This window comes from Lissotriton helveticus, chromosome 1_2 (genome assembly GCF_964261635.1).
Source record: "Lissotriton helveticus chromosome 1_2, aLisHel1.1, whole genome shotgun sequence".
Lineage (NCBI taxonomy): Eukaryota > Metazoa > Chordata > Amphibia > Caudata > Salamandridae > Lissotriton > Lissotriton helveticus.
Genome location: NC_136058.1, coordinates 394126158 through 394267102, shown reverse-complemented (window position 1 = coordinate 394267102; position 140945 = coordinate 394126158). Strand labels below are relative to the sequence as shown.

Sequence of the window (140945 nt, the reverse complement as noted above, 5' to 3'; positions counted from 1 at the left end):
TCTCTGCTGTGTGCTTCTCCGAATGGAGAAGTTGGAAGGGACCGCACCTGCCAGCCGTACCGCTGCTATCGGATCTGCATATAGAAGCATTAGGTAAGAAAGGAAACGTGGGCCAAGGTTGTCTGCGCAGTAATGCAAATAAATATACCCAACGAGGGAATCAAATGCCCTGTCCATGTCGGCCAAGAGGAGTACTGCTGATTCCCACGTCTGTCGAACAGCCGCTACCGCCACATGTGCCCACTTTATATTATGCCTGGTCGCCCTCTGGGGCATGAACCTAGTCTGATCGGGGTGTATAAGCGTCAAGATGTGAGGCAGGATGCGATTGGCCAACACCTTGGCCAAGATTTTAGCCTCTACGTTTAGGAGGGAGATGGGGCGATATGAGGCCTGTTGTTCCGGGGGCAGGCTGGTCTTAAGGAACACCACCACCTCCGCGCGCCTCCAATCCAGGGGGAGCAGGCCCTTTTCCCGGGCCTCCTCTACCACTGCCCGATAATAGGGGGCCAGCTGCGTATTATAGCGTCTGAAGAATTCACTCGGGAACCCATTGGGTCCAGGTGCCTTTCTGGAACTGAGCTCCCCAGGGCCGTGCCCAGCTCCTCGTCAGTCAGGGGAGCTCCAATTGCTCACGCACCTCATCCGACACCGATTTGGGCAGTAGATCGGCTAAGAATTTATCAACGGTGGACGATGGCAAACATTCTCGGGGAGCATATAGATCCACATAGTACGTAGCGAAGCTCTCTGCTATAGCGGTAGGGTCAGTAATCGGTGTTCCCACCTCGTCTAGAATACCCGTAAGGGCCTGGGAGTGAAAGTTGCCCTGACAAAGTCGATGACTTGTCCCCCCATTGGTATATCCTGCTGCACGTCGCTAGCCAAACTTGGCGGGCTTCATCCATCAGGAGAGCGGAACAGGACTGTTGAGCTAGGAGCAGTTGTTTCACATACCGTCCTCCCCCTTCCTCCCGAGTCCGGCGCTCAAGTGCCTCTATGTCGGCCTCCACCCAAGTCAACTCTTCCTTACGATTCCCGCGGGCCGCCGCGCACCATGATATGTCTACACCCCGCAGAGTGGGCTTCAGAGCTTCCCATAAAATCTCGGTGCTGGACACCGACCCCTCATTTGAGGTTAGGTATTGAGCAATAGCCTCCCTCATATGCGTCTCATACTCGTCATTCTGTAGTTGCTATACCGAGAGGCGCCACCTAAAGGGTTGTCGCCCCCTGCCCATATGGAGCTCAAGGGACACCGGGGAGTGGTCCGATAGGCCGCGGGGTAGAATCTCAGCCAACGCCACTCTACTAACCATCGCCCTGGGAATAAAGAGTTAGTCGAGCCTGGAGAAGGACCTATGAACCACTGAGAGGTATGTGCACTCCGGCCAGTCACCGTGGACATGCCGCCACACATCAACCCAGTTAAGGCTTGTCACCAACGAGTGTAATTTCATGGGATGTCCACTCCCTGGGCCACCCCCAGCTCCACATCTGTCCCTGGCCAAGTCCATAACATCATTCCAGTCCCAGCCTACCACGGAGAACACATCGGGTATATCAGCCCATAGGGCAAGTAACCTCTCCACGAGAGTCCACTGTAAGGAGGGGACATATACACAGCGTAGAACCAGGGGGTTCCCCCCAATCTTGCTCCGGATAAACAGGTACCGTCCCTGTGTGTCAGTCCATTGTTGCACGTGTATGTATGGGACCCTGTAGTGTACCAGAATCGCTACTCCCCTTTAGTCCCTCATGAACCCAGCATGAAAGACTTGCTGAAATCCCTAACGCTGCAAGCAGAGTGTCTTCGTGTCCATGAGGTGCGTTTCCTGCAACATAAGGATGTCAGCCCTAGCCCTCTTTGCCAGATGAAGTATAGCCCCACGTTTGATTTTGTCCAAAGCCCCTCGTACATTCCTGCTTATAATGCGGAGAGTACCCGGGGTTACCCAATCGCTATGAAGTGCGTTAGCCATAGGGGAGGGAATCTTCCTGCAGCACCGATAAAAGACCGCGGCGACGTGTGTGTGTGTAGAATAATGTACCCATAGCGGAAGTGCGACGCGTAACCTCAAACAACTCCCCCCCAACAAACCCCCCACCATATACCTCAAAAACACTGATGTATCTTTTGCGGCAGGGCTAGGTCCTGGTTCCCAATGGGGGAACGAGTACCGCCCCAGCAAATGGATCCCAAACTTACAGCCCATGATCTTCGGGCATGACCCCGACCAGCACGAGACTGGCATAGAACCAGCCCACATTAACATTCCCCTGACAATTGTACATCAGAATACACGCTGAACCAAAGAGAACTCCACAGAACTACATCAGCCCCGGATGTCAGGGTTCCAATGTCTGGCACCCAGGAGTAGGGCCCCCCCAAGAGGAGGCTCCGCAGGACAAGGAGCGCCTCCGGAATCGCGACCGTCTAATGCCCCTCTGCTTCTGTCCCCGGGGACCCCTCCGGGCCACTTCACTGGAGGAGGAATCCAACTCTCTCCTGGGCGGCATGTGCGCCCTCACTCATACTGTTTCGTCCGTCCATTTGAAGACCTCCTCCTGGGTGTCAAAGAAGTCGGTGCGGGAATGGTATACAACCCACAAGAGGGCGTATGGGAGCTTAAGGTCTCTCAGGCGGGCCTTCGCAGCCAAGAACGATTGGCGCTGTTGTTGCACTTGCTTCGTGTAGTCAGGAAAAATTAAAATGCGCACATTGTCATAGAGCAGAGGTTCCTTGGCCCGGGCCTGCTTCAGTATGGCATCGCGGTCAAGATAGTTCAGGAGCTTTGCTATCACTGGCTTGGGCGAGCCCCCGACGGAGTTCTCTGCATGAGTGCTCTGTGGGCCTGCTCCACGACAAAACACCGTGACATAGCTTTTGGGGGGAGCCTCCGGAAATCCCACAAATCTTAGGTTATTATGCCGGGCCTCAATCCTCAACGCGGAGCGCTAGACCCTTCTGAGCCGTCTCCATATTCGCCATTTTCTGCTTTACAATCGTGACGTCGTCTTCCACTTCCAAGATGCGAGTCTCAGTTTCGGTGATACGGGACACTGCATTATGCAAGTCCTGTCACAGCAGCATAACAACCAACCCTACTGCCCCGATTTTAGCATCCAGCATTTCTCTGGATCGGGTGATTGCTGCCATGAGGGCTGCGTTGTCCGGAACAGCCTCCGGTTGACCCCCCAGCAGCACCAGCCGCCCCTCCCGGACCGGTGAATTTGTCAATGGCCCCTTGCTTGGTCGAGCCGCTGCCACCCTTGTCCCTTGTTATAGCTGCCCCATGGGTCCTGTCGCAGACCTGGGAAGAGCTGTGCCAGGCACAAACACAAAGATCTTCTTCAGGGCAGGCCACACAGTCCGATCTGAATCCCCCGTTCGGCGCCTATGAGGGTTGCCGCGGAACCAGGGCCGCTGAGTCACCCCCGGGGCTCGAGTCCACTCGGGCCCCCCGCAATGTATGCGCGGTCCGACCAACCGCCAATGTTAGTACGCTTATGAGGTGATGGAGGGGGCCCAAGCACATCCCAGGCCGTGTGCCTCCACTGATCACAGCAACCACCAATTTCCAGGGCCCTGTGGTCTGATTAGCCGCTGATGTAGGTGTCCCGGGGGGGGGGCCCTTGTGTTTTGTGAACGTGATTGCGGAGCATCCAGTCTCACCTCAAGTGGCCCGGCTGTGCCGCCGATCCCCCGCTGCGAGGCTATGCCGCCGATCCCCTCCTGCAGCCCTAGGTATGGGGGGGAACTGCTGTGACAAGCCGTCTCTTCGCCCACACCAGAAGACTCCACCACTCGTTTCTTCCCCGCTCTCCTCACCTGCGCGGCCCGGCTTGACCTCCATGCCTCTCTCTCCGGTCCTACTCAGGCCGCACTACAGAGCTGAGATGTCTCCAGGGCCTCCCGGGTGATCCGCCACATGTGCGGGTAGGGGCCAAGATCCTACAGGCCACCGCCATGTGCGCTTCCGGCCTGGGAGCGCCCGAGAGGAGGGGGGGGGACCAAAAGTAAGTACTCATGTCCTTCACCATGCAACCCGACTGTGTTGCCGATCCCGCACTGTGGCCCCAGGGGGGGGGAACCCTTGCAGGCTGCCCCCAGCAGCCTCATCGCTGGCCTCTCCCCACCGAGGTGCCAACCGCTGAAAAGCGCTCCGATAATCAGGGGTATAGGCCACAGCAGCTGGTCTGGCCTCGCTACAGCTCTCCTCACCAGCGCGGTCCAATCCGGCCGCCATCCGTCTCCCCATAGTCTCGCCGCCGGCCTCACTTCATGGCCACAGGACGGAAGGCAATCTTCCCACCACCGCCGCCGTCCCCTGATGTCTTTAGGCCCGCGTGATAGTCGACTCCGCCTGCGGGTGGGACCCAGATAGTCACAAGGCACTCAGCGCCCCCTGGAGATCACCACGCAACGCTCCAGCTCCTTTGCTGGCAACCAGGCCGTGTCCCTCACGCGGCGCGATCTCTCCGCCATTAGCCTGCGTGGGCGCCGCAATATCACGCCGGGCATCCTTCAGGGGTGAGTCAGCACTGTGGAGACTCCTCCAGGATCACTTGGGGGTCAGAGGAACCAGGATAATTGCAGGATGAAAAGCAGGCTAGATGGAGCTTGCTCAGCACACGTCCCCCATGAGGGCTTGGTAAGCCACGTCCCCGTAAACAGGCAAGTTTGCCCTCCCTGTAGCTCCAAACCAGTTACATTTTAGCGATTGTAGTACAAGCTTCCTCAGAGTTATGCCATAACCTCGCTCTGCCCAGCTCCAAAAATTAGTTCCTGACATACGCTAGCCACTGTAGTTTCCCTGCGCCCTGCAGGCCCAGTATTTCCTTTAACTCGTCCCTATACATAGTCAGTTCTGGGTTTACCCATAAGTGGTGCCAATATATCAGGGGTCTAAGGGCAATTTCGTCTGCAATTGGCTTAACCCCCGAGTCCAAACGAAGCGGTGTAAGGGGAGAGCTGAGGGGTAGACCAAATAAGTGCCTGGTAAAAGTGTAATCGGACTTGGTGATATTTCTGAGAGAACTATGGGGCATATTAGCAAGAACTTTGTTAAAATGATCGTTGTTTTAGTGGCAGGAAACTGCTGCTAAATCAGCGATAATGGGCTTTCTAATATGCGCTATAGAATTCCAATAGAAGCCCAGGTTAGATTTCCTACACATCATATTGATATCAAATATTATATGTGTGGATTTAGAGAATACCCTTAAATAAAACCCTTTTTCTGACCACTTCATAGTACGAGTTTATTCATAATTATCCACACGTGGTGTCAGAAGTGGGATAATTCCATTACACTGCTGTAATGGAGAACCTCATCCAGAAACTCATACAAGGTCAGGAACAATTAGAATGGGCTGTAGAAAGACAATGTCATCAGCCCAATATGATAGGGAACTATTCAGCAGAACCATTAATCAACACCTTGAAAATTTATATAGGGTATCTGACAAAGAGGACGATGTCAACAAACTTCCCAACAAACCAGCAGCCCAAACTGCTTTTCCGGCCATACCCTTACAGAAGTATAGTGCAGGAGAGGACCCAGACGCTTTTTTACTAAATTTTGAACGGGCCGCTCGAGCGTCAGGGTGGCCAGAACATAAATGGCCTTTCTTTTTGGCCCCTTATTAACAGGAGAGGCCCAGGCTGCATACCAGGCAGGATCTTTAAATTCAAGACACCCCACAGAAAGACTTGGTACATGCACCACTCACTACCCCTGGGCCTACTGGCTAGTGAGGCTTTACAGGCACCCCAAAATTTAAAAAAAAACTCCACATATAACAGTGAGCTAATATTCCATGACATAAATGAGATTTAAGTTCAAAAACTCACAGAAACAGTTGTATCATGCACCCATGACTAACCCTGGGCCTACTGGATACTGTGGCTACCCACGATATATTTTTTTTAAAGTTGTGAAAAAGTTTTAAAATTGTAGTTGCAGCAACTGCAATGCCCCAAACAAACAACACCAACTTACTTGTAAAATCTCAAATCCAAAAGTGATCCAAACTCCAAAGTCCCAAAAGTCCTCAAATACAAATATCCAGCAGCAGCCACAAAAAGTAATCTTTCCAGCTCCAGATCCAAATAAATCAAAAGTGACCAGGACATGGACAAAGCACTGGGAGGAGCCTGCTGGACAGGAACAGGAAGTTGGAGACTCTGGGGCACTTCCTTCCCCCCCCCCCCCCCAAAATGGACTCCTTGCTCAAAAAAGTGCAGACAAATGTCAATCTGAGGAGTTATTCTGATCAAAATCATCATTTTCAGAAGGTTTATGCTGCCTGCGGTGGATTTTTTGTGCAGAATAGCAATTTTTGCAAGTTTGGGAAAGCAAGTTGTTCAAATCTCCCGCCGGAAGTCAGCTGCGCGCCGCATCTACGTGTTCGCAATTGTTTAATCCTGCGATGCGTGATCGCGGGCCCTTATGACGTACTCGCGTTGTCAAACTCTCACTGTGCAAGATGCTGGGCCGCGATGACGAAATCGTGGTCGAAAAACTATCGCGCGATCACGCCGCAAGATTCAAAATGGCGCAGCACACGCAAACCGGGAGAAAAACAACTCGGCGAACACAGAATCACAGTAAGTCAACGCTGCGCGCGCGATGTTGTATTTTTCAAGCACGACCAAGCAAAAAAATCCACCAGCTTGCGAATTTACGGATTTTTGGGCAAATTCCCGGGATTCACGGACCACGAAATTGCCAAAAATCCGCAAATTCCGCCAACGGAACAAATTTTGCGCCCACGGTTACTTGACTTGTAGTAGTAAGCACATGTAAGAGTTTTCCCTCCTTGAGATTTTTTTTAAAACATCGATTTATAGGAGTATAAAACATTGATTTATAGGAGTATATTCTAAACCATACGTTAAAATATGTGTAATCTTTGTTCGATAAATTTCCAAGAGGGCTGAAAAATGTTGCCTCCCAGTAGAGGAATACAACTTTTTATAGCATTAGCATGGGTTACTATTTGTAATTCTGTCTGTTGAAAATGCGAGGCAGTTCCAATAGGCTGGAAGAAAACTCTCCCTAAATAAATGTGAGTAGATGCTGTATCTACTGGAGTGCCTCCTAAATTCCAGGCAAAAGTTACTCTTTTTGTTTTTGAGATGGTCATTCTTGAACAAAATTTCTCGGAGGACGTGGTTTGGAGTGTCAAGATGGCGGTCACACTCTGAGAATGCACCGGACCCCTATGTCATCCGCTCCGAGTATCGGCCACCATCGGCAGCTGTCCTCCCCTTCCAGCGGAGATACCCATCTAACCGCAGAAAGGGGCGGATGTTGGCATGGAGCAGACCCAAACAGTAGTCGGATCCGCCCCGGCCTCTCGACTGCACCCCTGACAAAATGGCAGCCGGCACTTACCACACCAAATCATAAAGGCCAGCGATCACCCTCCCGCCTCACAGCGACGTGATGTGGCCCAACAGATTCCTGAGGCCCCCGCATCAAACATAAGCAGCAATCGGAGGCCCCAGGAGTACCGGGGACATAACTACACGGCGGTTGAGACCCCGATCCCCGAGGTGGGCCCAGAATTACACTCCGCCCAGTGGGCATGCCTGGTGCCTTGGTCCCAGGCCTGGTGCGACGCAGGTTCCACCCACCCGGCTCTCCTAAGGGAGAGAGGGAGGGGGGCCCTCCTGGCCAGAGCTTGTCACAACTGGAGCGATCACATCTGAGAATCCATATAGACCGGCCTGCATTCGAGCCCTTGGTGCCCGATCTTGCGCCGCAGCTGACCCTGAGGGAGATTGGGACTGAAGACTTACCCACCCGTGATAGAGATCGTGGGTCACCCGACCAACAATTTCACCATATAATTACGGGCCCATAAAATTTAACTCATCATATACATTAATCAGGTGACCTCAAAAACCTACCACCAGTAACCCTGATTCCTTCCTATTGTATTCTAGTGTACCCGACTTACCATCCACCGTTACGGGTACCTATGACCACAATAGATCAGGGAGCTAGCTGTGAAGAAAAGTAGACAAAAACAAACCCAACTTCATAAACTTTGACATTTTCATAAAATGACCACGGACAACTGTGAAGTTTTAAAAGTTTTATCTAGAATTCGTTTTCTAAGAGCATTAGGCTTACAGTTAAAAGGCAGTCGATAATCAAGATAACAAAAAGCATATAACCATAAAGGAACAATGTAAGGGCAATCATTTAGGTTTTCTAAATAATAGTGAGACAGGGAACACGCTAAGTAGAGTTAAAATGTAATTCAAGAATGGACATCTATAAATGGGCAAGCTTATGCACGTATAAAATTACTCTATTTGGACGTACTTCATGAATATAAATGGGAACTTTGGAATCCTAAGCAGCTATAAAAAGGGTGAAAAGTGGAACACGCTATAACTCTAACAACATTACTTCAAATCGGAATGCAGGGGAAACTTATAAACCACATTTATAATTCATAGACAGTATGGAAAGAATGTGCTCTAAAAGGTAGGGTAACATAGGAACATGCTATGAGAATAAATGCAATTGACTTTCATATAGTAGACTGCGGAAAGCATTGAAAATTAACGTATGCAAAGGTATGTCTTTATTGAAGCAAAGACAGAAAATAGAAAGGTGCAGTTTAGCGTTCTCAGCGATATATATTTACCTAGAATGGTGTGAAAACCAACCCTGGCCACGGATCAGTCAAGGACAGGAAATACCCCAAGGAAGGACAGTCATCAATGGGACAGCAGGTGCAGAATGGACAACCCAGGACAGGACAGGAAAACCAGATTAGGATCAGGACAGGACCACCAGGATACGACCAGCACCCGCAGTTTGGAAGCAACGCCTGCGCTCCACCCTCTCTGCAGCTATCAGTCAGAACCCCGATTGGGTTAGCGAACTCCCCAGCAAAGTGCTCCGCCAGCACTTAAGGTTTAGTAAAACCTTTGAGTCTATGGTCAAATTCGGACAGAGTGCTCCGCAGCGCTCTGTAAATTCAGTCACCTATTGAGTGCGTTGGGTCAGTGACAGGTCAGCTATTCAGACAAGTCGGACAATTTCTCTAGCTAAACCTAGGCTAGTTATACTGTTTTTGGGTCAGTGTACCACCCCCCAATGTTGCAAAGTGTCAGAATTCCCAATTTCGATTGGTCCCAAGGTAGGATAGGTTAACACACCAATCAGAACAGACTTCTGTAAGCCTAAATTTACATTCTAGGGATCCGCCTAGCAAGTTTGGGGTTCCCACGAAAAGTTTCACAGAATACAATAGAGAAATACAAATGTTACAAATGAAGAACAAATTCTGCTCCATCCTCCTGGGTCGGAGGTGGCTTTCGCAGGAGCATCTTGACTGTGGCTGCCAGCTGGCTGAGTTCCACTGCTCAAGGCGACATTTCTACCTGGCTGCGTGTTCATGCGCAGAAGGGACCTTCAAGATGGTTCTCGTTTCGTTCGGACCCCCCCAATAATCGTGGTACATGGAAAGTAAGCGAAAACAAATTAAAACATAGAAATAAATGAATGTACTACATATCATGATTTTGTACTTTATATTTATCACTATAAAAATATACTATGCAGTTATAGATTATTGCAACACACAATAACACGAGAGCATCTGCATGAGCGGCACCACGTTAATACATAAGCAGCCATCTTGAGGCTATTACGCATGCGCACCCTTTCCCTCCAGAACTGCAACTACGTCACGTCACGTGAGTGTGACTAACGCATGCGCAGAACCAAATTCTAAAACAGCGGCCATTTTAGAAACGAGAGTTAATCGTTTTAGTAAAACACATAGGCGAGCGTCACTAAGATACACACACATTCAAAAATAAAGAGAAATTAGTACAACATACACATTTTGTTACCAGGTTATGACAGATTCGAGGTTCATGACTCGAGCAAGTCGCGTAATATGCAAATTCTTGCTCTATCAATCCCCTCTTTGATGATATTTACTATCATCACAAACAAAAATGGAACCAGATGCCAACTTCTCTCACACTTTGTACATTTCAATCTCTTCCAACAGGCGATTCATTATCTCTTTCACTTCTTTATTGGGGTGAGAATTTTTCACCTTTTTGTAAATCTGATTATTCAAGTCTTCCAATTCAAGTTCATCCACACTTCGTTTCACACCTCTTCTATTCACAGTGTATTTCTTTGTGTGTTTGCGACATTTGCAACAGACGAATATGAGGAAAATGATGAAGCCTATCACTCCAATCGGCATCAGTATTTTAAACAATAAGCCTTTACCTAAATTAGCAAACCAATGACCTACATTGGAGAGACCATCAACCAGTCTCTTCCAGGCACTGTCAACCTCCAGTGGTTTAAGTTCCTTTTCCAAATTAGTAATGTTTTTCACATATCTTTTGATCTGTACACTTTTGTCCGGTATGTAAGTGCAACAATGTTGCGCCTTCAACATCCGGCAGACTCCGCCCTCTTTTGCTACTAAGGTGTCAAGAGCAAGTCTGTTCTGCAAAACCATTGATCTGATCGCAACCATTTCGGTATTGACCAACAGAAATCCATGAGCTGTGTCAGTAGACAGCACATCCACTATTGTGGACAATTTACAAATTCTGTGTGTGTTCAGAACCACTCCCACTCCAGGTATCAGTGCACTAAAAATACTACCCATTATTTCACCTACGCTTTCTCTTTTGCTACGCACCAAGCCATTAGTGTTTTCATTGCTTCCAGGAATTTCATTCACATGGTATATTTTCGGGAAAACAATGCCAAAGTAGCAGCTTCCATACCAGTGATCCGGCAATTTGAAATAAGCCTTGTTTCCACATATATAAAAAATTACCGGGAAACACAGGTTCTGACCCATTTTTGAAACCCCAACCTCCAATTACCTTGTAATTGTGCTCACATTGACTGGAACCAATGAAAATGTTATTATAATAACTAGTCTTCTCGCGGTGAAGACAGAGTTTCCCTTTCCTTTCGAAATCCAGCAACAAAGCAGGACCAGCCCCACCATTTGAGGTGCGTTCCATGTTTTTAGCACATTTAGGAGTTTTCTGTCTTTTGTCATTTGCCTTTCTTTGGAAACTCTCCCTTCTTTTCTCTGCCATGTTTAAAAATATTTTTTCTTGCTCATGTAATGAACAGGTCAAGTTATCTCTGTGTGCTTCATTTAAGTCTATGGTACCTATAGTCAGAAAGTATTCTCCCATATAACGTGTAACGTCACTTTTAGTATGTACAGGATTCTGATTTCCACGTATAGGAAGTTCAGAAAATATTACGTCATTGGTAGAGTAATAGTACTGTAACGGTCCTCTTTTGTAAAATAAGCTTGCTAAAATGCTACAGGAAATTCCATATGTCAGGGGTAGGTGATGATAAGTCACGCCTTCAGCTACAGAAGTAGGTAGCTTCATGCAGACATAGCAGTCTTCTATCTCCATAGTTTCTACATAGTGTACTAACAGGTTTGCGAAAACATTTAAATGAGTCTGGTTCTTAACTCCATGATAATGTAGTCCTTCCTCATCTGGTGCTTCTAAGTCTCGTTTTGTTTGTCTGAGTGCCTTTTCACGTCTTTCTACACTTCGTGTTGTCAGTTCTTCAGTGTCCGTATTTACAGTCTGTGTAGGGTCAATATTTGTATTTTTGCTTACCATAAAAGGAATGAAAACTGTTAATCCTATCCAAACTATTATTACTATAGCTACACTACATATACATACTTTGCAGCATGTTTTGCAACAACTGCGTTTAGGCCTTCCGTTCACTCTTGAATCAGACATTTGGCTCAGAAGAAGTTTTCAACCCCTCTTTGTAACTTTACACAGGTAGCTTACTCTGCGTAATTTCAGGTGAGTTCGTCTTCTTCGGCAGACAGATCAGCAATCTGTTCTTCGTCACTTTCGTCAGAGATATCAAGATCCTCAAATTCTTCCAAAACCAAGTACGTCCATTCAGGATCTTGGTATTTTTCGTTCAGTCTTTTTATTCGATCACTCCTTCTTTTGGAGTTTTCTCCAGCTTGCTCTGTAATTTGTGGACTTTTTCTTCTGTCTGCAAGTTTCTCTTCTACTGTTTTTATTCTTAGTCTCAGTCTCTTAATGTATCTTGGTTCGATATTTTTCTTTTTCTTGAGTCTTTTGGCTGGCACTGTGATTTGGCTTTCTTCTAATGCTCTTTTATTTTCGTTTGTTTGTGGCACTTCTGCTTCTGTCTCTTCCCTACCTGTCTGACTAGTCCCAGGTCTTGTATCTATTTCTTCTGCCTGGTTACTAAGCTGGCCTGATTCAGGTGAATTTTGGTCTTGGCTTTCGAGTGTCTCTGTTTCTGTGTCCTGAACACGTTCTTCTAGTTCTATCTGATCCTGTTCAAGCACTTCGATCCCTTGATTTTCTTCTGCTTGAACGTTTACACTAGTTCTAGTCTGACCCTTTTAAATTTCAGGAGTTTGTGGAGGTGTGTCGATCACTTGCTCTGTCCCTGTCTGACCTTCCTCTTCGTCCTCAGATTTGACGTGAATCTCAATGATCTGAGGGTCTTCGCCTGTGCCTATCTCAACCTTTCTATTCCACTCTCTATCTTCGTAGGTTCGCTCTCTTGTTCTGATTGGGTCTTCAGTTAGATCGATTATGGGTATCCAATCATCTTGGCTGGTGCTCGGCTGTTCGTCATCAGCTACTTCAGGACCGACGTCTGCAGACCCCTCAGCTGGACAACCTTCAGCTCCAGGTTCCTCGTCTGGAATTACCTTCGGTGTATGGCTGGCATGGATCCACTTTGGAACGCCAGCACACTTCACCGCTGTCGTGGTTACCAGTATTATTTGGCGTTTTTCTCCCCACCTCGGTGCAAGGCAACTCGAACGAGTATGTTTCTTGATTCTAACCCAGTCACCAGGACCCAATTTGTGAACTGGAGTTGTTGGGTTGGCGACGGCGTCTTCCCCAATCTGGCGAGAGATAGAACGCACTTGGTCACCTAGTTGCTTGCAGTACTCAAGTACCAAATCATCAGTAATGCTTAACAGTTTGTATCCTGGTACCCACGCTTGTCTCATCACTCTTCCCATCAGGATTTCATGTGGGCTCAGGCCTGTTTTCCGGTCTGGAATACTTCTGAGTCCCATCAGAACAAGAGGCAAGGCATTTATCCAGTTCATGCCAGTAGAGTCACACATTTTTGCTAATCTTGATTTTATAGTGCCATTTATTTGCTCTACTACTCCAGAAGCCTCTGGACGATATGCACAGTGCAGCTTTTGTGTGATCCCGAATGCTTTACAGAGCTGATCGGTTACCTCATTCTGAAAATGTTCGCCTCTATCTGATTCAATAGTGACTGGAACCCCGAACCTAGGTATCAATTCTCGTAGTAACAATTTTGCTACTGTTAGGGCGTCATTCTGTTTGGCAGGGTAGGCTTCCACCCATTTTGAAAACAGGCAGACAATGACAAGGACATATCTCTTCCCCTCCCAACGAGGCATGGTGATGAAGTCAATCTGTATTCTCACAAAGGGACCCCCTGATTTTCCAATTTTCCCCAGTTCAACTACTGTTCTTTTGCCAGCGTTGAACTGCTGACATGTCAAGCACCTCTGGCAGAGTGATTCTGCTACCTTCCTGAACTTTGGATTATACCAGGTTTGTTGAAACACCAGAACCATGGCATCCCTACCAGTGTGTGAATTTCCATGTATCAACCTTGCCATAGAGGCGAGCAGGTGTCTAGGTAACACAGGCATACCATTTGGGCCCACAATGACACCATCCTCACTTCTTGGTCGACAACCAAGTTTCCTCCACTTTTCTTGCTCTTTCGATGGCACAGCATGCTGCCAATCTCTCACCTCATCCCAGGTAGGCACTTCTTCAAACACCATAAGTTGGCAGCTGTTTCCAGTCCCTCCCAGTTTAATATTTATTGACATGCGATCCCTAGCACACTGTTTTGCCACTTCATCAGCAAAATGATTTCCCAAAGATACAGCGTCAAGGCCCTTTTTATGGGCAGCACATTTGACCACTGCTAATCCTTTTGGTAATTGGATTGCCTCTAGTAAATCTTGTACAACCCTTCCATTTCGAATGGGGGTACCTGATGAAGTCAGGAATTCTCTTTGTAGCCATAATTGGCCAAAGTCATGCACAACCCCATAACAGTACTGGCTGTCAGTATACACTGTTATTTTTTTGTCTTTTCCCAATTTGCAAGCTCTTATCAAGGCAATCAATTTGGCTACTTGTGCAGACTTTACTCCAAATAAACATGATGCTTCTTTAATTTTGTCTAACGCGACCACAGCATACGCAGCACTTAGGCCCACCAGTTCGTGTCTCATACATGAGCCATCCACAAACCATTCCTCATCTGACACAGGCAAAGGTGTTTCCTCAATGTCTGGGCGGGGTTTAGTACTGAATTCTGTCAGGTTAATGCAGTCATGCTCGTTCTCTCCCTCAGCTTCTACAATCATTGAGTCAGGGAGTAGGGTGGCTGGGTTCAAGATATTACACCTAGTGATGACTACATTTGCAGCACCCACGAGAATCCTCTCGTATTTAGTCAGCCGACTAGGGGTGAGATACTGGGTCTTGGTTCTGGTCAGTAAAATCACAACTGTATGTGGAACATACACAGTTACAGGATGTCCCATAACAATGGATTCACTCTGTTCTAAACTTGTGCAAGTTGCAGCTACTGCTTTCAGACATCCAGGTAATCCAGCAGCCACTGGATCCAAAGTGGCAGAAAAATATGCCACGGGGCGTCTAGTCAAGCCATGCTCTTGAGTTAGGACTGACAATGCACAATTATCACGAGTGTCACAGAATAGGGCAAACTCTTTGGAATAGTCAGGCATTCCCAAAGCAGGGGCTGTACACAGACAATCTCGTAATTTAGTGAATGCTGTTAAGCTTTCATCATCCCACTCCACTGGGTCCTTTGCTCCTTTCTTTGTCATTTTTATTAAAGGCTTTGCTAGGACTGCGAATCCCACAATCCATTGCCTGCAGTAACCTACAACTCCAAGGAACATTCTGACTTCTTTCTGAGTACGGGGTAACTGCATCTTTTAAATTATTCTGACTCTCTCTGAGGTGACTTTTCTGATTCCCTTTTCTATCTGGTGCCCCAGATATTTCACCGACTTTGAACAAAATTGTAATTTTTCAGGGGCCACTTTATGTCCCTTTTCACCTAGGTGATTCAGTAAGGCAATGGTGTCAATTACGCAATCCCTATGACTTTTGGACGCCACCAAGAGGTCATCAATATATTGCACCAAAACAGACTTTCCAGGTAAGACTAAAGATTCAAGGCATTTTTTCAGGATCTGATTAAAGATAGAGGGGCTTTCTGTGTACCCCTGGGGGACACGATTCCAAACATACATGTGACTATTGAAAGCAAATGAGAAAAGAAATTTGCTGTCTGGATGCAATGGGATCGAAAAGAATGCGTGACATAGGTCTATCACAGTGAACCACTCAGCATCCCAGGGTATCTGATACAGGATCACTGCGGGGTTCGGGACAATAGGACAGCAAGGAACCACAATTTTGTTTACCTTTCTCAGGTCCTGCACTACTCTGTATTTGCCACTAGGTTTCTTGATTCCAATGATGGGCGAGTTACATGGACTACTCATCACTTCTTGTATGATGTTTGCTTCTAGCAATTTCTGTATTTCAATGGCAACTCCTGCTCTCACTTCGGCACTCATTCTGTAGGGCTTGGTATTGGGGTAAACTGCATTTTCTTTCATGGCTATTTGTATTGGATCTACATTGGCCATTAATCCTACATCCTTTCCAGTAAAGTCCCATACTCTGGTTTCACTGTCTGTTGTAGTTCTTCAGGTAAGTCTTGTATAGTCATTCGTTTAATTTCTGAGTCAGGCCTGATTAGCATTAATTTATAGATGCCATCTTCGTCTGGGGTTTGAATTTCCACGCCCTTTGGTGTGCAAAAGATAGTACAGTTCATTTTGCACAACACATAACATCCCAGTAAGTTTACTGGACTGGTATCACAAACGACAAATCTGTGCATTTCTTTAAAGTTCCCTATTGAGATCTCCATGGGCTCGGTAACGGGTGTACTAATCAATTGATTAGATACCCCCACTACTTGGATTGCTTCTCCCGAGAGGGGTAGGTTTGGAACGTCCGCTGTTCTCACAGTAGAACGGGTAGCACCAGTGTCCAATAGGAAGGTGACATCATTTCCATCAACCTTTCCTTCAATGTATGGCCCTGACTGGTCTACCGGCAAGGAGGCGCCAAGTACACACTCCTCGTCCTCCCCTCTCAGGCCCCGTCAGTACTGGTCGTCACAGAAAAAAGTGTCATTTAATAAATACTGCGAAGTTGCTGCATTTCTGTTCTCATTGCCTCCCCAGATCTCTATGTCGTCACCCTGCGGTGTTTTTCCCTTAAAATTCGGTTTTGGCGCTCGGGGCAATTGACTTGCTTTTACCTGCTGCGGGGTCTTTCTTGGTTTTTCATTCTGCGTCTGTGGAATTAAATCAGGGGTTTGGGTATTATCATGCTGTAAATATGGACACTCGTCTCGCCAATGCCCAATTTCTCCGCACTGGTGGCAGGGACATTTCTTTTTAGCTTCTTCTCTGCTCATTTTTACTTTGGGCTTTCCCCCACCCCCAGAGCCTTGATTTTGGGTATTTTTATTCCATTTACTTAATTGCTTTTCCTGCTGTTCAGCTAATTTCACTTGTGCCCACATCACTTTTTCCTTCAACGCCTTTCGCTTTTCTGCCATTTCGTCCTCGCAGTACTTTGCGTACCGTAGGACCTCATCCATTTTCTTAGACTGCCAACAAATCTTATTATCTTTGATCCACTGACAAATTTCGGGTCTTAAACCATTTACAAACCTGTAAATGAAGTGGGTCATGTCCTTCATCTCGATGTTATCTATACCACTGTATGTCTTAAACACCTGTAATTGTCTTTCATAAAAAGAGTGTACAGTCTCATCCCTTTCCTGCGTGGTTCTATCTATTTTGGTCCAATCAGTTTCCTCTGCGGGCACCTTTTGCTTCAAATGTTGAATAACTTGTTCATATTTTTTCATCACTTCAATAGAGGGTTCCCCTGTTTTAGAGTCCCTCGGGTATTCCTCGCTAGGCCAAGCTATGGCGATCTTACACTCGGTCCATAAATCTACAGGGACTACAATATCGAAAAACCCATCCAGGTCCTTCCATAAGCATTTCTGCACCTTTACAAATCTTTCCACTTGCCTGTACCAGTCCACAGGCTTTTCTCGTAATTTTGGGAAATCATTTGTAAAGGACACAATATCCTGTCTGGACCATGGAACATGTACATATTTTCCACCTGGCACTTCGCGCATGGGGTATAACCGTTCTGGCTTGTCAGCTTCTTTTAGAACCAACTCCGGGGTCGCTTGTTTGGATCTAGCCTCATCTTTCTTTTTGGCCCATCTCGCTTTCCATCTTTCCACATCTCCCCATTTCTGCAACACTGTCAATAATTCTTTGACCTGTGCCTTTTTCCCTGACACATTCAGGTTTTCCAAATCTTTATCTGAGAAATCTGCTCTGTAGGGTTTTTGCAATGGTTTTGATTTTGAAATATCTATTCCCATACTAGCTGCAGTGTCTGTCAATTTTTCATGAAGCACTCGGGCATTTCGGGTAAGACTTTTGCAAATAAACAGCAGCTCTTCCTCAGAGTAGGTATTTAATCTGTCTAATCCTACGTTTCCTGCCATTAGTTCATCTATTTCTACTCTCAATTTGTAGAGATCTAATGGTTTCATCTGCGGAGTTTGTTTTTCTAATTCTTGACTCCATCTTTCGATTTCTTCAGGAGTCACCAACGTGACACTCTTAGTACCCGAAGTCGATTCCATTTGAATCTCCCTCGTGTTGAAAGGATTATGTCTTTTCTGCATCCTTTTCCCTGTGTTCCTAATGGGCAGATCTAATAGTGAGACCTCAGACTCGCACTCCCTCGTCTGGTCATCTACGATTAAGGGTTCTGGTCTTGGCTGTGCTATGATTGGGGTAATGACTGGAGGTTTTGGACTCTCTTGCCGGTCCCCATACAACGGAACCACTGGTCCGATAGTTACTGGGATCGTCAAAGCTTCAGGACTTGTATTTAACTGGGAGATTTTCTGAATTATTTCAGCTCTCTGCTTTGCTAGAGCCTCTCGCTCCTTTTCTTCCAATAACCTGTCTAAGGATTTATCATGTAACACCTGCTGGGTTAGAGTGGGAGCATAACTCGGGGCAGTGGGATGTGTCTCACTTGGCCCTTCACCATAATTAGGTCTTGGGAACAAACTTCTTGTGCCTAGGGATCTGGGTCCTTCCTCACACTGAGGTTGTAAGAACGGCATTCCTGAACTTGATGGTCTTGCCTCACCTTCGTAGGGAGGTCTAGAGTAAAAGCCTCTTTCACGTGAGTATCTCACATCCCCACTAGCTGGAATCCTTGGGTAAATATCTCTCATCTCTATGGGTCCCAAACTCTCAGTATAGGGAGGTATTTGACAATTCCCTCCCATACTTGCAGACCTGGCCTCATCCTGGGGAGGAGGTCTTCGGGAATTTTCCCCTTCACTGGATGATCGGTGTCCTTTATTATAAGGAGGTGGACTTCTTATAAACATGTCATCTAACAATTCATCATCTGACTCTCCAATGGGTACCCAGTGTTTACATTTTTCTGTCTTCTTCTCCCCCCCAGGAGGACCACATGCTGGCATCATTGGAAACAGTCCTTCTACAATCATATTCTGCCTCCACTGTTTCATCTTTTTATCTCGGGTCTCCTGTTTCAACTTCGGATAAAATTTAGTTAACCCTTTATCCATTCGGGGCTTATCTCTTTCAAAAGCCTCGATCTCCCATTCCTCTAGTGCTTCGTACTGCGTTAATCTAGGTCTGGGATGTAAATCATTCATTCGAGTTCTCAAATTAAATAGAATCCTGCCGTTAAATGTACCTTCCAACGGAAAAGCCAATACTCCGTCATCTTTCGTGTATTCCACCCAATTTTCCAACCATACACACGAGTGGTACCCTTTATCGAACATCATGAAAGATGCGGGAGTATTCGGTGGCGGAATGACAACACCTTCTCTGGTTCTAATTGGTTTATCCTTTTTGAAATAATTCTTTACTTTATTCACAAGAGATAATTTTCTCTTGTTTCCGTACATAATGTCGTTTTTAACACCTTTCCACTGATCGTTCTCAAATTCCATATATCGAGGATCAGGTCTAGTATGCAGTCTATATGAATGCCACATACGATTCCTTACGAGTGACCTCTGTTTACAAAGTCACTTCCAATCCAAGTGCGTCTTTTATTTTCGTGCGACCAATGAAATGCACAAATTCAAATATTCTCGACCAATGGGTGCGCGGCCTTTTCGCGAGACAGTTCTCACGCTTCGGCACTCACCCCTCCTTTACAATTCCAGCTCCGCTACACACCCGCTGCGTCTACCAATCCCAGCGCGGCACTGAGTGACGTCAGAGCAGCTTCGCGACTGACTCCCTCCTTCACAAGGTAACGGAAACTTTCTTTCTTTCTAAAGTGCTAGTGCTTGGTTATTTCACAACGAATACACATTCGCCACTGTACTCAAGTGTCTAGACAGAAAATAATTTGTTTCACTGCAAGTAAACTACTTCCATTTACTTTTCACACACTACGGATAGATCTCTTCTGCCTACCCTTCACTCATGCATTAGAGAACCTGCTACTTCCCTAGACTCATCCACTTTTCCGGGATATATTCTAAGTCTAAAGTTTCACCAGCGAACCCCTTTGCTATCACTCAAGCTCTGATGAACCTGCTACTCCTTCCGGTGTGACCCTCACTAGGTTGTATCACGATAGAAGGTTTTGCCAGAGAACTCGTTGCTATCATTTATTCAAACATACATTCAGAAAAACCCTAGTTAGTGCTTCCAGTCCTACCTAACCTGCACCAACTTTCCTGGAGCCAGTGACCTCAAAGCAAGTGGATTCTCTTCACCACTTGCTATTCAATTCCCCGGGGATTCCCAACAACATAAAAAAAACTTTACTAACGAATGGGTTAATACATATATCAGTACAATAATAAGAAAAACAATTTAAAACATTTCATAATTTTTCAAAGCAAGGCATTCCATTTGAGTGATCAGTCCACCAAAACGCTTTACTTTTAGCACCAATAGTTTTCTCAACTAGCAGCATCCAACTTTACTAGCTTTACTAGTCCTACCTAACTTTAACTAGTCCCTAACCATTACCTCTGCTACCAGAAAATTACTGATAGAGATTGTGGGTCACCCGACCAACAATTTCACCATATAATTACGGGCCCATAAAATGTAACTCATCATATACATTAATCAGGTGACCTCACAAACCTACCACCAGTAACCCTGATTCCTTCCTATTGTATTCTAGTGTACCCGACTTACCATCCACCGTTACGGGTACCTATGACCACGATAGATCAGGGAGCTAGCTGTGAAGAAAAGTACACAAAAACAAACCCAACTTCATAAACTTTGATATTTTCATAAAATGACCACGGACAACTGAGAAGTTTTAAAAGTTTTATCTAGAATTCGTTTTCTAAGAGCATTAGGCTTACAGTTAAAAGGCAGTCGATAATCAAGATAACAAAAGCATATAACCATAAAGGAACAATGCAAGGGCAACCATTTAGGTTTTCTAAATAATAGTGAGACAGGGAACACGCTAAGTAGAGTTAAAATGTAATTCAAGAATGGACATCTATAAATGGGCAAGCTTATGCACGTATAAAATTACTCTATTTGGACGTACTTCATGAATATAAATGGGAACTTTGGAATCCTAAACAGCTATAAAACGGGTGAAAAGTGGAACACGCTATAACTCTAACAACATTACTTCAAATCGGAATGCAGGGGAAACTTATAAACCACATTTATAATTCATAGACAGTATGGAAAGAATGTGCTCTAAAAGGTAGGGTAACATAGGAACATGCAAGGAGAATAAATGCAATTGACTTTCATATAGTAGACTGCGGAAAGCATGGAAAATTAACGTATGCAAAGGTATGTCTTTATTGAAGCAAAGACAGAAAATAGAAAGGTGCAGTTTAGAGTTCTCAGCGATATATATTTACCTAGAATGGTGTGAAAACCAACCCTGGCCACGGATCAGTCAAGGACAGGAAATACCCCAAGGAAGGACAGTCATCAATGGGACAGCAGGTGCAGAATGGACAACCCAGGACAGGACAGGAAAACCAGATTAGGATCAGGACAGGACCACCAGGATACGACCAGCACCCGCAGTTTGGAAACAACGCCTGCGCTCCACCCTCTCTGCAGCTATCAGTCAGAACCCCGATTGGGTTAGCAAACTCCCCAGCAAAGTGCTCCGCCAGCACTTAAGGTTTAGTAAAACCTTTGAGTCTATGGTCAAATTCGGACAGAGTGCTCTGCAGCGCTCTGTAAATTCAGTCACCTATTGAGTGCGTTGGGTCAGTGACAGGTCAGCTATTCAGACAAGTCGGACAATTTCTCTAGCTAAACCTAGGCTAGTTATACTGTTTTGGGGTCAGTGTACCACCCCCCAATGTTGCAAAGTGTCAGAATTCCCAATTTCGATTGGTCCCAAGGTAGGATAGGTTAACACACCAATCAGAACAGACTTCTGTAAGCCTAAATTTACATTCTAGGGATCCGCCTAGCAAGCTTGGGGTTCCCACGAAAAGTTTCACAGAATACAATAGAGAAATACAAATGTTACAAATGAAGAACAAATTCTGCTCCATCCTCCTGGGTCAGAGGTGGCTTTCGCAGGAGCATCTTGACTGTGGCTGCCAGCTGGCTGAGTTCCACTGCTCAAGGCTACATTTCTCCCTGGCTGCGTGTTCATGCGCAGAAGGGACCTTCAAGATGGTTCTCGTTTCGTTCGGACCCCCCCAATAATCGTGGTACATGGAAAGTAAGCGAAAACAAATTAAAACATAAATAAATGAATGTACTACATATCATGATTTTGTACTTTATATTTATCACTATAAAAATATACTATGCGGTTATAGATTAGAGCAACACACAATAACACGAGAGCATCTGCATGAGCTGCACCACGTTAATACATAAGCAGCCATCTTGAGGTTATTACGCATGCGCACCCTTTCCCTCCAGAACTGCAACTACGTCACGTCACGTGAGTGTGACTAACGCATGCGCAGAAGCAAATTCCAAAACAGCAGCCATTTTAGAAACGAGAGTTAATCGTTTTAGTAAAACACATAGGCGAGCGTCACTAAGATACACACACATTCAAAAATAAAGAGAAATTAGTACAACATACAAATTTTGTTACCAGGTTATGACAGATTCGAGGTTCATGACTCGAGCAAGTCGCGTAATATGCAAATTCTTGCTCTATCACCCGCACCTATTGAAGGCCAAGGATCAGCTGCGGTGGTCGTGCAGTGAGGCCTCGGGTGAAGACACCACCCCTCTATCTGTCCTGACCGTCGAGTCTCCTTGGGACTCCTCTGCAGCTGCCGCCTCCTGTTCCGGGGAGCTCGGATCCTGATGAGAGTCCATCTTCCTTGACTGGGGGGCCTCCGGTGCGGTGGCGCTCACCCTGGGCCTGGGGGGCTGATGAGCCCTAGGATGGAGAGCCAGTGCTTTGTCATCCTACTGTGCAGCGACGCGGGACGACACCTGACTGCCTCCAGGTAAGGGCCTCTGTCCCCCTTCCTTCCCCATTGAGCCCGTGGCGACAAGAGGGCCGTAGACCCCCCACCTGTCAGAGATTCCGCATTCTGGCATCCTCACCTGGCTAACGCTCACTATTCCCTCCATTTATCCAACCGGAAAACCCCAACCCAACTCTGGATGCCTGAGGGGAACCGAGTACATCCCTTCTATGCCCTACAGGCTGTGGACCTTAACACTTACATCAGTATCCTACAGGCAGCAATCTGTAGGAAAGCGGACTGGGGGCGAACACCTGACTTGGCCCAGGGAGCACATGGTTTCCAGCAGCTGCATCCCGTGCCGGGTGTGCAGCTGTCACCAGACTGATCTGGACCGCCCTGACTGCTCAGCGGAACCCAAAGAGGCCAGGACAACTTAGCTGTGGAGGAAAGTAAGTTACTTTATTAGCTCGAGCAAAGGACAGGGTCGGAGAATGGTACAAAGACAATTCTACGGAGACTGCTGCTTCACTCCGCAGCGCACACACAATTATAGCACTAGCCACACCCTTTACATATCTAATCAGAATACAAGTTCCTTATCCGTCTCGGGTGGTGTAATCGTGGCCAGGGAGCATCTGTCAATGATTGCACAATGTACACAGCCTCTGGCTTCCGCGCCCAGATGTCGTGGTCACGGAGCACAACCGTTGGTGGTGGGAGGCTGAACTGCTGACAGTGCACAGGATGTGGCTAAGTCTCTGGCACAACCGGGGGAGAGGTACACAAGCAGCTTCTGGGAATCAGCTCAACCGCAAGGAGCGGGGAGGGCTAAGCAAGTTCTAACAGGGACACAGAAATCAATCCTTCACCAGGTTGCCGAGAGCATGTAAACACAAAATGGAGTCTCAGCGGCTATTTTAAGCACAGTTCAACAGAGAGTGGGGTCAAAGACATGAGGTCAGGGGTCAAAGGCATGAGGTTAGGGGTCAAAGGCATGAGTCAGGGGTCAGCACTTATAGATTTGCTCAAGGATTAATCAGTCTTTTCTTTAAACTCAGCAGGAGGGGCTGACAGTCTCCTCCCTGAGCAGACATTTACAGACCCTCTCCTCCTCATGGGATCTGAGGTCTGTGAGGGTCTGAAAATGAGGATAAGTGCAAGGACCCTCAGTGGCCCCTCTCCCTCCTGCAGGAGGCACAGACCCTCAGGGACCCCTCTCCCCTTTAGGAAGTACAGACTCTCAGGGGCCCCACCCCCTACAGGAGGCAACGACTTTCAGGGCCCCTCCCCCTGCAAGAGGCACAGACTCTCAGGGGCCCCTCTCTGCTGCAGGAGGCACAGACCCTCAGGGGTCCCTCCCACTTGCAGGAGGAACAGACCCTCAAGGGGCCCCTCTCCCCCCTGCAGGAAGCACAGACCCTCAGGGGCCTCTCCATTCTGCAGGAGGCACAGACCCTCAGGGGCCCCTCCCTGCTGCAGGAGGCACAGTTCCTCAGGGGCCCCTCTCCACCCTGCAGGAGGCACAGACCCTCATGGCCCCCTTCCCCTGCAGGAGGCACAGACCCTCAGGGGCCCTTCTCCCCCCTGCAGGAGGAACAGACCCTCAGGGACCCTTCCACCCTGCAGTAGGCACAGACCCACCCTTAGGGGCCCCTCCCCCTGCAGAAGGCACAGACCCCAGGGGCCCATTCCCCTGCAGGAGGCACAGACCCTCCGGGGCCCCTCTCCCACCTGCAGGAGGCACAGACCCTCAGGGGCCTTTCTCCCCCTGCAGGAGGCACAGACCCTCAGGGGCCCCTGCACCCTGCAGGAGGCACAGACCCACCCTCAGGGGCCCCTCCCCCTGCAGGAGGCACAGACCACCAGGGGCCCCTCCCCCTGCAGGAGGCACAGATGGAGACACAGACCCTCAGAGGCCCCTCTCCCCCCTGCAGGAGGCACAGACACTCAGGGGCCCCTCCCCCTGCAGGAGGCACAGACCCTCAGGGGCCCCTCCCCCTGCAGGAGGCACAGACCCTCAGGGGCCCCTCCCCCTGCAGGAGGCACAGACCCTCAGAGGCTCCTCCCCCCAGTAGGAAGCACAGACCCCAAGGGGCCCCTCCCTCTGAAGGAGGCACAGACCCTCGGGGGCCCCTCTCCCCTTGCAGGAGGCACAGACCCCCAGGGGTCCCTCCCCTGAAGGAGGCACAGACCCTCAGGGGCCCCTCCCCCTGCAGGAGGCACAGACCCTTGGGCCCCTCTCCCCCCTGCAGGAGGCACAGACCCTCAGGGCCCCCTCTCCCCCCTGCAGGATGCACAGACCCTCAGGGGCCCTTCTCCCCCCTGCAGGAGGAACAGACCCTCAGGGGCCCTTCCACCCTGCAGTAGGCACAGACCCTCAGAGGCCCCTCCCCCTGCAGGAGGCACAGACCCTCAGAGGCTCCTCCCCCCAGTAGGAAGCACAGACCCCAAGGGGCCCCTCCCTCTGAAGGAGGCACAGACCCTCGGGGGCCCCTCTCCCCTTGCAGGAGGCACAGACCCCCAGGGGTCCCTCCCCTGAAGGAGGCACAGACCCTCAGGGGCCCCTCCCCCTGCAGGAGGCACAGACCCTTGGGCCCCTCTCCCCCCTGCAGGAGGCACAGACCCTCAGGTCCCCCTTCCCCTGCAGGAGGCACAGACCCTCAGGGGCCCTTCTCCCCCCTGCAGGAGGAACAGACCCTCAGGGGCCCTTCCACCCTGCAGTAGGCACAGACCCACCCTCAGGGGCCCCTCCCCCTGCAGAAGGCACAGACCCCAGGGGCCCATTCCCCTGCAGGAGGCACAGACCCTCCGGGGCCCCTCTCCCCCTGCAGGAGGCACAGACCCTCAGGGGCCCTTCTCCCCCTGCAGGAGGCACAGACCCTCAGGGGCCCCTGCACCCTGCAGGAGGCACAGACCCACCCTCACGGGCCCCTCCCCCTGCAGGAGGCACAGACCCCCAGGGGCCCCTCTCCCCCCTGCAGGAGGCACAGACACTCAGGGGCCCCTCCCCCTGCAGGAGGCACAGACCCTCAGGGGCCCCTCCCCCTGCAGGAGGCACAGACCCTCAGGGGCCCCTCCCCCTGCAGGAGGCACAGACCCTCAGGGGCCCCTCCCCCTGCAGGAGGCACAGACCCTCAGGGGCCCCTCCCCCTGCAGGAGGCACAGACCCTCAGAGGCTCCTCCCCCCAGTAGGAAGCACAGACCCCAAGGGGCCCCTCCCTCTGAAGGAGGCACAGACCCTCAGGGGCCCCTCCCCCTGCAGGAGGCACAGACCCTCAGAGGCTCCTCCCCCCAGTAGGAAGCACAGACCCCAAGGGGCCCCTCCCTCTGAAGGAGGCACAGACCCTCAGGGGCACCTCCCCCTGCAGGAGGCTGGGACTGGACTGGACTCACTGCTGGTGCTGACTCTGCCCCCGCTGACCCGGACACGATCACACTGACTTGAAGAGAGGAGCTCAGCCTCCGCTGCTGGTGCTGACTCTACCACAAATGACCCCACACTATCACACCCACAGACCTGAGGAGAGCTCATCTGTCGCCGCTCACCCGGAAGGGAAATTCTTCATGTGCTGACTCTGTCTTTATTACTCTCTGTTATATTTTAGCAATGTTGTAGTTTGTATCATCCATCTCTCCACCAGTGGAACCCTGTAAGGGTGATATAACATGAATTATATTTTAGCTATGTTGTAGTTTGTATCATCCATCTCTCCACCAGTGGAACCCTGTAAGGATGATGTAACATGGATTACATTTTAGCTATGTTGTAGTTTGTATCATCCATCTCTCCTCCAGTGGAACCCTGAATGGGTGATGTCACATGGATTATATTTTAGCTATGTTGTAGTTTGTATCATCCATCTCTCCACCAGTGGAACCCTGTAAGGATGATGTAACATGGATTACATTTTAGCTATGTTATAGTTTGTATCATCCATCTCTCCACCAGTGGAACCCTGTAAGGATGATGTAACATGGATTATATTTTAGCTATGTTATAGTTTGTATCATCCATCTCTCCACCAGTGGAACCCTGTAAGGATGATGTAACATGGATTATATTTTAGCTATGTTGTAGTTTGTATCATCCATCTCTCCACCAGCGGAACCCTGTAAGGATGATGTAACATGGATTATATTTTAGCTATGTTATAGTTTGTATCATCCATCTCTCCACCAGTGGAACCCTGTAAGGATGATGTAACATGGATTATATTTTAGCTATGTTATAGTTTGTATCATCCATCTCTCCACCAGTGGAACCCTGTAAGGATGATGTAACATGGATTATATTTTAGCTATGTTGTAGTTTGTATCATCCATCTCTCCACCAGCGGAACCCTGTAAGGATGATGTAACATGGATTATATTTTAGCTATGTTATAGTTTGTATCATCCATCTCTCCACCAGTGGAACCCTGTAAGGATGATGTAACATGGATTATATTTTAGCTATGTTATAGTTTGTATCATCCATCTCTCCACCAGTGGAACCCTGTAAGGATGATGTAACATGGATTATATTTTAGCTATGTTGTAGTTTGTATCATCCATCTCTCCACCAGCGGAACCCTGTAAGGATGATGTCACATGGATTATATTTTAGCTATGTTGTAGTTTGTATCATCCATCTCTCCCATGGAACCTTGTAAGGATGATGTAACATGGATTATACTTTAGCGATGTTGTAGTTTGTATCATCCATCTCTCCCATGGAACCCTGTAAGGATGATGTAACATGGATTATATTTTAGCTATGTTGTAGTTTGTATCATCCATCTCTCCACCAGCGGAACCCTGTAAGGATGATGTCACATGGATTATACTTTAGCGATGTTGTAGTTTGTATCATCCATCTCTCCCATGGAACCCTGTAAGGATGATGTAACATGGAATGTTGTTGTATGAAAACCGCAGTTGGAGAAGGGCTGAGCGCCTTGCTGGCTGCTCCTGGTGGGGCTGTATTACTGATGTACTCTTGTTCTACAATAAATATTCTTGAAACATCTCAACAAGCTTGGAGTGATTCCTAGACTCACAGGCCAGGGATAAGCAGCGTGTGCTGACCTGGAAGTGAAACTGTTCAGTTTCTTACAGCAGAGGAAGGTGAGGAGAGGAGGGCCCGAGGGAGGGGGGAACAGAGGAGGGGGGCAGAGGGGGGAGGGGCAGAGGAGGAGGAGAGAGAGGAGGGGGCGAGAAGGGGGCGAGGTAGGGGAGTGGGGATAGAGGGGGAGGGGGAAATGAGGAGGGGGCAGAGGGGGGATTGGCAGAGGTGCAGGGAGGAGGGGAGTAGAGGGGGAAGGAGGGGAGCCAATAGGGGGGAGAAGGGGGGCAGAGGTGGAGGGAGGGGGGGTAGAGGGGGAAGGGGGGATAAGAGGGGTAAGGAGGGGGGTGGAGGGAGGAGGAGGGGGCAGAGGGGGGAGGGGCAGAGGAGGAGGAGAGGGAGGAGGGGGCGAGGAGGGGGAAGGAAGGAGGAGGGGGCCAGAGGGGGAGGGGGAACAGAGGAGGGAGAGGAGGGGGCAGAGAGGGGATAGAGGGGGGAGGGGCAGATGTGGAGGGAGGAGTGGGCAGAGGGGGAGGGGCAGAGGGGGAGGGGCAGAGGAAGGTGAGGAGAGGAGGGCCCGAGGGAGGGGGAACAGAGGAGGGGGGAGAGGGCAGAGGAGGGGGAGGATTGGGAGGAGGGGCAAAGGAGAGGGAGGAAGGAGGAGGGGCCCAGGGCAGAGATGGGAGGAGAGCCCAGAGCAGAGGTGGGAGGAGGGGCTGGAGCAGAGGAGGAAGGAGTGGGAGGGAGGTGAGGGGCAGGAGGGGGGAGGGGTCGCTGGGGCAGAGGTGGGGGCAGGGGAGGGGGGCTGGGCAGAGAATGGGGATGGGGGCCAGAGCAGAGAGGGGAGGATGGGCTGAACAGAGGAGGGGCTGGTGCAGAGGAGGGGGAGAGGCCTGTGCAAAGGAGGGGGGAGGCCAGGGCAGAAGAGGGAGAGGAGGGGGCCAGTGCAGAGGGAAGAGGAGGGGCCAGTGCAGAAGAGGGGGAGGAGGGGGCCAGGGCAGAGGAAGGAGGAGGGGCCAGGGCAGAATAGGGGGGAGCAGGGCCCGAGGCAGAGGACGGGGCAGGGGGAGGAGGGCCCAGGGCAGAGGAGAGAGGGTGAGACTTGGGTGGACCTGGGCAGAGGTGTGGGAAAGAGGAGGGAGGCGGGGCCGGGGCAGAAGAGGGGGAGGAGCCGGGGCAGACGAGGGGCTGGGGCAGAGTGGGGGAGGGGCCAGGGCAAAGGAGAGGGAAAGGGGAGAGGGTGAGACTTAGGTGGGCTGGGGCAGAGGTGGGGGAAGTGGGGGGAGGAGTGACTAGAGCAGAGGGGGAGGAGGAGCCGGGGCAGAAGAGTGGGGGTGGAGGGGCCGGGCAGAAGAGGGGGAAGAGGGGCCGGACAGAAGAGGGGGAGGGGTGAGGGCCGAAGAGAGAGGAGGAGGGCCCTGGGCAGAGGAGGGAGGAGGGCCCGGGGCAGAAGGGGGTAGGAGGACCCAGGATGCAATCATCCCTCCTTGCATATGGTCCAATCAGTATTTGATCAGTATTTGATCAGCGTTTGTATTCCAGTAGATTTTTCTAACTTGATCCACAAGCAGCAAATGAAACCATACACACATGACGACACATTAATACAGAGCAAGTGTTATCAACACTCTCACAATTCCACCCCGCCCCTCTTCCCATCAATTGAAAACATTCTCTCCAAAGAAAAATAATCCACTCTGTGGCTCAGACAGGCTAGTTATAAACCGCTAGGTAGAAATAATGAGAGGTACCCCTTTAAATTAGAATCAAGGGAAGTAGGGTTAACCAACCAATAGACAAAGGATATTCCCTTGAAAAATATACAATGAAACAATTTGAAACTCCAAGCAAGTAGTTCAATACATAAAATCAACAACAATTATGCAAAAAAAAAATTTGTATTACAATTTATTAAATTACACAATTTATTTAAAATACCAAGTGGACAATAGCACCACTTACACAAATAAAACCAGTTAAAAAAAATTTATTAAGACAAATGATCAAAATACATGGGGTTCAAGATTGACCTGCAAAATTGAAACAAATTACAAGGACAGACAACAGTGAGACATTCAATTGTGCAATACTGAGTGTATATTCAAACTCTATCTGACCCCCATATGTTATGCTAGTTATAAACCGCACCAGACCAGACCAGTTCCCTGGTACAAGAAGGTGAAACCTGCATTGCTTCGACACTGGCGGGAAAGGGATAATAAAGTCCTCTTAATAGGAAAATAATTTTAAAAAATTTTTTATATCCTGAATGATTTGTTGCCCCCAGATGAAATGAGAACTTCCCTGACTCCTATCGAGGCATTTTGTGACAATCTAAATACTTAACAAAAAAATTCTTCAAAGATAGTATAAACAAATACAGCAGCAGTAATTCTGAAGTCAAATCAAATCAAAACGAGCTTTATTCGATGTTAGGCATGTACAATCATAAAAGCAGTCAATTAAAAACATCTCATCTTACTTCTGAAAATACAATGGTGAACATAAATATGTACAAGTTCATAAAACAGTTCATTTACTGTCGCTATTTCCAGTTCGTCAACATAAAAATAACACATCCCATATATTTTCTGTCAGACACCTAACATTTAAAATGTTCCTTGCTCTCAGTATGCTTTTTAGGAAATCCACCATCGTTCCAATGCGATAATAGTTATCCGACATCTGTAAATACAAAAGAGCTGGATGGCATTGTGTCCACCCCCCCTGTTTTCATAGAGGTATAATCCATCTACGTCGTTCATTTACGTAAAATTTACAGAATAGGATTACATGGATAGTTGTATATGGAGAGATATTATCGCAGGGGCACGGGTATTATTCCCTTGACCAATTGTTCATGTTTGGGTGACTAATCAAATGATGGAAGGTCCCAAATCTAAAACATGTTAACACGTTCCCATGGTATCCCCCTATACAGCACAATAGATACGGTTGGATGTTATACGTTATACTAATTATTTGGTGCTGAACCACCATACGTTTATTCATTTCCAGAGCTTACCTGTTCTCTTCCAGGAAAGTCATAGAAGCATTTTTGTATTCCTTCTGATGTATGGGATTCATTGCTTCAGGTAGGCTAAAGTATTCTGGATGCTCAATATCCTGCATAAAGTTTTTTACATATTTTAGCCAAGTAATCTTGCTGGCATGGTCTAATTTCATTGCATCAGTTAGGATTTCCTTATTTAGGCCTGTGCTGGTGGAGGTCTAAATTCTATGCCAGAGCAGCACAGGTTGTACCTTTATTAAGTCTGAGATGTATGATACACCTAACTCGCTGTGGCAGTTAAAAACTGGGGTGCTGGTGGGAACTGTCAATATAAATCTTAAAGCGTTTTCAACATGTTGGAATGGTGCACAATCGTGAAATCCCCATATACCCGCCCCAAAGGTTGCTATGCTCACGCATTTATCCTGGTAGATTTTCAGGAGAATTTCCGGCGGCCTTTTGCCCAGTTTTTCGTAAAATGAATTCAGGCCGCAGTAGACTTCATAAACAAAAGGCTTCTAGTCTTGTTCACTTGAGTCCAAGACCCAGTACAGTTAAATAGGACACCCAGATATGTAAAAGAGTTAATAGGTTCCACCCTGCTCCCTGAAGCTTGAAAGCTTCTACACTTTTGTTTCCCTCTCCCACAAGTCATTATAAAGCTTTTCTTTGCATTCATTTTCAAACCCAGGTTGTCCATAACACTAGTATAAAAAGTAAGACCCCCATGTAAACCAATCTGTGTATGTGCCATAAGTAACGCATCATCCGTGTAGAGAAGGGAGACTATCGGACGCTTATTTACATATGGCGGGTCCCTAGCGTTTGACACCTACTCCTGTTCCAATGCGTTGGTATAAAGAGTGAACAGGAGTGGTGCCAAAATGCATCCTTGCCTCACTCCCCTCTCCACTTTGAACAGTGCGGTACACTCTCCCTTAAGTCCATAACAAACTTTAGCTGTGGCACCAGAGTATTACTGTCTTAGAAACTGGATTAGTATTGGGTCGACCTTGAGATCACTAAGAATGCCCTACAGTGTACTGTGTATAATGCCGTCAAATGTGGCTGTAAGGTCGACGAATGCCAAATAAAATGTCCCTGATTTAGCCTGAGTGTTCTTTCCAATTAAAATACTAAGATTAAGAGCATGCTCGTTGATTCTGAAACCAGATCTAAAACCACAGTGTACATCACTTAAAATATTATTTTCTTCTGCCCGTGTTTGCAACCAATCTAAAACAATCCTTCCTGCTACTTTCATAAGTGACTCTAATAAGGATATCGGGCGGTAGCAGGCGCGATTTTCCCTATTCCCCCTTAAAATTGTGGGACAATGATCGATTCGCACCATGTATCTATAAATGCTTTTACACAGCATGCTCATAAAACCTGTGTTAATATTGGGGACCACAGCTGCGGAATTGACCTAAATACATTAATTGTTACCCCATCCAGGCCTGGGGCCTTGCCACTCTTGCTTGCATTTGTGGCCATGGTTACATCTTCCAGCATGATATAAAAGTCAATAGGCAGAAAACCCTGGTGGTCCCCAGCCCCCTGCCCTCCCCCCTGCCCCCCCCCCGAGCACTAGCATGCAGTCTGTTTCCCTCTCTGTGGCATTCAGTAATTCAGTAGGGAGTAAACATTTAAAAAGAAGCCCACCCAAGTTTTTTCATCAATTGCTACCTCAATGGAAGGCGCATCGGGCTTGTTAGTAAAAAAAGGTGCGTTCACGCCATGCCAAAATAGGGAGCTGTCTTTACTTGTTGAAGCTTCTTTAAGATTCTCCCAAGCCTTCTCTTTCATTTCATGTATCCTAGTTTTTCTAGCTTCATTGTACAGCTTCCTACATTTCCTATTTATCTCCTTATCTCTTACTTTCTTATGTAAGGCTATATTTTCTGAAGTCAAGTCTGAAAGAACTCAACCACCTTATCCTTGTTTGAAGAAATAAACAAGCTTCATGTATTTGTGATCAAGGTCAAATCCGGGTCACCAATGACCTTGCCCTCCAGCAGTCATGGAATCTCTGACCTCCCAATCAATCAATCAATCAGCATTTATAAGGCACACCCCTAATGGTATCTGGACGCTGAGGCTGCTGTGTCTCCGTCGAAAAGCGAGGTCTTGAGCAATCCCCTGCAGAGCGTTTTCATCAATTCAGCAGCTCAAGCTGTCGTTCCAAGTGCGTTTCAAAATTCTGTAGAGCTCACGATACTGAAAAACCAGGGAGAAGTCCCAGATTTAACCAAGAATTATCAGGTAATACCTCTGCTCCCTTAACCTGCAAAAACTATTGGTCAGAGAACTGTCTTCAAGAGGTTCCAGGCTTTATAAATACACCAGCTCTCAGATAATTCTTATCAATGGAATGTCAGCCTCACCATTCCAGTCTCAAAATATGATGCAATTTGATGATTACTTGATGAGGTTGAATCAGCTAAAACTGAATATTGACCAAACTGAGATTGTAATTCAAAAGAATAAGACCAACGTTTGGAAACAACTTTACTCACCAACAAAAATGAGATTGACACTGGAGCCTAAACCCACAGCTAAAAGCTGCTGAGTGATAATCGAAAGTATTCTTAGCAAGAAACAGCTGCTGGAGCAGTAGGATCTACATGCAGATTTATGCTGAAACTGCTTAAGAAACTAACCCCACTCCTCCCACTTTAGACAAGAAAAGCAATTGCGGCGGCAGCAGTCCTATCTAGATCGCATTATGCCAACCGAGTATATGTAAGATTACCCAATAACACCATTCATAGACTACAAGTAATTCACAGCGACGCAGCTTGTTTACTACATCATCTACCGAGGTGGACACACGTCACACCTATATTGAAATAACAAATCCAGTCTAAGACCCTCTGCCTCAGCCCTAAAGGGTTGAGAGGTCTAGCCCCTCACTTCATTGCAAGATACACCCGCAAAAAAATTACGATCTCACTTGAATTCACTTGCTATTCCGAAATTACAGAAGATCAGATCAGGTGGACGCAGCTTTGTGGTACAAGCTCCTTCCATACGGAGCTCTTTCCCAGCTAAATCCATTTGAATCTAACTTCAAGTGTTTTCCCAGAAATCTAACAGCCCACAAGCCTGCTCATACCACATTCTTCCCTGGTCTGATTTGTTGTCTTCTCTTTTGCATATTTCTGATTCCGTTCCAAGAAACCCCAGGTTGAACATGCTCTCTTTATATGTAGAGACATAATAAGCATCTTGTAAATCCTGTAGAGGTTTGGTATGTTGGTGCGTGCTTCCGTCACTGAACTGAATATTGCAAAAGAGAGGTGTACAGTGCAAGTGAGAATGAAAGAGCAGTCTTGTCTGCTAGGGTATTATAAACCTTTCATTGCTGCAAGGCTGTTACAGTATAAATTATTTTCATAAATGTGTGAAATTTGAGCAGACCAAGGAACACACATGTTGGAAATACATTTCAAATCAGTGCGTTTCATAATATATGAACTATGTTATGGATATTGTTATATTTTAATGATTTAATTTTTTTCTGGTTTTAGAAATTCGCAATTTCCTCTGATCACACTGGGGTTGGTGAGACGGGAAGGAGTATTTTGGCCTAGTGGTCCTGTGATAACGTGTTATCTTTTCTCTTTTCCTCTCCTCTGTAGACACTTGAGACTTGAATATCAGAGTACCAGAATGGAGAGAAGACGGGCTCCAGGAAAGAAAGTGACAGCGCAGTGTTCACGTGAATCTCTCCATGACATCTCAACTTCAGGATCCCGAAATGATGCTCAGAGGGACCAGGACCTGGAACCGCTTTCGGAGAACCTGCCCCACATTATCCTTCTATCCATGCTGGAGGAGTTGGAAGCCAAACTGGATAACTTGATGAATGCTGTGGAGGACGTACCTTCTAGAGTCGCTGGGCTGATTAAGAAAATCTGGATAGAAAAGGATCAATGTTACCTAGATAATGATATGGTGTCTTTGGAGATGGTCTCTTCAGCGAGCATTAGAGATTGTACTGTTAGCCGGTCTCCTGCGACACCTCAACTGGACAGGCCAGGGGATCCGAGCTTGTGTCTTCAGACAGTGTTTTCTGATAGGCATGCACCAAAGCAGGACTGTAAGCTCTCTTCTCCGACTGATGTTCAAGTGCGTCCATATGAGCCAAACCTTTGTCTACAGCCAGTGTTTCCCGATCGTTGTGACCCACGGGAGGACAAGTGCTTGCAACCTGGGTTTCCAGATGTACACGAGTCGAAGCGAGACCAGTGCATGCAGCCTGGGTTTCCAGATGTACATGAATCACAGCAGGACCAGTGCATGCAGCCTGGGTTTCCAGATGTACATGAATCACAGCAGGACCAGTGCATGCGGACTAGGTTTCCAGATGTACACCAGTTGGAGCAGGACCAGTCCATGCAATCTGGGTTTCCAGATGGAAATGGACTACAGCTGGATTGTACTCTATCCAGATGCTCTCAGATGGATCCTCCAGGCAGATCACTGGAGGCAAACCTGTGTCTTCACTCAGAATTTGTGCTTGGCCAGGCACCAGAGCAAGACCAGAGCATACAGTCAGCGTTCCCAGAAGAGAGAGAACCAGATGGGCACCTGAAGCAAGAACCATCCCCGTTGTCTGCTAATAGCTGGGACCAGCAACAGAACCTCTACTCACACCCAGTATTTCCTGAAGGACATGAACCACAGCAAAACCACTGTATACAACCTGCGCTACCAAATGGGAAGGAACATGATGATCCCTTGGAGGAAGAATTTATGTGTTTTGTTTTCCAAGTTTCCCAGGAGAACCGCAGCCTACAACCCGTGTCACCTGATGGGATGTCATCAGACGAACACATAGAGTCTGGGCTATTGTCCTTGGATGAGTTGGGGTCACAACAAACCCAGCGCCTACAGCAACACCTATGCTTGAAGCAGGAACGTCCTTATGCGCAGGATCCAAATGTGAACTACGAGCTGGAATCTATGCATCCTGAGGCACTGGAACGAGAGCAGAAAGATGAGCTAGAACAGACCTGTGCAGATGCACTGGGTTCAGATCAGAACAACACGGTGGAACCACTGCACACTGCTGCACTGGATCGAGAGAGAGAATCGGTGCTTCCTGAAGCACAAAAAACAGATCAGATCAACACGGTGGAACAACTGCACACTGCTGCAGTGTTTCGAGAGAGAGAATCGGTGCTTCCTGACGCACAAAAAACAGATCAGAACAACACGGTGGAACCACTGCACACTGCTGCACTGGATCGAGAGAGAGAATCGGTGTTTCCTGAAGCACAAAAAACAGATCAAAACAACACGGTGGAACCACTGCACACTGAGGAGCAGGATTCAAATCAGAACTGCAAGCTAGAACCAGCTTGTACTGATGCACAGGGTTCAGATCCGAGCTACATACTCGAACCACTCCATCCTGAATCACAGCATCAACATCAAAACTGCAAGGCAGAACTGCCTGAAGAACAGGGTCAGCCTGTGCCTCAATCATACCTAGAACTGGACACAATTACTGCAGATGAAGACGCCCCCTCAGACTCAATGGAGACAGGACCAACACAGTCACATTTATTGCCATCCAAAGCCACCCCAGGTATGTGTTTCACTATAAATGGACACACGGAAGGCATACTAACACATGTAACCTCTTTAGAATGCATATGGGCAGATTTTAGTAAGTCTCCGAGGGAATTAATATGGTTTGGGTGGGTGGAACCCCCTGAGAGATACTGACCCCCAGAGTACACAGGGTGCAGATGTGTCCCTGCACACTTCTCTGGTTCCACCCAGGACTGCATCCTTCCTGTGCAGAAACAGGCCTGGTGATGGGACTCTGCATGAGACAAATAGGCCAGTAGCTCTCGTCCTTCCTTGTTCGTCCCCATTCCAGGCTGAGGAACTGGAAACGGCGCTATTCATGGGAGGAATTATTGGCTGGAATCAAACTTATTAGTCTGATGCAAGTGATGTGGTGTTCATTGAAAATAGCAGACATGCGCAGTCTAGAGAGGAAACTGTTTCCTGTTGCACAGTTACAGTGGGTAAAACTCACTCATCTCCAGTTCCTGATATAAAAATCCTAGCCTGTATTCAGCCTCAACAGTTCTCTAGGAGTGCACACCTTCTCCTGATAGACAGTTACACAAAGTGATTTGTTATGTGTCACTGGTGAGTTCACCCTCCCAACCTCTAGCTCAGTCTCAAGTGTGTTATGAATTGTTTTATGCGCAGACAAAAGTAGCGATCTCCCTACAGCAACATCCTGCCTTTAGCAAACTCTTTTTTTTTTTAAACGAACTTTATTCGTGAATGTACAATCATCACAGTTGAGTGTAATCATTATGGCAAATTTACAGTACAACACGTTTTTCATTTTTCTCCCCAACTCCACACACATATCGTAGCATCCCCGTCTAGTACATAACTTCCCAGTTGTGCATACAGTAGGGAGTGACTCTGTTTACTGCAGGGTTTATGTATGCCCACCCACACGCTCCCCAACTATCCCTCCCCTTCCCTGCCAACTATGGTGCTCCATTTCTCCTAGCCGGTCTAGTTTTTACTCCCCTGCTTTATCCACTCCCCTCCAGAAATATTGAGCCGCGATTCTACCAACCCCCCTGGTGCAATCCGTGGGTCCGTTTTGATCCACCCACTTCCCTCATGGCCTCAATGCATTCAGGTGTCCCGGGACGGCGGCTGGTCCTTGTCCGCCATTTCCAATAGCATGACCTCCCAGTCCATCGCTAGCGGGGCTTTCCTCCTACCACCTTCTTCCTCCTTCCTGAGGGCTGCCCCTTCTATTCTGCCCCACTTCATAACATCCGCTCGCCATGTTTCTATCCTAGGCGCCCTCGTGGACTTCCACTGCATAGTGAGTTTCCTAATTGCTAAGAGGAGGCAGCAAACTCTTTAAGTATGTAAAATGTCATCGCATCATGAGTTAGGGTTTACACACCCGTAGTGCGAGTTATGGATTGTGGTTCTAACTAGAACTTGCATATTGCAGTGGTTTGATCCGTTTTAAGTTTTAACTATAAATGCTCTTTACCCTTGATTTTTAAGCGATTTTTTTTTTTTAAGATCCATTAAGGTGTAACAAAACCAACTATAATTTCACTTTAACCTTATTCAGTGAAAATATATTAGGGATAAAGTACCTCCGGCCACACATTATAAGGATATTGCATGTCAGCGAGGCGTTCCATAACTATATAGAGGAGCGAGGCCGAAGGCAGAGTTAATTTATAAGGTTATGTGACTCCGAGGTGACTTGCAGTAATCTTATAATGTGCGCCAGGTGGTACTTTAGCTCATATAATGCATGTTCACACCATCACCTTTACCACAAACCACTTAAAACCTTGTGCGCAGCTCTTTCATATGAAAGAGCAATTACGTTTGCAAACATGAAGAATAAAAATAAAGGCTCTAGTGCAAAGTTAAACACATAAATGTAAATTGTAAAAAAAAATTTACATTGATACTTGTATAGCGCGCTACTCACCCACAAGGTTCTCAAGGCGCTTGTACGAATAGCGCTGTGGAACCCATCCTGGCTTTCCCTGTGAGGTGTCCACTCCTGGGCACCCCCAAGGTGGAGGCCAGGCATCCTTAGAGTTGTGGGGGCCGTTGTGGAGATTAAGCAAGCTATTGCCCAGAGTTGCAGAGTGGGACTCCATGATTGGAATAGGCCCCGAGGCGAGAATTATCAGGTCCGTGGAATTTTTTAGCCCAAGACCCGCCGAGGCGGGGAATTGAGCCCTGGTCCCGGGCTAGACCTCTGCATCAGGGTCTGCCGCTCTAACCATTGAGCCACACTTCTCCACCCATTGAGCCACACTTCTCCACACATCAAAAACCTGTGGGATATTTTTTGCACACAGATATTAGAAACAGTTCAATACAAGTCATAAAAAAAGCTGCAGTACCTCGGAACATGTAGAAACATGCAGAAAGATTCCATGATTCCACCTTTCCTCTATCTAAGGAGTTGAATAAATAATCGTGTTCTCTCTGTTTGTCACAGTAAGCTAGCAAAATAGAGCAAAAGAAAGAAAATCAACGTTCCATTTGTTGCTTTAAACCGCTGCTTCAATTATGTTTTGTTAGACCTAGCATCATTTGTGTGGGTCTCCCTTCCTCTTTTTGCTTCCTATCTTTTATGTTGGCTGGATTTAGATGCTCTGGACACCGTGCTACTGCTAATCATTTGTGCCACAGCACAAATGCTCCCTGTGTAAAGATGACTGTATGAATTAGGATAACCATAATGCCCAGCTCTGTGTAGCATGTTCTAATAGCGAGTTACCCTCCATTTCACTGTTACCATCGTGAAGCTATCCGTTCTCATAAGCCAGAATGGGCAGGTTGACGATAACCTTCTATAATCCTATCTTACCCCCAGAACCTGATAGGAACATCAAGTTTGATATGTTTATGCTCAGGACATTGAGATACACCTTGTAGTAAGAACCATTTATATATCCCATGTTCGAAAACGGCTCTTTTGGAAATGATGGTGTTTTCTTGCCTGAGCTTTCCTGTAGGCTTTGCTAGTATATATATTGGGCGTCTGTTTTTGGAGCAGCGGGACCAGCTGGGTCAGACCTGGCTGGAGAGAGAGATCAGTATTCAGAGCATGGGGAGGGGTGACTCTTTGATCTGAGCAAGGCCGTGCCTGGCAAGGTGAATGATGGCTCCACCCCCCCCCACACACTGGGCGTCTGATAGGAGACCCCGGCATTCTGAAAGGGCAAGATGCCGCCTCATAAACTAAGTTCTCCCCGACCCCACCGAACTGGTTCTGACTGGATTGAGTGATTTGTGGCTTTAGAGAACAAAGACTTTTTAGGTATAAAACACGGCCCTGGAACCTCGTCCAGGTGTGTTCCTTCTGGATGTCAAGACGAAACTCTGTCCGAGTGAACAGAGGAAAGGGCTTTTGAAACTTTCACCAATCTTTCTGAAGAAACTACTCGAGGGCCTGAATCGAGAGCGCCTCCTGCCGAAGTCTCAGGGATATTAGACTTCACCCCGTCAGCCGTCGGAATTCCTGTGTGAGGAATTCTGCTTGCAATCCGGATTCTCTAGTTCTACTATGAGGAACGCGGACTGGGAACCTTTGCTAAATCTGTGTGGGACGCTGCAGCTAAGCGAGAGCTGTCACCGCTGAGAGCCTGCCTGAATATGCACCTTCAGAACCTTCGCTGAATCTGTGTGGGCCGCTGCAGTTAACAAAGAGCTGTAGCCACTGAGTGACCAGCATTGTGCCAGCCTTGTCGAGACCATCCTTCATCCTGTGGGCGGCCGTAGCTAAGAGAGAGCTGCTGCCGCTGAGTGCCCTCACCTTTGCCAACTTTGTATCACCGTGATTCGTCCTGTGGGCCACCGCAGCTAAGAGAGAGCTGCTGCCACTGAGTGCCCGCACCTTTGCCAACTTTGTATCACTTTGATTCGTCCTGTGGGCCGCCGCAGCTAAGAGAGAGCTGCTGTCGCTGAGTGTCTGCACCTTTGCCAACTTTGTATCATCGTGATTCCTCCTGTGGGCCTCCGCAGCTAAGAGAGAGCTGCTGCCGCTGAGTGCCCGCACCGTTGCCAACTTTGCATCATCGTGATTCGTCCTGTGGGCCGGCGCAGCTAAGACAGAGCTGCTGCCGCTGAGTGCCCTCACCTTTGCCAACTTTGCATCATCATATTTTGTCCTTAGGGCCGCTGCAGCTAAGAGAGAGCTGCTGCCACTGAGTGCCCGCACTTTTGCCAACTTTGCATCATTGCGATCTGTCCTGTGGGCCGCCGCATTTGAGAGAGAGCTGCTGCCACTGAGAGCCCGCACCTTTGCCAACGTTGCCTCATTGTGATTTGTCCTGTGGGCCGTTGCAGCTAAGGGAGAGCTGCTGCCGCTGTCTGCCCGCATCTTGCTCACCATTGTCGAGGATTCTCGCTATTGTCTTGTGGGCCGCTGCAGCTAAGAGAGAGCTGCTGCCGCTGTGAGCCCACCACGGAGCTGTAAGACGAGAGTAATCGCCACCACCAGCCCGGGCCTTCGCAGCCGCATGAGAGACCGCCTGTCCCAGAGTGCCCGTATCCTTGTGGGTGCACGCTGCAGACCCCTGCAGCCAAGACTTGTGGTCCCTGGGAGACCGCCTGTCACCGTCTCTGCTTCTTCGAGAAGCTGTGTGCTGTGTCCCCTTTCAACAGCAGGTATCTGGTGCCCCATGGGTCACGTAGACCCCGGCCTTGAACTCAGTCAGTGTCACGTCTGGTGAATACATTATTGCCTTTTTGAATCCCTACAGGTTTCCGTGCATTGTAGCTTGTAGCTGCATTTGTTGTGGATACTAGCATCCTGGAATCTTGTGATTAGGTGCGGTGGGAGATGTTGTCAAAGGTGGCCAAGAGGTCCAGTAGGATGAGGGTGGCGGTTTCGCCCCAGTTGAGGAGGGAGCGAATGTCGTCGATGGCGGCGAGGAGTCTGAGCTCGGTGCTATAATTACTTTGGAAGCCAGATTGGGAGTTGTTCTGGACATGGTTTTTTTCGATGAACTTGGAGAGTTGGATGTTGAGGGCCTTTTCGATGACCTTGTCAAGGGAGAGGTACTTGAGGTCTGTCGGGTATGCAAATGGCTTCTTCAGCAGGGGGGTTGATCTTGGCGTGTTTTGAGGCAGCAGGGAATGTGGCAGTTTTGATGGCGCAGTTGATGGTGCTGCGGCTGCTCAATGGAAGATGTGAAACGGGCAAGGATCCAGTGGGGCTCTGGAATGGATGCTGGAGTGTGTCATCTGTGGTGAGTGGAGTCCAGTTGAGTAAGATATGTTGGGGTAAGGGTGGTGGCAGGCATTGTAGCAGGGTCTTGGGTGTCAAAGCTGTCGTAGTTCTGCCTGATCTTGTGGTGAAGAATGTGCTGAGTTTGTTGCACAGGTCTTAGGGAGGGTGAAACGTCTGTGGTCTCGCTGTTGGGCCTGAAGAACTCCTGGACGATGGCAAAGACTTCTGTGCTGTTGTGTGCATAGGCGTTGATTCTGTCTTTGATGGCCATTTTCTTTGTGGTTTTAAGGAGAAAGTGGTGTGCGTTGACAGCGGTTTGCTTGGGTTTCTGGGATTTTGTTGTGCCTCTATCGCTTCTCGAGTTGTCTGCTGGTACGTTTGGACTTGTGGAGGGCTGAAGTGAACCAGGTGGCTTTCTTGAAGTTTTGCCTGCCTGGTGTCTTTTTGAGGGGTGCTGGTGTGTCTGCTCAGTTGGAGATCCATTGATGACGGTTGTGTGCTGCTGTGTTGGCATCTTCTGGTAGTGCGGTCATGCTGAGAAAGATGACAAGAAGTCCTTCGGTGGCCTTGCTTCAGCTACAACAGATGTGGCGGAGGGGGGTGAGGGTGGTGGTGAACGGTGGGAACTGCTAAGTTCACACAGTGCAGGTTGGACCAGAGGAGTTCGGTGGTGTGGCTGTAGATGATGTTCCCGATGACAGAGAAGACGAGGTCTAACGTTTGTCTGGCTGCGTGGGTCTATGTAGTGATTAGCTGCTTAAGTCCAATGTTGGCGAGGTTCTCCAGTAGGGAGTCGGTGTTTTGGTCACTGGGGTTGTCCAAGTGGAAGTGGAGGTCTCCGAGTGGGATGTAATCGGTGGATGCTAGAGCCTGGGGTGCGATGAGGTCTACGGTGGCTTCATTGTAGGTCGGGTGGGGGCTGGGGGTCTTGTAGATTAGGGTGGTGTTGGGGTTGTTCTTGATCTGGAAGGGGAGGTGTTCCATGGTAGTCGTTGAGTCATTCAAGTAAGTGGTCCGTTGGTGGGTGTTCTTGCGGATGATGGCTTTGCCTTCTCCTGGTCGGTCGACGCTGTTTTTGCGGGTGATTTTGTAGCCGCAGGGGATCGCAGTGGCATCACTGATTTTTAAGTTCAACTTTTTGTGCCTTCAGTGGGCATTATCAATCTAGTATGATTGTGAGGTATACCCCCCTTACCCTAAGTAGTGCACTGAGAAATGTAGATACATTCTATATTTTTAATCTTGCAAGGAAATGATGCCTTTTTTTCTTTTTTTTTTTTAAAATCTTTATTTTGGTATTTTCATAGATATACAACAACAGTACAAGGGTCTAATAGTACGTGTTCCATGCAAGGTAAGAAGAAAGCATATCAATTTAAGACAGATCATTGAGCAATAAGACAAGCATCATACAGTGGTAATGACATAGAAAAGCAAATGTATCAGGTGCCAACCATAGACTCATACCAGGACATCACCGATAACCTGTAGAAGGAGCATATCATAATAACAGTGGAAACATAGCAGTCGAATTAAGGCACTACGGCAATCCAAAGGTAAAGCGAAAGCAATTATATCTCAAAGCAGTACATTCGCAAGGTGTCAAACTTCAAAAATGATATATTGTGAATGCGTTTACATAACCAGACCCCCAACATCAGTGCTGCCCACATCATTACATATAGAGTCACCATCATTTGCTCCTTGAGAGGTAAGATATACAGTCAGCGGCCCCCAAATGTCCTTCTGTCTGCATGAGGGCGGCTGCGAATCAGCGTAGATTGCATTCTGTGCCTGACAATATATGACATCATCCAACCAATCTTTAAATTTTGGGGCTCTACCCCTCCCCCAGCGACATGCCACCTTTCTCTTTGCTAGCAAAGTGACAACGTCGAGACATTTCCTATAAGTTTTAGGGACAGACATTGTGCAACCCAACAAAAGCAGTAAGGGGTCAACATTCAAGGGAGCTCCTACCATAATCTCCAAGGCCTCATGTACATGCTGCCAGAATTCCCAGACACCAGGGCATTCCCACGCCAAATAAAAAACCAGCATGTTCCGCATGACACCGTTCACACTTATCATTGTCAGATAGATGGAATTTGAATTTTTTTAGTGGTGTATAGTACAATCGTTGCAAAAATCTATAAAGTATTATTTTGAGCCTACAACTAGCAGATATTCTGGCGGTAATATTACAACAATAAAGCCACTGCTCGTCCGTAATTTTAATATGCAGATCCTCCTCCCAATGGAGCCGGGCGGACCCATCTACTCCTGGTCGGTGCTCCCTGATCTGACTATAAAGCCCTGAAACTAGATGTGTACCATCCTTAGACCCCAACATGTAGTGCAGCGGTGCTAGGTTAGCAGGTTCCTGCAGGAAGTCCGGTAAAATCCCCTTCATCCCCTGTCGCAATCGTATGTAATAAAAGGTATCAAGAGGAGTAGGTCTGTATTCCTTGAAAAAGCTATCCATTGTGGTGGAGTGTCCCTCTGTAAATAGGCCACCCCACGTGCTCATGTGTAGGCGTTTGCACAACATTTGGAAACCCGTCTCCTGGAGGAGTGCCAGTCGCGGATGATAAGTAAGGGGCATTTTCGCTGAGTATAGCAGAGGGGAACAGAGGATTTTAGCAATACGCTTCCAAGCATCTATAGTGCACGTTACCGTCGTGTACGGTGTCTCAATGGCCGCAACAGAGGCCTATAATAGGCCATTCAAGGGGATCGGGTTAGCTATCCAGTCTTCTGCCGCCAATTGTGGCATGAAAGGCACGGGTTTCATCCAGAAGTAGGCATAATGCGCCTGGGCACTAATATAATAGGCCTCAAAATCAGGCAGGTCGAAACCTCCTTTAGCATAGGATTGCGTCAATACCGACCACCGCAGTCGGGGCTGCTTGTCCCCCCAAAACAACCTGATCAACTCCGTGCGAAGAGTTCTGAAAAAAGGCACCAGTGTAATAACGAATATTTAAAAAAAGGTACAAAAAACGAGGTAGCACCACCATTTTTATGAGGGAGGCTCTCCCCACCATAGACAGAGGAAGGGAAATCCATCTGTCGATCTCAGCTGTTAATTTTGTAATAGCCACTCCGTAATTAAGACGAAGTGTCTCTTCGCGATCTCTGGACATTTGTATGCCCAGGTACCTGAGGTCTGAGTGGCACCATTGTAATGGGTAGTCTAAGGGAAATTCCGCCACAGCGTCAGTTAATGGGAAAAACTGGGATTTATTCCAATTAATCTGAAATCCAGACATTCTGCCAAAAATAACAAATTCACGAAGCCAGGGGTTAAGATTAGTAAGAGGATCAGTGACAAACAGTGTTAGGTCGTCCGCGTATAACGACACAGCTATCTGGCGCTGTAAGCACCGAAAGGCTCCGCTGGGGTGAAGCTGTCGGATGCGACATGCAAGTGGCTCAATGGCAATGGCAAACAAAAGGGGGGAAAGGGGGCATCCCTGTCTGGTATCACGGGTAATAGCAATCGAAGGGGATAAGTGGCCATTAATTAATACCTTAGCAGTCAGTAAGGTGTAAAGTAACAGCACCCAAGAAATAAGTATCGTGGGGAATCCCATTCGGCGCAACACCTCGAAGAGGTAATTCCACTCAACGGAATTGAACGCCTTAGAGGCGTCAAGGAAAATCGCCGCTACAGGAAAATCCGGGGCCACTGTCCGAATCATCGAACACAAGGTTCGCAAATTGTGTGTAGTGGAGCGTCCGGGGACAAAGCCAGACTGGTCCGGCAATATAATGTTGGTCATCAACAGGGATAATCGAGTGGCTAGAACCTTAGCAAGGATTTTTGCATCGCAATTAATAAAGGAGAGCGGGCGATATGCATCACAGGAGGTAGGATCTTTACCGGGCTTTAGAAGGGAGGTAATCATCACCTCACGCATCTCAGTAGTACCCCCACTTCCGGTGCGTCCTCGAAGACTTCTCGAAGGACGGGGGCCATTATGTCTATATACGTTTTATAGAACTCTGCTGGAAGGCCATCAGCACCGTCTCTCAATCCGTCCTACTTAACCGTCTCCGGGCTATAGGCATCCAAGGCAAAGCCTTGTACTGGCTGTCCTCGTTCCTATCCAATTGGACACAGGCGGTGTTTACCCCCCCACCCCCACACCTCCGAAAGTCGGCCGATAAAATGGGGAGTCCCACAGGGCTCCTCACTGAGCCCCCTTTTGTTTAATGTTTATTTTTCCCCCCTGGCAGAGCTCATTGCTCAGTCAGGAATTAAGGCAACCTCTTACGCTGATGACATTCAGCTTTTATTTTCGTATGACACTATTACCCACACCACTTTTGACCCACTAAAAGATTGCCTCCGCAACATCGCCCGCTGGATGGACAACAATTTCCTTCGGTTAAAAGCAGGGAAAACCGAGGTCCTCTTTTTCCACCAATCCTCTCCATTGGACTCAAACCTCTGGTGGCCTCATGACTTGATCATGCCCCCCTCCCCCAAGAAATCAGTAAAAAACCTGGGGGTTAGATGGGATTCCAGCCTCTCCTTCCAAAACCAAGTCCAGACGGTGACTGCCGCATGTCTCTCCAAAAGTAGGATGATTAAAAAATGTATTAATGTTCTTCCTAGTAATACCAGGAAAAGCATTGTCCAGGCATTAATAACATCTCATTTGGACTATGCCAACAGTCTGTACTTTGCCCTTGCTTCGGGCCTCTGCTACCGGTTACAGATAGTCCAGAATGCTGCAGTCCGGTTGGTCTGTGGCATCTCCCTTCGGGTACATATCTCTCCTTATCGACAAAGCACTCACCTTGGCACATCGCACAATTAAGGGAAAGGGCTCCGCATATCTTTCTTCCTGTCTCCGCCCCTACAGCAATGCAAGACACCTTCGATCCAGCTCAAAAAACTTGCTGTGTACCCCCAGATTTAAGAAAGAACGCTCTGGGGGGAAAACCTTCCAGGCTTGTGCCTCCTATCAATGGAACAAACTGCCTCACTCCATTAGGCAGATTCAGGAGGAGCTGCCTTTCCGTAAGGCCTTGAAAACATTCCTCTTCTGCTAATTTACCTATGAGTGAGACCCAGCATATACACAGAAAGCGCCGGGACACCCCGTTGGGGTAGCTGCGGGCTATATAAAACACACTAAATAAATTCTTAAGGGACATTATAGCGTCCCTGATTTCGTCTGACTCAAATTGGGCCCCAAGGAAGGACCTATGTCCGTCGCTAAGCCAGCATAAGGCAAGCTCAGCAAGGAAGGCATCATACTGTACGTCTTGAGCATTATTGGTGGTATACAACGTAGTGTAGTGGGAGTGAAATGCCTTCAGTATACTCTCAGTATCCCTAACCACCTGCCCTGCCGCTGTGGTGAGTTCTAACACTGTGTTGTTAAAGCGCGGGGTGCGTATCAGTGCTGCAAGAGTTTTCCCAGGTCGTTCCCCCTCACAATAATTCCTAGCCATCCAGTGTTTACCCCGAAACTTGGATTCCCTCTCTGCTTCTTCCTCATATTGCGTTAGTTTAGCACTTAAGGCGGCATGTATCTGTGACCCTGTCCCTCCTGCCATCCGTCGCTCAAGGTCTTTCAGTTCACGATCAAGGGTACGTATCGACCTTTGTATGTCCCGGAGGTCACCAAAGCTCTTGGAGATACAACATCCTTGTATCTTCACTTTGAAAGCCTCCCAAATGATCTCAACACTATCAACTGTGTCCTTGTTGCAAGGGAAGAAATCAGCAATTTCCTCCCCAAGTTCTGTCCTAAAGACTTCGTCTAGCAAGGCCATAGGGCGTAATCTCCACTGTGGCCTGGGGCTATCCCACCCTGGTACCTGCAAATGAATCAGGACTGGACTGTGGTCAGAATACGTCCTGGGTAAGTGAGCTGCTCTGTCCAACCCATTTACGAGGCCCCTCGACAGCAGGATGTAATCCATCCGTGCCCATGTGTTTGTGGCAGAGGTGAAATGAGTGCCTTCCTTCCCATGGGGGTACATATGTCTCCATCCGTCTATTATTAAATGAAATATATAGATAGCGCAACTAAACCCATAGGCATCAAGGCGCTTCCCCATCTAAGATCCCCATCAGAGCCTCCCTTGACTTAGGTTTGTTGAGTGCGAACCCATCAGCTCTATCCTGTGTAGGTCGTATCACCACATTAATATCCCCTCCCCATATAATTTGTAGGGAACCGATTTCCAGTATCTTGCCCCATAGTGTCGTGAAATATGACTGCTTATCAACATTGGGAGCATAAGAGTTCACCAGAGTCACAGTATCTTTACCAATACGGCCCCATACAATAACAAATCTCCCAGCCGGGTCTATGACCTCACCAATTAGTACAAACGGAACAGAACCAGCCCTCCCTCTCACCATCCCCCCATAAACAATAGGAAACATCAGTACTTAGGGGAATTCCCCTTGGATAAACCATCCAGATGGCACACAATAACCCTGCTGATGCAAAGGAGATCCCAATAGGGAGTGAACTCCAAGGACAGCAGGGGTGTCCAGTTAACAAGGAAACATCATCCATGAGACCCCATGGTCATATAACCTGTGGCATATAATAATATCACTTTCAAAAGGCAATCAACAATAGAACTTGTATACATTACAATCTTAGAGTGTCCCAGACATCCTCAGGCAGCATCCCGGCATTGGAATCCTTGACTCATTGCCGGGGTAAGGAGCCACAGCAGCCACCCAGTATAGGCTCATTCCACCCCAGACAAGGAGCCTTCGTCCTCCTCATCCACCGTAGCCTGACCCTTCTTCCTTGTTTTCAATGATTTCAGGAATTTATCCACTGAGTGAGGCGTGGTATGGAAGGTCTGCGTCCCCGGATAGGTGATGCGAAGTCGCGTCGGGTAGAGGAGAGCAAAATCCACCTGTGCTTCTCGTAGCTTTTGTTTGACAGTGGTAAACTTGCGGCGCTCTTCTTGCACCCGGGCGGTAAAGTCTGGAAAGATGGTGAACAATACGCCTTCTTAATTAAGCTGTTTCTTCTCTCGAGCCACCCTGAGAACCACATCTCGGTCTCGATAGTTGAGGAGGCGCGCTATTATGGGTCTTGGAGGCATTCCCGGCTTGGGTGGCGGGCCCAGCGAACGATGCGCACGTTCAACTATAAACTGAGCTGAGAGGGCCCCGTCACATGCAACCGCCAGAAGCAGCCTTTCAACATACAGCTCTAGTCGGCCAATGTTGGTGCTCTCAGGGATACCAAGAATACGAACATTGTTACGCCGACTGCGAGCTTCAATGTCCTCATTCTTGGCGTCAATGATGCGCATCTGTTTGTCCATTTGAGTGACCGCCTTTTTTAGCTGCTCAGAGACGTCTTCAGTCTCAGAGATACGCTGTTCCGCCGCCTAAAGGAACAGCGTATCTCTGAAGGTCCTTTAGGCGGCCTTCATGTATATCCAGCTTATGTACAATGCTGTCCATTCGTGTCTTCAAGGTGTCGACCTTGTCTGCAATTATCGTGAAGCCTTGACGCATTTCCACTAGGATAGTTTGCAGGTCAGTGTCCGACCCAGGCGGAGAAGCGGTTGCCGTATCTTCTGGCCGGTCCACTTCAGTCCCCGGTGCTTTCTTAGCCGTTCTGTTATTGTCAAAAGTGATCCGTGGTTGCCTAGGATCCGGACGACCCATAGTATCTCGAGGAGGCAGCTCCCACCACTACCAAGCAAGGGTAAGGACTCGCACTTCCACAGGGCTAGGCAACCAGGGAGCCTAGAAAAAATAGAGCAATTACAGCCAAATCGCTGTGAAGGATCAAGGCCCAATATAATGTGTAACATCAAGCAACACTCCAAGGTCCACTGGAAAGTCAGATACTACGCCTGCAGCAATATCCACTTGTGCGATCGTCAGGGCAGAGAGACAGATGGCATGCTGATGGGTCTCTTTGTGCCACTCGCACCCCGGGACCCCAGCAAGGCACCCCACTCGAGTTCCTCAGACAGGATGAAGCTCCACACTGGTTACCGCCAGGCCCAGGCGGCCGACCACCTCGTAGTGCAGCACCAAGCCGCGAAGCTCCCTCACAGACTCAGCCCACAGGACAGTTCAACCGGGGCCAAAGGCATGTGGGAGTCGCAAATACTAGCCGGGATTGAGAAAAAATTGGAGAGACGGTGCGTGTTAATGTAACTACAGCATCTTTAGCCATATACCCATGCAGTCCCACGTTTCGCGTATCTAGCAGCAATGCATAGGGTATGCACAGGAAAGGATATCATCCCGCTGCGTTTTTCAGTAGTCCTAACAAGCAAAAGATAGCAGTAGGAATCAACAGTTGCACAACCCTAATATATATACGATAGTCAATGCAAAACCTTATTTGCCATAGTTGCCCACCTCTTAGGTCCACTGCTAGAGAACCCTAGTTATACAGACAACATAAAGAACAGAGAGGCAACAATATAGAAAACAGAGTATGAATCAAGTTATTTTCAAATGGCCTTCTGTCAGGACCCGAATCCTTGGTTCCATTCTTTTCTGTCCAACTACGGTGCATTCTGGATTACAACCTATTAAGAACACTTGGTCTGATAGGGTACTGTCGTGGAGACTTAAGATGGCTGCCGTTGACGCCAGAGCAGAGGGCAGTAGACGTTCCAGTCTTTCTGACAGTTACTGCTGAAAATTTGATGTGGAGCGCGAGAGCCCAGGGAACTGCGCACTTCACTGAAGAACCTGGCCAGAAGTGGTTTGTTTTCCCGGTGCGACACAAATTAGCTGAAGTAATTTTAGAAATCATAAGCGGAGCATCCGCTTGTCTTGTAATCTTGCTGCGGAGGTATTTAACTCGGAATCTCGGCGCACGAAGTCAAGCACGAGTTCCCGGTTAAACTTTACCGTCATTCAAAAGACTTTATCGTCTGAGCTGGGAGTCGGCGTAGAGGAGCAATAGAACCCACAGTGAGGAGGTCGAAGAGTAGGAGTCTAAAAGGAGTGTCTGAGGAGAAACGCAAAGCGCTGGAACACAGACATTGAGAAGACAAAAGCTAAGTGAACATTCGCAGTTACTGAATAAAAGTTTCATGATTACTTACCTGTCCTGAAGGGAACATCTAGAGTGCTGTAGTCCTGTAACAGAGAACAGAGAGGCCAGAGGCCTTCTAGGAAGTACAGTAGAAAGGTTCTCAGTCATGTAAGGAAATAAATAAATACGAAGTACATGTGTAATACTCACCAAGAAAGCGACTAAGAGGGAATGGTTCATCTGCCTGCAAAAGACAAGTAAAGGTCTGAATTAGTCCCTCTAAAGAACAGATTTGAAAGTACAGAAAATAACAGAAACCCATTTAGAAGCAGTCACCCTGATTGGTGAAGTAAGTGCACTTTCAAGCCTATAGATAAACCAGCCTTTAACTCACTAGAAAAGAAATTAATATTTCTGTTATCTCTTTTATATAGTAACAACTAATTAGAGGTGAAGAGAATCATAACCAAAAGCCAGAAGAGGAGCTCAGGTCCAGCAGCGCATGGGTGGGTGAGAGGAGACAAAAGAAAATAGTAGAATAGACCAAGATAGTTAACAGAAGGGCAGACTGTAATGTTGTGTTGTTGTTTTAGGTTTCCATAAACAAGTTCACCCAAGAGTAGCGGACTGAAGGAAGCAGCGCTGGACAAGTCTCTTTTCTGTTTATTTTTTATTTTATCCAATTCCCCCGTCCCTTCAGGTAATGATGGGAGGTTCTGAATAAAGACCTACCAGCATTGCTGAGAGGGATTTGGGTTCAAGGATCTCTGTTCCTGTGCAAGAGTCAGCAAGCCTAATCAGGTATTTGTGTTCTGACATCTTCATATATATTCAAAAAGGAGTGCGGTCCTTCAAGTTTTTCTTCAAATATTTTTATTGCAGTCTTCAAACACAATCTTGACAGAGATGGCAGCCAACGCGTTTCGCCCAAATTGGGCTACCTCAGGGCAGAGAAAAGGGGATTTGAGCGTCTGCAGCACTTCAGTGCAATGCTACCCAGGTGGCAAACCTAATTCTCAGGTGCTGAATTAAATCTGTCTATAAGTAGTGAGGTCCACAACTTTCTGTTATATAGAGGAATGCCAGTATGCATTGAACAGGAACACGGTCCTGACGTAGGAGTTTACTTTCAAATTAATTCTCCTCCAGTACGTATAGTAATCAGGTCTCAATAAGTAATATATTAATTTCTGGATGGACACTATGATAGGTGTCCCTGAATGTAACGAGTTATGTTGCGGAGCGCCGTGAAAACATCCAGCATCCAGATCTGTTTCCTCGTCAGGGTCGGTCCTGCTCAGAACCTGCGCGAAAAAGCATTACATCCAGGGACACCTATCATAGCGTCCATCCATAAATTAATATATTACTTATTGAGTCCCGTACCCTGAAGCTGTCGGCAAGGAAATAGGACCGACTTGAAAGATAGCGCCGAGGAAGGCGTCCCTGTCCCGCGAGGTCCTCCGCTTATCGCCTGCCACCAGAATGGATCCGCTCCACCCAAGAGGTCTCCCCGTCTCGCATGCGGCCCACTCACCACGTGGAGTCCCCGGCTCTTGCGTAGCAGGCGGCGTCCCGCAGCGCTACAGGGCAGCTCAACCGTATGTACGCGGCGGCCACACGGCAACAGATTAGGGTAATCTCCGCAATGTAGGCGGCCAGATGTCAGTTCATTAGTGTCACAGGGATGTCAGCCATCGATGCCGAGCATGTTGGAGCATCAGCGGGATCAATCAGGTGAGGATAAATGCAGGATCAGGAACCGGACTGCGGGAGCCTCAGACAACCGCGGCCATTCCGCTTGTGCGCCACGTAGCGCCCCTACTCCCCAATGTATCTCCTGCCAAAATGATGGCTTTTTTTAACATGTGTTCCAGAGAGTGTCAGTAGTGGGAAAGTTTGCAGATTCGACATCAGTATTCATCATATGTGCCCATGTAATTCTGAATCTTTATTCAGGGCCTTGACTTCCTCGGTACCCAACTCTTTATTATATCTTAAATTGATTCTTTTTAATTTCTTCTCTTGATCACCTCCTCTGACATAAGGCCAAAGAAACCGAGCTCGTCTACAATGCTATCATGGCATTTTACTAAATCTCCAGACACTGGTGAATTTAAGTCCGCGTGTTTGATGCCTCTCATGTGCTCCATCACTTGCCAATGGGGAACATCTAGTTGTTGTTGTTTTCTGTGTGTACATTCTTCCACTTATATATACACAGAAATCTGTGCTATAGGTTATGAATTGATTGCTTTTCCTTCCTGTTATGCAGAATAACTTCCTTTATTTTGACACCAGATTTGCAAGCCATACATTTCCCTCATTTTCAGAAATCTTTTAGATCAGATGGCCCCTTTCTTTCATTGGACTATCTACATAGCTATGAGCATGTTTGTCCTTTAAGGATAGGGCTTTACGATATGTGATGGAGGGATGTGAGGTAATATTGTGTCTAATCACCTGATCAGCTTTTAATATTTTCCAATGCTTAGAATTTGTCTTGCTGCTGTGTACCTCGTATTGTATGTAGTGATGAACCTTACGGTAATACCAGGTCCCTCCTTTGGTGTCTCTGATTTAAAAGTAGTTTATTCATGTTCTGGGTTCTCGCTTGGCTGCTGGCTGCTTACTTTTTTCTTCCTTCTCATACAATTCTTGGCTATCACAGTTTCTACGGGTCCGTAGCATTTCACCATAGGGAATACTTTCTATCAGTTTCTGTGGATGCACTCTATTCACAACTCCCTGCTTTTTCCTTTCTATGTAGGCTTTTGACCATATGTGCTTCTCTAGCTCAGTATGGATAGCCAGATCATTTATAGATTTATTTCTTATCTAACGAGGGAATTTTAGGTTGAGATCAGTTTTTGTCTGTCTCTGGAGTAATCTTTTAGACTTTTCCCTACTTCCGTGATGAAAAGCAGCGAGACTATCAAGACTTTCGATGCCACTTGGTGCAAACCACCTCTAATTCACCTTAAGATTAGCGATCAAAATAACGAGGCAGGAGCTGGGGGTTGATAGGCGAAGAACAAGTTTATTGCTCTAGAGGAGAGTACATCGCATCCGACACCTGGGCTATCGTCAGGAGGTGCTCTAACTGCATCTCTGAGGCCTGGCCTTTTATATGTTTCTTTCGCCCGTTTATTACATGATCAAACAATCCTGACATCCGTTTATTACATAGTGAAACATCCTTGGAATCCCCGCCTTAAGATAGTTCCCACACAAGTCCAGCAGCAAATGTTCCCCCTCCCAGACCTTACAGATGATCGATATCTCGCAGCTGGACATTCCAACAGGACCTAAAACACGTGGGATAGGTCAGATCAAAGGGTCGGGTCATTGATTAAATTCCGGCCTGAGGAAAATTATATTTTGCCTTGTCATGTGTCCCTACGTGTTCCCCATCATATGTTATATGTGCATGATCAATATGCATATTTACCCCCTTGACCGAATAAAGACGCAATTATAGTTGTGTCCAACGTTAATATGCCAGTTATCCAGTCCTCCTGAAAGCAACAAGTATTAGGCCTATGTTGCCAACGTCTTTACATTGTGCACGTTAAGTTATCGAGTTGTCCCCGTTTCTAGGCCTCATAAGGGCCCGGACACCAGATTCGAGTCCCAAAGTCTCCTGAAGCACTGCTTCGAGAGAAGCAGCCCCCACCTGCATCCCTGACCCTTCACTTTCTTTCTGCCAAGCAGCGCGGTGCCCGGCCTGGCCTGCCTGCCTGTCTGCCAAGAATATGTTATGCCTATAGTTATCAGTTCAGCTCTCCGTCTTCACATTCCTAAGCTAACGAACCGCATAAACATCTTTAGCTATAGTCTAGTCTTTCTGTCTCCATGCAAGAGAATTACTGTATTAATATCCATAGAAGATTCATAGCACACGCAATACATGTAGGATATATGCATGCACCAGCCTTAGTGTCAAGTAGCCTTTGCCCGGATAATCTATCAACATGTACTCCAAACACAAGATATCAGATATGCTATAGGCACATGTCGTCCTGACATCCCAGACTTTAGTCTCCTCTTCTAGTGCAGAAGTCAGAGCTGTCGGGATCTAGCCCTACGCGCCTGCACAACGAACTACAAATACCGACGGTCCTGGGCGCGGGACTACATTACCCAGAGTTCCCGGCGGGGATTCCGGGATATCTGCCGGCTGACCAGGAAGTCCGGTGTCAGTGATTCTTCCGAGTATCCAAGGTGGCGGCTGCTCCTCGGATCTACTCCTTTCCAGAGGCTCCGGGTATTCTTCTTTGACCGGTATTTTGTTTGTGCAGAATTCTGTTGCCTAACAGCGCGCTGGCTAGCGTGTTGAGCTATGGGTGACATTTAAACGATTCCCGTTCTAATGAACACGGAGATTGTGGTGTGTTGGATTTTGACCTCGCGGCTGCGAGGACACTGTGGTGATTACGAGCGCCTCGCTCTTTATGTATAGGCTCAGTGGAGTGAGAGCTTATTTGTGCAGTTTCCATCTTTCAAGTGGCGGAGTGCAGGGGGGGATTGTAGAACCTCCGCACTGCCGTCACAAACCCAAGGCATAGGGTTCATTTTTCATGTTGGATTAATTGACAAGGCAAATACCAAAGCGGAGTGTGGTAGTGATTGAACTACACACTGCCGTGTTTGGGTGTTCTTGGTATTCACATCCCTTCAAGTGGCGGAGTGCAGGGGGGGATTGTAGGACCTCCGCACTGCCGTTACGAAACTAAGACCTATGGTACAATTGCATCTCGAATTTGTTGACTAGGCATTTGCCAAAGCGGAGTGTGGTAGTGAATGAACTACACACTGCCGTGTTTGGGTAGTCTTGGTATTTTGCAGAGTAATAAGGAACTCATCTGTTTCTGTTGAAAGCAAATAACATTGTTGAATTACAATTAGTATTCAAGCACAGGAAGTGCCCTTTCATTTTACGTTTTGGGATCCTTTGTTCCAAACTCATACGTTCTCACAGTGGGGTATGTGCAAGTCAGTTATCTTTAGGCTATACGCTTCCCAATTGAAGCTTGATAGTAACTCTGTTCTTTTTGTATTGATCAAGGAGGAAGACGGGAGATACAGCAAAGGGAGGTTTAGTGGCTATCATATTCAGGTGAATACATGTTGGTATGGTGTTAGTAAGAACTAATGAGAGTATGGTTTAGCAATGTATTAACCTGTGTATGTTTGTTTTTCAGTTTCTTTATCCCTGCTGCCCCTTCCTTCTCCTCTTATTCTTTCTGGGTTTTTCCCCTTATTGGGGTTTTTTCCCTCGCCGTATCGTCTGAACACCCTGTGTTTATACTTCAGGGTGTTCGGTCGGTCCGGAGGTGGAGCATTGTTGCTGCACGTGACTCCTGCGGAGTGCAAAGCCTTACAGAATCACTGACCCAAGAAATACACTCTGCCTGATTCATATGTAGCAACAATGGCGTCCATGGAGGATGTGTTACATGCCTTGGTCCTGGTACAGCAGGAGCTGGCCTCTTCCAAGGCTGAAACGGCAGCCTTGCGCGAGAAGGTGGAGCGTTTGAGTGGTAATCCGTTCAACGCTGCCGCTTCGTCTTCTAATGTCCAGGTTACTGTACCCCCACCCATTCCATTGGCTACTCCTGAACGGTTTTCAGGGGATCCTCGTAAGGTGCATGTGTTCATGACACAGGTTCTCATGCATTTTTCCTGCAAACCGTCCTCATTTCCCACAAATCATTCAAGGGTGGCATTTTTGATTTCTTACTTAAGTGGGGATGCAGCTGATTGGGTGGTACCGTTGGTGAAACGTGACGATGCTCTTTTGTCTAATTGGGCTGAGTTCAAAAAGGAATTCGAGAGGGTATTTGACCGCAGAGCAACCACTTTCAGTGCTGATCGTGAGCTGTTGACATTAAGACAAGGTAGAGGAGAATTGATAACATACCTGACTGCCTTCAATAGGCTTGTGGTAGAATCGTCATGGCCCGAGGAGAAAAAACTGTCTTTGTTTTATCAGGGGTTACATGATGATTTAAAGGATGTGGTAGCGCAGGTGGATCCTCTGCCCACTGCCTTTGAGGACATGGTAAACCTGGTGTTACGGTTGGATAGTAGATTAACAGATAGGAGTAGTAACAGGAGACGGTGGGAAAAAGGAGCGTATTTTGGTGAAAGAAACCCGAGGAAGGCATCCGGGGGTACGGACTCTACGTCTGAACCAATGGAGATAGGGGCTCTCAGAGCACCATTGTCTAGAGAAGAGAGAGAAGCCAGAAAGGTACAGGGCTTGTGCATGTACTGTGGTAAGAAGGGGCATTATGTCCGAGAATGTCCTTCTAAACCGAAAACATCAGGGTCTTTTGGTAGGTTTAAGAAGGTGGCTGTGTCTAAAACTGTACCAGATACCGAGCAGAAGGAGGACCGCACAGCGGGTGTAGACGGAGAACAAGCATGGAAACTTACCTCTCTGTCCTCCTCGGGTGATGAGGAAACAGAGCCTCACCTGGTGGTGGTGATGACGTTAGAGTATGAGTTAGAAAGTTGTTCGGTAATGGTGATGGTGGATTCAGGGGCAACTGGTAATTTTGTAGACGAAGGTCTGGTAAGACGTCTAGAATTGCCTCGAGTTCCTAGGGAGACGCCGGAAGATGTGTTGGCCGTGGATGGGCAGCCTTTAACCTCAGGTCAGATAACGGAGAGGACTGGTGATTTGGGGTTATCAATGTTGACGCAAGGGTATGTGCATTCTGAGGTGTTAACATTGAATATCATAGATGCTCCTCAGTACGAGATTATTTTGGGCATGCCTTGGCTGCATAAACATAATCCCGTGGTGAATTGGCAGTCAAAAACTATTCAGTTTGAACCAGAGACCTGTAAGGACCATTTAACTCCTTCTATATCTGCTAATGTCACCGTGTTAGCCACACCGTTTTTGGCAGCCACTGCTGCGGAAAAGGACGTCAAGCTACCAGTAGCATACGCTTCGTACAGTGATGTGTTCAGTGAGGTGAAGGCAGAAACTCTGCCCCCTCATCGGGAATATGATTGCCGAATTGATTTAGTGGAGGGGGCATCGTTACCATCCTGCAGAGTGTATGCTTTGTCTGTGCCAGAAACCTCCCATTTGAAACAGTACATTGACCATTATTCTCGATTGGGATTTATACGCCCCTCTCGCTCTCCCGCAGCTTCCCCTCTTTTCTTTATATCAAAGGCCAACGGTGACTTGAGAGCATGCGTGGACTACAGAGCATTGAATAAGAACACCATACGTAATCGATACCCTCTTCCGCTCATTTCCGTCTTGCTCGATCAGGTGAGAGAGGCCAGGATTTACACTCGTTTAGATTTACGTGGGGCATATCACCTGGTTAGAGTACGAGAAGGGGATGAGTGGAAAACGGCGTTCAAGACACGGTTTGGTTTATATGAATACCTCGTGATGCCTTTTGGGCTATGTAACGCCCCTGCAGCATTTCAGTTTTTTATAAACGATGTGCTAAAGGAATACGTGGATCAATTCGTGGTGATGTATATAGACGACATCCTGATATACTCTCAGGACGTTTCATGCCACACGAACCATGTCTGCAAGGTCCTGGATAAATTGAGAGAACACCATCTATATGTAAAGCTGAGTAAATGTGAGTTCGGGGTGCATGAGGTGGAATTCTTGGGTGTGAATCTTAGTCCTGAAGGATTACAGATGTCAGAGAGGAAGGTACAGGCGGTGAGGGATTGGCCAGCCCCTAAGAATGTGAAAGAGGTACAGAGCTTTTTGGGGTTCGCCAACTATTATCGCAGGTTCATCGTACACTTCTCCCAAACCGCTGTCCCTATCACTAGGCTGTTAAGGAAGGGGAGGTCGTTTGAGTGGACAGTGGAGGCTGAGCAAGCTTTTCAGGCACTTAAAAAGGCCTTTACTACCGCTCCAGTGTTGGCGCATCCTGTTTTGGAACATCTATTCATCGTTGAAGCAGACGCTTCGGATGAAGCCATAGGTGCAATCCTGTCTCAGAGAGATGTACATACTGGTCAGCTTCATCCTGTTGCCTACTTGTCGAAAAAATTGAGTTCTGCTGAGGTTAATTATTCAATCGCGGAAAAAGAACTCTTGGCAATCAAGAAGGCGTTCCAGGAGTGGAGACCGTATCTGTGGGGAGCAAGTCAGGCAGTAACTGTGTACACAGATCACAGGAATCTCCAGTACATGTCCGCTGCTAGGCACCTTACACAAAGGCAGATGCGGTGGATGCTTTTTTTCTCCGAGTATAACTTTGTTGTAACATTTCGTCCTGGCTCGCAGAACAGAAAAGCGGATGCTCTTTCTAGACAGGGAATTCCCACCAAACAAAATGCAGAGGAACAGTCAATACTCCCTTCCACGAAGGTGGTTTGTGTAGTAAGAGCCGAGAAGTTTCTGGAGGACATCAAAGACTCTAGGTCCATGGCATGTTGGGTTCGTTGGGCTTCTGCCAAACCAGACAGAAAGATTAGGCAGGGATTACCCTTCCATGGAGAGAGCTTGTTTCTGCCTAATACGGAGATTAGAAAGAAGGCATTCAGTTGGTGTCATGAAGCTCCTGCGGCTGGACATCCAGGGATCACAAAGACTGTGGATTTGCTTCGAAGGCATTTCTGGTGGGAAACTCTAGTGAAGGACACCACTCAATGGGTGGGCAGCTGCGAAGTCTGTGCTAGAAGCAAGGGGGAAACATCAAAAAAGAAAGGGTTGCTAATGCCAATGCCCACGCCTGATCGCCCATGGTCAAACATTAGTTTGGATTTCATCACGGGCCTTCCAAAAGATCAGGGGAACACCGCAGCACTGGTGGTTGTGGACAATTTGACAAAAATGGGCCATTTTATACCTTGTATGAACCTCCCCACTGCTAGCCAAACAGCACAGATAATGGCATCACAAGTTTTTCGTTTGCATGGCATTCCAAGAGTCATTGTGTCCGATAGGGGGCCACAATTTATTGCTCGTTTTTGGAGAGTATGGTGTCGTGCGTTGGGCATAGAATCAGCATTGTCTACTAGCTTCCATCCACAAACTGATGGACAGACAGAACGTCTAAATCAGACTCTAAAGAAATACTTGCGATGTTACTCGAAGGAGGCTCATGGGTCTTGGGTGGAGCTGTTGTGGATGGCGGAGATGGCCTACAACAACGCTTGGCATAGCTCCATAGGTATGTCCCCATTCAAAGCAAACTATGGGTATGATGTACGTACATTGCCGATACATATACCGGAAGAGTTAAACGATCAACCCTCGGTAAAGGAGCGGGTGCTAATGATAAGGAAAATACACAGCGCTGTGCAAAAACATCTGCTAAAGGCCAAAGAAACATACAAACGGTGGGAGGACAGACATAGGACACCTGGTCCTCAGTTCGAGGTAGGAGATAAGGTTTGGCTCTCCACCAAATATATCCGTTTCAAGCTCCGAAGCGTGTTTCATCCGCGCTTCATTGGGCCATATCCTGTGGTGCGTCGCATCAATCCTGTGGCGTACAAACTGAAGTTGCCTAACACGTTACGAATACACCCCGTGTTTCATGTCCAGTTGTTGAAAAAAGCTCTTACCTCACGCAGAATTGCACCTCCGGTGTTGGCCAAGGATGGGAATCTGGAGTATGAGGTGCGATCCATAAAAGACTCCAAGTTTCGCAGGGGTGTCCTGTGGTACTTGGTGTCTTGGAAGGGCTACGGGGCGGAGGAAGACTCCTGGGAACCAGTTCACAATGTCCATGCTCCTAGAGCTGTGCGAACATTCCATGTCCGATATCCTGCGAAACCTGGGCCTAGGAGGCGCTTGGGAGGAGGGCGTACTGTCGGGATCTAGCCCTACGCGCCTGCACAACGAACTACAAATACCGACGGTCCTGGGCGCGGGACTACATTACCCAGAGTTCCCGGCGGGGATTCCGGGATATCTGCCGGCTGACCAGGAAGTCCGGTGTCAGTGATTCTTCCGAGTATCCAAGGTGGCGGCTGCTCCTCGGATCTACTCCTTTCCAGAGGCTCCGGGTATTCTTCTTTGACCGGTATTTTGTTCGTGCAGAATTCTGTTGCCTAACAGCGCGCTGGCTAGCGTGTTGAGCTATGGGTGACATTTAAACGATTCCCGTTCTAATGAACACGGAGATTGTGGTGTGTTGGATTTTGACCTCGCGGCTGCGAGGACACTGTGGTGATTACGAGCGCCTCGCTCTTTATGTATAGGCTCAGTGGAGTGAGAGCTTATTTGTGCAGTTTCCATCTTTCAAGTGGCGGAGTGCAGGGGGGGATTGTAGAACCTCCGCACTGCCGTCACGAACCCAAGGCATAGGGTTCATTTTTCATGTTGGATTAATTGACAAGGCAAATACCAAAGCGGAGTGTGGTAGTGATTGAACTACACACTGCCGTGTTTGGGTGTTCTTGGTATTCACATCCCTTCAAGTGGCGGAGTGCAGGGGGGGATTGTAGGACCTCCGCACTGCCGTTACGAAACTAAGACCTATGGTACAATTGCATCTCGAATTTGTTGACTAGGCATTTGCCAAAGCGGAGTGTGGTAGTGAATGAACTACACACTGCCGTGTTTGGGTAGTCTTGGTATTTTGCAGAGTAATAAGGAACTCATCTGTTTCTGTTGAAAGCAAATAACATTGTTGAATTACAATTAGTATTCAAGCACAGGAAGTGCCCTTTCATTTTACGTTTTGGGATCCTTTGTTCCAAACTCATACGTTCTCACAGTGGGGTATGTGCAAGTCAGTTATCTTTAGGCTATACGCTTCCCAATTGAAGCTTGATAGTAACTCTGTTCTTTTTGTATTGATCAAGGAGGAAGACGGGAGATACAGCAAAGGGAGGTTTAGTGGCTATCATATTCAGGTGAATACATGTTGGTATGGTGTTAGTAAGAACTAATGAGAGTATGGTTTAGCAATGTATTAACCTGTGTATGTTTGTTTTCCAGTTTCTTTATCCCTGCTGCCCCTTCCTTCTCCTCTTATTCTTTCTGGGTTTTTCCCCTTATTGGGGTTTTTTCCCTCGCCGTATCGTCTGAACACCCTGTGTTTATACTTCAGGGTGTTCGGTCGGTCCGGAGGTGGAGCATTGTTGCTGCACGTGACTCCTGCGGAGTGCAAAGCCTTACAAGAGCCCCCAGCTCTCCCCAGTTACACGTCATGGCCCGTTTGCGCGCAACAGTAGGTTAAAGGTTCCAGCTGCCCAGGTAGCCCCCTCCATGTATCCACCCATTTCATGACACTTCTGTGACGTCTACATCACATGTCTTCGTGCACGTCCTGTGCACGCCTTCTTTTCACGCCCATATGTTCTTATCTTTCGTTTGTCACTTGTTACGCCTACTGTATTCAATGCAATTGTAATGTATTACTATATATACTATGTAATGTTAATGAGACGTTGCAGCTGCCATTCCATTCCTTTCCGTTACAGGCTATTCTGATCCTGTCCCTTCCCTTGTGCCTAATTAAAGCCTGTTCGACTCAGATACCCCGGATCCTGCCTCTTATTTATTGAGCTATCTGTTTTAGTTAATGTATAGAAAAATAGTACCGGTAATTAATTATTTATTTACCACATAAATGGCGCCCGAATAGGGACGAGCCCCTTCCCCACGCGCCGACGATGTAACGCAGGCCCCCTGACCCTTCTACAGCCGTGACGGAACCCTATGCGCACGTGCAGATATTTCTGCTCAAGTCTCCCTCAGGCCCCCGGAGGAGACGGAGACTGCGGTCCGGCATCCAGACGAGGCGGTGAGGAATGCGGTTCGTCCCGACCAGAGCCCAAGCCGAGAGAGCAAGGTCCGAGGTATCCGGAGGCCCACCTGTAACCGAAGATACGAAGCCCGAAGCGCATGCGTAGCAGTCCAGTCCAGTCCGAGGCCTTCAGTTTGGTATACACCTGTTACAACGCATTTTTTACTCCGCACTACCATTACAACGCGACTTTTACTCCGCATACCATTACAACGCATTGCGCTGGGGGGCGCTCTAGGATAGGGAATAAGTATAATTTACTATCCAACACCTTCCCTAGGGTCCACGGGGACTGGAGTTAGAATAGTAAATTATACTTACCACTATCCAGCACCTCTAAGCGCTATGCGTTGTAACGGTATGCGGTGTAAAAGTCGCGTTGTAACGGTCTGCGGAGTAAAAGTATGCGTTGTAACGTCATACATCCCTTCAGTTTTGCTTCCCGGTGAGTACCGTTGCTGGGGGGTATCTAGACGGGTGTTCATTAATTTGTGCCCGGTCCGATGGGTTTGGGTACACAGATCCAGTCCGACGTGTTCACCTAGGTGGATACGGTATGACATGTCTCTTTATGAGACCGGTATGTTCTGTACTGTTTTAGCAGTGCATCCAGTAATTCTAGTAAGTCCGTTCTCGAGAAATTCAAGTATTGTGTCTTCAATGTATCAGATAGTATTCTGTTCGAACTGTTATTTATGTGTTCTTGATGTCGTGGTACGAATGATTGTTTTGCTATCCATTACTGTGATTATTGTGTATTGTGTTTAAGTTCAAGTACGGCTCAAATATGCCTCTGTTTTCGAAGTTACGTCAGATAAAAACCAGAAAAGGGTTACTCGAAGAATCAGTTCCTGTCCCTCCCAGGGACAGTCCTGGACATTTCATGTATCATAAGCATGGCTTAGATGCCATATTGTATGTAGATTTATGGGTGGATTACACCAAACATCTTGAAGAGAAATATAGATGGCCTGTATCAGGAACATGGGATGCTGAGTGCATCATGAGAGTAGAAGAAGCATGATGGAAAAAGAAAGCCCGACAGTCCCAGAAAGATGCCATAGAGTTATGGCGTAAAGAATCTCATAGAAGAACAGAAAAAGAATTCAGAAAAGCAGAATTAAGTAGGGAATCCTCAGAAAAAGCCCAAGAAAAGGAACTCCTAGAAGAAGGTGAACGAGTTAGAGCAGAACAGTCCGACAGACAGAGGAATGCCCTTATTAAAGGCATGTATCCTCTTCTTGCCGAGGGCTTGCCGAAGGCAACCCCGGAAGCACCCCATAATTTACCGCCACCATTGGTCCCAACTAAGCTACGTCATAAACCGACTGCAGCTGAAATTTTTCTTTCGTCCTATTTAGACGACACTGTCCCCGAATATGCTAATACAGATCCTGCCCCGCCAGTCCAGGTTCAAGTCCAACCCCCTGTTTATAATTTAATTCCTGTTCCTCCAGCCACTGGTCCCGGGAACCCTGTCCATGTGCCAGTACCCCAGGATCAACCCACATTACGTACTCCTACAGTACCAGTCACGTTACCACCACCCGTACATTCAGTATTAATTGACGATTCTAGTTCAGGAGGAGCGGGGGGAGGTGCTCCTACCACCCCGCCTCAAGTAAAACGACTGACGCTGAGAGACGCAGCGTTACAGCGCACACCAAAAGCGGCTACACACGCAGCCCTCAAGCAATACCTTACAGACTGCATATATGATTCAGTGCCAGGCGAAGATCATATGATATTATATTCAGTACGTCTAAGACGAGTTGCCAACTTTTTGGCCACCCTGCCTGACATGAAAGAACATCTAGACAGAATATATCATTTTATACGAACAGGGGAGAATCCAGAAAGTATTCACGAAGCTATGACACACAGAAAAGCCGAGATTCAAAGTATGATTTTACAATTCTTGATTAACTGTTTAATAAGAGAACAAGATCATCCTGATAAAAACAAAGACGAGATGAAAGTCTTGACAAGGTGGAGTGACAATATAGCCGACGGAAAACACAAGACACAGAATAGTATAGAAACCATGTACAGAAAGATCCGGAAAGAAATTATAGGTATGCACGAGAGAGAGAAAGCAAGTATAGTAGCAGAGAAAGAGAATGATTCTTCAGATGAGGATGTAGACACTGAGAATCCCAGTAGAATAGCGTATGTAGGTAGAGCGAGACCGTCAGATAGACACACACGCATAAATTACAAGAAAGCTTTTCCTCCGCCCGTACCTGAACAGTGTTCTCTTGAACAAGTATTCCAGGCTACAGATAAAGTTCTGAAACTACGAATAGGTTACAGTGAACTTAGTACCATGCACGAACAAGAACTAGCCCGATCAGCAGTCCGATGGGTTAGTGATTCTGCCACGTTTCCAGACGAAGTAGTGGCCCAAATGTTTCTGAAACTGCCCCCAGGCGAGCAGCGACTGGTGGGTATGTACATGATCCAGCACCTCATCACACTGTACGAGAGTCAGCATTCTGATCCAGGTCCCTTATATAATGTATTAAACGAGTTACTCCTAAACCGATGGAAAGGTCTAGGTACCGATCTAATTAGTGTCATTTTAGAACAGCGCCACAAATACAGAACGTTCCTGACTCCGCATTTTGTCCCTGTTTCACCTCCGTTCTACATGGACAGACAGAATCCATTACGAGAAGTACATCCAGTTAAGGGAGAGGGGGGTAATCTCGAACGAGTATTTGTTTACACCCCTATCACAAAAATAGAACTACTAGAAATGAAAAAGTTAATACCCTGTCACGATAAAGATCCAGCAGGGTTCCACCGTGAATTAAAGGACATGCTCCGTATGGGAGAATACACGTATCCTGATATCATCAAAATGTTAAAGGTCCTGTTGCCTGCGGGCATATATGAAAAACTGAAAGAAAGAGAATGGGAGGTGGGAGAGAAAAAGATAGATTGGACCGCGTTAGAAACCGAAGATAATGCACGAGTCCCAGGTACTGGTCTTGGGGATAAAGCCAAAGAATTGCCCGAACTGTTAATACAAGTCTTGCCAAGATTACTAGCTACGAAAAAGGAAGATTGGGATGCCATCTCAGCCTGTAAACAGAAACAAGATGAAGACACTAGTGATTTTTATTCCAGATTCGAGAAATGTTTCATTATTAATAGCGGTTTAAAAACAAGTAGTGAATCCTATCCACATCTTTTTGTTACCAAACTAGTTGAGAATTCTTTACCGCAAGTCAAAAATAGAGTATTGAAAGTCGAGAGTACTTGGCAAGCTAATACCCCGTCACAGATGCTCCAGATGTTGCAATATCACCAGAATAGAATCAGGGAAGAGCAAGAACACGAAAGGAGACGTATGAAAGACACGAAAATGAAAGTACTAGTTGCACAGTCTGTTCCACAAGACAGTCAGAAGAGGGGTACGAATCAAACCAGTCCTTCTGCAGCTCCCGTTAAAGGGACATGCAATTACTGTAAACAGCCAGGTCACTATATAAACGAATGTGCAGTTCTGAAACACAACATAGCTACTGGTAAGACGAAAGAGAGACCACGTCCGCCTAGACAGGAACATGTTCCGCAGAATGCCCAGCCACCGCAGAACGCACAACAGACAGTTACAGTACCGCAGCCTATAGCTGCCACACAACACGTTACACAACAGATGTATCAATATGCACAGTCGGATTATCCAGAATATCAGCAGTATTCATGAAACAGCCTAGAGAGGGAGGTTGGCTTGCCTCTCATCGAGGTTCCTGTAGATCAAGAGGGTCCCTATGTACACAGTCAAGTGTTAGGGAAAGACAGAAAGTTTCTGATCGATACAGGGGCAAGTAGGACTACCATCAGTCATGACGAGGTTCCAGGGGCTCCACTCTCAGGCTCAAGAAACGTTTCCCTGGGTTTTTCAGGAAAGCCTATTGTTAATGAAATATCGAAACCAGTTTCCTTAGAAGTTGGTCCATTGTCCCGAACTACAGACTTGTTACTTACGAAATCCTGTCCTGAGAATTTACTAGGTATCAAAACATTGAAAGAGTTAGGTGCAGTCATATGCTGTTCTCCGGAAGGAGTGAGATTGTTTTTACGTGATTTTAAAGGTCATTATGTGTTACGTGATTTTGATCCGAGATTATTGAATGTACCACAGCATTTATGGGCGCAAGGTCCAACTGATGTAGGTTGTATGCACATTACACCCTATCATGTCACCCTGAAGCAAGGTGTTGTTTTACCACGAATCCGACAGTACAAATTGCCCCCTGAGGCTGTAGCAGCCTTATCCAAAATTATTGACGAGCTCATTGCTCAAGGAGTGGTTGTAGAAACTGACTCCAATGTATGTAATTCTCCTATCATTCCGATTCTTAAACGTACTGATCCAAATGCACCTCCGGTTTATCGATTAGTGATTGACCTTCGAGAACTTAATAAATGCATCATTCTGCAGTACCCTGTGGTTCCAGATATCTCTTCTCTATTGACTGCCATTGATTCTGAAGCTACGTTCTTTACTGTTATTGATCTCAAGAACGCATTCTTTAGTGTCCCCATTCATACAGACAGCCAGTATCTTTTCGGTTTCTGTTTAAATGGAAAAAGCTATAAATTTACACGAGCTCCTCAAGGTTTCAAAGAGAGTCCTAGTATTTACAGTCAAGCACTTAAGAGACAACTAGACAGTATTCTCATGCCAACTGATACTGCCCTGCTCCAGTATGTCGATGATCTGTTAATCACAGCCCGTACAGAAAGTGACTGCGAACGTGCGTCACTGACAGTCTTGTATTTTCTGGCCGAGATGGGGCACAAGGTGTCCCCTTCGAAACTACAGTTCTGTGTCCAGCAAGTGGTATGCCTTGGACACTTACTGTCCAAGAGGGGTAGACAGTTGACACCAGACCGTATCCAGCTAATAGCACATCTTCCCCAGCCCAAGACACAGAAGGAGGTGCGAGCTTTTATCGGCCTCACTTCTTACTGTAGACAATGGATTCCTCAGTACGCATATCTAGCCAAACCACTGATACAGTTAACGACACAGGAGGCAGCCATATCGACTGTCCTCCCTTGGACCCAGGAACATACACTTGTTTTTAATGAGTTAAAGAAAGCCTTATGTAATGCACCAGTATTAGCGACACCAAACTACAGTAAGCCTTTTACACTTTTTGTTACTGAACGCGATGGTACAGCATTGTCTGTTCTCACACAAGATCAAGCAGGACAACACAAGCCATGTGCTTATTTTTCTAGCACATTAGATCCAGTAGCCCAGGCTCTGCCTGCGTGCCTCAAGTCCGTTGCAGCCACAGCTCTAGCTATCAGACAAAGCGATTCCATAGTGTTAGGACACTCCCTGACAGTACAAGTTCCACACTCTGTGGAAGTTCTTTTAAACCGAACACAGACTCAGCACTTGACAATTGCACGTTTAACAGGATATGAACTGACACTGTTTCAGCCACACATAGAGATCAGACGCTGCAACGTTTTGAATCCTGCTACACTGTTACCCTCGATTACATCGAATCCTGCCACACATGACTGTGTGGAAGTTATTAACATCATGACAAAGCCAAGACAAGACTTGACAGACATTGCCTTACCTGATCCAGACCTGACACTTTACGTGGATGGTTCATGTATGAGAACAAATACAGGAGAGTTAGTAGCCGCATATGCAGTGACTACTGAAACCGAAGTTATAGAAACACATCGTATCGATACCTTGTCTGCTCAAGCAGCAGAGCTCACCGCTCTGACCCAAGCCTGCATACGAGCCAAGAACCTGAAAGTAAATATATATACAGATTCACGTTATGCATTCGGAGTCGTACACGACTTTGGAGTCCTCTGGCAAGAAAGAGGTTTCATGACATCTCATGGAACCAAGATTCAGCATGGCCCCCTCATTCAAGCTCTGTTAGATGCAATACATTTACCGACAGCCATTGCCATTATGAAGTGCAAAGCACATACGAAAGTCACTGACATTATTTCCCAAGGTAACGATCTAGCAGATCGAACAGCCAAGCTTACAGCTCAGACTCCAGACATTCCAGTTAACACGACAAAGACAGATGTTCCAGTCCAGACTACTTGTATGACAGTTAAAGACCCTACACAAGATGTACTAGACATACAGACACATGCTACTCCCGATGAAATCAAGAAATGGTCTGAACAAGGAGGGGTCCAGACTGATCAGGGATGGTTGACGAAGGGAAAAGCCACATGATTTCTCCCCGACACTATGGTTCAAGTCATTGTTAATACAGCACACAGTCCAGCACATTTAGGAGAAAAAGCCATGTTAGATAGCATCCAGAATATTTGGTTTAACAAACATTTACGAGCAGCAGCCAAGCAGAAAGTGCGTACCTGCATGATCTGTTGTCAGTTCAATCCAGGTAAAGGTGTCCCGGTGGAACAAGGTGGATTCCATCCTCCTGACCACCCTTTTGAAGTCCTCCAGATGGATTATATTCAGATGGAACGATGTCGAGGTTTCAAGTATGTCCTCGTAGTTGTATGCGCTTTGTCCAGATGGACAGAAGCATATCCAGTCCCAGATTACACTGCCGCGACCACTGCCAGGCAGTTGGTTCGTGAGTATTTCCCTCGCTATGGTTTACCGAGGGTCGTGTATTCAGACAACGGCCAGCCATTCTCATCCGAACTCATGAAACAAGTATCTCTTCTGTTAGGGTATCAGTGGAAGTTCCACTGTGTACGACACCCCGAGGCAGCTGGCCTCGTCGAGAGACATAATCAGACTCTGAAAATCCGCATTGCGAAGGTCTGTGCCGAGAAAGGCGTAGATTGGATGATAGCTCTGCCAGTCGCCCTTTTCTACATGAGAATGGTCGCTCACTCCCGTTCAGGTCTGTCCCCCTATGAGGTCATTTTCGGTCGTCCCCCAAACATGTGGGGTACACCTATGCCCCGTAAAATAACAGATGTTGACAGTAATATGCTGACAGATTACCTAGCTTCCTTGATGTCTGCACTACTCTCTTGTCGTTCACAGGTCGCGGCTGCTTTTCCAGACAACACTCAAGTGACACCGCACGAGGTCGTTCCAGGAGACCTGGTGTTGATTCGCAATTTCGATCGTTCAAGTCCGCTGGAGCCCCGCTGGAAAGAGCCAAAACTCGTTCTGATGACCACAAGGACTGCAATCAAAGTGGAGGGCCGCAAAGGATGGCTCCACTCCAGTCATGTTAAACGATTCCATGGACTCCGTCCAAAGACTTTTTTCAAAGACTGCCCTGTTCTCAAGGACTGCCCAGATATTGACTCTAAACCTCCTCTGTTAGAGAAAACTCCGCAGCAGGAGTATAAACAGAAGCTCAGGTCTAGCAAGTCAGACAGTTTAATTGTTTAAGTCCCTCTCGGGTGAAGCGGTTAGACAGGTTCCTGACATGTATGAGATAGACCCCCATAGTGAGAGAGTTAGACGAAACTCCAAGAAAATACGTTATTGTAAGAATTTACGCAGCCGATGCGTTGTCACATTATTATTTATGTTATTTCTGAGTCTTACGATTACATGCATAAGTTATGTTTTACATGTATTTTTTCCTCCTCTTGATTCACATGTACATTTTTCCTCTAATGATACAGTAGAGCACACTTTTAGTGAACTACCTCCTCACGAGTTATCCTACCGTCTTGCCATGCGCAACAATACTTTTATCCGAATGTTACACTATTCACACCAGACCAGCAATGCCACCAATTGTTGGGTGTGTGGTCGACTCCCCCCTTTTCAGACCGTGAAGGGAGTTCTGCCACTCTTTCCCTATCCGTTTTCGCACAATGGTTCGTGTGGAGCATGGTTTACGTTAACGTCATCCTCAAACGATAAGTCCCTTTTGAATAGAACATGTTTCCCAGACAAGAAAGGTCTTTCCCATAGAACAGGGTTAGATCTAGAAAATGAAGTATATGATCTAGGTAATTTCTCCTCGAATTTCATGGTTTTGAATGTTCAGTCCGAAACTACTCCAGACTTGCCTGCTATTACAGTTCTACCAGTGAAAGGCGAATTATGTGTCAGAAAGAATGGTTCAATACATCTAGGACATAGTGATTGTACCACTGTGGTCGAGTATAGTGACAGTGGGAAATCTACTTTCAAAGCCTCACGTCATTCGTATTTTGTGTGTGGTCAGACCGCATATGTACGTCTGCCCCTAGATTGGGATGGAACATGTTACATTGCCTTCCTACTGCCACCAGTTTTCCTAGCCCCATCCGATTATCACAGAAACACACATCTAGTACACGTCAGACATAGAAGGGAGATCGAGTCCCCAATTGTCGATCAGACTGAAACTGCCTTAGAACAATATACAGACTTCAATGAAGGTTTCTTTTTCTTCATAGGTCCTGTCCAGAATAGTAAGTTAATATGTAGGCTAACTAGAACCCTTGAAGCAGTAGTGAATGAGACTACTTCCGCTCTAGGTAACTTAACAGAGGAACAATCTGCTATGAGATTTGTTGTCCTTCAAAACCGCCTCGTTCTTGACGTCATACTGGCTGATAGGGGCGGAGCTTGTAGAGTCATCGGATCTAGTTGCTGCATTTTCATTCCTAATAACGCACCGTCTGTTTATTCAGCTATAACTAGACTTCATAAAATTGCCCATCAGTTACACCAGAATCCAGGCACCTGGACATGGTCCGGTTGGCTCTGGAGTATTATATCCGCCTGGGGATGGAAAGTATTGTCATTCCTAGGTATAGCAGTGATGATCATATTCAGTTGCTGCCTATGTTTACAATGTGGCCCTGCGATTTGCGGCTTGTGCGCTACATCCTGTATTCCAAGTCCAAAGTCCCGTTCCAAGAAGATTCGAGACGTGCAAATGATGCTCTATGAACAGATAGATGGTATCATGAATATTGATGTTTCCTGAAGGAAACGTAGGGCACAAGGAGGGAATGAGGAAAATTATATTTTGCCTTGTCATGTGTCCCTACGTGTTCCCCATCATATGTTATATGTGCATGATCAATATGCATATTTACCCCCTTGACCGAATAAAGACGCAATTATAGTTGTGTCCAACGTTAATATGCCAGTTATCCAGTCCTCCTGAAAGCAACAAGTATTAGGCCTATGTTGCCAACGTCTTTACATTGTGCACGTTAAGTTATCGAGTTGTCTCCGTTTCTAGGCCTCATAAGGGCCCGGACACCAGATTCGAGTCCCAAAGTCTCCTGAAGCACTGCTCCGAGAGAAGCAGCCCCCACCTGCATCCCTGACCCTTCACTTTCTTTCTGCCAAGCAGCGCGGTGCCCGGCCTGGCCTGCCTGCCTGTCTGCCAAGAATATGTTATGCCTCTAGTTATCAGTTCAGCTCTCCGTCTTCACATTCCTAAGCTAACGAACCGCATAAACATCTTTAGCTATAGTCTAGTCTTTCTGTCTCCATGCAAGAGAATTACTGTATTAATATCCATAGAAGATTCATAGCACACGCAATACATGTAGGATATATGCATGCACCAGCCTTAGTGTCAAGTAGCCTTTGCCCGGATAATCTATCAACATGTACTCCAAACACAAGATATAAGATATGCTATAGACACATGTCGTCCTGACATCCCAGACTTTAGTCTCCTCTTCTAGTGCAGAAGTCAGAGCCCCCAGCTCTCCCCAGTTACACGTCATGGCCCGTTTGCGCGCAACAGTAGGTTAAAGGTTCCAGCTGCCCAGGTAGCCCCCTCCATGTATCCACCCATTTCATGACACTTCTGTGACGTCTACATCACATGTCTTCGTGCATGCCCTGTGCACGCCTTCTTTTCACGCCCATATGTTCTTATCTTTCGTTTGTCACTTGTTACGCCTACTGTATTCAATGCAATTGTAATGTATTACTATATATACTATGTAATGTTAATGAGACGTTGCAGCTGCCATTCCATTCCTTTCCGTTACAGGCTATTCTGATCCTGTCCCTTCCCTTGTGCCTAATTAAAGCCTGTTCGACTCAGATACCTCGGATCCTGCCTCTTATTTATTGAGCTATCTGTTTTAGTTAATGTATAGAAAAATAGTACCGGTAATTAATTATTTATTTACCACAGGCCTCTTTGTTGGGGAAGCAAGTTCTGTTGTTACATGGGCAATAAACTAAGTCCACGGGGGTTGTTTAGCGCCTGGGACTGGATTGAGTGGCCAGGTGCAGTGGAGGAGGTTATCAGAGGGGCCTGATCGTGCGCAGAGGATGAAATGACAAGTGGGTTTGGTGCGGGAAGTGGCTCTACGGTATTGTCATGCTGACATGGTTTTACGACCCCGGTATGTGTGCTCGGGTTCAGTCAGAGCGCGGGGGGGATGAGGGCGGCCGGGGTGATGCGCAGGTGACCAGCAATGTGGGAAATGGCTGCAGAGACTAAAATGGTTGACGCTTACATGCTCGTGGGGGCTTTCGTTATACAAGATGGAGCCGGCAATGTTCATCTTTATCGTCTTACATTTAACATCCGTCCCACAGCAGGGAAAGGCCATCTGTATCCCCGATCCAAATCAGCGTATGGTTTGTCATATTTTCATTTTGTGATATCCAGACCACCTGTTATGTGCCCGGTCTAGGCCCATGTAGCGAAGTAGCTCATTTCATATATTGTCCTATTTTTTACAGTAACATTTCAGCTGTGACCTTTTGCACATATTTGCATGCATGACAATGTTGGATTAGTTTCTCTGAGACTACTTTGTTTACACATCTACCTTCTCCCAACATTACCACGATGCCTCGAACACCATGTACAAGGCCTCTTGACGCACTATGTACAAATGTCATCTCTATCTTCATCCACAGGGTGAGAGGGCTATCTACATATCCATAGCATTGTCTAACCTATACGTACATCACAAAGATGCTTTCTATAATAAATAATGAGCATCCCAATAGATTAGTAGAGGAGGCGCTACAGCTGACACAGAGGGTCCGTGCGGGCTGAGACTTCACCATGCAGCGGGCTGGCATCTCCGTGAGGGGAAGTTCAGTTTGTAACCAATTTGTGGCCTGCATTCTCTCCTGTCATGTCTCTTAGTGGGAATTCTTGGCTTCACACCCACACACACTCTAGGTACACGCAGAGTAGGGAGTGCATAGTAGGAGTCCGCCTGATTACTGCCTTGCTTATATGCCTGCATATAAACACTGTTTTAGCATCGTGATAAAACTATATCTACTATTTACGTGCTTTAATCGCTTTCAGCTGCTTCGGTCTCCTGATTATTTCAGCTTATATATTCTATACAAGAATAACGTTGGTTCAATAAATATATTGAAAACGTCCCACTGTGTATTCTCTGTATATTTCTCTGAGAGCAAGTAAGCTTGAGTCACTGAGCAAAAGGTTCTGTTCTGTTTCCAAGATCCCTGAGTGGTCAGAGTTGTCACGTTCAGAGGTTGCCAGAAACCATTCGCTTCCTGGTAAGGTTAGGGAGTTTTATGGTGGCACTGTGAGCTAGCTGGTCTCTAGGCCAACTCATCCTGCGGAGGTGCCCGGAGCCAGTCTAGGCACCTCATCCAAAGTTTATATTGTCCAACAAACGCGCAGGTCCTACGGATTAGTGGGAACTACACAACACACTTGTTCCTTCCACCAGACCACAAAAACCTTTGCTTAGCTTGAAAAGCAGGTGCCCATTGCTGTCCCTGAGATTTGTCTGTAATATCTATCGTTAAATATGAAAATATTGTTATTTAGGAAAAAGTCATGGTCCTAAGCATCCATGTATAGTCATATGGAGATATTGGTCTATTGCAAAAAGCATGTTCATAGGCTCTTCGACCTTGCATGTGTTTTATACATAATTATCAAGACCACATCCTAGGTAATTGTCAAATATGATTGTCTTCTGTGTATATCTTTTGGAGAAAATAATTCTCACTATCTATACAATATGATGGGAGGCTCCCAACAAGAATCAGCAATACATGGTTTTAGTTTATTGCTGTGCTTTCCAGTGAGCTATTGTTGGAGGGCACTATACGCCCCCCTTGTTCTTGCATACATTTGTTAGAAGGTAAAAACACAGTAGAGGGTAGTGTTTTACACAAATGGAAATTTTGCCACTCCCATTTCACAACAATCCGTATTTAATACTTATTGAAAAGCCTTTTGTTCATAATTGCAAACAATCATTTAAACCACATTCTTGCCCCTTATCGGATGACATTGGTACTTATGTTGTCATTTCAGAATGTGTTAATGGCCTCCCTTTGTCTATTACTCAAGTTAGATCTGATTCTTCCCTTCTTGCCTGGACTGGTGAACAATTTATTTGAACAAGTCTTTGGCGACCAAGTCACTAAAGACATCCAGATTATCATGAGGCAAGGAGGAGTTATATTTAGCTTGCTTTTTGAAGCGAGTTAGGCTTCCCTGATCTGTCTGTGCCCCCTTTCCTAGTAACGCTTCCCGCTATTTCGTTGCACATATATTTCCATTATCCAGACCAGCCAATGCCATGAAGTATCAGTGTCTCTTGAACACAAGTCATGTTTTCTGTATTGGGCTCCCCTATTCTCATGTTCATTGGCTTGGGTCTGATTTTATGTTGATATCTTAGAAACGGAAATATGTCAATTCTACATGAACTGTAATTTAAGTCCCTAGTGGGGCAGAAATATAAGCCAAAGGTTCTGGATATTTAGTTCATCCATTGTCAGTTAATGTTGTGATGAGTTAATAATGGAGAATTAATTATTTTCTCTTCCTATGGGGTGAGTTATCTGTTTCATGTGCTCTTTCCTGTCTTTCTCTTCCTCTGTTTGTGTGGATATTCCATTGTTCGTCCTTGTCTCAGTAAACCCTACTCAGCGAAAAAAAGTGGGAAGTAGGTTTTTTTCCTAGGTAGTTGCTAGCAGAGTCGTCTGAGTCACCTTCTGAGCTTGATTCCTCTGTCAGAAGTTCATGTCGTCTTTGTGTCAGTGTCATTTTTACTGCTCTCCTTACTTATTCGTATCATCTTACAAAGTTTAAGACTCTTTGAGGACAGTAGTCTTGCTTTTCCCTTTAAAAGTTCCTCTTTTGTAGCTATTACCTCTTTCTTATCACTTGTTCATCATTCTCATTGTCCTTAAGTTCAGCTCTTATTTTCAAGTGCAACAAATTTGAGGTTGGAGAACTCCATCAGACTGCAGACATATAAGCATGGGCGGATTTTGCGAATTGGCAATCCGTGAAATGGCGTATTTACGGATTCGCAATCCGCAAAATCCACGAACTCTCGTGAATTTTGCGGATTCCTTTTTTTTTGTGTGTTCGCAAGTGTTTCTTCCATTTCGCAAGAGTATTTAACCAGTTCGCAAACGCGAACTTACTTGTCGGGTAGCAACAGTCGCGAACATGTTGTTTCTACGTCTGGTTCATCACAGCACCCTCTGTTTCACCACTGCCACCCTCTGTTTCACCACTGCCACCCTCTGGCTCACCCATGCCACCCTCTGGCTCACCCATGCCACCCTCTAGTTCACCACTGTAGATTATGAGGGGAAAAGCACACCTGCCCTGCCTCAACTGACATAAATGAATTAGGGGCTGATTAATGTGTCACGGAATTTGAACTTCCTGGCTGGCACCTGCTTCCTTATCTGTAATTGCTTTCTCTGAGCCTGCTGTGAGGGTCAGAGCAGGGTCATAGAATAGTTGCAAGTAGGCAACTGAACTCTGAAGGGGCCTCTCAGGAAGCACTACAGGGAATGGTTATTAATGATAAGATTGAACTTTTGCACCTGCTGAGTGCTTTCAGTTTTGCAAAAATCCAAATATCCAGCAGCATCCACAAAAAGTAATCCTTCCAAGCACTACAGGGAATGGTTACTAATGATAAGATTGAACTTTTGCACCTGCTGAGTGCTTTCGGTTTTGCAAAAATCCAAATATCCAGCAGCATCCACAAAAAGTAATCCTTCCAGGCACTACAGGGAATGGTTACTAATGATAAGATTGAACTTTTGCACCTGCTGAGTGCTTTCAGTTTAGCAAAAATCCAAATATCCAGCAGCATCCACAAAAAGTAATCCTTCCAGGTCAAGATCCAAATCAAAGTGACCAGCACATGAAGAAAGCACTGAGAGGAGCCTGCTGGACAGGAACAGGAAGTTGGAGACTGTGGGGCACTTCCTTCCTCCCACCCCCCCCCCCACCCCCAAAATGGACTCCTTGCAAAAAAAAAGTGCAGGCAAATGTCAACCTGAGGAGTTATTCTGATAAAAATCATAATTGTCAAGGTTTATGCTGCCTGCTGGTGGATTTCTTGCGCGAAATTGCAAATTTTGCAATCTCGCAATTGCGAGATTGTCGCTGCCCGCCGCATCTACGTGTTCGCAAGTGTTTACTCCCGTGAAATTGTATAGTATTCTAGTTGGCAAGTGTGACCAAGCAGAAAATCCGCTTCGCACGGATTTACGAATTTTCGGCAAGTTTGCAAGAGTTCACGGATTGCGAATTTGCCGAAAATCCGCAAAATCCGCGAGTGGGACGGATTTTACGCCCATGCTTACAGACTTAGAACTGTAACAAAAAAAACAAGTTAGCAGGCCTTTTCCCTCTATGAATCCATGATCTGGAACAGCATCCCGGTATCCATCAGGACCTCCCGACATTGCTCCCGTTTAGGAAAGAGTTGAGGACTCCCTTCTTTAAAAATAATTTATGCTCATCTTTGGCCCTAGCTTTAGGCTAGGTTTGCAGTATAGAAATAACATATAGATCCATACATAAAGAAGCTGGCCTAGCCTACACTAATGTTTGAAAACTTTGGAAATAACGCTTGTGAAAATGTTTATGGGAGAGTTGGGAATGGTTATCCCACCAGAGCACCCCTGGCATCCAATTAAGATTTTATCAAGAGTAACAAGTCCACCTTTTAAGCCACTACATCACTGTAAGCCTTAATGGAGATAGTTGTCTACCTAGTAGCAGTCACTTCGTCAAACAGTTAGCGAACTACATGACCCATAAGTAGATGAACAGTTCCTGCAAGTTTACAAAGACAAAGTTAAATATGCATCAAGTGTTAAACATGCAATCATGCTCTACATTATCAGAATTGAAAATGTTTGAAAAATAAGACAGTTTTTTGCACCGGCACAATTTGGCATATGGTTTTCTACTCATGCGGAGCTTAGGGGTGGGCGGAATTTTCGTAGTCGTATTACGCAAAGCTCTGCGAAAAAAATCTCCGTGAGTACGCAGAATTCTGCGAACACGCTGAATTGCTTCTTCCGCCTGTTCACAATGCTTTTTTCCTGTTCGCGAACGCTGTTTGCGTGCTCGGGGGGATATATCTTGCATACACACATTTTGAAAGCATGAACAAGCAAAAAATTCTGCGAAGCCGCGGATCTCGGAAGTTTTGGCAATTCCACTTTCTCAGCAGAACTCGAAATTGCCCAAATTCCACAAATGCCGCAAGTGGAACTGAATTTCCCGCCCAGGCCTAGCGGAGACACCACATAAAAATACCACAGGCTGAGTCCACATATGATAAATATGCAACAATGGCTTTTCTGCCCAACATATCTCTAGTAGATATTTGTAAAGCAGAAACATGTGGTTCTGTGCATCCTTTCATAAAATATTTCTCCATGACATCAATGCAAGGAAGAAGCCCAGAAGTGTTTAATTGTTCTAAGCATATTAGTAACTCAATTAGCCATTCTTTCCTTTCAATCAATCAATCACCTGCGAGGGTCTTAAGGCACTGGGGGGAGGAGCCGCTCCTGGTCAATCGAAAAGCCAGGTTTTGAGGTCCTTCCTGAATGTGTGGAGGGTTGGGGGAGCGCCTGATGTTGACCGCAAGCTCGTTCTAGGATTTGGCTGCGATGTAGGAGAAGGCTCTCCCGCCAGTTCTGTTTCTGCTGATGCGGGGGACCTCTGCCAGGGTGAGGTCAGTGGAGCAGAGGTTCTTCTTTGGTAGGTGGAAACAAATGTGGTAATTGAATTGAGGTATATGGGTCCGATGTTGAGGGATTTGTAGGCATGGGTGAGGAGTTTGAAGGTGATCCTCTTCTCGACGGGGAGCAAGTGGAGGCTTCGAAGGTGTTGGGTCGTATGATTGTGGCGTGGTGTCCCTAGAATGAGCCTGGCTGTGGCGTTCTGGACCTTACCGATTCTTTTAAGTTATGGCACAACCTGTGATGTAAAAATAGTGGATTGAAGAAGTGCACTCCTTTGCTTATAGAAAGAAATCTTTATCTTGTAAACCAATGATCTGGCGTGCTGTTGAGGCTCGTACTCTGTCCTGGAGTACTCAAAATCAAAATAGTGAGAATATCAAGTGTTTCCACTTGGCCTGAACGCACAGTTGCCTAGCCAACCCTGGCTTTGGTACCTTTAGTTAGTTACAGATTATATATACAGTAATCCAAAATAATGCAGAACAAACAATCTATTACACATGTTTGTTTTAAATCAGAATCACATATAATTGTGGATTATACAAACAAGAAGTAAATGAAATTTCAAAAACATTCACGAAATCTATATTCAATAAACTGATGCATTTTTAAAGATTGCCTGATGCATTTCGGGTCATGGACCCTTCTTCCGGGGCTTGATCTAAAAAAAGAATTAGTACATTCATTTTAGTTACATTTGAACCTTGAGTGTTGCAAGCAAAACAACCTTAAAATAACTGTAACACGTTCGGAGAAAGCTTCTATCAACATGTAATATCCTACGTTATAATGGAGAGCAAGAAAAATGTGAAAGAAGTAAAGAAAGTGCTCTGTGCATAACTTGGAAAAGAGAAAGAGCCGCACTTTCCCATCACTGTTATATGAAAAAACAAAAAAACGAGACCCGTGACTCTCAACCATGCTGTCGTGAAAAAAACCAACTAATACATCAAACCTCGTACCTGTTCTCATGTTGTGAGTTACAAAAAACATTCAGCTGCTGCAACCAAAATGTACATGTAAACATTAGCCAGAAATGCCACACTGAAAAAAACAGGTAACTCCTCAAGCTTTCGAAGAGCAAAAAAAGTACACTAACCTGACGGAATCGGTAAAGGTTCCGACACTAATGCCCCTTGAATACAGTCCCCAATAATGAGCACTCGTACACTGCAATCTGCTGAGACACAAAGAAAACAAGCTCTAAACTACTGTTCCTCCGCAAAACAAACTACACGATATTAAAATATATCAAAGTGACTGACCTTCAAAAGCTCAGCACTGCTCGTACCTGTGTGATTCTTACTGGCTCTGAGTCGTATCCAAACCAAACTCTCAAAAACGCCTCCTCCATTACCATTAATAAACCCTCCTTCGTTCAACACGAAAACGAACTACACGACGCGACGATAGCAAACAACATTAACAAAGGACTTCCCGCTTGTATACCTGCGCCATGTTGGAATGGGTGAGCGCAAACAAACTTCCCAAACTGAAACAATGAAACAAAAAACTGTTTACAAAAAAGACCCGAAAACAACGCAATACTCAATAAACAAACGTAATGTGATCAACTCGTGAATGTGACCAAAATAGTGAAAAATGGATAGCAAATTGAAAATAATAAGCGCTCCCTGATGCATAAACATATTATATATACATGTAACCAAAAGTTGTCACAATGCATAATTCATAGCAACTATTAAATTTTTCATTTAGCATGTGAAAATGGTAAACAGCGGCCTCTTTGCGCCTTATGTAGTGACAATATCATAAGAAACATCCTAAATCAATTTTGTCATTGATCCCTTTGGGCTCTTGAGTGTTAAATGTCCAAAAGACCTCCCTTCTTAACGGGGTTTTAAAAAGATCTATTCCAGGAGTGCGTTTCACTATCTCAACAATTTGGAATTTTAACTGTGCAATTGTATGGCGATGCTTATGCCAATGTACTGCCAAGCTACTATGAATGTTGTTATTCCTAATCGTACTTATGCTCTGAGATACAAATTTTTATTTTGCGTTCAGTCTTGCCTATGTATAATAGGCCACAGGGACATTTAATGGCATATATCAAATTTGAAGAATTACAATCCGCGTTGACTCTTGTTTTTATGGACTCCCCTGTTTGAGGATGCTGTATTTCACTACTGCAAATACCATTATTGCAATGAATGCAATTTAAACATTTGTGTGTGCCTTTGTAACTCTCTGAAGGTTCCAATATCTTAGATTTTAGAAATTCTTTCAAATTGTGGGAAAGTTTATACGCAAACAAGGGTCTGTCTTTAAATAAATTTCCAAAATCACTTTCATTCGCCAATAGTTCCCATCGTTGATTAATGATTTTTTTAACCTCTCTGGAACTTGTTGACTAGGTAGACACGAACACTTGTCTGGTACCTGGTTGTTTGGTTTCAATTTCCAGTAAACTTTTTCTGGTTTTGTCATTGACTTTTTCAATGGTTTGATCTAAAACAATTTCCGGATATCCTTTCACTAAATATCTTTGTTTGATCAACTTGAGTTTTTTTGAGTGGGAGGAGAATTTTTTCCTCCAACTAAAAGGCACATCAATGGGCTTTGCCTGTGCTCCGGCATACGCAAATACGTATATGGAAAAATGTGAGGACCAGTTTTTGTTTAAGGATGTTGAATGGACCAAAAATACGTTATTATATTGTCGATATATTGACGATATTTTTCTGATGGGGGATAACTCTGTTGAATTACTGGAAATGAAGATAGATCAGTTGAATCAAAGCGGTGAAAATCTTCAATTTACTAGTATCATTGAAAAACAAGGAATATCCTTTTTGGACGTCCAGGTCAGTCTGGATAATGGTCTCATCAAAACAGAAGTTTTTCACAAAACCACTGATAAGAATCCGTGTTATTGTATTCTAGTTTTCACTCCAATAAGCTGATCAATAACTTACCTTATTCTCAAATGCTCCGTGCCACAAGGATTTGTTCAGATGAGACATCATTACAAATTAATCTCAAGTTGATCAAGCAAAGATATTTAGTGAAAGGATATCCGGAAATTGTTTTGGAGCCAGTAAGAATCACACGAGTACGAGCAGTGTTGAGCTTTTGAAGGTCAGTCACTTTGATATATTTTAATATCGTGTAGTTTGTTTTGTGGAGGAACAGTAGTTTAGAGCTTGTTTTCTTTGTGTCTCAGCAGATTGCAGTGTACGGTTGTTCATTATTGGGGACTGTATTGAAGGGGCATCAGTGTCGGAACCTTTACCGATTCCATCAGGTTAGTGTACGTTTTTTGCTCTTCGAAAGCTTGAAGAGCTACCTGTTTTTTTCAGTGTGGCATTTCTGGCTAATGTTTACATGTACATTTTGGTTGCAGCAGCTGAACGTTTTTTGTAACTCACAACATGAGAACAGGTACGAGGTTTTGATGTATTTGCTAGTTTTTTTCACGACAGCATGGTTGAGAGTCACGGGTCTCGTTTTTTAGTTTTTTCATATAACACTGATGGGAAAGTGCGGATCTTTCTCTTTTCCAAGTCATGCACAGAGCACTATCTTTACTTCTTTCACATTTTTCTTGGTCTCCAGTATAACGTAGGATATTACATGTTGATAGAAGCTTTCTCCCAACGTATTACAGTTATTTTAAGGTTGTTTTGCTTGCAACACTCAAGGTTCAAATGTAAATAAAATGGATGTGCTAATTATTTTTTTAGATCAAGCCCCGGAAGAAGGGTCCATGACCCGAAATGCATCGGGCAGTCTTTAAAAATGCATCAGTTTATTGAATATAGATTTCGTGAATGTTTTTGAAATTTCATTTACTTCTTGTTTGTATAATCCGCAATTATATGTGATTCTGATTTAAAACAAACATGTGTAATAGATTGTTTGTTATGCATTGTTTTGGATTACTGTATATATAATCTGTAACTAACTAAAGGTACCAAAGCCAGGGTTGGCTAGGCAACTGTGCGTTCAGGCCATGTGGAAACACTTGATATTCTCACAACCTGTGATGTGCCACAGCTTGCTGCAAATGGAAAATGTTACTCACTTGCAAATACTATCAGTTTGTCATGTTGCAGGCTCACATGCATCACCCACTTGCTGTATGGTTGGAAAGTATATAGGGTACTAAGATTGAGCAGTTTATTTTTTTTATTTTACACATATAAGCAGTTGTACTCCGATGGATTTTAATTGGAGTCTGCGCACTGATTCATTATGCCTTTCTGGTATGGGATTACGAGTTGTTCTCCAGATCAAAATTTCAAACTTAAATTAATTATTTTTAGTAGTCAGAACCCAACCCATGAGTGGTCACCATATGTGAACTGTAGAACTACAAGCAGCAAATGATTGTTTACAGGTAGTAACATTTCCCTTCCTTCCTAGATATTACTGTCTACCTTTCTCATATTATAACCGTGCATTTCTTTCAAGAAATATTTCCCATGTATAATTCTCAGTGTTCATTTCATTCTGCAGCACAGCAGTCGCAGACAAAAAGTATGAATGGGAAAGAAAAACATAAAGCTTCTGGAGGAAGGAAGAATTTTGCTTATAAAATGAATGAAAGAAAACACCAAGGAATACAGAGGAGGGAGAATTTTAACAATAAAACACTACTTGCAAGGCAGAAAAGAATACGCACTGGCCTAAGAGCTTATGCCTGTGCTGAGTGTAAGAAGACATTTACTGGAAAGACGCATCTTTTACTGCACGAGCAAACACACACAGATCGGTATCCCTACACTGAGCATGAAATGAGGTTTGCTGATAAGGCAACACATGAAAAAACTCACAGTGCAGAGCGGCCCTTTCACTGCAATATCTGTGAGAAAAGTTTTACTCACAAGGGAAATCTTCTACAACATCAAAGCGTACACACAGGAGAGAAGCCTTATCACTGCACTGTGTGTTCCAAACCCTTTTCTCAGAAAGCACACCTTAAACAGCATCAAAGCGTACACACCGGGGAGAGGCCTTATCACTGCACTGTGTGTTCCAAGAGGTTTTCTCAGAAGGCGACCCTTGTACGCCATCAAAGCGTACACACAGGAGAGAGGCCTTATCACTGCACTGTGTGTAGCAAGAGCTTTGATCAGAAGGCAAGCCTTGTACGCCATCAAAGAACACACAGGCGACGGCCATGACGCCGCATGGGATATGGAAACAAAAGGTGTTGCTCAGCAACCTCAAGTAACACATACAAGATGGAAGCCTTCTTGAAGCACTGCCAAAAAACCTTCATTTAAAAAAAGAAATCTGATCTTTTACATCATCTAAGAATCTACAGCTAAAGTTAGACCTCCTATGACATCTAACAATCCTTCCGGGCTGAGATCCTCCCTTTCCTCTGAATGTCAGAAGAGCTTTGAGTTAAAGGACAAACTGTAACGTTGGCAGCGTCTCCAAACAGAATGTAGGTTCTTCAACGTCACTAACATCACTTCACCAAGCAACGAACTTCACAGAGGCTGCTTCACTGATTTTGAAAGACCTGAGCGCATGGGAAAAAGAAACTGAGAGAAGAAATAGGAATCAAAAACCACTCGAGGACAAAAAATATAAACTCCTTTCATCACTAAAGCAGGAACATCTACTCCAGTATCTTCAGACCGGCTTTGGAAATATTCTGTACAACCCATCCAGGCTGAGAGATCAAAAGAGGATTCATGGCTGTCCAGATTCTAACAACTTACAAAGGTGTCACCACCCATATAATTCTGCAGTTTCAACTGCCAAGACCGTGACACAATTCACAATGTTTTGAGATGGTTTATTCTGGTGAGAATTTTCTTTTTTTTTGATAATCAATGTTATTATCATTTTGAAAGAAAAAAAAAGACAGCATACATCTTACACAGTAAAGCCAATTCCATCTCCAACAGACAGTAAAAAAACCACGGTGTGGGTAGGAGTATTTATGCAAGCCACCCAAGCTGAAAAGCAGCTCCCTGTTACATGGGAGAGCCAAAGCTGGCAATTTAAAACAGTAGGTTCAGCCATTTGCCCCAAACCCTATGGCACCTCGTGGGACAACCATGTTCCTCCTGGGCCACGCACCAACCCACTCCCTGGTGCGACTTTCGCCGGGTAGTGGGGATGGGGTGGGCGTAGGCTGCTGCAATATTTCAATTAGCCACAGAGACCGCCGTTCCCTGAAAATGTTTGTCCGCTCTAGAGCCGTCCAAACCTTCAAATACACCCAGGAGAAGATGTAAGGGATCGTGTGGAACCTGCCAACCCAAGGTCTGTGTGAGCTCAGATTTCCCCTCGGACCAGAAGTGGTCAAGGCCTGGGCAAAACAAACCATATGGTAGAAGTCGGCCGGAGTGTGGCCTCTATTTTGGTCAGAATTAAATACCCAAAAACTAACGTTCCCATACATTACAAAACAAAGCAGATTGTCTGATAAAGACACTGTAAGAAGTATTTCATCTCATTTTGTGATGTGTTTTGTGAGGTCAGTTGTGTCCTGTTCTAGTGTGAGGGGTGAGATTGACAACTAGACAAAGGACACTGCCGCAGTGAGCTGTTTGCCAAGAATGTCTTATTTTACGCAATAAATCTTTGCTGATAAACCTATTTGCCTGCCTGTTCCGTGTGGTGATGAGACTGTAGATACTTCAAACTCATAAGCGGTAAGAGGTTGTGGCAGTACCTTATAACCCGCTAGCTCGCCACAGGCTATAGCGCTGAGCTTGCGCTCCAATTATTTGTGATTATCTGATGATTATCTTGTGACTGTGATTGCTTTACTTTATTTTAAAAAATCTGTGATTGCTACGGAATTTTAAACTTATAAAATTGATATTCGCATTGCTCACACTCACCAACACCACACTTGCTTGATTGGTGCAACGCTGCCATAGGAGACGCATTTTCGATCTCTGATTCGTCTTCCCTTTGAAGGCTAGGGGGAGGACACCACTTCCTGTTCGAACTGCTTGGCGGTTAGCGCTCTAGCAGTTGGGTCTCTCGGGGCTACTTAGGCTGAGCCTGACTTCCTGACGCTGCGGTAAGAGGTAGTGGCAGTACCTTATAACCCGCTAGCTCGCCACAGGCTATAGCGCTGAGCTTGCGCTCCAATTATTTGTGATTATCTGATGATTATCTTGTGACTGTGATTGCTTTACTTTATTTTAAAAAATCTGTGATTGCTACGGAATTTTAAACTTATAAAATTGATATTCGCATTGCTCACACTCACCAACACCACACTTGCTTGATTGGTGCAACGCTGCCATAGGAGACGCATTTTCGATCTCTGATTCGTCTTCCCTCTGAAGGCTAGGGGGAGGACACCACTTCCTGTTCGAACTGCTGGGCGGTTAGCGCTCTAGCAGTTGGGTCTCTCAGGGCTACTTAGGCTGAGCCTGACTTCCTGACGCTGCGGTAAGAGGTAGTGGCAGTACCTTATAACCCGCTAGCTCGCCACAGGCTATAGCGCTGAGCTTGCGCTCCAATCATTTGTGATTATCTGATGATTATCTTGTGACTGTGATTGCTTTACTTTATTTAAATAAATCTGTGATTGCTACGGAATTTTAAACTTATAAAATTGATATTCGAATTGCTCACACTCACCAACACCACACTTGCTTGATTGGTGCAACGCTGCCATAGGAGACGCATTTTCGATCTCTGATTCGTCTTCCCTCTGAAGGCTAGGGGGAGGACACCACTTCCTGTTCGAACTGCTGGGCGGTTAGCGCTCTAGCAGTTGGGTCTCTCGGGGCTACTTAGCCCTCGCCTCCCCATAAGCGCGCAGCGATTGCGCGCAGTGGAGCCGAAGCTACGCCGAAGAGTAGCCAAAGAGTAGCCCGTCTGCGCCCGTCCGCGCCAGGACGGGGCCAGGGGCCGTACACGCTGCTACTTCTCCGTTATTATGGACTCAATTACAACTGCCCCCTTTCTAAGGTACTCATCACATGCTTTGCTTGCCCTACAAACCCACGACAAACACAGATGCTCTAATCGATTATCTATATGCCCTGAGGAGCCTCTCTCCTGTACTTCTTGTGGCTTTCAAGCCACTCATTCCCATATCATACCAGGGCGGCCCTGTGACAATCCCGACACTCCTAAAGGTTGTAAAAGCTTTCTACTTAATGTACGATCCCTCCCTAAGCATCACCTACAGCTATGGGATACCATACATAGCACCAACCCAGAGATTTGTTTTATCACCGAAACCTGGCTTAAACCCCACACAACCCCCACTATCACCTTGGGGATACCCACAGGATATAAAATTCTTCGCCAGGATCGAGTTGGAAAAATAGGAGGCGGGATCACCATTATTTTCAAAGACAATCTGAACATCAGGGTCTTAGAGCAAGTACTGCTACCTACTATGGAAGTAGTAATCTTCCACCTAAAAATCAGCCCTACCGTACAATGGAAAGGGGCACTAGTATACCGCCCACCTGGACCCAATGCTGGGTTCTCCTTAGCCCTGACTGAACTTTTAGCTCCTTACATTAAAGCCAATGAAAATTTTATTTTACTTGGCGATTTCAATTTTCACATCGACAATGCAGACCGTCCAGACACAATAGCACTTGTGACTGATCTTGCCTTACTGGGCCTTCATCTTCGTAATAATGGTTCCACCCACATTGGTGGACACACTCTAGACCTAATCTTTTCCTCTCTCCCTAAAATCTACTGTTATCCCCCAAAAGATATCCACTGGTCTGACCATAAAATGTTAGACTTTTTCTTTCTGTACCCCCCTGAATCCACTAATCACCTTACCACCCAGTCCATTAAACGTAGACCATGGCATAAAGTGACTCCTGCCGGATTCACTCAAGTCTGGAAGCAACCAGTACTTTTAAACACGGATGATATTGACACATCCCTCTCCAAGTTTAATACCACCTTGGCCACTGCCATTAATACACTGGCCCCTCAGAAAATTGTTAAGCAGCCAATCATGGCTAAGAGAGAAATATGGTATACTGAGGCCCTCAAAACAGAAAAGCAGGGATGTAGGAAACTAGAAAAGCGCTGGAGACGGACACGTAAGGAAGAAGATAAGGAACGATATTTGGTAGCTATGAACACCTACTACAAAAATATCAAAAAGGCGAGGAAAAACAGCCTTACCTCCCAAATATCAGAGGCAGGCAATTCTACCCGAGAATTATTTAGGGTTATAAAGACTTTTACTAACCCTGCAATGTGTGAGAGCCCGGACCTTTTTTCCCAAGACCTCTGTAACAAAATCTCCCAATTTTTTGAAGATAAAATTGAGGGGATATATAAGAAAATCATAAACATCTCAGGTCCTTCACAGACAGTGGCTTCTGGAATCTTCCCTATGAAGACCACTGGGAATATTCTTCATGTAATTCCAGAAATAACTTTACAGCAACTGACCGTTTTCATCAATAAAATGAAGACCGGCTCTCCCGATGACTTGATCCCTGCCAAAAAAATCTCTTCCTTGACAGAATCCCTAGGCCCCTCCATTCAAAATCTAATAAATCTCTCTTTTGCCGAAGGAAAACTCCCACAACATTGGAAAGAAGCGGTGGTGAACCCCATACGCAAAAACACCTCCCTACCCTGGTCAGAGCTCTCCAACCTCCGCCCTATCTCCCTCCTCCCTTTCATTAGCAAACTAGCTGAGAAACACGTTAATACCATCATTTCCAGCTTTATCGAGGCGACAGGGGGCCTGGACCAATCACAATCTGGGTTCAGGCCCAACCACAGCACTGAATCAGCCCTCCTCTCGGTGACTGACAAGATCAAAATGACACAGGACAGAGGGGGCTCAATGATTCTAGTGCTGTTGGACCTGTCCGTGGCCTTTGATACCGTGTCTCATAACATCCTTCTCAGCCGTTTACAGGGAGTGGGGATTGGAGGCTTAGCACTATCCTGGTTGGAGAGCTTTCTTTCTGGGAGATTGCAATCTATCAGCCTGGGCCCCTATCGTTCCATCTCGAGGGTGCTCACGAAGGGGGTGCCACAGGGCTCTTGCCTTAGCCCTACATTGTTTAATGTTTATGTGGCCCCCCTTGCTGAGATTGTACGGAAGTATGGGTTCACACCGGTCTCCTACGCTGACGACACCCAGCTCCTCTACCCTTTCAGCTCCCTTGGCCCTAAAGTCAAGGAAAATTTCGCTGAGGGTATGAGGGCAGTGTCACATTGGATGGCCGTAAATTGCCTCCAATGTAACGTTGCAAAAACGGAGATTATGCTCTTCGGCAAAGCAAGTCTTCTCTGGACCCCTGACTGGTGGCCGCTGGATCTACGTCCAGTTCCAACATCAAAGCCACATGTCAAAAACCTAGGAGTAAAAATTGATCAAAAACTGACCCTTAGGGACCATACCAATCATATTGCAGGATTGTGCTTTCACACCATCTCCCTCTTAAGACGAGTCTTTCCGTATCTCCCTGATACTTACAGAAAGACACTAGTACAGGCCTTGGTTACTAGCCGCTTGGACTACTGCAACGGCCTGCTGACACTTGCTAATGCTGATGCAGTGGGCCGCTTGCAGGTAGTCCAGAATACGGCAGCTAGATTGGTTATGAGCGCACCGGCCAGGACTCCCTCTAAGCCCCTGTTGGAGGAGCTGCATTGGCTCCCTATACGGCAGCGAATCAGCTTCAAAATATGTTGCACGGCTCACAAGTGCTTATATGGAGACAGTCCTAAATATCTTTCTCAATCACTGGAGCTGTACCAACCTGGCCGGATACTCCGCTCAAGCAATCAAGCTTTACTGAAACCCCCTGTAACAAAAAAATCCAGACAAGGAGACCGAGCATTTTCTTCAGTCGCCCCCGCTCTGTGGAACAAGCTTCCCATTGAGTTAAGAATGACCACTAACCACCTGTCTTTTAGAAGATCACTAAAAACTCTCCTTTTCCAGGAAGCATTCCAACCCCACTAATCATCACAAAGCATCTGCTATTGTCCTGGTGAGCAACGCGCGGAGATACCCTTATGGGATTGATTCCTGCGCGATATAAGAAACTAAAATAAAAATAAAATAAATCAGTACGTTCAGAGTGTCTGTTTTCTATCTTGGTGATTAGTATGTCACGGAAGAGGGTGAGGAGGAGCTTATGCTCCCCTGCAGCCCTTCCACCACCAGCCCCACAGATGTGAGGCATTCCAGTGTGTGTTTTGCTCCATCACTGTGTTTGTTAGAGTAGTGCAAGCGTTACAAGTACAATTTGCACTGTTGATGTTTCAGAAGACAACTTTTGAAGTTTAAAAGTGTAATTGCTTTGAGAACACCTTTGTCCCTTGGACCTTTTCCTTCACTGAGCGTATTGGTTGGCTTAAAATAGTCCGATTACTCTGGACCCTGTGCCATCTGTGAGCGCAGAAGGTGTGACTCCAAACTATTATATCGAAGCAACAGCACTAGTGTATGAAGTCTTGAATCATCCTGGTGAATGTTGTGTCCCCCCCACAAGATCCAACCATAGTCATCAGTGACCATGAAGCAAAGGACAGACAGATGGCTGGTGTGAGGCTGCTCTGGGGTCACTCAGATGCCAGTGGCCATGTTGCCACCCCTATCCCCGACAGTGTATAACATCTACGTCTCTGCTTGGGCCACACTTATCAGGAGGAATGGATTTGCCCGGGTATCATATTCTGATGATTCTCAGCTTGTTATCTTTATCTTCAATTAGCCTGAGGCCACAGTGCCAGGTTTCATGCTTGTCTCACTGAGATCATGTCCTGGATGAACCATAGCTTCCTGAAAATGAACACTGACAAAATGGAGGTGATAGAGTTTGGCCCTGGCCGGTGCATGTGGAATGACTCCTAGTGGCCGGTTGAGGCCGGGGAATGCCCGTGTCCTGTCCCCTCGGAGTCATCTTCGATGACCAGTTTAATTTTTCTGCCCAGGTAAACAGTCTCACTTCCTCCTGCTTCTTTTTACTAAAAACCTTGAGAAAAATCTTCCCTTTTCTCTCACAAGAATTGCAAAAGACGCTGGAGGTGGCGCTCTTCCTGTCTAAACTGGACTATTGCAATGCCCTTTTTTTGGGCATTGATAAGACCCAGCTGAGAAAACTGCAGTCTCTACAGAACACTGCAGCAAGATTACTTCTAAACTATCCTAAAGGACAATCAACCTCAGCAGGAATTAAGTCACTGCACTGGCTTCCCATCCAGCAGCAGGTGGAATTTAAGGCCTTATGCCTGGTGCACAAAGCACTTTATGGTGACGATGCTGAGGATCTAAAAAAAAAAATCCTACCTTATAACCCCCCAAGTGCCCTTAGATCTGCTAATTTGGGCCTTATCCAGATTGCTAAAATCAGACGGGCAAGATGGGATGGCATGACTTTATCAAGTTGTCCATCAAAGTTATGGAACAAAATGCCTATGGCCATAACATTTTAATCTAATCAGCAGGTCTTTAGGAAGGACTTGAAAACATGGCTGTTCACTTCCACATAGTCCCCCGGTAACACAGGCCATACTTCCTTTCCACATACACTAGCGCCAAGACGCCACGGCAATCGAGCGCTCTATAAACATATATCCTATCCTCTCCTATTTGGGCAAGTGCTGAAGCTTGCTGTGGCTGGTAGCAAGCCCTGGATCTGCAGTGACGTGCGGATCTCAAGGATTGAACTAAGTAGCAATGGTGGCATGTATGTGTGTGCAATGATGAGACGCCCTGGGGGCTAAGTGAATGATGAGACTAGGAATTGGGGGCCTCAGCTGAAGCTGTGATACCGGATTATTAACAAGAGCAAGCCAGCGGGTCACAAGATTGTTACAGCTACATTGGCACATTTACGGCATATCAGCCAGACATAAAACTTGATTTGGCTTACATAGGCTCTAAAAGTACAAGTTACTAGCATATTAGACTCAAAATTAATTTACTAAAACACAGTGATAGCTCCACGCACAGTGCAAGAGGGCGCTGCATCTTTCCGCCGCTTGAGTAGAAGTTCTATTAGAGCGGCAGCTTCCTCAACGTGAATGGAAGGTTTCTCGACATGAGTGCGAGTGCCCATCCCCTGGCAGCCGCGTTGAGAAATCTGGCTGGGAGATGGCCTAGTGCTGGATTTTCCTTGCTCACGCTCGCCAAATTAATGTTGGTGAGCACAAGCAAGGAAATGTTTTTCTGAACTCCGAGTGCTCTGCGGAGTGCGAAAAACTCCACAAAGTCTACGAACGGAGCGGAGTTCACCGCCCAGACCTAATGTTTATGTATCTGTATATAAGTGTTGAGAGAAATTTTATTTGAGCTATCACGTCAAGAATTGCAATTTTTATTAAGGACATATTGGTGGGAATAATGCTTTTTTTCTATTACCGAATTTTCACAGCAACCAATCAACAGTACACTTAAAAACTACATTTCCCATGATGTCAGTAACCACAGTCCACACAGTCCATTATGCTCAGGTATGGCCAGCACCATCTTACTGCCTCGTATTTGAGTATGCTCAGTTTCAAACAGTTCAACCACAATATCCCGGTCCTAGATGGGATTACCTTCTTTGTCTAACCTGGAACACTGCAATAGTTGTATAATCGTCACTCAGCTGAAGAGCTGTTAAGCTCCAACTTGAAGCCTGTTACCTTGTCTAGTATCCAGGTGTCTTGAGACAACATGTCCCAGTTGTTAAAGAAATATCTAATTTTTCCCGCCACCCAAATGTTATTTGACATGGAATGATCTATACCCTGAAAAATAAGCATGGAGGGAGGTCTCGCTCTGGGCGGTCCCCCCTTAATTGAATTATTGTAGTCCTTCTCAGTGGTAAGGGCATCAGGGGCCGAGTACCCTAGTACTTGTCAGCTACTCTCTGTAGACAAATAGTTTTGATCTTGCTGGAGCAAACTCTGGCCTCATTTACAAGAGGCCTGCCCAGCTGGAGCGTCACTTTTCATTTAAAGCTCGTGTGGTGCAGGCCTCTGAAGCATATCTACAAGGCGACGCAAAACACTTCATGGATATGGAGTAAGGCTAGGCTGCCCAAAGCGCTGCGTTGGCTTACTCCGCATCAAGGAGGTGTTCCATGAGTGTTGATGTGGGTGGTCCCACGAAACACCCATTTATTTTGACACCGCCCCAGATTTAGACACTCAAGTAAACCTGGGGCAATGCCAAAACCTTACACCTTACACGGCCCCTAAGCAGGCATAATGAGGAGAAATGTTTTCATTTCTCCTCTTTTATTCCTCTTTCCATGTGTGCCACGTTCTTCAGCAGACATAGCAGTGCACCATGGTGCAACGGTGTCTGTGTTTGTGCTCGGCTGCAAAATGTGCGCATGAAAGGACAGTAATGCACTGTGTCCTGTAAGGTGCCTTCCTGGCCTTTCGATTGACGCAGAGCAGTGCACCACAAAAGACTTGCAATGCTGCTGTATGCCAATTCTTGGTAAATGAGGCCCTCAGTGTATCCCGATCAGTGTATGAGGTGATATTGAACGTGTCTGGTTGGTCTAATTATCACAGCTCGGCCATGGGCTTATCGCTCGTGCAAAGCAGAGTGGGCACACTAGGGCGCGTGCATCAAAGCAGGCAGTAGAAGACTGCGGTCCTCCGATCAGAGAGGGTGCAGTCTGACCCAAATCAACTGCTCCACAGATGAAAACGCTGTGGCAATTTCCCACCAATCACATCGCTCGGCAGACAAGTGTAGCAGCTTCTCTTTCAATTACATTAACAATCAAATAAAATAATCAATCAAGAAGCAAATACACCGTACATAAGCGTATATGAGAAGATCTGACCACAACCAGATATATGAATGATAACTGTAGGAAACTGGCTCTTTATATAGTATACCAAAAATAGGTATACTGTGCATGGAGCCCAGGGGTTCCCTTATGAGTGGGCGGGGTTTGCTTTAGCAATCTCAAGTTGCTCTTCTACGGAGTAGTGAGGTCGAGCAGCTTTAGGCTTATCAGAGAGTAGTGTCAAACATCTGCGATACACACAGAGTCAATAAATGGTACAGACGACTCAATAAGGAGAGCCACGCCAATTTATAAAAATAACACATATCTTGATATATATTTAGGCACCAGAATCAATACGGTCAGGTAACAGTGCAATTTTCATAAGTGTCAATGCTATCCTATGGAGGATAAACAAATGCTGCATACAAGTTCTTTACAGCGCCTCACCGGATCACTCTCTTGGTCTTAAGGTGAGTATGGGGCAAGGTCCAAGGCAGCATCAACAGGTCACCCCCAGGGGTTCTAGGGCGGCAGTGTGCAGTGGTGCAATTCAGCATCTGGTGCCCAATGTTAATCTACGGGGATCGGTCCGGAGTCCTCTCAGTCCTGTTTGGGTGCCTGCAGGATGCAGGGAAGCAGCTCTGCTGCTCCATGGGTGATCCTGGTTCATGGGTGAAGTGGTGGCACTTCTCTCATGCTTCTGCAGACACGGCAGCTGCAGGACAAGTTGTCTTTGTCGCAGTTGTCGAGGACAGCAATCCGTTTGGCACCAAGTCAGTTAGTGTCTTCTGTTCCTTCTTGCAATTCTTCACAACCGTCTTCTTGTTTCAGGTCATCCGGATCTCATTTCATGGTACCAGGGGCTCCCCTAAATACTGGATTTAGGGGAGTGAAGTGCAGTAGCCAAAGAGTCCTGAGAGAAGTGGGCATAACTCTGTCCCAGAATTCCTAATTCTTTCATCACAAAGATGACTCTGAGATTTCACGTTCACTCAGGTAGCCCATCTTAGGGACGGAACTATCCTGAAGGTGAACACACCTGTCTGACTACAGATTTTCCCTCCTTGTCCAGGCGCCGAGCAGACCCTGGCCAAGAGGGATCAGCATCCTCTCCTGTGAGCGAAGCCAGGTTCCCAAAGGCGGTGGGCTCTTGGAAGCTCCCTGCCTTGGAATGCTAATTCACATGTCATCCTGTGGGAGGGGTTGTAAACACCCTCTGCCTGAGCGGGCTTTGTTTTGGACCAACTGAGAGAAACCCCCTCACCCTTGGGTGCCAGAACCTGGTCTGTGGTGGCAGGCTGACTAGGACCAGTCAGCATACCACACTGGTAGTTGGTAGGTTTCTAAGGTGCCCTCTGGGTGCATGTATTAATAAATCACCACTGGAATCAGAGTGGGCATATTAATACGAGATGTTTGATACCATCATGTAGTTGGGGAACTTGATTTCACCAGTGTTCTTCACATGTACTTAAAACAGCTTCCCTATTCACTTTTACTGGCAGTAATGGAATTGACCAATGCCAAATTTCGGTGTTTGCAAATGCGAATTTGCAAAATGGTATGTATAAAGGAAAATCTGGTGCAAAATAAGGAATCGCAAAAAAAAAAATGGTTACTAATATATAGTATATAAATCTGACTTTTGAGATTAATGCATTATGATTGTCAGCTGTGAAAATTCAGTAAAAAAAAAAGAAAAAGATCAATCAATCAATCAGAATACTTGTAAAGCGCACTACTTACCCATGAGGGTCTCAAGGCGCTGAGGGGAGGCTGCCGCTACTGCTTGAATAGCCAGGTCTTGAGGAGCTTTCTGAAGGTGAGCAGGTCTTGGGTCTACCGCAGCTGGGCCAGGAGGGTGTTCTAGGTCTTGGTGGCGAGGAAGGAGAAGGATCTGCCACCAGAAGTTGTTCGTTGGATGCGGGTGGACGGCGGCAAGGGCGAGGCTGGCGGGTGGGGGTGTAGAAGCTGAGTCTGCTGTTCAGGTAGGCTAGTCCGGTGTTGTGGAGTGCTTTGTGTGCGTTGGTGAGGAACTTGAAGGTGATTCTTTTGTCGATGGGGAGCCAGTGCAGGTTTCGTAGGTGGGGGTTGATGTGGCTGCGACGAGGGATTTTGAGGATCAGGCGGGCGATTGCGTTTTGGATGCGTTGCAGTCGTTGTAGGTGTTTGGCCGGGATTCCTGCGTTTTGCCATAGTCTAGCCTGCTGCTGATGACGGCTTGGGTCACTGTTCTGGTTTCGGACGGGATCCACTTGTAGACCCTGCGGAGCATGTGGAGGGTATTGTAGCAGGAGGAGGAGATGGCGTTGACCTGCTACGACATGGAGAGGGAGGAGTCGAGGATGAATCCTAGGTTGCGTGCGTGGTCTGTGGGTGACGGTGCCATTCCCAGTGTGGTCGGCCACCAGGAGTCGTCCCAGGCAGAGGGGGTTAGTTCAAGGATGAGGACCTCCGTCTTGTCCGAGTTGAGTTTCAGACGGCTTCTCTTCATCCATTCGGCAACAGCCGTCATTCCCGCGTGGAGGTTTGTTTTGGCGGTGTGCGGGTCATTGGTAAGGGAGAGGATGAGCTGGGTGTCATCAGCGTAGGAGATGATGATCAGGTCATGCTGGCGGGCTACTTGCGCGACGGGGCCATGTAGACGTTGAACAGGGTCGGGCTGAGGGATGAGCCCTGGGGTACGCCGCAGATGATGTTGGTGGCTTCGGATCGGAAGGGTGGAAGGTGGACTCTCTGTGTTCTGCCGGAGAGGAAGGATGTGGTCCAGTCCAGGGCCTTTTCCTGGATTCCGGCTTCTTGGAGGCATGTCTTTGGTATGCGGTGGCAGACCGTGTCGAAGGCGGCTGATAGGTCCAGGAGGATGAGGTCTGCTGTTTCGCCGTTGTCTAGTTGGTGCTTGATGTCGTCTGTGGCGGCGATGAGTGCGGTTTTGGTGCTGTGGTTATGTCTGAATCCGGACTGGGACGGGTCTAAGATATTTTTGTGCTCGAGATGGTGGGCTAGTTGCATGTTGGCGATTTTCTCGATGACCTTCGCCGGGGAGGGGAGCAGAGAGATGGGCCGGACGTTCTTGAGGTCCTTGGGGTCCGCCTTGGGGTTCTTGAGGAGGGCGTTGATTCATGCATGTTTCCAGCTTTCTGGGAATGTCGCTGCCTCGAAGGAGATGTTGATGATCTACCGTAGTTGGGGTGTGATGGTTGTGTCGGCTTTGTTGAATACGTGGTGTGGGCAGGGGTCAGACGGTGATCCTGAGTGGATAGAGTTCATGATCTTGCGTGTCTCGTCGTCGTTGACGTGGGACCAGGAGGTCAGGCGGTTGGTGCAGGTGGTGTTCGTGGGTGGGGGGGCGAGGTCTGCTGTGGTCGGGGCGGTCATGGGGTTGAAGCTGTCGTGGATGTCAGTGATCTTGCGATGGAAGAAGGTGTCCAGTGAGTCGCACAGATCTTGTGAGGGTGGGATGTCGTTGGTGTTGGCGCTGGGGTTGGAGAGTTCCTTCACGATACAGAATAGCTCTTTGGTAGAGAAGCAAAATCTGAGCCTCCGGGCCTCACATACAATATTGCTCTGAGGTGCCAAATGATCATTTTAGAACATTTCAAACACTAACTCTTACACTATATAACGCTTACTTACACTAACTATCTAACCTATCTCTTGCACTAACTATCTAACCCTAACTCTTACACTAACTCTCTAACCCTAACTCTTACACTAACTGCACTTCATACACAGACACGCCATAGAGAACTGGAACCTGCTCAACACCCTCTCGCCAGATATCGCCTTCTTCACCGAAACATTGACCAATGTCTCCTCTGAAACTAACATCGCCACTGCGATCCCCGACGGATACAAAATCCAGAATAAGGACCTCCACCACCGCCCAGGAGGAGGACTCGCCCTCGAGCACAAGAGCTCCCTCTGACTCTTCATCTCCAGCACAAGCACTCCCCTCTCCAACAAAGAGCACCTCCACTTCCAGACCAGCCCCAGAACCACACTGCGCGGGACCCTCATCTACAGACCCCCGGGCCTCGCGCCTTCTCCGCCACCACCATTGCCGACCTTGTTGCACCCCACGCCATGGCCTACACGGAATACATGCTCATCGGACATCCGAAACTTCCACCTCGACAACCACAGCAACCTTGATTCCACCACCCTCCTTGACAACCTTGTCAACCTCAAACTGAAACAGCTCGTCACCACCCCCACCCACAGAGATGGACACATCCTCAACCCCATCTTCGCAGCAGGGACAAACATCCACTTCAGCCACGCCACACAACCCCTCCGGGCAGACCACCACTGTGTACACTTAAACTTCAGCACCATCACCGTACCCAAACCCGCCCCGTGCCTGCCATGAAGGAACTGGAGTAAGATCACAGAGGAACACCCCAGCACACCCTCCTTCATGACCCCCCTCTGTCACAACCGACGCCAACTCCGCAGCCAAAGAACTACACAGCTGGATTACCAGCTGCGCAGTCAAGCTCACACCCCTCCGCCACCCTGTCAAACAACGCCCCCTGAAAGCCGCCTGGTTCACCTTCCACCTCCAAAAAGCCAGGCGCTCCTGCAGATGCCTCGAGAACCTATGGAGGAACAGGAAAACCACCAAGATCAGAACACCTACAGGAATGCCATGACTGAATACCACCAGTGCATAAGAGCCACCAAGCGGACCTTCATCAAGAACAAAATCCACACCAACACCAGTAACTCAAAAGAACGTCATACAGCAATTCACCAAACCCTCCAGCGAAGCCATGGACTTCGCACCATTCCAGGACCTCTGCAACAAGCTCAGCTCCTACTTAAACCTGAAAATCAAGACCCTCTATGACAACATCAGCGAACACACTCCAGACACCAACCCCCTCCCCACCACAAACAACCAGCCCACCATCACCACCTGAACACCTGCCACCACCGAAGACACCTCCATGACCATGAAGAACACCTACTCAGGAGCCCCGACTTCCCCTACCTATTGAATATATTGAATATATATACACTGAGCCGCCGCCACCATAGCCCCCGAGCTAGGCCGGACCTTTAGTGCCTCCTTCGAAACTGGCATCTTCCCCAACATCTGGAAGCAGGCAGAGGACAAGCCCCTCCTCAAGAAACCCTCGCCGACCCGGCGGACCTAATGAACTACTGGCCCATCTATCTCATTCCCTTCACAGCCTAAATCACAGAGATATTCATCAATGCCCAACTGACCACCTTAATCGAAGAGAACGTCATCGCCGACTCCTCCCAGTCCGGATTTTGCAGCAACCACAGCTCGAGACTGCCCTCTTTGCCGCCACCGGCTAATTCCGCATGCTACTCGACCAAGGCCACACTGCGGCCCTCATCCTACTAGACCTCTCCACAGGCTTTGACACCATCTCTCACCGCACTCTCGCAACCAGACTCCACGACGCCGGTATACAACGAACCACCCTCAACTGAATCCGCTCCTTTCTCTCCAGTAGAACCCAAAGGATCACACTCCCACCCTTCCTCTCTGAACCCACAGAGATCAACTGCAGAGTACCACAAGGATCCTCGCTCATCCCTACAGTCTTCAATATCTACATGGCCCTCCACGCCTCCATCATCAGACAGCATGGACTCAGCATAGTATCCTATGCCGATGATATCCAGCTAATCCTCTCCCTCACGAAGAACCCCTAAGACACCAGACTCATACTCCAGGAAGGAATGAAAGACATCGCAGCCTGGATGAACAACAGCTGCCTAAAGCTCAACTCGGAGAAGACAGAGGTCCTTGTCCTTGGACCCTCCTCCACCGCCTGGGACAACACCTGGTGGCCTCCTACCCTGAGAAACCCACTCACTCCGTCAGACCATGCCCATAACCTCTGCATCATCCTAGTCTCCTCCCTCTCCATGACCCACCAGATCAATGCAGTCACCTCCACCTGCTTCAACTCCCTCCGCATACTCCGCAAGACCTTCAAGTGGATCCCTCCTCGAAAGCAGAAAGACCATCACCAATGAACTTGTAACGAGCAGACTGAACTTTAGCAATTCCCTCTATGCTGGAATAAATAGAACCCTGCTTCACAAGCCCCAAACCATCTAAACACCACATCCAGACTCGTCCTCTGAACCCCTTGACACAAGCACATGACCCAGCACTTACGAGACCTCCACTGTCTCCCCGTCGAGAAGAGAATAACCTAAAAACTGCTCACCCACAAAATCCTACACAGGGTGTACTATGACAGGGTGCAGCTACATCGCATGGGCCGGGCTAGAGACACGAACTGTCTAAGATGTGCTCGGGGCAGGGAGACTTCTACCATACTGTTTGGACATGTCCCATAATACAGGCATACTGGGACGAGGTTCTGTGGGAGCTGGGAGAAGTGCTGGAGGTCGATTTGCCGTTGAACCCCAAATTGGTGCTGCTGGGAGGAACAAATGACGTGGACTTGGGTCGCCCCCTTCTCATATTTGTAGTTTTGGCATTAGTGGTGGCTAAGAGGGATGTGGCCCGGGCATGAGGGGCCCCCACGCCGCCAAGTCTAGATGACTGGAGAAGGGCCATGGATCTGTACATGGAGGCGGAGAGAGTCACGTACAATGCCCCAAGAAATTCAACAGAGTTTGGGGGAAATGGCGCCGATACCATGGGCTGGATGGGGGTCTGTCAACTAAGAAGGGAGAGGCACCCGGCTGCACTGGCTGAGGACGGGCGGAATTGGAAGGGGGTTTTTATTTCCACACTTTAGGGATTTGTGCACAAACAAGGTATAGTCCTGTCAAGATGAAGAGGAGATTGTGTGCAGGTGGGAGGGAGGATGGAGGGTGGGAGGGAAGTGGAGGGTGATTGTATGTGACATGCCTGTTTTGTTTATGTTTCATAAAACTGCAAATAAAAATATTAAATAGTTTTTTACAAAACTACTCACCCACGCTTACAAATCCCTCCACAACATCGGACCAAATACCTCAACGAGAGAGTCGTCTTTCACGTACCCAAAAGGAACCTCCGCTCCGCTAACCTTGCCCTGACAGTAACCCCACGCATCCGAAGAACCCAAGCAGGTAGAAGAGCCTTCTACGAAGCTGCAAAGACCTGGAACAAGCTCCCAGTCAACATCAGACGGTCCCCTACTCTGCACACCTTCAGGAAGAGCCTCAAAACCTGGCTTTTCAACTGATCCGGAGATGCAACCTGCTCCCAGCGCCTTGAGACGCTCGCGGGTGAGTAGCACGCTTTACAAAACCCTGATTGATTGATTAACGCTAACTTACACTAACTATCTAACCCTAACTCTTACACTATCTAACTCTAACTCTTACACTAACTATCTAAAGCTAACTTACTCTATCTGACACTACCTCTTACATTATCTTTCTAACCCTAACTCTTACACTAACGCTAACGCAAACTCTTACAGTAACTAACGCTAATTTTTACACTAAGTATGTAATGCTAACTCTTACACTAACTGTCTAACCATAACTCTTACACTAACTATCTAACCCTAACTCTTACATTAACTTTCTAACCCTAACTCTTACACTAACTATCTAACGCACTTACACTAACGATCTAACGTGAACACTTACAGTAAATATCTAACGTAAACTCTTACACTAACTAACTAATGGTAACTCTTACACTATGTATCTAATGCTAATCCTTACACTAACTATCTAACCCTAACTTGTACACTAACTATTTAAGCCTAACTCTTACACTAGCTAACCCTAACTCTTACACTATCTATTGTTAACTTTTACACTTACTATCTAACCCTAACTCTTACACTAACTATCTAACCCTAACACTATCTAACCCTATCTCTTAAAATATCTAACACTATCTAACGCTACCTCTTACACTAGCTATCTAACCCTAACTCTTACACTAACTATCTAACGCTAACACTTACTCCAACTATCTAATACTAACTCTTACACTAACTGTCTAACGCTAACTCTTTTGGAATGTTGATATGAGATGCAATCCAGTTACTTCTTAATTCCATTGGAATACCTCAATACAGTATTATCTTGCCGAACTCATCATGAACAGAACATAGGGCAGGGCACAGTGTATTTAAATAGTTCGAGATGTACTTTAAAGTTTTACATTTCCTGCTAGTAAAAACCCCACAAATTCATTTTTCACCACTGTGACGCCTACCTCTTCCAAAGGCTAACATTGGATTACCTTTTTACCTTTAATAAGAGATAAAGTTTGTATGGGAGCGGGTAGTAATGTCATGTTTGGTGTGTGAAGAATTTTAATTTAAAACCCTCTGTAGTGGTAAAGTCAGATTACAAGACACAATTCTAGAAATGCCACTTTTAAAAAGTTGCTATGCAACAACAACTGGCTATTAAGGGAAGAAAACAATTTATTTTAAGCTAGAGGAGTCTAGTCCTGATTAACTAGGACGTGTCAATGAACGGTGTGAAACATAAATGATTTTTAAACTCAGCAAATTAAATTAATAAGCACCACACACTTAGAAAAATGTGTTCTCTCCATAAATCTGACCTCATGCGTTTTCTTCTTCAATGGTTCCTTTTTAGGAGCCTTACAGAACTTGGATACACTTGATCCTTTGTCCACCTCTTCACTAAGTGGAGGGGGACTTCCCAGTTTATACTTTGATGAGAACATCAAGCAGCATGATGTTCGTACTTTAACCAGGCTGTATTCAAGTTTTCTAGTCCTTAGGATGACCAGTTGTGATGTTTATGAACAAACCTATTCGAAGTGGTCGAAACGTCAATGATACAAATAGGTTTTCCATACCAATATCTTACATATGTACTGCCAAGAGATTAGGATATGTTTGAACAGACTAAAGAGTTCTAAACGGACACCGCATTAAGTGATTTTTGTTTCTTGTATGTTGTTAAATGTTTGTTATGTGGTATTACTTTTTATGTCAACACATTTTTCGTATGGTACTGATTTGTTTATTACTATTATTATTATTTTTTCTTCTGATAAACAGTCCTGTGTCTGTGATGCGTAGCACTTTGCATTTCTGCATTATGTGAATGTTATGCAAAAAAAATTGTTTTTTTTCTTTGTCTATGGTGCTTATTAACTAAATTTATGTTTTCAAATCCTGAATATGCCATGCCATTGTTGGCACATCCTAGTTAATCCCTTCGGTGCTCATGACGCGCTCAGCTCATCATGGCATATACCTCTCAGGTGCTCATGATGAGCTGAGCTCGTCATGACCACACCCGTTTTTATTATTATTATTATAAGCACTGCAGGGGAATCGCTCCAGCAGCCATGAGGTTAATCAGGACCCAAATGCTCTAGCTTAAAAGAAATTGTTCTCTTCACTACAGAACCAGTTGCTGTTGTATAGCACTATTCTCCCAGGTTAAGCAGGATACAGGGTTTACCCATTAGAATTCATGGACTTTCAGAAAGTTGCCATTTTGTTGTCTCTTCTGGATCACTAGACTAGGTGTTTTTGGCAGTTGGCCTTTGTGTATTCCTCTCAGACAGCGACACAACAGGGGGCCTGGGTGTTGGCAGGTTGGGCCACCCAAGGCAGGATGGGGAGGCGGAGCTGTGAACAGCCCTAATTACAATTCAAAGACACTGCCTCAGCTCAAAACCAAGGAACTTTGCACTAGCCTATGTTGCCTGCTGACAGACTGGGGCCAGGGCAAGGGGCAAGGGGAAATAACTTCCAGACACCTTCCAGTGGGGAAGGCTCCAGAAGTTTCCCCCACTTTTAAGTGGAACCAGGTATAAACAGGGACCCTCAAACCCACTCTTCAGTACACTCTGGACCTGTGGATACTACAGAAGAAAGACTGCTTGAGGCCTGCTCTGGTCTCTGGGAAGCAAGACTGGACCTGCATCCTTTATCCCAGGCTACCTGAGTGACTCTAAGAGCTAGTTAGTTGGCGGCCTGTTCTGAGCTACAGGAACACAACAAGCTCCAGTGGTCTCCCTGCAACTGCCCATCTGTCCTGTTGCACTGCACCTCCATACCCTGCTGGCCTCTGTTAGAGTGAGTTCCTTATCCCAAGAGTTGCCTCCCAAGTCCTGGCCCCTTGGTGTGGCATCGGTTGAGGTCTTCCTAGTAGAAAAGGAGAAATACTGAAGTTTTGGGCATTTTGAGACCAAGATCTTGCTAACCACCAACATGAAGCTCCGGTGAACCAGACTCATCACGCTACAGCGACTGCCATTGATGACTGGGTACGTGAGAGCTGCACTTCGGCTATAGCATCGACAGCGCACAGTGACCACCAAGATACAACAACGACCATCTGTGGCGTCCAACAGCTACAGTGTCACCCGGGCTGCTTGTTTTTGCTTACATTGATGACTGTGCGGAATGCTGTCCTGTGGCCTTTACCATCATGAACAGGACTCTTAATGCTTAACTTTAGAAGATAACCTTTCCAGTAGGTCTAATCTGGTCCCTCTATCCTGCCTGTGCTCCAACATGGTTGGCCTGAATTTGTGACTTTCCCTCGGTCTCGCACGACCAGATACCCACGAGTGGCACTTTGTGCTTTGAGGCACTGTACCTACCATAAATCTTTGAAATTGCATATCTCCAGTTCTTCCTGTTGAATTATTATCATTTTGGTGTTAAATCAATAGAAACATATTACTCCATTTTTTTCTAAATTCAGGTGGGAGTTTTCTTGTGTTTTTACTTTATTACTGTGCGAGTGCTGTGCTGGACATGGCCCTGTTTGCAGGGTCATCCGAGAACATTTTACCTTCCTCCTGTATGTTTTTACTGACCTGTTGTTGGTGGTTTTTATGATTCTGAAAACTTTATCTCTGCTGATCAGTGCTAAAGTGCATGTGCTCTTTCTTGTAAACTTGGTAAGATTGGTCTACGCCTGTATGGCATATTTAATGTACCTGTAAGTCACTTGGACAGTGGTATCCCATATACTCAGGGACTGTAAATTAAATGCTATTGGTGGGCTTGCAGAGCTGCTTGCACCACTTACCGAAGTAGTCTTTCAAACCTGTCTCAGGCCTCTGTGACTGCAGGGCCTGCGTGCGCAGTTTACTGCCGCTGTGACGTGGCACGTAAAAGGGTTACCACGTCTGCAACTTCCCTTTTACTACTTGTAAGTCACCTCTAGGTTAGGCCCTAGCTAGCCCTAAGGAAGGGTGCTGTGTAAGTAAAAGGTAGGATATGTGCTTTAACTGTGTGGAATGTCCTGGTAGTGACAAACAGCCTATTTGTTTTCTTTCTACTGTTGCCCTCTCATATGGATACATTGGGGATTCCCTGATATGTGCTTCAGTGGTAATTTCTGATCTGAGAGGGGTAGCATGGCCATGTCTGGTATGTTTGGAACAGTAGAGATAAATCCTGCTTATTGGTGAAAGCAAATTTATTATTACTATTTTAGAAATGGCACTTTTAGAAGTATGAAGTTCTGTGTGCTAGGTGTGTTTGTGCCCTGTCTGGATGTATTGACCGTCTGGTTCTCAGTGACATGAGACAGGGGATGTGCATTCACTCCAGCTTGTCCCTGGTGGATTGAGGTGTGTCCTGCCCTGCCTGAGTGACACAGCTATAGGCTGAATAGACGTTGGCTGAATTCAGAGTAGCAGGAGGAGTTTTACCCTGCACCCTGAATTTGCCTGGTCTGCATTTGGAGTGGTGGGAGGAGTTGTACCTGCACCTGAATAGGGCTGTGCCTGTCTTCCGTAATGCTGGCTCAACCTTCTGTGGTGTGTCTGGGGCTGGGGCTGCAAATGTGAAAGGGGGTGTTGTGCACTTCAATAGTGTTTGAAGTGCCCCCCAGAAAAAACACATTGCAGGATAAGTACAGGGGCTGTGATGCCATGATGAGAGAGAAGACACTGCGTTGACTGCTGCGCGCCAGAAGGAACCGCTGTCGCGCCAGAAGGAACCGCTGTTTGAGACTAAGCTCCTGCCCTCTGGGAGGCTGAAGGGACTGCCCTCTGCTACGGGGCCCCAATGTGCCGGCCTGCCTGTGCCCTGCCCTCCGTGCCGCACCCGAAGGAAGTTACCTTCAAGCACTGAAACCCGGCAGGAGCCTGCATGACTCGAGGTAGGCTTGTGGGTGACGCGCCACAGTGCTTGTCCGGACCTGAGGAGGCTGCTACGGGGGAACCCATCATTGCTGCATTGGGTTCCTGTTTTGTTTTTGTAGCAGCTTCGTGTGTTGGAGGCAGCTGCTCCTGGGCATTTCCAATGAGTGGGGGACGAGTGACATTCCCCCGCAGCAGTGGAAAGTAGGTGTGCCCCTTCCGGCCTCTTGGTGACATATTGCTTGAGGGCGGCACTTGTCCTGGTGTTAACCTTACGATGAGAGCCCTGGACGAAGGCCCCAGTTCACTGGCGAAGGAAGGCCCCAAATATGACATTACCGCATTCCCTGTGGTAGGTGGGTAGGTAGCCCAAGAGCCTATGCAGGGAAAGGCAATACTGCAGTACAGTTAGCAGGAGCGCAGGTGCCGCTCTTAGTTGTGGTAGCCCATTGTCAGGGTTGCACCCTACGTACAGTACAAGGATGGCGATCTGCAGCAATGGTGGTATGCCAAAGGTGGGCATGACGTGGTTATGATAAGTTCACTGTACAAGTGGCTGCTATAGTGCACTGCTGATGATGTTTATACCTAATGCTTTACGAGAAGCGCAATCCTGCCAGTAGTTACTGGGTATCCTAACTGTAATGTTTATGATGGTGCCTGACTGGCCAAAGGATTGATGTAATTCCTGTGAAGTCATGGCAAGTGCCTGGTGGCACAGTAATATATGTGATTGTGATCTAATGTGTTTTTATAATACAAAGAATATTTTTATATAAGAGTAAGTCCTGCAGGCGTTCGGAGGCTTGGTCCTCTGTTACTGTTTTTTTAAATTGTACTTCATTTTAAACATTTGTGCTGCCACTCTTTGCCTTGTTGCACATTGGGAGGGGGGCTAATATTACTGTTCGTATTTTTATTGCTGCTTCATCTTAATAACCACTCACCGGGATGGTCGCGATCTTGCCCCAGTCCGCAGCAGCTGTGTGCTGTTTCTGCAGAGGGCATTTTGATCGCGAAGTCAGTTCTGGCAGACAGAGCCGGGTCAGGACCCCCTACTTCCGGGGGTGCACGGTCTAGCTCTCTGCCATCACCATATTTAAATCACACATGGTAAGGACGCACAGCGGGTGCGCCAAAGGCAAGCCCGTCTGCGCCCGTCTGTACCTGGACCGGGCCCAGGGCATTACCCCCTCGCCGTTTGGGCCCCGGTGTCCTGCAATACTCTAGTTCAGAGTTGTACAATCTTAACAAACATGAGCTTAACCGAAGCTGTACCAGGTGTGGGTTGGATAAGGATGCTAGGCCCTATCAATTCACCTGTCTTTGTGGTTTCTCTTTTTCTGGCCTCTATCAGACCAAGTTCAGTTTGATAGCTGCCCCAAAACCTAATCCTACACAGACCCTTAGACAAACAGAGAGTCACTGTGGTATGATCAATGTGAGGTCTCTTGCGAAACACAGAGTGGAAATTGCGGACACCATCTTCCAATATAATTTGGGTATGCTGTTTCTCACTGAAACTTGGACAGATCCATCATCTGACCCCAACCATTTGGTCGCTGTGCCTCAGGGCTTTGTTGTATCAACACTCGACAGACCCTTAAAACGAGGGGGCAGTCTTGCCAACATTTATCGCGAACACTTTAAAGCCACTTTTTCCTCAGTGGTTAATCCTTTTTGCGAAGGATTGAATTTCGCAATAGAACTAAACTGTAAAAATACCTTTAAAGGAACCTTACTGTACCGCCCTCCCGGATCAAGGACTAATTTTGGGGCGAATCTGGATACATTGCTGGAACCCCATTTTACAACAAGGGGGTTTACTATCTTGGGGCACTTTAATGTACACCTTGACCTGACGTTAGATAAAGATAAAGTGATGCTCCCTGAATTCATGGACACGATGGGGCTCACCCAGTTGGCTCATAAACCCACACATCAGGGAAGGAATACCTTGGATGGTACTTTTACCTCAATCACTGGAGTGATAGTAAAAACATGCTCCCTATGGCCTGGTCAGATCATTCTCTGATTCTATTTGACTACCCTGCCCAAATGATAGCGGAAGCCTGTTTTAATAAAGATCAGGGAAAAACGTTCAAAGCATGGAATAAAATAGATACTAACCTACTTGAACTCCAACTTAATCAGACCTGCCCAAAGATGAGTCAACAGGTAGATCAAGCAGTTGAGAATTATAACAAGTGGCTGAATAAAGCCTTTGCCGATGACAGTCTCAAATGGGGAAAAAAAGCACTGGGATTAGTAGCCAGCCCTCGGCTCCTTGGTTCACGGAAGCTCTACGTTTAGAAAAACAAAGATGCCGTAGACTGGAAAGGCGCTGGAGAGAGAATTACGAAGACAAGGAAAAAGAGAGTTATAAATGTGCATTAGCTAATTACAAAAACCTGCTAACTATAGAGAAGAAGTCCTGCTTCACTAAACAAATAGAGTCATCTAAAAATGCAGCAAAAAAAAACTGTTCCAGGTTGTGAAGAAGCTTACAACTCCTCTCAACAGCCCACTTTCCGAGAGTAACCAAACGCTATGTGACAGAATAGCTAATGCTTTTAGGAATAAAGTCAACAATATATACAGCATCTTCTCGAATATCTCCAATAAGGTAGCTGAGCTGCATCCATGATCCCGCTGTAGTGGAAAAACTAATTCAGGATATCAAATCTGTATCACCACTGGATCCATGTCCCCCGGCAGTTCTGAAAAGCATTGCAGGGGAGGTAAGCCCAATTTTAACTAACATTTTGAACAATATGTTTTTATCAGGAATTTTTCCCGCCGTCTGGAAATACGCAATCATTCTTCCTTTGCTAAAAAAAGCTAATCTAGATCCGTCCACAACTAGCAAAAACTGCCCGATTGCAAGGCTTCCTTTTCCCGCCAAGATGGTTGAGAAAATTATGAACAGCCAACTCACGCAATTCATCCAGGAGAATGAATTACACGACCCTTCCCAGTTCGGTTTCCTTTCTGGGTATAGAACGGAGACAGCTCTCATCAAGGCCACTGAGGAGATCAGGGCAGTGATGGATAAGGGTGGTGCTGCTGTCCTGATTCTCCTCGATCTATCAGCGGCCTTTCATACCGTGCATCATGACATCTTACTTGCGCGCCTTGAACATCTGGGGATTAGGGACCTTGCCCTCTCATTACTGTCATCCTTTTTGAAGAATAGAAGGCAGAGAGTTTCCCTTGATCACTATCTAGCAACCCCCTATGTCCTACCTTGCGGGGTCCCCCAGGGCTCGTCGTTGAGCCCCACGTTGTTCAACGTCTATGTCTCTGAACTCGCACCTCTAATACAGCAGCTTGGCATCAACTGATATCTTATGCCGACGATACTCAGATTGTCATTGCGCTTTATAAAAATACTTTATCCCCAGCAGTACAGTTTCAATGCTACATGAGGGAAATCAGCCTCTGGATGGGAAGACACTGTTTAAAGCTCAATTTGGATAAGACCGAAGTGGTTACCTTCGGAAATCTACAGCCAAAATGGGATGGGCTATGGTGGCCGGCTGAACTTGGACAGACTCCTGAACCAGTGATGAAGGCTAAAAACCTCGGAATCCTGATAGATAAAGGTCTCACTTACGCACATCAAATTAACGCCATAGTTTCAGCTTCTTTCTACCTGTGGAAGAAACTTAAAAAGGTCTTACCATTTATTCCTCAGGATCTTAGGAAAACAGTGGTGACTACCTTGGTGTTGCCCAAGCTGGACTACTGTAACGGTTTATATCTTGGGTTACAGAAACAACATCTTAAGAAGCTCCAGATGGTACAGAATGATGCAGCCAGGCTACTATTGAAAATCCCTAAGTATCAATCGATTAAAGGAGAGATACGGAATCTCCACTGGCTGCCTGTGGTGCAACGTTCCAAATTTAAAGCACTCTGCCTTGCCCATAAATCCTTGAATGGGGCAGGCCAGGTACCTTTGAAACATCTTTTCTCATGGTACCACCCAGGTAGGCAGTTAAGATCAACAAATGCCAGATTAATGCTGGTACCTAAGATCCGTACTGCTAGCTGGGGAGGCCGGAGTACGGCCTATTGTGTAGCAAAACTCTGGAACGCTCTCCCTGCATCTTTGAGAGGGCTGAACTCCCTCTCCTCCTTTAGGAAACAATTAAAAACCTGGCTTTTTTCAAACTAATCGCACTGCTCTCCGTGGTCTCAGGTACTACTCTGGTTTAGCGCCCAGACACCTATTCGCGCGCTCTATAAATCTCACTAACATTAACATTAACATTAACATGCCCTTCTCATCTGATCAAAAGAGACAGCAGAGATCAGGACGATGAAACAACAGCAGCTTCAGCAAAAGGACCTCATCGAGTTTGTAAAGGATCCCCGTCTTCTCTTTTCCCACTACAGTGTTCAGGGCTCCCCCTAGACATTTAACATTTTCATGCATGTCAACAACACACTTCCACTTTCTGGGATACAAACATCCCCTCCATCTTCTGAAGGCCACAGCTTCCTGAAAAGTCCCAAGGCCTCCATTGCTGCTCCAGACTCAAGGGGGGTGAGGCGGGTGTTTGAGATACTCCTGCAGCCATTAAGGATGTTAAATCAACGCTGGCGCTCAAAATAGATGCACCAACGATCGAGTTGAGTCTCTTGCATGCCGATCACAGGAAGCTGGTTGGCTGTGTTGACAGCACGGAATCCGCCGTGGTGACTATGTGACTGACCGTAACAGACATGCAAACTCAAATACAAGAGCTGAGTAAAATTGTGACTTTCCTGGAAGCAAAAGTGGATGATGCGGAGGCCGCTTCGGGGGCATCATGTGCCTGTCGTAGGGAGTGTAAGGACCCAGCATGAAGCTGGACCTTGAAAACGTGTTAGCGAACATGTGCTTGGGGGGAAGGGGAACGGGGGAGAAGTTGCATTTTTTCCTTGGTGGAGTAGGTAAATAGAGTCCCTACCAGAAAAACCTTGCCAGGGGCAGTTGAACTGCCATGACAGGAACCACTTCATACAAGGCTTGAGCAGTAGATGCCCTTGGGAGGTGGACAATGGTACTGTGCATATATTCCTGGATTTCACGAAGGAGGTTCAGAAACACTGTGAGTCCTTCCATGGACAATAAGTGAAAACTTTTGCCACCTTGGCATACAATACTCCCTTATGTTCCCAGCTAAACTCCGGGTGCTGGATTCAGAGAAACTTTCTTCTTTACATCACCCTCAGAGAAATGTGATTGGCTGGAGAGGGCAAAAGGGGTAAAAGTGGACAACCGCCCGCAACGCAAGATGGCTGAGAGTGGCATAAGGCATGGCACAGATCAAATACGGTTGCAAGGGGTAAGCCCTCAAAAGTGATAGCAGCTAAAGACAGCCACGGTGGTGGCGTAACTTGAACCGCACGGCTGCGTTAATATATCTCCACTCCAGACTATAGGATACCCCAATGAATGTCGCTGACAACCTGACAAAGGAGGCCATGCAGGAGCTGCAACTGGACCAGACATTACCCTGATGCCTTCCAAACGCATCATTTAATTAAATTGTTGATTTCCATTGCAGATTAGGTCTACCACACAAGACTGGGATGGACTGACTGAAAACTTACCTTGGATTGGAGTTGTATTGGTCGACTCGCCATTGTGAGATGGGCCTGGGGAGGGGATAGCAATACCTCCTATGGTGTAAAACACATGTTAATGGGTGTATTTGATGTGTTGGAGTGTCAAATCAGGGCAGGTGAAGTTGGGGTTGGAGACGGGAGCAAACACACTGAACTGCGCCGAGAGTACAGGTCTATGACGAATCAGCTTGGGTGGATAGACTACAGGGAGTATGATGCCTGACATCACCATGCAACAAGTTGACCAGCTCTGTCACCTTCGGCGTGCTAACTGTTCTGCTCAAGCTGGGTTGTGATCCCTTAGATATGTGATCATACTGGTCTATCTCACTTTTCAATACCGATTGCAAGATATCAGACAAGGCGCTAGCAAAAAGGCTGACCCCGTTGATGCGTACACTTGTACACCAAATTTAAATGGGTTTATCCTGGGGAGCAATGCATTCCTCAATTTACAATGGCTATTTTTCAATCATGGATAGGACATCGGGAGATGATGCAGCACCAATGGGGATATCTTTGGACATTGAGAAAACATTCGATACAGTGGGGTGGCCAGACCCGAAGTCAGTGCTCGAGTGCATGAGGTTTGGCCGGGAATCAGTAGTTTGCAATGGCTAAGGTATGCACAGGCAGAGACATTTCCATAGGCTTCCCTAAAGGTCCAGCTACCAGACAGGGGTGCCATTGGCACCTTTAATATTTGTAACACTTGTAGCACTCTTAACAGACAAGAGCCCACGTTGGTGAATACCAACCAATGGTGCCTGGGACATTTTATCCGATTTTGGAATATTGCACTTCTCTATCTCCAGGATACACAACAAGCTCTCCCCACCGTACTGACCATGATGGAGGAATTTGGAGAGGTGTCTGTGCTTAAACTTAAGTCTAAAACATGTTTGTCCCCACTTAGGAACCTGAGTGACTTCGAGAGGGAAGGATTGTTGGACATAGGGTTAGAATTGAGAGATAACAGTTTAAGTTCCCGTGGGGATGTACACACGGACTGGGACCTAATGCAAGGGAACATAACCAGGTGGTAATTGGCACTGGACAGTCTACAGTTTTGCATTCATGAAATGTACAATTCATTCAGTGCAACAAGGTTGTGTTGGCGAGCTGTGCGAGTGACAATGTTTTGGCACTAACCAGTGAGCTCAAAGTCCGGAAGAGCCCAAGAACATCAATTCACGTCCACTGAGGCCACCCCAAGGGTCCAGGGCCTGTAGGGCACCACTGGCACCTCAGGGGCTGGCTCCAGCTGGATTTGGGTGCTGGTTCAGTTGGTTGGAAGCCTGTTATGTCCCTGTGGCTCTGAACAGGATGCCAGCAGACTAGTTCTTGGAGTCACTCTGGGAGTCCTGGGTTCAGATTTAGGTCCAATCAGTCTGACTCACACAGGCAAGGGCGCAGCTGGGCAATAGGGCAGAGATCCAACAAGACAGCAGTGGAGCAAGGAAGTAGTCCTGCAGGGAAGCAGGGGTATGTAGCTCTTTGTGTGGAGCAGGTCACAGCATATTCAAGTGGATGTAGGGCTGTGCCTAGCTTCATCCTCCCATCCTGCCAGTGATGGCCCATCCAGGCACACCTAAGCTTTTTATTATGTGCGGAGGAATACACAAAGCCCAACTGTCAGCCCAACTGTCAGCTACACCCAGTCATGTGACCCAGAGACAGGCTGCACAAACTAAATGGTTAAGGCAGGAAAATGCCAACTTTCTAAAAGTGGCATTTTGAAAATTGTAATTTAAAATCTGACCTTAACGTAAGAGAGGATTTTTCATTACAATTTCAAAGATGCAACACATAAACGGGATACCTGTTTCCATTTGGAAGTTATGTAAATGTAAATGTAGAGTATTTATATAGCGCACTTCTACCCGGAGGCCTGTATTCATACCTCTGTGGAACCCATCCTGGCTTTCCTGTGAAATGTCCACTCCTGGGCACCCCCAAGGTGAAACAAGCTATTGGCCAGAGTCACAGAGTGGGACCCATGATTAGACTAGGCACCGAGGCGATAATTATCAGGTCCGGGGAAATTGAGTCCAAGAGCCGCCGAGGCGGGAATTGAACCCCGGTCCCGGGCCGGACCTCTGCATCAGGGTCTGCCGCTCTAACCATTGAGCCACGCTTCTCCAAGTTACAGATAATTAAATGTAATAAGGTAATACCAATGTTTTACCATGGGAGAGGTAGGCCTTGCACCGCCGAAAAATGAATTTAAGAGTTTTTTACTACCAGGACAAGCAACATTTAAAAGTACATGTCCAAATTTGAAATATACTTAACCTTGCTCTCTGAGCTCTCCAGGACCTATCCTAGTGGTGACTTATGGGCCCAATTCACAGAATGAACTTAAGACTCAATCCTAAATGTCCTACTACTTTGGTATTCACAGAATGCACTTACTACTTTTGCCATTCACAGAATGAACTTACTACTTTTGGTATTCACAGAAGTTAGGATTTTGTCTTAAGTTTGTCTTAAGACAAACTTAAGACAGACTTAAGACAGACTTAAGACAAAATCCTAACTTCTCTGAATACCAAAAGTAGTAAGTTCATTCTGTGAATGCCAAAAGTAATAAGTGCATTCTGTGAATACCAAAATAGTAGTAAGTTTAGGATTGAGTCTTAAGTTCATTCTGTGAATCGGGCCCATATGTATTGAGAAGGAAGGTTTGGGCCTGGCAAGCAGTTTATTTTACCAGGTCGAAATGGCAGTTTAAAACTGCTCAGACAGCTGTAATTGCAGGCCTGAGACAGGTTTGAAGGACTACTCAAGTGTACCTGGATACCTGTAATATCACTTTACTAGGGAATTATAAGTAAATTAAATATGCCAATTGGGTGGGTATAAGCCAGTCTTACCATGTTCTAGGGAGAGCACAAGCACATTAGCACTGGTTAGCAGTGTAAAGTTTACAGAATCCTGAGGCCAGCAAAACACGGTCAACAAAATGGAGGAGGAAGGCAAAAGGCTTGGGAGTGATACTGCTGAGGGGGCCAGTTCCAACACTTTGGGCCCGAATCACAGAACTAACTTAAGACAAAATCCTAAACTTACGACTTTTGGTATTCACAGAAGGCATTTAGTAGTAGTAAAGTTAGGATTTTATCTTAAGTCTGTTTTAAGTCTGTCCTAAGTTTGTCTTAAGTTTGTCTTAAGTCTGTCTTACGTCTGTCATAAGTTTGTCTTAAGTGTGTCTTAAGTCTGTCTTAAGTCTGTCTTAAGTCTGTCCTATGTTTGTCTCAAGGCTGTCTTAAGTCTGTCCTACTACTTTTGGTATTCACAGAAGGCATTTAGTAGTAGTAAAGTTCGGATTTTGTCTTAAGTTTGACTTAAGACAGACTAAAGACAGACTTAAGACAGACGTAATACAGTCTTAAGACAGATGTAAGACAGACGTAAGACAGACTTAAGACAGACTTAAGAGAGACTTAAGAGAGGCTTAAGACAGACTTAGGACAGACTTAAGACAGATTTAGGACAGACTTAAGACAGACTTAAGACACACTTAGGACAGACTTAAGACAAAATCCTAACTTTACTACTACTAAATGCCTTCTGTGAATACCAAAAGTAGTAAGTTTAGGATTTTGTCTTAAGTTAGTTCTGTGAATCGGGCCCTTTGTCTTGCCATGTTTTTCTCTGCCCCATCCATGTTGTTTCTGCCCTCTTGTTGCTTCCCCTGTCTCCATGTTGCTTTCCCCTGCCCTCGTCCCCAATTTCACTTCTGCATTGGGTCCCCTGTTTGCTTCTGCACCCCCCCTCTACTCCCTGGGCTTTTTTATTTCTCTTTAATTACTGATACAACTCTGTAAATATCTAAAAAATCTTTTTGAGGTATGCACACCTTCAACATGACGTGGCTATCCACATCTAAAAAAAATTTACATTTTAATTTCTTTCTTTATTTTATCTGTAAAGTGCATCCACAGGGGGCGTGGCCAAGATGGCGGCGGAGTAGGACGTGCTTTACAGTCCCTCCGGCGCCTGCCTAACTTTAGCTTTGTAAATCTTCCCTGAAAGTGCCCATCCGAGCAAATGGGGGCAAGCGGGGGTGCTCCCTGCCTGCACCAGAGTGGCTGAGTGGCTCCTTTGTGTACGAAGGGGCTCGAGAGCGCTGCAGCCCGGCACGGCCTTCCTGACTCGGAGCTGGGCGGACCACGAGGCAGGCCGGAGAACAGCGGGCCTTTCCCTGACAATCGGGAGTGGGGACAGACGGCGGAGTTGGGGCCGCCCAGCCCCAGGTGCAGTCCGGCCCGGGAGAGATTTCAGCGCTGCGGCAGGGCCTGAGACGGAGGCGGCGACGACGGACGGAGCAGCAGAGCCTGGGCCGGGGGCGATCTGACGGCCCGGTGCAGCCGCGGTGGTAGAGATGCCCGCATCGCGGGTGAGTGCTCCCACGAAGTGCCGCGAAGCAGACAGCGGCGATAGAGGTGAGAAGAGCGGGGGCGGTCCCCGGGGAGACACAGCATTTGGGTCCGCGATACGGCGGACGGTGAGGCCTGGCAGCGGGAGTGGGAGCCTTCGGGGCCTTGAGGTGCTGCGCGACTTTGTCAGGTTTCAAGGTCAACTTCACCAAATCGCATATCCTCAATCTGTCCGTACCTGAGGAGGATGTCCTGGATCTGAAGCAGGACTTTGAATTCCAGTGGGCACCATCTGATATTCAGTATCTGGGTGTCCACCTGGCACCTTCTATCCCTAAAACAGTGTCCCTGAACTATAAGATGCTGGTCAGAGAGAGCCAGGTCACCAAGGCTCTCTCTGACTGGTCCCGGCTCAAGCTGGCCTGGTATGGAAGGCTGGCAGCTCTGAAAATGACTGTTCTTCCCTGAAATATTGTACTTGTTTCAAATGCTGCCGCTGACCCCGCCGCAGGGCATCCTGCGGAAACAGCAGGGGCTCCTTAATAGATTCCTGTGGGACAACAAGCGGCCGCGACAGGCATTGTCTGTGGCGGGTGCGCCGAAGGCGGCTGGGGGACTTGGTTTTCCCCTACTGTCAGCCTACTTCCAAGTGTCCTCCCTGCGTTACATAGTGGAATGGAACAGGACCATGTCCAGTAAACACTGGGGGCCTCATTTATGAAAAGTGACTGTTAGAATTGGGGGTCTCTGGTTGGCGCAAGTATTCACTTGTGATAAGCAGGGACCCTCTCCTCTAAGTCAGGGCAAAGGATGACCCCTTAGAATGACCCTTGCTCACCCTCTAGGTGCGTGGCGTGAGCAGCCAAGGCTATTCTCCAGGCGTTTCTGAGTTAAGCATTTGTAATAACACACACAGTAAATGTACCAATCCCCCCACAAAAGGACACCAGGCTGTAGATATGTAAAAATACGTTCTCTTTATATAAAAATATATATATGCAGGTAAGACTTATCAAAAGACCAATATAACGATTTAGTTTGGGCCACAAGATTGTAATTAGGCAAGCGTTTCTTAGTTACAGTTCAAAAATGGTTCTCTTAGTTGTTTAGAAGAAGCTCTTAGTCCCTGGAGACCTCTCTGGGGCTCACGGGACGCTTCGTAGCGCTTCACGCGTTTTCCCGGGTAAATTGTGCCAGACCCTACGGCGACCCACGCATCTAGCGTGAGTAGCGTACTCAGCGGTCCGTTTACTTCAAAGAGATACGAGGCATACAGTAAGGCAGTTCAGATGCGGCGCGTACAGTTTCTATGGTGAGATACGGGACGCCAAGGTACTTGCAATCAGGACCGCACAATCACTTGTTGGTAATATGCGAGGCACACTCACTTACTGGAAATGCGACGCGCACTCACTTACTGGCAATGCGACGCGCACAGGCGCTGATCGCACGTTGGAGTACGGGGAAATAAAACGTGGCGGGCCCCGATCCCGGTGAAGATGTCTTGGCACAGTTCAGTTTATCCGGGGAAGCAGAGACGGCCCGCACTCCTTCAGTACGCTCGACAAGGAAATTCCAGCGGGAGGTGCGAGCGAGGGCACACAGCGCGCTCCAGTGACAGGCTGGCGACAGGGGAGCTGGCGGCCCGGTCCACGGGGAAGAGAGCGACTCTGCACGAGCGGGGCTCTCACAGGACACGGGCGGCCAGGCTCCTGGGTGTCACGGCCCTAGGAGGGGGCGAAGGGGGCACAAAGTCTCAGCTCCAGCAGGAGAAAGCTCACGGATTAGATGAGAGCGAGCGAAGGCACCAAGAACCCACTAGTCCTGGGGTTCAGATCAGGGGGCAAGCTCAAACAAGCCCTTGGAGAAAGCTTCTAGCACAAGTCTGCAAAGTCTTTTCATAAAGTCTTCTCCACTCCTTCCTCAGCAAGGCAGACAGCAGGCCAGTCCTTCCAGCTTCTTCTTCGCCTTCTAGTTGGGCAGAGGTTCGTTGTGGGAAACAGGATTCTGATTTACAAGGAGCAGGGCTCCTACTTTTATACATCATTTTCTTTGTTCTTGCAGGCCAGGTGGGCCTCTGCATAACTTCTTTCAGCACTTTGTTGGATGCATTCTGCTCTCCAGCCAGCATGACAGTACCAGACTGCACGCAGGTTCTGCAATGGCAGACCCTAGACACATTTTAAAAGGCTGCTTCTGTGGGTGGCGCAACCAGCGCTGCAGGCCCACTAGCAGTATTGGCATTTACAAGCCCTGGCACTCCTGGTGCACTTTACTGGGGACTGACAGTAAATCCAATAAGCCAAATCATGGAAATCAATCACATATACATTTTGCACAGGGAGAGCATATGCACCTTAGCACTGGTCAGCAGTGGTAAAGTGCCCAGAGTCATTAAACCAACAAAAAACAGGTGAGAGAATATTGGAGGAAGGCAAAAAGTTCAGCGATGACCCTGCCAAGAGGGCCAAGTCCAACAGTAATGTATCGGTGCGTGAAAACAGCGATGCGTCACTTTTCATTGCGCCCTCCTTTCGACACCAATGATGCGTCATATTTACAGTATGACGCATCATTGCGCTAGGAGTTACAGATACGTCAGTATTTCTGACTTATCTGTATGGCGCAAAAGTGACGCATTGCTGGAGTGTGTCACAAAAGTGACGGAACTACAGCAATGTGTTCTTTCACATGGGGCAAGCCCCATGTGAAAGGGCCTGCGTCAATCTTACGCCTGCTGTGAGGCAGGCGTAAGAAATGTACGCATTTGCGTCCTAGAGGTGGCGCACTGAAATCTTATAGATTTCACTTCGTCACTTCTATGACCCTTTCTTGCGTCAAAACGCCCCCCTGCATACATTATACCTGGCGCAGGTATAATGTGGTGCAGGGGTTTACAAAGTGACGCATCTACCTAGATGCGCCACTTTGTAAATATGGTGCAATAAGGCACATTTGTTATGCTGCTGGTGCGTCACAAAAAGTGACGCACCAGCGGCGTAAAAGTGATGCATAGCTTCATAAATGAGGCCCTGGAACTTTATAGACCAGACGGTGGTGGGTTGCAATATCTGACGGGAGCTGTGGCTGCCCCGCAAGCATAGAGCCTAGGGCCTCTACTCTTGCCCGGTGATGGGACCAGCTGGCGCAACGAAAGGGGTGGACCACGTTTCCCTCTCCGATGACTCCTATTGTTGACAATCCGGACTTCCCGCCGGCCACGCGTACCCAGTCTTCCATCGCTGGCGAGAGGAGGGCTGTAAGAGGGTGGGTTCCATTTTTGACTTGGATGGATTGGTTCCGTTTCCCCGGCTGCGAACGGAGTTCTTCCAGTTGCCACTGGCGGACGCTTTTTCTTACTCGCAAGTGGCAGATTGGGTTACCCAACCCACTAATGTAGCTGACATGTCTCGCCCGCTGACGAAGTTTGAAAAATGGTTGGTCTGTAAGAAAGATGACTGGAGGCTCATCTCGGAGTTGTATGCTATGATTCTCAGCCATCCCAAGAGACAACGCACCCCATGCGCAGGTCCGCTGGGAGACGGAGCTGGGACGCCCACTATCGAAAAAGAAGCAGCACACGGCCTCCAATACCGCGGGTGCCGAATCAGGGTATAAGGTAGAGGCCTACTGGTACTACACTCCGGTGCGCCTCATTGCTTGGGATGTCACTAAGTCAGGTCCCTGCAGGAGGGGGTGTGGGTTAACAGGGACATTGGCACACTTGTTATGGCACTGCCCAAAGTTTTGGAGGTGCTGGTCCACGATCTTAGATGAGCTGGATGAGGCGTTTCAGATTACATCTCCCCGGCTTCCAGAGTATACTCCGCTGGGCTTCCCCATTCTAAGTTCTTCCCTCTGCGCTCGCTGAAGGGTAGGCAGATCGCGCTGGCGCTATTGGCCGCAAGGCAGGTCCTGCTGGCGAATTGGGGTTCCCCGGTGGTACCGGATCCCCGAGATTGGTTCCAACGGCTCTGGCACATATTAGCAATGGAAAGGCTCTTGATGGGTATGGATGGGAAAGGCTCGGAGTATGCTAAATTGGGGGGCCTGTTCTTGCATCTCCTGTCCAAGGACCTACGAGAAGTAACTTGCCCGAAATACCTTCAGATCCTACAACTCATTCCCTTAGAGTCGGACAGGGCTAACCTGGGGGGTTGAACCTTCCCTTGGTGCATTGCTGGATTTTGTAGTACTTGTATAGCTAAAGCCGATGCGGAGTGTGGGTGGGATAGGGAGGGGGGCGGGTGTGTGTGTGTGTGTGTCTGGGGGGGAGGGGGGAGGTGGGAGAGGGTGTTTACATTCTCATGAGTTCATTTCCTGAAAAGGCGGTGGCCTCAGCACAGGCAGGGCGGTCACTTCGGTTCATAGCATTTCGCGGGGCCGTCCTCCGGGATGTAGGTCCAGACGCCATGTTGATGCGCTGTGTTTTCACCCTGCGGCAAGTTGATGTAGGCAGCTGAGCTGTGTACCATATGTCTTTTCGCATAATAAAAATGATTGACTCTAAAGTGCATCCACATATTAAACTTAAATACCACGACAATCAATCATAAATAAACACAGTGAATTGAAAATACATGTAATTAAAACAATGCAAAACTTGATTACAGCAAGCAAAATACATTGTAGTGAATACAAATAGGTCAATTTATATTAAGAAAGCACCCAAAAACCGAATTAAATGATAACAAATATTCAAAGAGGAAGGGTTTAAAAAAAGTTAAGTGCTTGTTTCTGTGTTACTACTGAATACCTTAATATCATAGGATAAAAAAAAAATTCTGCAGATAAAAAAAAGATCAGGACAGAATAAAAAGCACATTATTCAAATGATGTTTAACAACTCCACAATATTGATAGCATGAATGTGGGGAGACCCCATCCCTCTAGATCCACACACTATCACCCCACAGCATGTGGATACCTGAATATCATGAAAAATCCACGCCCAAGTGGACAAATGATGGACTTTAAATACAATTGCATCTCACCACTTCGTGCAAACATACAGCCCAGCTGCAATCTTCTTATTTCTAGACAATGTTCCAAGTCAAGCTGGAAACTTTCATTTCTAGCACGCTTTTTTAAGTGACACTTTAAGGCGCTACTATGTAGACACAATAACACCCCATCATGATTTAAGGCACACTTTGGTATACAATAGGAGTAAACAGACCCAAAAGTTTACATATTTTTATTATCCCATACAAGTTCCCACCAAGTTACATTTTTCAATGCATTTTTAGGACTTCTGAATAATTATTGAAAATATTAAATTATTTGGCAGTGGGCACGGAAGGTAATACCCATCAAGCCCAGCTCAAGACAGATCATGTCAACAGAGCTGGAGGAGCTTACACCAAGGTAGCTCTTCCATGAAACAGATTCAATATTGGAGATAAACGAAGAAAGCGCCCTTGCTTCTATTCAATATAAAGCAACAGAAACCATGCTAGCAATATTCACCTATAACAGTAAAAAAGATGTCCCTCCTTCTTTGTACAATAAAAACACGTAAAAGGCCAATTCTCGTAAACTTTGCAGCCTGAGAGGTATTATATGGGACCCAAGAAACATTATTTGAGATGTTTGCACGTAAATATGTGTTTACTTTTACCACCTCCAATTTTTTCAATTCCCAAATCCGATATAACGGAAGAAGAAGATGAGTACAGAGCACAAAAATGAGTACATAAAAGATTTTCGTCAATAGGAGTTGGAGTTTTGATGGTGAGCTCTACCCAAACTTCTAGTTATTATGAGTCAGAATTTACACATATCGCAAGAAGAAACCGCAGACTGAAGATCAGATCATAACTTTGTGTCTTTGGTAACCCTGGGCGTAGTGTGCGGAGTGGGGCTCCGCGGAGCTACGCGAAGTGGGCACAAAACTACGCCCACCCGCGCACTCCGCGTAGCCCCACTACGCGCCACCCGCCTCCCCCCCGCCCTCCCTAAATACTTAAATAAAAGGATAGAAAGCTTTTAAAAACACTTACCTTGTCAGCCGCGTCCCCGGGGCTCCCTCTCGCCGTCCCGCGATTCGCGCCGCCACCGATTCAGATACTAATGCGCATGCGCGGGCGCCCGCGCATGCGCATTTCTCATGAGAAATGCGCATGCGCGGCTGCCCGCGCATGCGCATTAGTATCCGAAATGGCGGCGCGAATCCAGGGACGGCGAAAGGGAGCCCCGGGGACACGGCGGACAAGGTAAGTGTTTTTAAAAGCTTTCTATCCTTTTGTTTACGTATTTAGGGAGGGCGGGAGGGAGGCGGGTGGCGGCCGGCTACGCACCGTCTGCGGAGTGCGCGTAGTGCCGCCTGGCTACGCCCGCTACGCAAAATGCGTAGGAGATGGCACTACGCGCACTCCGTGCACGGAGCGTAGCTGGCCGCCCACCCTTAGTCTTTGGTTGATTTATTAATTTTCCTTTCTAACTTAAAACATTTGGTAGCTCTATATCTCTGTGAGATATCCAGAGGCCTAGGAGTCTTGGTATACATTTTTTGTTTCATTACAAAGGTATCCGGAGCAAGCACAGGAAGGCCTCAAATTTAGTGACATCCAAAGACGTCTGGGGATATTACTTGATTGGCACCTTAACTATAAGCCAAATGTGGTATCAAGGCAAATAAAAGCAAACCAGCTGCCATTTGCATTCAAAATCTTACAAAAAACTCAGAGACTGTTCAACAAATAATTTGCTGAAGGTGGTAGCAGCTAAAGTCTATTCTTTCTGTGTAACTCTCAAGAAACTAAACATGCATGATTAGCTGACTGAAACTGTTATCTGTTGTTTCCACGATTCCGAGAGTATTCCGATTCTAAAGGGAAACAAAGTTGTAATGTTTATGCGGTTGCCAGAAACTGCTGCCTTCTTGTTTACAAGGAGTTTCTAGTGGCCTCTGAGTTAGCTGGCACACAAAGTAATTACGTTTAATATACTTGATAGGGGCATACTGACCACAGTCCTATGCCAAAACTATAGGGTATATTATTCCAATGCGCAGAGCCTATTAGCGAAATAGGAACTACACTACAACATCAAGGCTCAGCTCTTTGGATTGAGAACTCAAGAGAACCATGTGACTTCTCCATCTAAGACTACTGCATCATGCACATCTCAAGCAGACTGGGTTTCTGTGGTGAAATCAGACAGGTTGCACGGTGCACTTTTGTTCCGGCGTTCCCCTATCACTTGGATTGCAGTACTGGTGTTGACATTTTTCACCAAGTCATTCACCATATCATATGTAGAAACCTACATTTTATACTCATTGCTCAATCCAAACCCCAGAGAACAAATGCACCAGCGCAATCCAAGATCCCAGAGAACAAATGCACCAGCGCAATCCAAAATCCCAGAGAACAATTGCACCAGCGCAATCCAAGATCCCAGAGAACAAATGCACCAGCGCAATCCAAGATCCAAGAGAGCAAATGCACCAGCGCAATCCAAGACCCCAGAGAACAAATGCACCAGCGCAATACAAGATCCCAGAGCTCTTGGTGTTAATTTGCATAGTTTGTGATACAATCGCAAAGAATTGGCGCAAAATTACCTGGGTGCACAACCAGTCTAGTTACACCGACCCCTTTGCACTTTCAGTACACTTTTTTTTTATATTACCAAATGTACTGGTACCCAGAAGATGCAAGCAGAGCTTCCCATGGTGAGAGTCCAATCTGTGAGCTGCTCGTGTGTTTACCTCAGCAGCAGGCACTCTAACAATTCGGCTATGTTTACATAAGTATTGATAATGCAAGCTTTCACCCCTTGGACAACTTGGCATTGAATAACAGACCTTCATTGATTCCATACTTAATCTTATTCATTGCATTGACCTTGGAAGGATGAAAATCTGAGTTGACCTTCCAGGACCACAAGGCCAAAGATATCTGGGTGGACGTATTCCTTAATTGAGTAACCGGGTCCGGATGTACCAGGTTTTTGGATGCCGTGCTGCTCAGCACAGGGGCTGTTGATAGACAACCAAGCCTAGTTTTCACATTTGCCCATGATGGTCTCACTAGCGAGGGGGTGCCCTGTCTGCCCCGGTCATAATCCAGTTCAAGAAAAAGAGGAGCTTTAGAGGGAAAAGCCAGTCAATAGGTCGCCCTCCACTCAGTATGCAGCAACAACAATATGACCTAGACTGTAGGAGCACGTGTAAAACTGTACCCTTCTTTTTGAAATATTTTGTTCGTTGCTATTCTTTAGCAGACATAACTCCCCTTGTTACATCATTAATTGGGGTAGCCAAAATATCTTGGGTTGGTGCTTAATTCAAAAAATTGCCTGATTCTCATGAAACAATAAAATACAGTTGCGAGACCAATCAAACCACACTTAATCTCGTGACAAAAACTAATATAGTGATAAACTGAAAAAAGTGGGTGAAAGCGAGATGGCACCTCACGGGCGAACCACCAAGCGGGGACCTGACTGGTACTCGTCAGGACTGCCCTGTTGATCACGGGCGGCTTTACAAGTACTTCCCTAATGCATAGGAGAACACGGCACGGGCTGAGATACAGCAGCCGCTTCTTCACTACTCGGTAAGGCAACTGGGGGTCCTAAACGGAGGGTGTCAGGAAGCGACGTTAGGCGCATATGCTTAGAAGGCACAGGCGATGGCTTGCAGACACGCAGTGTCCGTGCTGGAAACCGATCGCCATACACGCTGCAACTTGGTGCAGGCATCAGAGGCTATCCATTTTTATCTAACAGGGTTGTAGATAAATTGATGTGTGGAACGTGCAGGGCGTTGCGGGTAACTTGAGCAGTGCACAGGGTTGCTTCTTACCTATCACGTGCGAGTCGGTGTAGACTTAGTAATAGGGGAGGACAACACAGAAGGGCATGTTATATTGTCACTCCGCCTGTATCTTTACACTATGTACCACGTAGTTATAAATGAACGAGGGTCTGCACGATACACATATGTCTAAGCATGGTGTTTTGTCTCCCCCAACTTCACAGCACTCGCGAAGGGAGAAGTGAACAATCGACTTGATGCGATTTGTTTTATCAAAATTTTTTTAAAAAAATACAACCTCGCCCCGTCTGGCTGGTAGGAGCACCCATGGCCTGTTGAGGGTAATTATCAGAGAGTCAATTGTGTGTGAGAACAAGACACAGTCTAGATGCTGTATGTTAACCACAATGGTGCGGATTTTATGTATTTACAGTTGCGAAGACATGTGGGTCCACCTGCAGTGGCTTTAATATATTTGACGCCCTGATGAAATTGCCTACAAGTTCACATGGCAATGAAACATGTCGGCAAGTACAAGTATGAATGGTTGAATAGGTGATAACCATCTCTACTTGTTTTCTTTTACTATTTCCATACACAACACAAGAAATTGAATAAAAGTAGTGTGTTTGTGTTGTGTTATGAGTGTTTTAAGGTGTTGATTGACACTATTTTGGTCCTTTCGTTTTCTGTTCACTGCACTTTTTCCTGCACAATTCTTTTGTGCATTTGGACACTATTCTCTGCTCCAAGCTTGATGGTACCGATGATGACAACAGGGCAGTCCTGACGAGTACCAGTCAGGTCCCCGCTTGGTGGTTCGCCCGTGAGGTGCCATCTCGCTTTCACCCACTTTTTTCAGTTTATCACTATATTAGTTTTTGTCACGAGATTAAGTGTGGTTTGATTGGTCTCGCAACTGTATTTTATTGTTTCATGAGAATCAGGCAATTTTTTGAATTAAGCACCAACCCAAGATATTTTGGCTACCCCAATTAATGATGTAACAAGGGGAGTTATGTCTGCTAAAGAATAGCAACGAACAAAATATTTCAAAAAGAAGGGTACAGTTTTACACGTGCTCCTACAGTCTAGGTCATATTGTTGTTGCCGGTCATAATCCAGACAAAGACACCCAAAGGTTGTGTGCCTTGGGCATCTGAACTTGCAACACAGGTAGCACAACAGCAGAGAACTGTCCATGCCTTTCTCTGAACTTTCCTTTCTGCCTGAACTCTGAGACCCTCTGCCCTACTTGCCCCATCCCAGTGACAAGGAGGACAGGGGTCCTGCAGAAGGCTTGAGTTCCCAGCAGAGGGGACCCTCCCTCGTTGCCATCTTGTCCCTAAGGGCCGGTTGCACAAGATGCACAGACAGTATCTGCGGATGTTCGAGCGATGCCTTGACCTCGGGCACTGGCATGAACCATGACGACAGGGCGCTGACTCTGCTTCCTGGCTCTGCTGAAGACAAGCTCAGGACATCTCTTGAAGATGAAGGTTCTGCACCCGTACTGCACGTGTCAAGGGCAGAAGGAGTGAAACTGCTCGGGCACTGAGAGTTGTTTCAAAGGGCCCACCCTTCCAATGAGAATGGAAGCCTTGGCAGCCTGCAGATCCGTGCTGCAGCTCGACACGTGAAACATGGTTATTTTATGCAAGAGTTTTGTTCTGAAGCCATATTTTATCTGCTAAACTCGATAGCATTTATTTCAAGTAATCTTGTCACACATTAGGAAGTTCTCACAACAACCGCGCATACTGATGGAAGGGAATACTTTAATTAATCTTAGTCACTGTTATTTACTCCAGCTGCCATTCCAATCCATTGTTTTACAGCTTGTCTGTGCCATTACAGACTGGAGTCACAAAGCGGTACTTATAATGCACAGGACAGTTATAGGAATACAATACATGGTGGAAATCCTGTTTACAATCTTGGACACTACACCTTTCTGTTCCCAACCCCACTAATGGAGTTGGCAGAGTCAGTAATCCCTGGCATCTAATCTTGGCGACTGCACTGATTAGGCACAGGCTCTGTTCACTCAGTCACCCCCAAATCAAATGCACTCCCAGTTCAGTTCCCTTTTCTCTTTGTGGATTTATTCTTAAACTTCGGTCTGCTGTTCAGTCTTTGTTCTCACATAGTTTTCAAGCCCCATGGTTACCTGCATTTGCCAAGTCTTGCTGCTCTGATGCAATTGTATTCCTCTGTGAGAGTCTTAAGCTCAGCAGACTTGAATCTGGCCTTCGTTCCTCATCAGACAAGAGCCGGAGTGGCTGAAATTCTTTTCCATCCTATAGAACTCTCTGCCGGCTTCGCTAAGAAAGAATCAAGACCACTTAAGTTTTCAGAAGCAACTAAAGACCTGGTTGTTCTCCTCCTTGGCCTCGCCTGCCTTCCTCTTCTGCTGTCGTATTACTTGTGACTGGCACCAGGAAGCCCCATTCGGGGGGCAGCGATGCGCTACAGAAATCTTTTTAAAATAACATAACATTTGCATGTTGCAGTCTGGGCAGGTGTGTGATGCCGCGTGCTAGGGTCCTGCTCTTGCAGCTTCTGAGCCTTTATGGCTGAGGTGGTGACCTCGCATGACCATAGCACGTTACACCTCACAGACCGTAGAAAACTCAGCCACCAGCCTCGTCCTCAACATACCAACCTGCATGCATAGCACGGTACACCTCACAGACCGTAGAAAACTCAGCCACCAGCCTCGTCCTCAACATACCAGCCTGCATGCATAGCACGTTATGCCTTGCAGACCGCACAAAACTCAGCCACCCGTCTCATTGTCAAACTACAAGCATGCCTGCATAGCACGTTACACCTCACAGACCTTACAAAACTCAGCGACACACGTCGTTCTCAACCTTCCAGCCTGCATGCATACCACGTTACACCTCACAGACCTTACAAAACTCAGCGGCATGCCTCGTTCTCCACCTACGAGCCTGCATGCATAGCACGGTACACCTCACAGACCTTAGAAAACTCAGTGGCACGCCTCGTTCTCCACCTACAAGCCTGCATGCATAGCTGGTTACACCTCACAGACCTTACAATCTCAGCCACCAGCCTCATCCTCATAGCACGTAGCACCTCACAGACCTTACAAAACTCAGTCAACAGCCTTATCCTCAACCTACCAGCCTGTATGCAGACCGCATTACACCTCACAGACCTTACAAAACTCAGTGGCAGGCCTCGTTCTCAACCTTCCAGCCTGCATGCATAGCACGTTACACCTCACAGACCTTACAAAACTCAGCCACCAGCCTCACCCTCAACATACCAGCCTACTTGCATAGCATGTTCCACCTCACAGACCTTACAAAAACCAGCCACCAGCCTCATCCTCAACCCACCAGCCTGCATGCATACACGTTACACCTCACAGACCTTACAAAAACCAGCCACCAGTCTCATCCTCAACCCACCAGCCTGCATGCATAGCACGTAACACCTCACAGACCTTACAAAACTCAGCCACCAGCATCATCCTCAACCTACCAGTCTGCATGCATAGCACGTTACACCTCACAGACTTTACAAAGACCAGTCACCAGCCTCATCCTCAACCCACCAGCCTGCATGCATAGCACGTTACACCTCACACACCTTACAAAACTCAGCCACCAGCCTCATCCTCAACCTACCAGCCTACATGCATAGCATGTTCCACCTCACAGATCTTACAAAACTCAGCCACCAGTCTCGTCCTCAACCTACCAGCCTGCATGCATACACGTTACACCTCACAGACTTTACAAAGACCAGCCACCAGCCTCATCCTCAACCCACCAGCCTGCATGCATAGCACCTTACACCTCACACACCTTACAAAACTCAGCCACCAGCCTCATCCTCAACCTACCAGCCTACATGCATAGCATGTTCCATCTCACAGATCTTACAAAGCCAAGCCACCAGTATCATCCTCAACCCACCAGCCTGCATGCATAGCACGTTACGCCTCACAGACCTTACAAAACTCAGCCACCAGTCTCATTCTCAACCCACCAGCCTGCATGCATAGCATGTTACACCTCACATATTTTCAAAACTCATCCACCAGCCTCATCCTCAACCTACCAGCCTGCATGCATAGCACGTTACACCTCACAGACTGTACAAAGCTCAGCCACCAGTTTCATCCTCAACCCAACAGCCTGCATGCATAGTAACCATGGGCGTAGTTAGCGAAGTAGCGCTATGCCTAACTATGCGAAGGGCACTTCGCACTATGCCAGCTACGCATAGCACTGCGTGAACTGCTTAAAAGCGTGTTCGCACTGTGCAAGATGCCGTTTTCAATGATTGCACAGTGCGGACAATCATCCTGCACTGTGCAATCATTGAAAATGGCATCATGCACAGTGCGAGCTGTAGTTTTCTGCCGCTCAAGTAGATTTTTACTTGAGCGGCAGTTTTCTCAACGCGAACTGATAGTTTCTCGCCGCGCGCTGTTGCGAGCATACGCTACTGCTCGCAATGAGAAACCTGACCTTCCGGCGTTGAGAATCTCTCTGGGAGGTTTATTTTCCATGCTCGCGATCGGCAACTTGATGTTGCTGATCGCGATCAAGGAAAAAGTCTCACCGGAATGTCATTTTGCTTGCTAGAGGTCGCCAACTTGATGTTAAGGATCGCGAGCAAGCAAAAAAATTACAGCTGAACTACGCTACGAGTGTTTGCACTGTGCTACGCAAAGTAGCGGAAACTTTACCAACTACGCGAGAGTAGCGTAGTGCTTTGCACAGGGTTAATGTATAGCACATTACACCTCACAGACCTTACAAACTCAGCCACCAGCCTCGTCCTCAACCTACCAGCCTGCATGCATAGCATGTTACATCTCGCAGACCATCCAAAACTCAGCCACCAGCCTCATCCCCAACCCACCAGCCTGCATGCAAAGCATGTTACACCTCACATACCTTACAAAACTCAGCCACCAGTCTCATCCTCAAACCACCAGCCTGCATGCATAGCACGTTACACCTCAAAGACCTTACAAAACTCAGCCAACAGCCTCATCCTAAACCCACCAGCCTGCTTGCATAGCACGTTTCACCTCACAGACCTTACAAAGTCCAGCCACAAGTCTCATCCTCAACCCACCAGCCTGCATGCATAGGATGTTACAGCTCACTGACCTTACGAAACTCAGCCACCAGCCTCATCCTCAACCTACCAGCCTGCATGCATAGCACGTTACACCTCACAGACCTTACAAAACTCAGCCACGAGCCTCATCCTCAACCCACCAGCCTGCATGCATAGCACGTTACACCTCACAGACCTTACGAAACTCAGCCACCAGCTTCCTCCTCAACCTACCAGCCTGCATGCATAGCACGTTACACCTCACAGACCTTACAAAACTCAGCCACCAGTCTCATCCTCAAACCACCAGCCTGCATGCATTGCACGTTACACCTCAAAGACCTTACAAAACTCAGCCAACAGCCTCATCCTAAACCCACCAGCCTGCTTGCATAGCACGTTTCACCTCACAGACCTTACAAAGACAAGCCACCAGTCTCATCCTCAACCCACCAGCCTGCTTGCATAGCACGTTATACCTCACAGACCTTACAAAGACCAGCCACGAGCCTCATCCTCAACCTACCAGCCTGCATGCAAAGCACGTTACACCTCACAGACCTTACGAAACTCAGCCACCAGCCTCATCCTCAACCTACCAGCCTGTATACATAGCACGTTATACCTCACAGACCTTACAAAACTCAGCGGCACGCCTCGTTCTCCACCTAAGAGCATGCATGCATAGCACGGTACACCTCACAGACCTTAGAAAACTCATCGGCACGCCTCGTTCTCCATCTACCAGCCTGCATGCATAGCAGGTTACACCCCACAGACCTTGCAAAACTCAGCCACCAGCCTCGTCCTCAACCTACCAGCCTGCGTGCATAGCATGTTACACCTCACAGACCTTACAAAACTCAGCCACCAGCCTCATCCTCAACCCAACCAACCAGCCTGCGTAGCACGGTACACCTCACAGACCTTTCAAAACTCAGCCACCAGCTTCACCCTCAACCTACCAGCCTGCATGTGTAGCATGTTACACCTCACAGACCTTTAAAACTCAGCCAGCAGTCTCATCCTCAACCCACCAGCCTGCATGTTTATTACGTTACACCTCAAAGAGCTCTACTGACTGCCTATCTGCAAATAAGCATCAGCCTTATGTACCTCAACAACATCATCTACTTGCACAAACCTGCCAGACATGTCTGTTCAGCCAGACTCCTACTTGCCCTCCTCCTCCTCCTTCAGACACAGGACCAGATCCGGAGTTTGCGCCTCATCCCATCTCGCTGATAAAGCCTGGGACGATCTGCCCTTGTACGTCAGCTCTTGAATTCCCCAAGAAGCGGAAACCCTGCCTCTTCCCTTAGCCCGGGAGCCTGGCTCGGCCCATATAACTCCAGCTTTAGTGGCAGAATACCCTCCATGGTTACTTGTGTGCTGTACACATAACATAACTAACATAACATGGGATACCACAACCCAACCTAACACAATACAACACAACACAACATAACATAACAACATGACATTCTTCTGTGCAGGGCACAGCATAACATAGAACAACACAATATAATATAACACAGCACAGCATAACAACATAACACAACTGAACTAACATAACTTTGCACATGCAGGGATATGAATTTGATAATGGCAGTGAGGCGAACAGGAGCAGTCCCTGTGGCAGGGAAGTGGTAACTGCCCCTAATTCTAGTCTTATTGACCATGGCAAACCCCTGCACTCATGTGGAAGCAGGATGGTTACGAGACATTATTTATTCCACCGAGAGGATAATGATGAACACTGTCTGCAGCTCCAAGCCAGCTTCTGGCAAGCCCATGCTCCTGCACCACGGGTGAAGCAGGGAGGTTTCCCACACAGAATTTCCAAGGTTTTACCCCCTCTCTGAAAGAGCAGCTATAGAGCCAGCTTCTAATTTTAATATTTCCCCAGTCTACCACCAAGTATCCTGTATTTGCAGACATTAAGGTCTTCAGCAGTAGTCACAGCGGGCCCGATTCACAGAACTAACTGAAGACAAAATCATAAACTTACTACTTTTGGTATTCATAGAAGGCATTTAGTAGTAGTAAAGTTAGGAATTTGTCTTAAGTTTGACTTAAGACAAACTTAAGACAGACTTAAGACAAACTTAAGCTAGGATTTTGTCTTCAGTTTGTCTGAAGTCTGTATTAAGTCTGTCTTAAGTTTGTCTTAAGTCTGTCTTAAGTTTGTCTTAAGTAAAACTTAAGACAAAATCCTAACTTTACTACTACTAACTGCCTTCTGTGAATACCAAAGTAGTAAGTTTAGGATTTTGTCTTAAGTTAGTTCTGTGAATCGGCCCCAACATCTCTGCCCCGGCACACAAGATAGTGGTTCAGCACTCAATTCCAAAGTTGTTAAATGTGTATAGTGAAACTTGAGTCTGTTGTACACAATTTGTAACTTCAAGCAATGCCATCATCTAGTCTCAATAAACAGATGTAAAGATATTTTCTTCTTTCAGTAAATCTTTATTCATCTCCATTTTTCTTAAAATCATCTCAATCGAACAGTAGCCAATGTATTTCGTCCGCCAAGAACTTCTTCAGGGCTCAGTACACATGTTGTCATCATTTATACTTCTTAGTTTGATGAATATTTAAGTTGGTTGTTGTATATAAAAGTTTAGAGTGCAATTGCTCCAGCTGTTTGCCAGTGTGGCGTCCGGTTCAAGTAAAGGACCAGGGAAATGAGGCAACCTTCTGGCATTGCATCCACGCTGTATTACAGATGCAGTAAAAGAGGCAAATACATAGTAATTGTACACTGTGAGAAATCAGGGCCTGTTTGCAGTGTCCCCCACTTTTAGCCCCCATTTTGCCTACTAGGTGCTGGTTTTGTGACTTTGACAGCTCCATGGGCTCTGCTAACCAGACCCAGGGCCTCTGTTTGGATTGAAAGTATGTTATAATTCCGTATAATTAGAATTGGCAATGAGAGACCCTGCAAGTCCCTAGGATATAATAAGGTAAGGGGGATTCAAACTACCTATAAGTGCATAGTCACTAGTATATAATGGAGCAGGGAGTGTAGAGGCCCAGTAGATTTGCTGCACTGGAGTGTGATTTTCTAATTGCGACAAATAGCACCTCGCAATTAGGAAATCTCTATTCAGATTGCACAGTAGTAGTTGCATCAACAATTTGAGAATCAGTGTTTGTTTGGTGCGCTACTAAGGTAATCACATTCTTCAACTTCAATAATTGTGAGTTCTGTCAGAATTAGTGGCTGTCGTATTTTGCCATAGCCTGATGACCTCACAACTGAACATTGATGCTCAATTGGAAACAGCAGAGTGTGCATGCTGGAGATTGTGGACAGTATCCAAACAACATCGACCTGTGTGTGTGGCATCCACCGATAAAGACATTGAATGTCAAGAAAGGACACAGAGAAGGAGGCTGGGGCCTTGAAATGCAAAATAAAATATTCAAGACAAGAACTGGAAATATTGACAGAGCAGTGCGCTGGGCACCATGACAAACCTTTTGGGAAATCATCCCTCACAGTGCCTTTATCACAAAAGAATTAAATATGGAAAGCAATACAGAAAAAATCAACTCTGTTGGTGTGATGCAGAGATCCATTGAAGGAAATCAGAAAACGATGGCAAGATCTCAGATCATGGACGAACGAGAAGGTTGCAAACTGTCTAATCGAGGCTAGAGCTACTGGAGGAGGTCCGCCACTTCCCAAAGCAACTACGATAGACGAACTTGTAAAAACTACTCTGAGATCAGAATCCGTCAATGGATCAGTAAACCTGATGCACCTGACATTCCAGGAGCCTCTCTAGGGAAGTATAAGATAGCTGTGTTGCATACAAACATATATGTGGTTAGGCAGTATCAAAACACATACATTATACAACCTTTTTAATTCTTGTGTACATATAAATAGGGAATGGAATCCAAATAATAGTGTACATTAAAAAAGCAGTGATTGTTCGTAGTGTTGATAGAGCAAGATTTCGCATTGCGACTTGCTCGAGTCAAAAACCTCGAAAATCTATTATAATCTCGTAACTTCAATTGTTTGTTTTACTAAATTTTTGTATTTTTAAATATGCGTGGGTATCATAGAGACGCTTGCCTATGTGTTCTACTAATACGATTAATCCTTGTCCCTAAAATGGCCGCTGCTTGGCTTTTCGTTTCTGCGCATGCGTAAGGCATAGTCAGCTGACATGACGCAGTCAGAATTCGAGAGGGAAAAGGTGCGCATGTGTAATAACAATAACGTGCTGAAGCTTTGTGCTGCTGCTCCTGTGATGTTATTTGTTGCACTTATTCACTAATGCATAGTATATTTTTATGATGATGAAACTAAAGTACGAACTTATAACATGTAATACATTCATTTATTTCTATGTATTAATTTGTTTTCGCTTACTTTTCATGTATCCTCGACACTGAGGGGTGATGGGGCTGGGGAGTCCATCTTGGAGGGTATTTCTGCGCAGAATCACTCGATGGTGCGGTGACATTGAAACCAAGCCAAAGAAGGTTGATGCCAGAGCCAGCATGGGAACATGCACCTTCACCCAGCAAGAGCATCTAGATTGTATTATATTGTAACACATTGTATTCTTTTGCATTGTATTCCCTGCGACTTCTCGTGGGAACCCCAATCTTGCTAGGCGGCACCTTAGCATGCAAAATAGGCCTTAGAATAGTCTGTTCTGATTGGTGTGTTAACAAATCCTACCTTAGGACCAATCGAAATTTGGGGATTCTGACACTTTGCAACATTGGGTGGTGGTACCCTGTCCCAAAACAGTATATCTAGCCTAGGTTCACCTAGGGAAATCGTCCGACTTGTCTGAATAGCTGACCTGTCACTGACCCAACGCACTCAATAGGTGACTGAAGATACAGAGCGCTGCGGAGCACTCTGTCCGAAATTGACCATAGACTAAGGTTTTACTAAACCTTAAAGTACTGGCGGAGCACTTTGCTGGGAGTTCGCTGACCCAATAGGGGTTCTGATCGATAGCTGCAGAGAGGGTGGACCGCAGGCGTTGCTTCCAAACTGCGGGTGCTGGTCGTGTCCTGGTGGTCCTGTCCTGATCCTAATCTGAGGGTTTCCTGTCCTGTCCTGGGTGTCCATTCTGCACCTGCTGTCCATTTGAGGGGTATCCTTCCTTGAGGGTTTCCTGTCCTTAACTGACCCGTGGCCAGGGTTTGGTTTTTCACACCAGTCTAGGTAAATATCGCTCTAAATCTCTTGAAACTGCACCTTTCTAATTTTCTGTCTTTGCTTCAATAAAGTCATATCTTTGCATATGATAATTTTCCATGCTTTCCGCAACCATTGCCTCTGTTGAAATTATTTGCATTTGAATTTCATAGCGTGTTCCTATGTTACCCTTCCTTTTACAAATCATTTTTCCCTATTTACAGTTTATAACTAGTTTGATGTGTTCTATACCTTTTTCTCACTAAACTGAATGAAGAGATTTTCTGAAGTTATAGCGAGTCCTATTTTTCACGTTAATCGAGCTGTTTAGATTTCTAAGTTTCCCATTCCATAGCATAAATGATTCTTGCCCTAGTTATTTCTTCATCACCCATTTTGACTCTTACATGTTTAGTTTTACTAGCTTAGCAGGTTCCCAGTCGCATTTCTCTTGAAACCAGATGTTTTTGCTTACTGACTATCTGCTCAATGTAAGTTGGATTTTCACACTGATTTGAACTTCATATAAACTTTATAAAACTTCTAGTTGTCCGTGGTCATTTTATGAAAAGCAAAGGTCATTTATTATTTTTGCTGCCTTTCCTTTCACAGCTAGCTCCCTGATCCATTGTGGTCATAGGTACCCGTAACAGTGGATGGTAAGTCGGGTACACTAGAAATAATCGAAAGGAATCCCACAATTATTGGTAGTAGATTGTGACGTCATCCGATCAATGTATCTGGTGATTTGAAATATATGGGCCCGAAGCCGGAAGTGGCGAAATTTTTGGTCGGGTGACCCGCGATCTCTAGCAGTAATTTTCTGGTAGCAGAGTTATGGTTAGGGAATAGCTAAAAGTTAGGCAGGACTAGTTAGTCTAGCTAAGTCGGAAGCTGCTAGTATTGATGCTGCTACAAAAGTAGGCACTTCAGGAGATCTGATCAGTCACTTGAAATGTTTGCTTTGAAAAATTATGAAATGTTTTAAACTGTTTTTCTTATTGTTGTATTGATATATGTATTAACCTATTTCGTCCGTAATTGTTAAGTGTTTTGTTGGGAATCCCCGGGGAATTGAATAGCGAGTGGTGAATAGAATCCATTCGTGTTGAGGTCACCTGCTCTAAGGAAAGTTGGTGCAGGTTAGGCAGAACTGGAAGCACTAACTAGGGTTTTTTCCGAATGCATGTTTGAATAAAGGTTAGTAACGAGGTTCATTGGCAAAATTCCCATTGTGGCATAAACCTATTTAGGGTCACATCGGAAGAGTAGCAGGTTCATCGGAGCTTGGGTGAAAGCAAAGGGGCTCGCTGGGGAAACCTTAGTCTCGGATATATCCCGGTAAAGTGGATGAGTCTAGGGGAGTAACAGGTTCTCCGATGCTAGAGTGAAGGGTAGGCAGAGAAGATCTATCCGTAGTGAGTGAAAAGTAAATGGAAGTAGTTTACTTGCAGTGAAAAATTTCTTTCTATTTTAGACACTTGAGCACGGTGGCGAATGTGTAATTGTTGTAAAATAACCAAGCACTAAGCACTTTAGAAAGAAAGAAAGTTTCCGTTACCTTGTGAAGGAGGGAGTCAGTCGCGAAGCCGCTCTGACGTCACTCCGTGCCGCGCTGGGATTGGTAGACGCAGCGGGCTGGTAGTGGAGCTGGAATTGTAAGGGAGGGGTGAGCGCCGGAGCATGGGAACTGTCTCACGAAGGGGCCGCGCACCCATTGGCCGAAATTATTTGAACTCGTGCACCTCATTGGTCGCACGAAATTACAAGACGACTTCTGATTAGAAGTAATTTTGTAAACAAAGATAAGCGTAGGAATCGTATGTGGCATTCGTACAGACCGCATACTAGACCCGATCCGAGAGATTTGGGATTTCAGAGAGATCAGTTTAAAGGCATAAAGCACGACATTATGTACGGAAACAAGCAAAAGTTGTCCCTTGTAAATAAAGTAAAGAATTATTTCAAGAAAGATAAGCAGATTAAAACTAGAGAAGGTGTTGTCATTCCGCCACCGAATACTCCCGCATCTTTTATGATGTTCGATAAAGGGTACAACACATGTGTATGGTTGGAAAATTGGGCAGAATACACGAAAGATGACGGAGTATTGGCTTTCCCGTTAGACGGAACCTTTAACAGCAGGATTCTATTTAATTTGAGAACCCGAATGAATGATTTACATCCCAGACCTAGATTAACGCAGTACGAAGCACTAGAGGAATGGGAAATTGAGGCTTTTGAAAGGGACAAGCCCCGATTGGATAAAGGATTGACAAAATTTTATCCAAAACTGAAGCAAGAAGCCCGAGCCCAAAAGATGAAACAGTGGAGGCAGAGTATGATTGTTGAGGGACTGTTTCCCATGATGCCAGCAGAAGATCCTCCTGGGGGGGGAAAAGGACAGAGAAATCCAAACACTGGGGGCCCATCGGAGAATCAGATGACGAATTATTAGAGGACATATGCATGAGAAGTCCGCCTTCTTATAATGAAGGACACCGACCTTCAAGTGCGGGGGATATTCCCAGGAGACCTCTACAAAGGGAAGAGGTCAGGTCCGCAAGTGTAGGAGGGGATTATCCAATTCCTCCTTATACTGAGAGTCTAGGACCCATAGAAACTAGAAGTATTTACCCAAGGAGACCAATTGGTGGGGAGATGGGATATTCACGTGAAGGAGATTTTTGCTCTCGTCCCCCCTACGGAGGTGAGGTGAGGTCCTTTGGTTCAGAAATGCCGTTATTAAAGCCACAGGATGAGGAAGATCCGAGAATTCTAGGCACAGGAAGTTTGTTCCAAAAACCTAATTATGGCGGAGGACCGAGTGAGACACATCCCACTGCCCCGAGTTATGCTCCCACACTGACCCCGCAGGTGTTACATGACAAATCCATAGAGAGATTACTGGAAGAAAAGGAGCGGGAGGTTCTAGCAAAACAGAGAGCTGAGATCATTCAGAAAATGTCCCAGTTAAATACCAGTCCTGAAGCATTGACAATCCCAGTAACTATCGACCAGTGGTTCCGTTGTACGGGGACCGTCAAGGGACTCTGAAAACTCCAGTAATTACTCCTGTCATTGCACCGGCCAGACCAGAACCCTTAATTGTAGATGACCAGACAAGTGAGTGCGAGTCGGAGGTCTCGCTGCTAGATCTGCCCGTTAGAAATACAGGAAAAAGGATGCAGAAAAGACATAATCCTTTTAATGTGAGGGAAATTCAAATGGAATCGACCTCGGGTACTAAGAGTGTCACATTGGTGACTCCTGAAGAAATCGAAAGATGGAGTCAAGAATTTGAAAAACAAGCGTCCCCAACGAAACCTTTAGATCTCTACAAGCTGAGAATAGAAATAGAGGAATTGATGGCAGGAAACATAGGATTAGACAGATTAAATACCTACTCCGAAGACGAAATGCTGTTTATCTGCAAGAGTCTCACCCGAAATACTCGAGTACTTCATGAAAAACTGACAGACACTGCTGCTAGCATGGGAATAGATATTTCAAAATCGAAACCTCTGCAGAAACCATACAGAGCAGATTTCTCAGACAAGGATTTGGAAAACTTGAATGTTTCAGGCAAGAAAGCACAGGTCAAAGAACTATTGACAGTATTACAAAAATGGGGAGATGTGGAAAGATGGAAAGCCAGATGGACCAAGAAAAAGGATGAGGCCAGGTCTAGGCAGGCAACTCCCAAATTTGTTCTAAAGGAAGCTGACCAACCAGAACAGTTATGCCCTATGCGTGAAGTACCAGGTGGAAAATATGTACATGTTCCATGGTCCAGACAGGATATTGTATCCTTTACTAATGATTTTCCGAAATTACGAGAAAAACCCGTGGATTGGTATAGGCAGGTAGAAAGATTCGTAAAGGTGCAAAAATGCCTGTGGAAGGACCTGGATGGGTTCTTCGACATAGTGGTCCCTGTAGATCTGTGGACCGAGTGTAAAATAGCCATAGCTTGGCCCAGTGAGGAATACGCGAGAGATGAAAAAACAGGAGAACCATCGAAGGAAGTAATGAGAAAATATGATCAGGTAATTCAGCATCTGAAACTAAAAGTGCCCGCAAAGGAAACTGATTGGACCAAGATGGATAGAACCACGCAAGAAAGAGACGAGACAGTGCATTCCTTTTATGAAAGGCTGGTGCAGGTGTTCAAAACATACAGTGGTATAGATAACATCGAGATGAAGGATATGACACACTTCATTTACAGGTTTGTAAACGGTTTAAGGCCTGAAATCTGTCAATGGATAAAGGATAATAAAATCTGTTGGCATACTAAAAAGATAGATGAGGTCCTACGGTACGCAAAGTACTGTGAGGACGAGATGGCAGAAAAGAAAAAGGCTCTCAAGGAGAAGGTTATGTGGGCTCAAGTAAAGCTCGCAGAACAACAGGAAAAGCAGTTAAACAAGATGAACAAAACTACCCCGAACCAAAGCACTGGGGGTGGGGGTGGAGGAAAACCTAGACCGAAAATGAGTAGAGAGGAAGCTAAGAAGAAATTTCCTTGCCATCAGTGCGGGGAAATTGGACACTGGAGAGACGAGTGTCCCTATTTACAAGATGATAATGCCCAAACACCTGATTTAATTCCACAGTCGCAGAATGAAAAACAAAGAAAGACCCAGCAGCAGGTAAAAACGATCCAAGTGCCCAGAGCGCCAAAACCTATTTTTAAAGGAAAATCACCACAGGGTGATGACGTAGAAATCTGGGGAGGCAATGAAAATAGAAATACAGCAACTTCGCAGTATCTACTGAATGACACTTTCTTCTGTGACGACCAGTACTGACGGGGCCTGAGAGGGGAGGACGAGGAGTGCGTACTTGGCGCCTCCTTGCCGGTAGACCAGTCAGGGCCATACATTGAAGGAAAGGTTGATGGAAATGATGTCACCTTTCTGTTGGACACTGGTGCTACCCGTTCTACTGTAAGAACAGTGGACATTCCAAACCTACCCCTCTCGGGAGAAGCCATCCAAGTAGTGGGTGTATCTAATCAATTGATTAGTACACCTGTTACCGAGCCCATGGAGATCTCAATTGGAAATTTCAAACAAATGCACAGATTTGTTGTCTGTGATACCAGTCCGGTAAACTTACTGGGACGTGATTTGCTGTGCAAAATGAATTGTACCATCTTTTGCACACCAAAGGGCGTCGAAATTCAAACTCCAGACGAAGACGGTATCTACAAGCTAATGTTAATTAGACCTGACTCAGAAATAAAACGACTGACTATACAGGACTTACCTGAAGAACTCCAGCAGACAGTGAAGCCAGAAGTATGGGACTTTACAGGAAAGGATGTGGGATTAATGAAAAACGTAGACCCCATACAAATAGCCATGATAGAAAATGCAGTATACCCCAATACCAAGCCTTACAGAATGAGTGCAGACGTAAGAGCAGGTGTTGCCATTGAAATACAGAAATTGCTAGAAGCAAACATCATACAGGAAGTAATGAGTAGCCCATGCAACTCACCCATTATGGGCATAAAAAAGCCTAATGGCAAGTACAGAGTAGTTCAGGACCTAAGAAAGGTAAACAAGATAGTGGTTCCTTGCTGCCCTATTGTCCCGAACCCAGCAGTGATTCTGTATGAGATCCCCTGGGATGCTGAATGGTTCACTGTGATAGACCTATGTCACGCATTCTTTTCGATCCCATTGCATCCAGACAGCAAATTTCTTTTCTCATTTGCTTTCAACACTCACATGTATGTCTGGAATAGGGTCCCCCAGGGGTACACAGAGAGCCCCTCTATCTTTAATCAGATCTTGAAAAAATGTCTTGAAACTTTAGTCTTACCTGGAAAGTCTGTTTTGGTCCAGTACATTGACGACCTATTGGTGGCGTCTAAAAGTCATAGGGACTGCGTGGTTGACACCATTGCCCTACTAAATCACCTGAGTGAAAAGGGACATAAAGTGGCCCCTGAGAAGTTACAGTTCTGTTCGAAATCAGTGAAATATCTGGGACACCAGATAGAAAAAGGCATCAGAAAAGTTACCTCAGAGAGAGTCAGAATAATTCAAAATATGCAGTTACCCCGTACTCAGAAAGAAATCAGAATGTTCCTCGGAGTTGTAGGTTACTGCAGGCAATGGATTGTGGGATTCGCAGTCCTTGCAAAACCTTTGATTCAAATGACAAAGAAAAGAGCAAAGGACCCAGTGGAATGGAATGACGAGAGCTTGACAGCTTTCACAAAGTTGCGAAATTGTCTGTGTACAGCCCCTGCTCTAGGGATGCCTGACTACTCCAAGGAGTTTGGCCTATTCTGTGACACTCGTGACAATTGTGCATTGTCAGTCCTGACTCAGGAACATGGCACAACCAGAAGGCCTGTGGCATATTTCTCTGCCACATTGGATCCAGTGGCTGCTGGATTACCTGGATGTCTGAAAGCAGTAGCTGCAACATGCACCAGTTTAGAACAAAGTGAGTCCATTATCATGGGACATCCTGTAACTGTGTATGTTCCACATGCAGTTGTGATTCTATTGACCCGAACAAAAACTCAGTATCTCACCCCTAGTCGGCTGACTAAATATGAGAGGATTCTCATGGGTGCTGCAAACATTGTCATCACCAGACGCCGAAGGCGCGCATAAGGCAAGCTCGTCTGCGCTCGTCCGCGCCGAGGACGGGCCAACGGCCAACCCCCATGCGACTTCTACATCTCGACCTCCCACCCAAACGGTGAGACTAACCTATTCCACCATCGATCTAGTAAAACTCAGGCACTTCGCTACTCTACCCCATGCACCTCTGCATCTGGGCTATTCTAATCACATCCTAGGCCCTCTCCGATGTCCCACTTGTATC

The 140945-nt window shown here is 46.6% G+C and overlaps 1 protein-coding gene across 1 annotated transcript; it reads left to right on the top strand.

The window, feature by feature from the left end:
• Positions 1–27666: 27666 nt before the first annotated feature.
• Positions 27667–84809, top strand: LOC144807953 (uncharacterized). Its single transcript, XM_078673545.1, has 3 exons — positions 27667–27836; positions 34432–36386; positions 82757–84809. Exons 2-3 carry the CDS (start codon positions 34463–34465, stop codon positions 83422–83424), a joined length of 2592 nt encoding a protein of 863 aa, XP_078529671.1. The 5' UTR covers positions 27667–27836; positions 34432–34462; the 3' UTR covers positions 83425–84809.
• Positions 84810–140945: the final 56136 nt, after the last annotated feature.

Bases quoted from the DNA above. Each gene is read 5' to 3' on its own strand.
- LOC144807953 (XM_078673545.1), top strand. From the start codon at position 34,463: ATGGAGAGAAGACGGGCTCCAGGAAAGAAAGTGACAGCGCAGTGTTCA. The intron at 36,387-82,756 runs GTATGTGTTTCA...TTCATTCTGCAG, and splicing joins GCCATCCAAAGCCACCCCAG to CACAGCAGTCGCAGACAAAA.